General features: G+C 33.9%; 2 protein-coding genes, 1 long non-coding RNA gene and 2 pseudogenes across 9 annotated transcripts; 4 read left to right on the top strand and 1 right to left on the bottom strand.

Moving 5' to 3' along the window:
- The first annotated feature begins 2,200 nt into the window (after positions 1–2,200).
- LOC107409932 (probable LRR receptor-like serine/threonine-protein kinase At1g07650) lies at positions 2,201–10,284 on the top strand. 7 transcript variants are annotated; one of them, XM_060812612.1, is made up of 24 exons: positions 2,201–2,613; positions 2,819–3,002; positions 3,120–3,191; positions 3,374–3,442; positions 3,560–3,631; positions 3,806–3,877; positions 4,512–4,583; positions 4,695–4,766; positions 4,859–4,933; positions 5,046–5,123; positions 5,218–5,289; positions 5,443–5,514; positions 5,796–5,867; positions 6,773–6,838; positions 6,968–7,003; positions 7,118–7,164; positions 7,441–7,808; positions 7,899–8,097; positions 8,249–8,407; positions 8,508–8,626; positions 8,779–8,989; positions 9,131–9,362; positions 9,538–9,688; positions 9,786–10,284. In XM_060812612.1, the coding sequence occupies exons 1-24, from the start codon at positions 2,490–2,492 to the stop codon at positions 10,134–10,136; spliced, it is 3,045 nt and encodes a 1,014-aa protein (XP_060668595.1). In that variant the 5' UTR covers positions 2,201–2,489; the 3' UTR covers positions 10,137–10,284. The 7 variants fall into 7 exon arrangements, with proteins under 7 accessions (XP_060668595.1, XP_060668601.1, XP_060668596.1 ...); XM_060812618.1 differs by having other exon boundaries at positions 2,206–2,613; positions 7,441–7,616; positions 9,125–9,362; XM_060812613.1 differs by having other exon boundaries at positions 2,211–2,613; positions 4,874–4,933; positions 9,125–9,362.
- A 3,862-nt stretch (positions 10,285–14,146) lies between these two features.
- On the top strand, positions 14,147–21,987 carry LOC132803378 (probable LRR receptor-like serine/threonine-protein kinase At1g29720; annotated as a pseudogene).
- A 465-nt stretch (positions 21,988–22,452) lies between these two features.
- LOC125420718 (probable LRR receptor-like serine/threonine-protein kinase At1g07650) lies at positions 22,453–101,101 on the top strand (annotated as a pseudogene).
- On the bottom strand, positions 40,272–41,762 carry LOC107404209 (uncharacterized). The gene is made up of 4 exons (XR_007242207.2): positions 41,449–41,762; positions 41,267–41,339; positions 40,739–40,889; positions 40,272–40,653 (listed from the first exon to the last, which is right to left on the bottom strand). It is a non-coding gene; the product is annotated as an uncharacterized LOC107404209 (long non-coding RNA).
- LOC132799321 (uncharacterized) lies at positions 51,540–53,304 on the top strand. Its single transcript, XM_060816200.1, has 2 exons — positions 51,540–52,748; positions 52,985–53,304. The coding sequence occupies exon 1, from the start codon at positions 51,912–51,914 to the stop codon at positions 52,641–52,643; it is 732 nt and encodes a 243-aa protein (XP_060672183.1). The 5' UTR covers positions 51,540–51,911; the 3' UTR covers positions 52,644–52,748; positions 52,985–53,304.
- Positions 101,102–115,295: the final 14,194 nt, after the last annotated feature.

A 115,295-nucleotide genomic window follows, 5' to 3' on the forward strand; every position in this document is an offset into this window, starting at 1 on the left:
ACCAATCCCAACCTTCTTGGGAAACATGACCTCTCTTGTATAACTGTATGCTCTAGAGAGTATTCATATTTGCAGAAGCTTAGAGAACAAACATGTTTTCTGGAACTGTTCCCACAAAGCTTGCCAAATTGTTTTATTTGGAGCATCTGTCAGTTCTTTCACTTCGTTTTTACGCTTTCTCTACGATTTGATTATTTGGTTTCTCTAGATTTTCTGGGCAGCATTTGCATAATGAAATTATACTGCATATAGGTTAACGTTGATTCAATCTGGACCATTGGCGAATGCAGCATTCTTAAGGCTAACTATCTTACAGGGAAGTTTCCTGAGGCTCTCACTAAGCTAACCAAATTTACAGAACTGTACATGCCCCTTGATGTTTATAGTAATACGGTTGAAGTAGAATTAGCAGGAAGTATACCCAACTCTCTTAGCAGTTGGAAAAATTATTCTCAACAAATTGTAAAGCATATAATAGTGTATTCTACCTCACTTAAACTGGTCGAACAATACCCAATCTTCAAGTTGCTGTTCTAGTTGCAAAAGTGGTTCTGTTTATGCGTGCAACTCCATGCAGAAGGATTAGTGACTTAGATGGACATAGATCAGTATTTCCATCCTTAAAAAAATATGACGAAGATGAAACTTTCGCAATGCTATATGGTATTAAGACATTATCAAAAGCAGTTGTGTTTACCATGAATTAATTCTTTATTTATATGACACAATGTTGAGGAGCTGCAATATTGTTGGCCCAGTCCCTGGAGATATAACTAAAATGACAGAACTCAAAACTCTGTAAATAATTTATTCTTAGCTTCTCTCTTCTCTCACCTTTCTTAAAAACAAAATAGTACGAAAGTAAATAAAACAAACAAAAAGAAATTTACTCGCCCAAAAGCACTATAACGCATAAATTTAGTTGAACTACTAAACATTCTTAATTAGTTCATGCGTGCACTCTGTCATTGAAAGTATGCTTTTTCTCAAAACTATTTATATAATTTAAACTTAGCTTCTCTCTTCTTTCACCACTCTTAACAAACAAAATTTCCTCTTCGAAAGGATACAAGTCATAAATTCACTTATAAAATTTGACTTTATAAACCTAAAAAATTTGATTGATATTGACAATAACAATTATAATAATAAATAATATGACCAAAAAAATTACAATAGTCATCAAATAGTATACTAACATGACAACTAATCTTTTTTTTAATTATTATTTTTTGGATTTATTCACTTATTATACATTCATCATCGCTGACGATTACCGATTATATGGCCACTTATATAAAGGTTAATAATTGATTTTGGAAAAGATGGTTTTGGCCGTTTGTACAAGATATTCTTGTTATTTTTCATTATTTATTTTTTCCTCTTCTAAAAAAAAGTACATATACAATTCTAAGGATAGGGATCAAAGGGACCCACGCCTTCAAATTTTTTTACTGTAACTTGTTTTTTTAACAATTATCTTGCTTATGTTGTCCTTAAAAAAAAAAAAAAAAATTCAAATATATTTACCACTTTACCCCTCAGATTATGGGTTTGACTTTCCACTGCACCTACATGCGAGTTTCCATGGTAAAACTTGACGTTTCACCTTTATTTTATTTTAAATGAACATTGCCGGACAATGGGCCCGCATTATTAATAAATTTGACAATAATATGTTAATTTGAATTCCACAAAACGAGTACAAGGAAAGTCGAAAGAAAAGGAAATATGGCAACTATTTATGAGTAAAACAATTTTTCAACGGTCAACGAGTCGCCAAAAATGAAAAATGAAATTCCTGCTCATATAGTTGTGCCAGACAGGGATTAATATTCATATTGCTCACTTCAAAGTTTGAAAGTCAAAGTAAACTTTAAAAGGGGGATATTTCGTACGAAGTAACAACTGTTATATCATTAATGAGTTTTAGTGGTCATGGACAAATTGTGGCGATGAATAGCAAAATTTTTTATTTTAATGCAAAAAGCATTTCACACGTTCCATAGAAAAAATTAAAAAGGAAAAACAACTTTTTCACATTTGACCATGAAAAAAAGAAAAAAAAAGAAAAAAAAAAGATACTTTAACGATTTCCATAGAAAAGAAAATGCTTCACACTTTCTCCTTTTTACTTTGAAAGTTGGAAATATGAGAAAAATCTATTTTCCATTTGGAAGTTGGAATCCGGAGAGGAAAAGTAAAAAATCGAAAAGTATAAGGGAAAAAAAAAATAGTAGAAAAAAAAATCAGGAAGGAAAATTCCATAGATTTTAAGAATTTCATTTTCCATATCCAGAAAGGTGAGGACCGAGGACTGCACTGTCCGCCCGCCTTCTCTCTCATCTTCACTCACATTTGAGTGGGCCCCACTCCCTTCTCTGTTCTCCACTCACTGTCACTCACGGATGTGGCTTCCTTTGTTTTAAAAAAGGAAGAAAAATACAATAGTTTTCACTGAGCACCGTGTGGAAGAAGCAGAATACAATATGGCAAGAGTTGATAGCATACAGAAATCCATCTGCATCCTTGTTCTGCTTATACTGCAACATTGTTACGGGGCAATCAAAGGTGAAGCACAAGCAGTATCCAGCAGTCTTCCTGCTGATGAGAGTACGTTAATTAAGAGAGCCTAATTTCTTGTTTGTGTATATACATACGTATTTATATACATGCATCATATAGATAATACGCACATCTCATTCTACTATATATATATATATACGAAAATATATATGCTGGAAGATAACCAATAGCTAGCATGAGACCATAGAGGGTGATAATTCTAATTTGCTGCATATAATTATTTTATATGCAGTTGAAGCTCTACAAGAAATAGCAGCACAAATAGGGAAGAAAGACTGGAACTTTAGCGAAAACCCCTGCAGCTCTACTAATTCAAGCAGCTGGATGGTTAAGCCAAGTCCCGACCAAGGGGTGTACCCGTCTACTGTCTTTTGCAATTGCTCCTTCAGTGGCCGTGTTTGCCACGTGCAAAACATGTACGCACGTGCAATTCCTTAGCTAGCTAGTTAGTAATTATTTATTTATTTATTTATTTTAATTATTTACACTTAGTACTGTGAAATTATAAACTATGATCGATGTTATATATCCAGATCTCTTCAAAGGCAAGATCTTTCTGGTGTGCTTCCACCATCTCTGGCCAAGTTACCACACATCAAACATGTGTAAGTGTGGAAACAATATTATCTTCGCGTCCACTTTAAAGTTTAACTAATTACTTTATCATCATCATCAGTTTTTCGTCTATATATAACATATGTGTGTGTGTGTGTGTGATGGTTTTATTCTCTCTCAATGCAAGATTTGTATATTAATTTCATGTTTCCTCGTCCATGCAATTTCATAGTGATTTCTCGCTAAACTACCTTAGTGGTAACATTCCCAAAGAATGGGCTTCAATGAAGTTGGAACAACTGTAAGCAATTCATAAACTTCCAGCACTCAACGTTAACCGAGAATATATTTAAATGTTCTAGTTTAGAATCAATTGATAGAATGAATATATATATATATACACATATATATGTTGCAGGGTCCTCGCTGTGAACATGTTATCAGGAACAATCCCTTACTACCTTGGAAATATAACCACTCTAATACATCTGTATGTATGCTCTCTCTCTCTCTCTCTCCATATATATATATATATATATATATATTTATATATATTTGTCTGTTGTCTATCTCGACCATAAATTCTTTGTAAAATCACGAAATTCCATTTCTTTTTTGGTCCTGTGCTGCTGCAATAATCATGAAGAGATCACTATCTTTTCAGGAACATGGAGAACAATATGTTTTCTGGAACTGTTCCCTCTGCGCTTGGGAATTTGGTCAACCTGGACTTTCTGTTAGTTGACTTCTACTTTTTCATCCTGTTATTTTTTATCAGTTCATTTTTAGATATTATCCATGAAACCATGATTTAGAACATCTCCAATAGATTATTTGAATCATCATCATTTTAGTTTTAAAAAATAATGCATCTTTTTTTTTTCTTTTTTTCTTTTTTTGGGTTAACTTCAATAGGTTTTTCAAATTAAAAAATTAAAATGAAAGGTGTGGCTTAGTTCTTCAAATGTAAAAACTCAAAACTCATTGTGTATATAAAACTTTAATTATATTCATCTATTAGTTTTTAATGATTTTCTATGCACAATGATAGTTATATTTACTAATTGTAATTTCATATTTCTTTTTTTAAAATATTAATTTGTTGTGGGGAGACAATTATTTTTAAAAAAAAGGGAAAAAAATGAATCATAATTTTTATGGGAAAATGTAAAACAAAAAGTAAATGCTATAGGAGTTGGATTAAAAAAAAATTTCATTCTTTATTTTTTAAGATTTTGTCGAATACTTTTTATTTTAAAAATTATGTTTTATAAAATAAAAAACACGCTTGGAGATGCCCTTACATAACCAAAATCACACCAGATTGGTAAAACTATGTTGATTTTAATATTGCTCATTGGTGAATGCAGTAATCTTAATTCTAACTATCTCACCGGAGTGTTGCCTATATCTCTCACTAATCTCAGCAAATTGACAGTATTGTAAGAGTTTATTTGCTTTCTACTACTTAAACAAATTTTTAGATTTTGCCTTTAGGCTTATGTCACACAATTTTGTCACGTTAATTTTGAACTTTATGCCCGCATATGCAGAAAAATTAACAGCAACAACTTCACAGGAAGAATACCCGACTTTATTAAGAATTGGAAAAGTCTTAGCAGATTGTAAGTTTATATAATATTTTATAATATGCATTCGACTTTTATTTATGACTAGTTTGTTTTAACTGTACTCAACTTAATTGTGCAACTAACAGAAATATGCAATCCAGTGGTTTTGAAGGGCCAATTCCTTCTGATACTATATCCATGCTGAATAATTTAACTGAACTGTGAGTGTGTCTATATATATATATATATATATATACACTTGAGTTTCATGTACATAATCTATTTTTCCTTCTCCATACAAAATTATTGCTAAACCTTGTTTATGATGAAAAGCAGACAGATAAGCGACTTGAATAATGGAGAAGGCTCAGAGTTTCCACTCTTAAGAGATATGAAGAAATTGAAAGACTTGTAAGTGCATGGCTCAAATGCTGTAAAAAATAATTGCATATTAGAGACCAAAAGCAACAATGCTCACATAAAGTTGGATTTATATATGTCACAGGATGTTAAGAAGCTGCAATCTCTTTGGACCAATTCCTCCATATTTATCCGACATGAAGCAACTTAGATTCTTGTATATATATTCTAGTCCTCTTTCACCTATTTTATACTATTTTCTTCTTTGAAAGCAGCAATTAGAATCATGGTTTCATGTCATTGAGCTATCAACTACAGATTAAATTTTTAGTTTATCATTCTTTAACATTAGTATGATTTTTTGTTGCAGAGATCTTAGCTTTAACAAATTGGAAGGAAACATTCCAGAATTTAAAGATCAGTTGGCTTCCTTACAAACAGTGTAAGTACGATCGTTAATTTGTAACTAATTAATTACGTAGGATTATTTCCTGATCAGATTGATAAAGTGCATCACGACGGTAATCGATTATATATCATAGAAAAGGCTTATTTCATGTATAAATAACTATTCTAAAATTTGTTTTATCTCCAAATAATATATATGATATATATATATATATAGATATATATCGTTTTTAAATTATAGATACTTTTATTATATTGAAATTGAACAATGAAACAACAAGAGTTCTTATGATCACTAGCGTGCTTAATGAACAGGTACTTCACAAGCAACCGGCTCAATGGGACTATTCCTAATTGGATCATAGCAAGAACAACAAATTATCGTCAGTATGTTTCATTTCAGAAACTTAATTTGTCCGATGACATTCCTTTTCATTTTTCATGTCATGTTTATTTGATTTAACAAAATGTTTGATCATTAAGTTCTACGTATATATTAGTCATGATGTTCATCTAACTATCATGAATTCTTAAAAGGATGGTTTTTAATTAGTTACGAAGTCTAAAAATATATATGACTAATTAAAAGTATTAGTTGCAACCAAAAAAAAAAAAAAACTTTAACCATAATGTGACTAATGAAAAGTCCTATATGTTCGATTATTATAAGGTTTGGTTATAATCAAACTAAAATACCTTTTATCCACTAATTTTGTGGCTAAAACTTTAGACATGATGATTGATCATAAAGTGTGTGTGTATATATATATATATATTCTGTTTCCAATTCTATGTCTGGTAACTATCTTCAAACATAACATTAGTTACGAAATTTGGTTGTGATATTAAATTTGACCTTTGGTTATAATACACAACATGTTATTGTAATCCAACATATATAGTTTAATCACAACGTTTGTTGTACAAAACATATAATGGAAAAAAGTTATTTTCTTTCAGTATTCATGCTTAACTAGACCCAATATTTTTGTCAATGCTTAGTTAGCACCTAAACTAGAAAAAAGCTAGAAAACAAAATAAAAAATAAAATAAAAAAGGAAAAAAAAATAGAAGAAAAAAAAGATGCCCTGTAGATGAAGTGATAAACTCACAATTAATGAGGTCATATTTTAATAAAGTTCCTTTTCAGCCATTGAGATTAGTTCATCTTGTGTTTAAATTCTATACATTTTATACTCTGTTTTAATATAACTTTTTGTTTTAAATAATATATAATAAATATTTTTACAGGATTATAAGTAATAAAAGAAGAAATTATATTTTTTGTGCAGAAGAACAGATCTTTCCTACAACAATTTTTCTGAGAGCTCTAAGCAACCTAGCTGTACAGATACATTGTAAGAATATTATATCTCTTCATTTACTCCATATACATTCCAGCCTTACTTGAGCATTTTACCTCTTCATTTACTCCATTTAAGAACTTCCTCAATATTTTGGATCAAATATGCTTGTTGGCTAACCAGGAATTTATTCAGAAGCTTTTCCTCACATGGAAACTCGTAAGATTCTAATTGAACTTGTAAATTTTAACTTAATTTTTCAGATTTCTAATTTAATAACATGATCTGACTTTTTTTGTTTTTTTTGTTTTTTTGGTTATCACAATATTCAAGAACACCTATGGAGTGCATGAAGGACAGAGTCAAACCATGCTCAGAAGGTATATGCTAATTAGTTGCTACTTGTTTCTTAAAAAATGTGAACCTAAAATTTTGGTGATAAATTGAGGTTCAATACGATGTCAGGCCCTATATATAGACCTTATTGCTAACAGCTTAAACTTTTCGAATAGTTTTCAGATCAACGAAAAATAAATAAATAAATAAATAAAACAAAAAAAATTGTTTGTGTTTGCTTGCCCTCTTGGCCTATGAGTTTGTGACAAAGAAGGTTAATGTATTATTATCTGACTGCTGTGGCGGATGTGGCTTAACAGATCAATACTCATTACACATAAATTGTGGTGGAAATCCAACCACAGTTGGAGGCATCTATTATGAAGGGGACATAAACGATGCAGATTCAGCAAAGTTGATCTTCCCCTCAGATAATACTTGGGGAATTAGTAATACTGGAAGCTTTGGTAGTCGGACTGAGTACACAACCAAAAATGTATCTAAACTCGAGATGAATAACTCTGAATTATACACTAGTGCACGTCTCTCTGCTCTTTCTCTCACGTATTATGGACAATGCTTAGCAAATGGAAATTACACCGTCAAACTTCACTTTTCAGAGATAACAATTAGAGACAATAAATCCTCTCATAGTCTTTCAAGACGGATATTCGATGTTTATATTCAAGTAACTTCCATTCATTTACATTATATATATTGCACAAATTCTTCATGAGCTTATGAAAATATTTTAATGGGACGAGCTTTTAATTGGCAGGACAAATTGGAGTTAAGGGATTTTGACATTAAAAAAGAAGCAAAGGGGGTTGACAAGGAACTCGTCAAAGAATTCAAAGCTATTGAGGTGAAGGATAAAAGTATAGAGATTCGATTTTATTGGGCTGGTAAAGGAACAACTTCTGGACCAAGAAAAGGAACATTTGGTCCTCTTATATCAGCTATCTCTGTGGTATCTGGTAAATTTTAAAAGCCCAAAAATATTAGTGTAAACTCAAAAAAATTAAGTAACCTCAATTGTGATTTAGAGAATTCCCTTTTTTGTGTGTGTGTTCGGTTTAGTAGTAGACAATAAATGTTAAATTTGACTAGTATTCTTCTTCTGTGCAGAGTTCAACCCTCCAGTAGAACCAGTACATTCTAAGGAGTCTCGAAATTCGCATGTAATAGTGATTGCAGCTATCGTTAGTGTATTATGTCTCATTTGCGTTACATTAGGCATCCTCTGGTTGAAATGCCATTTCAATGCATCAAGGGATAAAGGTGATGGTAATAAAATACAAACTCTCGTATTTTACTATGGCTACAATCAATGATGTTTTATCGATATGAAATTTGTCTCAATATCGACCTCATTATTTTTATATAGAGTTAAGACGTCTAGATCTTCAAACTGGGTTTTTTAGCTTTAGACAAATTAAAACTGCTACAAACAACTTCGACCCTACAAACAAAATTGGAGAAGGTGGTTTTGGAACAGTCTACAAGGTACAACACAAAAATTATGGTTTATCCTCCTTTACATATTATAACTTAGTTATATTTTTATTATGACATTCTATATTTATATACATACACACACACACACATATATATATATAATATATTTGTTAAATGTTGATAGAACATTTTTTATGCAGGGTACACTGTCGGATGGCACAATAATTGCAGTTAAGCAACTTTCTGCAAAGTCAAAGCAAGGAAATCGTGAATTTGTGAATGAAATAGGGATGATTTCTGGTCTACAGCATCCAAATCTTGTTAGATTATATGGATGTTGTATTGAAAGAAATCAACTGTTGTTGGTGTATGAATACATGGAAAATAATAATCTTGCCCGAACTCTGTTTGGTGAGTTTGATTTCCTACCATAACTTGCTGTTTGATTTCTAATTTAGTAGAATAAGGTACCACAAAGTACTAGAATATTAGGATTTAATACATTTTGATTAATGTTCGATTAGCTATAAAGAATATTAATTGCAGGTACAGAAGAAGGAGGGTTGAAACTGGACTGGCCTACAAGGCGAAATATATGTATTGGTATAGCAAGGGGTCTTACTTTCTTACATGAGGAATCAACGTTGAAAGTTGTTCATAGAGACATCAAGACAACCAATGTACTACTTGATGGGGAACTTAATCCCAAGATATCTGATTTTGGTTTGGCCAAACTTGACGAAGAGGAAAATACTCACATTAGCACCAGAATTGCTGGAACCATGTGATATTCTTTCTTCTCATTAATAAATTCTTTTGTAGTTAGCTTTATATTTTATTTTGTCGGAAATTATGTATAATTCGTTTTCTTATTCTAACATTTTGTTCTTTAGCATATGAATGCTAATATATAGCTTTATGAAAAGTAAGGATTAACTAGTATGCTATATAACGTGCAGAGGATATATGGCACCAGAGTATGCACTATGGGGTTACTTAACCTATAAAGCAGACGTCTACAGTTTTGGTGTTGTTGCATTAGAGATTGTTGCTGGGAAGTACAACATGAAATATCGACCAACTGAGAACTACGTAGGCCTTGTAGATTGGGTAAAGACATGTTTATATATATTTATATTTTCTTTTATGTATAAGTAGAAGCATAAATTGGACACTTAACTTCATGGTTGCAATGGTGTTTGATCAGGCCCTTGTTCTACAGCAAAAAGGAGATTTAATGGAGTTTGTGGATCCAAAATTGGAGTCTGATTTCAACAAGGAAGAGGTAGTTAGAGTGATCAAAGTGGCACTATTATGTACCAACTCATCACCAGCGCTTAGGCCTACAATGTCGGCGGTACTGAGCATGCTTGAAGGCCATACAGTTGTTCCAGAATTGATCATGGATCCCAGTATTTATGGTGATCCATCAAGGTTAGAAGCCATAAAGGAGCATTTTGAGCAAATTACACAGCAATTGCCATCTGAGACTCAAAGCCTCATTGATTCATCAGTACTTGTGGACTCTTCTACTACATCTTCCCAGGATCACCATTAAAATAGTCTAAATTATTCGCAATGATAAAGTTCTATTACCTTTATATGTATGTATATACATACAAGTTCATATGAGAATTTTAATTTAAAAACATTGTAAGGATTCAAATGTATTTTTTTAAAAATAGATGAGCATATATTTAAATTTTTATGATGTGTTCAAATTAGTACTTTTACTAGAGTTAGACTGTATATATTATAGTATATAATGATGCCATGTGGCCTATACTTATGGTATATAATTTTATTTTATTTTTTTGCATAATTTAATGTTCTACATGTTTTTTTATCTTTTTTTTTTCTGCAAGAAATATGACTTTGTGAAGACGGTTTATACTTATTAAATAGAATTTAAATAAAACTAGCAGAAAAATTCTGAGTCTCAAATATTGGATAGCATGGGTTGGTTTTTACTTTTATTTGGTATAATTACTATTATTATTATTTTTCTTTGTTTTTGGTAAACTTGACGAAATTAGTTTTGCTTGTAAACAGTTGATGAGAGCAAAGTAATGAAGATACTATTATGGGAGGGACAAGGCTCCACGTCCCTATCGAAGACGCGGTGGGCCCATGTAGCACCCTTTCCGTGGTTTTTGCGTTCACTTTTTGAATGAATTCTTGCTTTTTCTTTGTTGGGACCCACAAGACAAAATTACTTGACATAATTGACTTATTTAATTAATTTCTTCGCACTATTAATTTAATTTATTGTCAGGCACCAACACCGTATTGACCTGCCTCTTGTCTAAGTCCCCACAACATAGCGATGTACATAATTATTGATTGTGGACTCTTTTTTCTTATGCAATAGTAGAAGGGCATGACACATTAAAACAAGTAGGAAAATGAAGAATGTTTAGGGGGAAAAAAAAAGGAAAATGAAGAATTGTGGATTTGAGATTAAATAACAAATCAAATACACAATAAATATTCCCATGGTTTTTTTTTTTTTTTTTAACTCCAGTAAATTTGATTCTTAAACCTATTGAGATGGACTGACCATTACTTATAGGTTATTTATGAAACAGTTCAGATCAATCCAATACTGTTTGTAATTTACCAAAAAAAAAAAAAAAAGGAAGCCTTCCTTAAGTGTCATAGATATCTATTTTCCTTATTTCTACTAATTAGTTAGTTATGTCAACAAATTGTTAAATGGATTATACGATTAAGATTTTATTCATCAAGTAAAAAAAATGTCATTAAGCAACTAACTAAAAGTATTAAAAAAAAAAAAAAACCCATTGCGACAAGCGATCATCAAAATTCAACCAAAAGATTGCAACTTCCTTTGGGATCATAAAATTAAACTTCCTTTGGGATCATAAACAAGTTTTTCTTCTAATTAAAACATAATACATAGTACCGACCAAATGCATGAAAACAAGAATAATACATAGTACCAACCAAATTCATTCTGTAATTTAAAATTGCTCATAATTGATTATTTGGATAATATTTGAGGAAGTTGTATATAATGATGCTGATCATTTAGTTGTATTTCATGAATATATTCATTAACAAGTTTTTTTTTTTTTAATGAAATAATTGGGGCCAAGGAGAGAGAAAGATAGTTAGGGATTAATTAATTAGAGAGAGAAAATATTATTTAGATGCAACAATAATTTATTTAAAAAAGTGTAAAAGAGTGTTTAGATACAGATTTGAAAAATTAAACCTTTATTAAAGACAAATATACACTTTTAGATCATATTTATAAAGGATTTAGATTTTTTGTTAAAAAACTTTGTCAAAAAAATTTGTATCGGGATCCTTTTCTATATATAAAGTAAGAAGGGATATAATATTTGGTAGTTATATCAATAGTGTATAAGATACGTTTTTCAAGAAAACAATTGAATAATCATTTTATAAGAAAATTTGATTCCATTAATTTCATGAACAAAACAATGCATTTAAATAAGATAAGTCAATCAGCGTAAGATTGAAAAGTTGGTGGATGGTCTAATTTGATATCTTTCTTGAGACAAACAATCGGATACCAAAATTGAAAGCATTAATTTGTGGCCATACATAAAGATTAACCAGAGCCATTGGTTTACACGTTTATTTTTATTTTCCCATGGAACACTTCACACAATGTTGTTGATTGTGAGTCCATGGAACATTAAATTCGATTTGTCCTTCAGTGGCCACTTGTAGCTGAGCTAATTTTCTCGTCTGCCTTAGCTCCATGACTTTTCTAATCTCTAAAGTCTCAACTTATCCAATTAAAATTATTGATAAAATTAAAATTGTTAAATTACAATGTACACATATAAAATAGTGGTGTAGTTTATTTAATTTTCTTAAATAATAAAGTCGGTATGATCCAAGATAACGTAACAACGGAATTGAGGTCCAACATTTTTTTTCCCCCAATTGAGGTCCAATTTGTAAAGATAAATCTTAAACCCTGTCTTATATATTAATTAAATGTAATATGAAGTTATATTCGTATCTAACAACGCTGATATAACAATATAGCCAAAGCCATGGTTTTCTTGTACAACACTTTGAATTCAATTTTTCCGACCTTAAGAGAAAAAAATCTATATATGTATATATATATATATACCAATTAACACTGCGGGTACAGTGGGTATGATGCAGGTCAAAATAATTTTTTTTTTTAAATTGTTTTATTGGGTAGAAAATTTTGAGAGACTTTTAAAATTTTTTTTGGTATTTATAATGAAAATGAGGAAAAAATTTCCAAATGCTATCAGAAGTGTACTGTTCATTTCTCATAGACCAATGGCCCAAACATATGGTTCCCATTAATCAGTAAGAGAAGGGAGCATTGAGAAATTTGCTCGTAAATGAGAGATACTTCCTCTTCTTCTTCTTCTTTTTTAAATGTGAAAATGAGAGACCTGTTAGTATATGGCAAATAAATTACCAATAAAAGTGGTTTTTTCTTATAAGGGACCCACTATGGAGGATTAAAGTATGGTGAAAATCTTTAATACCGAGGGCCATTTGAGGAGTTAAGAAAAGGAGAAAGATATAACAAGCTAAGCGTCAACCATGATAGCAACAAAAGAGGCCATCTGTCATCCACCTGTCACCAACAATTAAACAGGTGTGAAAAGGAGAAAGGATTAAGAGGGAAATAGCGCCTCTTTCATAATACCCCTGGAAATTGACAGAAAAAATAAAGGCAGAAGATAATATTTATATATAGAGGGAGTAGGATTAAAATAAAAAATCAATTTTTATGTGTTAACAAGACTTGATAGTGATGGGAATATCTAGCTATTTGACTTCCATCGTTTTTTTTTCTTTGATAAAAAGCTATTTGACTTCCATCGTTTTGTTTCTTTGATAAAAGCTATTTGACTTCCATCACATTCACATTCACATTCACATCAAACATTGTTTATTCAATTAACATTTCGAAGAAATTTCCAACTGCCAACCAAAGCTAATGAAATTGCATGACACATGCAAACTCCAGAGCCCTTTTTTTTTTTTTTTGGTTGCTGAAAGCATCCTCCAGAGCATTTGAATCAACATAATAGTTTTTTTTATTTATTTATACGCAATCCACCGTTTATACATTATTACTATAAAATCCACGGTTTATATATATACAAGGGGAAAAAATAATTAAATATATATTTTTTCTCCAATAAAATCAAAAGTAAAGTTAGGAATATATAAAGCTTATTTGTTCCTTTTTTTTTTTTCTTATCACTTTAATTAATTTATTGGTAACCTTATCATTAAACCAATGCGGAATGAGAATTTATATATATATATATATATATATATATATAGTTTGGTGCAGAATTAAAAAGCTATGGCTTTATCCGTTTAATTTTCTAATTAAGAAAACCCCAATACGTTGACTAAATTGCAATATTACACACCTCTTGGAAGACAAGTTATAGTAGTACGAAACCTTGTTTGTCAAAAGTCAGAAGTTTCAACTCTTTTTCAAAACATCATCCTCACGTACTTAGATTCTTCAATTACTACATATATTATTGTTAGGATGACAAGAATGATATTCATATGTATGAGGAGCAAATATTGTTAAGCTCAAGCTCAAATAAGACTTGCAGATGCTAATGGAGAAGTTGGAAAAGAAGGCAACACTTTCTAATATACCAATTAAAACCCTCCTTTGCCATACTATTCTCCTCCTTCTTGGAATAGGAACAATAAATGTTGAAGCACAAGCCGGCCGGCGTCTCGCTGACGATGAAGGTAACCAAAGCTAGCTTTTCTGCATCCATATTTTCTCTGTATATGTCCTATATTGCTTCTTGCTTATGAACTGTGAATTTGTGATTCAATAATCTATGAAATAGTGGAAAAATTGAATTCAAATCCGCGCTACTTGGAATTGGTGAAGCTTTTATTGGGGGCATGGATGCATGAAACGTATATACAGCCGCTCATTGATTTTTTTTTTCTTTTTTTCTTTTTTTTTTTTTTTTTGGCCATCTTATGAAATCACCATGTTCATGGCTCTGAATCCAGTTAACTTCACATCCAAACCTTTGACTACGGTTCACAACGAAAAAGAATTTTGAAAACACAAAAAAAAATAAAATATATATATATATATATATAGAGCTTGGGCTACTCAGGTTTGTGGTTTAATTTTAATATTGGGCCTTTCTAATACCAAATTGGCCCATCTATACCCTACCAACTTAGTTACCATAGTTAGTAAGGTCCAAATTCTGTAGGAAAGTAGACAACCATATACATATCCTGTTTGTTTATCTTTCTTGGTCGTAGAAAGTGGGTTTGATAGCGATGGTTGATAATAATATGCAGCATTGATACTGAAACAAATAGCAGAGACAATGGGGGCCACAGAGTTGAAGTTGGAGGTGAACCCCTGCGACTTTACCAACCCACTCCTAAAGAGTAGCATCAAATGTAGTTGCACTGCTAATTTATGCAACATCATTGAGTTGTACGTCTTTCTTTCTCTCTCTTACTCTGCTTTTCTTTGATTTATGGATTATTTATTTATTTGTGTGTAGAGTTTTTACAGGGGTTTAATGTGAAATTTGCGTTTAATAAAAGATTAATTTCAAATTTCAACTTTTACCCTGTGCTTGATAAGTTAGTAATTAGTTAGTAATGGTTGCACAGGAATCTGAAAAGTTACAGTCTTCCCGGTACCCTTCCACGTGAACTTGTCAACCTTACATATCTTCAAAAAGTGTAAGAATAATTAAAAAAATGTTTTATTTTATTTTATTTTATTTTTTAAAATTTTTCTGGAGAAAAGAAAAATGACATCAGTATGTATGAATCTTGATAACCTTAGCTTGAAATTAAATTGAGTTTTTTCCTACGCCACAAAGAAAATCCTTGGCTCACTTTGTTGTATTGCTAGATGTAAAATACATTAATGGTGTTGGAGAAATGATTTACAGTGACATCACCCGGAACTACCTCTATGGCTCACTTCCAACAGAATGGACTACAATGAAGCACTTGTACTCTATGTAACTACATTTTCATATTGCACACCCTTTTCTTTCTCCATCTTAATTTTCCTTTACAAACTTAAAATTATAACCAATTACTCTTGTTATCATATCATATTCTATGCAGCTCTCTTACTGCCAACCGCTTATCAGGTGAACTTCCAAAGGAATGGGGAAACTTTCCTAATCTCACTTACTTGTATGTATGCTTCTCAATTTCTTAAAAATTGCAATTTTTTTAATCTCATTTTAGTGCATGTATATGAATTATTTGGCCGTTTAGTTCCTCTAAAAGATGTTGATAGTTGGAATGGAAATGCAGGAGCCTTGAAGCCAACAATTTCTCTGGTAAGGTTCCTCCAGAGCTTGGGAATTTGTTCAACCTAACCGATTTGTAGGTCATCATTGGTTTTGAAAATTTTCTTTAGGTCAGTCAGATTAAAACTTCAGTAATTACCATATATATTAATCTATGAAGTTGTTATTTTTAGGATACTTTCTTCCAATAAGTTTGTGGGAACATTGCCAACGTCACTTGCTAGACTGACGAAGTTGACGAATTTGTAAAGTTTATGATTTCTTTTTCTCTTTTTATGAAGCATGCTTGTAAGTTAAATTGTTCATGAAGCATGAAAAATATCTTTCAATTTGGTTGTCTTGTGCAGTAGGATAATTGACAATCACTTTGAAGGCAGTATACCAGAATCTATTGGGAACTTCACTAAACTTAAGAGACTGTAAGGTCTTTCAATGCATATATATAGATACATTTCTCACTTGAAGCGAAATATCTGAATTCTGATTTGCATTTCTTTGTTGTATTTTATTGCTTTGATGAAGGGAAATGTATGCAAGTGGAATGACAGGACCTGTCCCTGCAGCCATTTTTCTGTTAGAAAATTTGACCAAGAGGTATTATAACAAGCAATATATGTTCTAAGGGAATTGAATCTTCTATGTACAGGAGGATCACTGATTTGAATGGCCCAAAAACTGATTTTCTTTCTCTTCGCAGCATGAACATGAAAACTTGTATGATATGAGCTTCTTTAAGATGTTTACTGTTGACATGAGATTTCTGCGCCCATTCAAAGCAATTCACAAAGCCTGCAATTATTTATTTATTTATTTTTTTTCAGGGTTTTAAGAAACTTGAATCTGTCTGGAACCATCCCTGCAGATACCTGGGAACTGAAAGAACTAAAAATGCTGTAAGCCTTATCAGTCAATTATCTTTCAGTGAAATCACAAGTCATTTTAATATTGGCTATAGCATTTATGATCCTTTTGGATCATGTCAAACGGATATGCAGATTGCTTTCATTTTTTTATCTTATATGTGAGAGCATTGAAAAACTAGTGTCTGTGCTTTAGTCTTTCACTGATGAAAAGATGGCATGCAACTTGAAGGATACCTGCCAGAGTGATATTCATATGAACATTTCTCTTTATTTATGCAATTTTCATGTTATGTAGTTCTACGCCACTTGATATTCCAAGTAATTTACTGCTTTTGATGGTATAAAAGGCACTGATATCTCATATGAAAGAATTTGACTATTGTTTGTTTTCTTTCATTTTTTTTTTTCAGTGACATAAGCTTTAATGACTTGGAAGGAGAACTTTCTACTCATCTTATTGAAACAAGTTATACGTAAGCAATCATGAAGTTTGGAAGTTTCTAAAATTCTCAATTTTCATTCTGCATGCTGAAATAGACAGTTCTGCATCTTATCAGATTTTTGAGTGGCAACAAGTTTAATGGAAGTGTACCAGACACATTGCTCAGGTCTGCTGAAAATATGTAAGTCCCTGAACTTCTGCTTCTTAATTCATTTTGATGTTCTTTGCATCTTAACGAGTCCTTACTTTGATACCAATTTGAAGATTGTTGATGTATTGTTATTCAGGGGTTGAAGATTTTTGTACTTCCCTGTTCTTTTTAATCACATGTTGCGAGGGTCCTTCTAAGTTGTAATTTAAAGACGTTAGAATGATGTTGAACAGTTTCATGAGAGTATATATCTCTTCATTTTTCATTTTCACGCTGTTTAACCATAGGGAGCAACCAGCATATTCACACAACATGTGTATGAACTCTTGTTTATAAGAATTCATTGATTTGCTCATACTTTGAACTTTTACATAAGTATATTACTTTGCAGTGATCTTTCCTACAATAATTTTACATGGTCACCAACTAGCTGTAATGGAAGCCGGTGAGAATACTTGTTATATACACTGGTGTAGTTCTTAATTAACGTTTGGAGGTAATATAGTTTTTAACGTCTTTCAGTGCCCAGGAGAATATTAACACGTATAAAAGCTCCTCTATGAAACTGTAAGACTATCCTATTTACCATCGTTGCTGATTTTACGTATCTATACCGTTCTAACAATTTAAATCCTCATTTTAAACAGATTTGGACTACTTCCATGCTCCATTAATACATCCTACTGCCCACGATGTATGCATTCTGAGTTAAGAAACAAGGCACTGCCTTAAATCTTGTATGCAAAATTATTTTTGGCTGTATAATTCACCACAAATCTGTTCCTTGTTAAGTTTACTAAAGTGTGCATCTGAACTGCTCTTAAGCCAAATCAATTTTCATAATTATGAGATTTACTTGTCTAATAAAAGTTATATGAATGAATAAGTATGCAGGTTTGACAGCATCTGAGGGTTACTGAGAGGATTCTATTAAAAGAGAACTTAAGCTTATACTTTTTTTTGTAATAATTTTGCATTTAAATTGTATCTGGTATCAATATACCATCTTCTATCTCATCATTTCTGAATTTACCAACTTACATCTCAAATTTGGTACAAAGTAATGCTTTTGGTTTTAATTACAGAATTTTACATGTGGGCAGATTATCAATCACTTCAGATAAATTGTGGTGGAGAGAATGTAACTGTTTCCAATTCCCATGGAAGCCTTTTATATCAAGGAGACATATATGGTGACTATGGTGCTTCCCTGAATTATACTGGAACAAACTGGGGATTTAGTAGCACAGGGGACTTCATGGATGATGATGGGAAGAATACGAAATCCAAATATCTTGTTTCAAGTACTTTTAAGGGAAATTTTGGTGATTCAACAGCTTCAAAGTTGTACACTACAGCACGTGGATCCCCCCTCTCTCTCACCTATTATGGGTTTTGTCTGAAAAATGGGAATTACACAGTGCAACTTCACTTTGCAGAGATTGTTTTTAATGATGAGATAGCATATAACACACTTGGGAGATGCATATTTGATATTTATATTCAGGTAAATAATGATTAGATTGTTGTTTTGAAGTTGAAACTGTTTTTCTGAATACATAATTTGCTTCAGGGGAAGAAAATGCTGAAAGATTTCAACATAGAAGAGAAAGCTAATGGAACTGGTAAACCATATACAGAAAACTTCTATAACGTGGGTGTGACAGGCAATACTCTAGAGATCGTTTATATTGGGCTGGGAAAGGAACCACTTGCATACCTGAGAGGGGAAATTACGGTCCTCTAATATCTGCTATTTCTGTTTGTGACAGTAAGTACTTCTCTTTCTAGCTGCTAATACTTTCCCAATATTTTCAGTCTGCTTAATGCCATACTTAGAAACAGGTTCTACTTGAATAACTTGAATTTCATTTAAATGGAACAAAACCCAATTAAGTTATGAAATAGAAAATGTTAACCTGTTAATTGTAACCATTAGAGAATAGTTACTTAAAAGCATACCCCGTAGAAAACGATATTAGTGTTGGTATAACATTGGCCACTTTCACTACGGTGTGTTTGCAATGGTAAAATTTTTCATTTTTATCTCTTTAACTTATAATTAAAGCTATAACTTTATTGTCTAAAAATAAATTTCAAATTTATAGTTTGTATTGTATGAAACTAGACAGAGTTTTGTTTCAGCATTAGGCATAAACTGCCAAATGCTTATACAAGGGAAGTTCAAGTGCAATTTTTGTTTCAATATCATCTGCCTTTTGTCTACATTTTATTTCCTCTCTGATCCTCTGTCCACCTTCTATACATACCATGAGTCGTCCAAGCATGTCTATTCTGTTGAAGTTTTAGCTAATGAGGATGGTATATGGTTTCTTCCTTTCAGGTTCCAAATCTCGTTGTGAAGGTGAGGAGTATTGAACTGAACCATAGTTTTATTTTTATTTAGTATATGTCCTTTCGTCTGGTTGTATTAACTCTTCCACTTCCAGAACCTAAAAAACCAAATAGAATATCTCTCGTGGTTGGTCTTGTCACTTCAACATTGTGCCTAACATTCTTGGTTATGGGTGTCATTATTTGGAGAAGATTTTCAAGTGACAAAAATACAAGAGAAAGAGGTGCGCCAGAAAACAATATGATTTAAATTTAACTTATATTATGCAAAGGTGCACAAAACAATTTTGTACCGTGGCCTCTATTCAAGTTCATGAGTTTGAAACTTTACAGTATAATCATTATGTGTATATCCTACTTATTCGTATACTTCTGGCAGATCTTAAGGGGCTAGATCTGCAAACGGGTTCCTTTGAGACAACTAAAAACTGCAACTAGCAATTTTGACTCTGCAAATAAGATTGGGGAAGGTGGTTTTGGAGCTGTTTACAAGGTATTATCCTAGTTAATAAAATGTTGGTTTCCCCATTGTGTGGTAGGCAGCTTTGTTTGGATACTATTAAACTGTTATATTGAATTATATATCTTACTGGCGAAGTAAACCCATCACAGGGTCACCTATCAGATGGTACTGCTATTGCAGTGAAACAATTATCTTCTAAGTTAAGGCAAGGAAATCGGGAATTTGTGACTGAAATAGGCATGATATCTGGTCTGCAACATCCAAATTTGGTAAAGCTTTATGGATGTTGTATCGAAGGCAACCAGTTACTGCTGGTATATGAGTACATGGAACATAATTGCCTTGCTCGTGCACTTTTTGGTAAACATATGCTGGAATTTGCTCCTCATATGAGAATATGTTTTTCTTAACCATAATACAATTGATTTTTGATTATGTTTTATTCTTTTCGAATCATCCAGGTTCAGAAAATAATAATCTAAAATTGGATTGGCCAACAAGGCACAAGATATGTGTTGGAATAGCCAGAGGTCTGGCCTTTCTTCATGAAGAGTCAGCACTAAAGATTGTCCATAGAGACATCAAAGCTACAAACGTGCTGCTTGATGGGGATCTTAACGCCAAAATATCAGATTTTGGATTAGCTAAGCTTCATGAAGAGGAAAAGACCCACATTAGCACTCGAATTGCTGGAATAATGTGAGTCAGCTTATTCTAAGTTTTAAAATCAATACTATGACATACCGAGGCAAAATCATTATACAGAAGTGCACACGCACAAATATTTACATGTGCCTGTATGTGTGTATATGTGCATGTATTTCACATGGTACTGGCCACGAATTTTGTTGTAACTGTCTAATATGTTGTATTCTGTTTATACAGTGGATATATTGCTCCAGAGTATGCATTGTGGGGTTATCTGACAGAGAAAGCAGATGTTTACAGCTTTGGGATAGTTGCTTTGGAAATTGCCACTGGAAAAAGCAATACAAACTATAGGCCAGAAAATGAATGTGTATGCCTTCTTGATTATGTAAGTCTGAAGAACGTGTATTTTGCTATTGTTTGAGCGACGTCAAAGCTATATACATATCAGAATCCAATTGTAGTCATTTTTTTAACAAGTTCATTCCCCTGCAGGCTATTGTTTTTGCAAAGGAGAAAAAAATTATTGGAGATTGTGGATCCGAATTTGGGAAACGAATTCAAAAAGGAAGAGGCAGAAAAAATAATCAAAGTAGCTCTTTTATGCACGAATGCATCTCCAGCACTAAGGCCTACTATGTCAGAAGTGGTCGGCATGCTTGAAGGACTTACCATTGTTCAGGAAGTTATTTCGGAAGCTGAACCTTATGGTGAGGAGTTGAGAAACGATGTTAGATTTAAGCCCCTCGAAGATCACTATCAACAACTTCAGAAACAGAAGAATATTGCAAGTGATAGACAGGGCACAACACTAACTGGATCTTCCACCACTTCTGCTTGTGATCTCTACCCGATCAATCCCGAATCAGTAACTGTTTCTAGCCAAGACCTCTACCAGATTAGTCCTGATTCCTCAAGCTACACTGAGATTTCTTCTTTGGTGTCACATCCTAGTTATGGTAGGAGAATATATGGAAATTAAATGTTTCCATATGCTTCGTTTTTTTATATTTTGGTACATCAAACTATGTATAATATTGAACAAAAAAATGTTTTAAGGTGCAAAACATATTGAGCTATAGTCAAATTGAATACTCTATTGATGTATCGTATGGTATGTATAATGTCTAATTATTATTTCATATTTCAATCACTTAGTTAATTAGGAACTTAGGCTCTGTTGCTCATTAGTTGACCAGTAGTCTATTCTTTCCTTACGGACCTACCAAGCAAACTTTTAAATGTCGAACAGTTTTGGTTATTTATCTGAAAAGCTAGCTGTGGTGATGATATTTACGAGTGTTTTTTTTTTTTTTTTTTTTTTTTTTTAAAGTTATTTACAGGTGGGAACCTAATAAATACATAATGCAGATCGTACACACTCTCTTGGAAATTAGTCAATATTCAACATCATATATTAATTTAATTGCAAACCTATTTATGAGATATGAAATCTGGACAATACTGGTCGTCCTTGTTTCTACTTTTTTATTTTTTGTCCGCTTGTTTGAAAAACCAAAATCGCTTGACGCTATTTAACCTCTTATGACCTAAAGTCAAGTAAACCTTTTTCGTCTAAGAAACGTCTAAGAAAAATATTTCACTTTTTCAAATTAGATTTACATAAAAATGTTCTTTTTTACCAATATAATTAAGTGATTGATAAAATTTTCAAATTAATCATATAATACTTTTTAGCATCTCAAATTAATCATATAGTACTGAAAGCCATTAATTAAATGCATTAACTGTGTGAGATTAAATTATTCTAGGCTGGTTATTGGTGTGTATATATTCTCTCTCTCTCTCTCTCTCTCTCATATATATATATATATATATATATGTACATGTAAATGTATGAACAGAGTGGCGGATGATCAGCAGGTCTCAATCATGTGTCGAGGATTCCCAAAGATGACAAGAATTTCCGGCATTGTTATGCTGATGACATTGCTCTCTTTAGCAGTAATCAAAGCTGAAGCACAGAACGGGTTTCTTCCTGACGATGAAGGTGAAGCAAGCAACTCCTCCTTTTTCTCCTTTAATAATTTGTTCCCAGAAACAAAAAAAAAAAAAAGAGGGACTATATAATGTGAAGATCTCTAACATCTGTCTTAAATAGGATGATATTTTACTGGATATATTTTTCTTCTTCTACCATGTATACTTAATACTGTACATAGACAGAAAAATTAATGAAACTTTAATGAAATGGTAGGATAAAATTAAGCAACTTTAATCAGGATTATGATCTGCAAGTCCAGTAGAGTGAAAAACTGGCGAAGTTTAGACTGACTGACTGATAAAATATAATCTCCAGCTATTTTGTGTGCTATATATTAATTGTACAGAAAAAAAAAATAAATAAAAGAATACATTTTTGAAAAAGAGAAAGGAAAAAAAAAAAAAAAAAAGGGATTGTGGATGCAGTGAAAGCTTTAAAAGAAATAGCAGCGGAGATGGGGAACATCAGAGACTGGAGTTTCAATGTAAATCCTTGCAACAAATGGTTAACGATCAATTGCAGTTGCAGTATCGGCGTGTGTCACGTGGTTAATATGTAAGTACATTCATAATGCTTGTGTTAGCTAGCTACATTAGATAGAAGCAAGTGACAATTTCGTACAACATGAACTAGGGAGATTGGAGTTGATCTGCCTTGGGGATTGAGGTGTAGAAATTTGGCATGTTGTGGAAGAGGATGGGTATTAATACGGGTTATGATGGTTCTTAAAGTTGAGTCGCTTGGAGATGCGGTTGTTCTCCGTTTCTTTAATCTTTAAAATGGTTGTTTTTTTTTTTTTTTTGGGCGCGGGTGTATTACTAAGTTCTTAAATTTCATAAAAATATATAAAACTTGGAAGTTGTGGTGATTTAACAGTGGGAAGATGAAATGGTGACCAAGCTAGCTTCCTTATCTGTTGTAACTTACTGGGCTGCTGGTTAGAAACCAAACCAGTGGTGGGAATAACTGGCTAGTGGCCAGAGGTGATCTGTCTTGGCCTTTAGTGCTGTAGATGTGGTGCGAATAAAAGGGCCACTTTTGGTAGTCTTTGTTATTTGGGGACTAAAATGGTTCTAGTGGATTTCAAAACCAACATTGTGTAATTGTTCTAAAAAATAATAATAAAAAAATAAAAAAATAGTGTCATGTAATTAAACCATATCCCAGGGGTCTGAATTCTGACTTGTTTTAATTGAGTCCTTGCTTTTGTTGAAACTACATTACTATTGTCTTGAATACATACTACAATATAGACATAAATTTTTTTTGCAAAAGAAAATTCAGACATATAAATTTATGATCAGCCTTACCATATATGTCAAAACAGATCACTTCAACAGCAAGATCTTTCTGGTGTGCTTCCAAAGTCACTTGCAAAGTTACCGCACATAAAAAACGTGTGAGGCCAATAACTTATCTATATATTATTTTACTTTCTTCCGATTCATTTCATGAGTATCAGTTTTATTACTTTACTTTCTTCCAATTCATTTCATGAGTATCAATTTCCCTGGAACCTAATTCAATAATCTTTGGCCATCTTTCTAGTGATTTTCCATGGAACTTCCTTACTGGTATCATACCACAAGAATGGGCTTCAACAAAGTTGGAACATCTGTAATCAACTTTTTTCTTAATTTTTCTCAAGGTTTGCATAATATTCTATCCTTGTTTTTCCATTGAATTAATAGAATGAGTTGGTAAATTGCAGGTCTGTTGCTGTGAACAACTTATCGGGTCCAATCCCTGCCTACTTGGGAACTTTTACCTCTCTGAAATATTTGTATACTATACTTCTATATCTCTTTCTTATCCATTTCATGTTTTCCAGGACCATTTTTGAAGTCTTATAGTGTTTAGCCCTGCTGAAATTATTAAGAAAACTATATTTTCAGGAGCATAGAGAACAACCTATTTTCTGGAACTATCCCCCCTGAACTTGGGAAATTGGCTAATTTGGAGCATCTGTGAGTTCCTTCATTTATTTTGATGATGCTTTAAGTCGGTTCATATCTAGTTTTATTTTTTAATGATTTCAATAATCAATTTATACATGGGTTAAAATTGGAATATCAAAATTGCTTATTGATGAATGCAGCATTCTCAATGCTAACTATCTCACAGGAGAGTTGGCACCGGCTCTTACCAGTTTGACCAAGTTAAAAGAATTGTATGATGTTCATAGCCCACTTTTTGTTTTGTTTTTTTTTTTTTTTTTAAGATTTTTCCTGCAGGATACAGCACTCATTATTTTTTCTATTCTGGACTTATGCAGAAGAATTAGCAGCAATAACTTCACAGGAAGCATACCCAACATTTTCCAGAATTGGCCCAATCTTGAATTACTGTAAGTTATATAATGTGCTCTATGCATTATACTTCTGTTCAATGTACTTAAAGCTTACAAATTTAACCTAATAAATCTATATGAATGTGTTGGTAACAGAGAACTTCAAGCTAGTGGTCTCAAAGGGCCCATTCCTCCAAGTATATCTCTGCTGAATAATATAACAGAACTGTAATTTCTTTCTTGGCTCATACTTTGTGATTTCATTTGATTTTAATTTATTATAAAGTTGAAGTTCTTTCATAGGTAAGAAACTTATCATTGTAATTCTTAATAATGCAACTAACTGCAGAAGGATTAGTGATTTAGATGATGGAACAAGTTCAAAATTCCCACCCCTACAAAATATGACGAAGATGTTAAGATTGTAAGTTGTTGAAATATTATAAATGCTACATGAGCAATATTAATTAAAAAAACGATCCACATGTAAAAGCAACTCAGATTACACAATTTATTTTTTGCACAGGATGTTGAGAAGCTGCAATCTAATTGGACAAATCCCTGATTTATCTGGAATGACACACCTATTTATACTGTAAATATTCTGTTCTCTGGAAATAAACTAAACTTTTATGTTTCAAAACCAACACAGATAGAATGTTTCAACTACTAACTTTAGTATTTTTATTATGTTTACTTTTTGTAGAGATCTAAGCTTCAACAAATTGGAAGGAAATATTCCAGACAACTTTAAAAATCTACTCAAATTGGGGAGAATGTAAGCGTTGAGTTAAATTCATTAGTGCTAAAGTTGTGAAGATGCTTCTTTCCTGGCATATATTGGTGTCTGTATGAATCTGTAAAGGAATGTATATAAACGTATTGGACATCATAAATTGGAATTCAGTTAATAGTATGAATCTTGACACCAGGTATCTAAATTGGAAAGCATTCATATATGAATAATTATCCTGAAAATTGTTTTCAAAATTCTCTTTTACTTCCATACAACATTTTGAAGAATAATGATCACAAGTAAATGTGCTCTCGCTCTTATGAACAGGTATTTGACAGGCAACGAGCTTAGTGGATCTATTCCAAATTGGATCCTGAATAAAGACTAGTATGTTAATTCAAACAAAATTTGCTCTAGATTTTTCTCTTTCACTTTCCATTTCTATGTAATTGAGCATAGTAATGTATGTTCCCTAATTTGGTTTATCATAATATTTGATCATTATATATGCTCTGTTCTACAACTTCTGTCATGGCTAGATATGAGAAATTTCATACACATTTAAATCCTTTCATATGATAATTTACTTTTGGATGCAATTGTTTTGACTTTTGAGGTTAATTAAGATGTTGAAATGGGAAATTTATATTTGTATGCAGCCAATATGATCTTTCCTATAATAACTTTGCAGAGAGATACATTTACACGTGTAAAAAATCCTTGTAAGAATATTATATCCACACCTAGTATATCAGTCTAGCTACTTGAGTTTTTCGACTTCAATTACTTCCTAATTCTTTTGAAATAAACTCAGGAACTTGTTTAGAAGCTTTTCTCCCCAAGAGAACTCGTAAGCTTCTGATTCAACTCTCAACTCAAGCTTTCGTCTTTTTTTCCATTTTTAGTCTACGTAACCAGATTCTTCTTTTGAAATTGAATTAAATTAGAATACTTGGGAAATGCCAGAGGAATAACTGTTTACGAGGTAGCTACACATTTTTTAGAATTAGATAAGAGGTAAAGCATTTAGTTGTCTTCTTAACATTCTCATTTGAATCTAATTTATGATTAATTTAGATGTTATTTTTATACTGGTTCTAAATAGATGAGTACAAATTACATATAAACTGTGGTGGAGGGGAAACCACTATTGGAGGTATCAAGTATGAAGGGGATCAACAGCTAGGGGGTTCCAGCAAATTTAGTCATTGAAAATGGTCGTTGGGGATTTAGTATCACTGGACATTTCTGGGATGTAAAGACCTCCCCAAGTGACTACAAAACAAGCAATGTATCAATGCTCAGAATGAAGGACTGGGAATTGTACACTGGAGCACGCCTTTCTCCTCTTTCTCTTACATATTTTGCACGTTGCTTGGTAAATGGAAACTACACAGTGAAACTACACTTTTCAGAGATAATGATCAGAGATAACAAGTCCTTTTACAGTCTGGGAAGACGTATATTTGATATCTATATTCAGGTATGACAAGCTCGAATCATATATCAATGCTCTAGTGTTTTTATATGTTAGATTTTGATTGAACAAGCTTGTTATAGGACAAACTGGAGTTGAAGGATTTTGACATTGAACAAGAAGGACAAGGGGTTGATAAGGCAGTTGTTAAGGAGTTTAAGGCAATGCAGGTTAAAAGCAAAATTTTAGAGATTCGATTTCATTGGTCTGGTAAAGGAACAACAACAGCCCCAACGAGAGGGATATATGGTCCTCTTATATCAGCTATCTCTATGGAGTCTGGTAAGTTATGGACATACTTCGATGATCAGCATTAGCTAAGAATTGGTTTGGTAATATTCTTGTTATTTCTTAGAAAATAATATACTAGTTTAATGCACAACTTATGACATGAACTAGTCAGACGTTTTATATTCATTTTCCTGCTAACTTTGTCTAGAAAACCTTATGGATTAAGCGATCAACATATATATATATATATATATGTTGGTATGTTGATGCATGAAGAACAGCAGCTTAGTCCTCTTACAAAAAAAAAGAAAAAAGAAAAAAAGAAAAAAAAAAGAAAATAGCACAGTACAACACAAACATGTGTTAATAATTGAACTTCATTACTTTTGCAGAGTTTGAGCCTCATGATGATGGTAAAACAAAGACACTTATTGCGGTTGGAGTAGCCATTTTGGTGCTATGTCTCATTTTCATAATTTTATGCGTTCTTTGGTGGAAAGGCTATTCGAAAAGAAGCAAATCAAGCAAAAAAGGTTTTTTTAATTATGCTTGTACATATACATATAACTATCCAAGACACTTTCGAAGACTATACCTGAATAAAGTTTTACTAATTTACATCCCAACTTATTTCTATATTGGATAGATTTGGGAGTTTTAGATCTGCAAACTGGATTTTTTACCTTCAGACAAATAAAAGCTGCAGTTCAAACATAACAATTACAGTTCCATATTTAAATTTTACCAATTTGTAATTTCCACTCTTTCTTCTCCTTTATAGTTGCAGTCAACATAAAAATTGTTGGAATATAACCTGCTGTGCTGACGTGGAGGCTAAGGCAAATATGGAAAATGAGATCATACAGGTGTATTTCACAGTGGCTCATATGCCACGTGTTATGGAACAAACTAGAAGAATGAGAAAATGAGTGCATGAAAGTGTGAGAGAGAGAAAATACAGATTTATGCTTTATATAACAAAATTGTAATCATTACATTTCATTATGTAAGCAAAAATATATTCTCTTCTCCCTGATATATACACCAGAAAATATATACATGTTTTTGCTCTTCTAACTTCTCTCTCTCTCTCAAGCTATCATCATTCACAATATACAATCTCTCAAGCTCCATTAACATGGTATCAGAGCTGGTTGAATCTGTGTTGGGAGTAAATACTGTGCTCTAAAAAAAAAAAGAAAAAATTGAAACAGAGCTCGAGCAATTCTGAGCTCGATTGAAGAGTGTAGGCTAGAATTACAGATCTGAAGCATCAATGGCTGGATCTGAAGTAAGGGCTCCTATATTTTCAGGAGAGAACTATGAATTTTGGAGAATCAAGATGGTCACCATTTTCAAATCCTTTGGGCTTTGGAAATTTGTGGAGAAAGGAATTCCAGCTTTTGCTGGGAAGCTAAAGGGGAAAATCGAAGAGGCTGAAGGAAGCTTAGCAAGTGAAGATGATGAACAGATGATGGAGTCTTACATGAAGGATGCAAAAGCTTTGGGGATTATTCAAGGTACTGTTACTGATCAAATTTTCCCAAGGATAGCAAATGCAGAGACTGCAAAAGAAGCTTGGGAGCTCTTGTACAAAGAATTTCACGGTGGAGATTAGGTAAGATCTGTGAAATTGCAAAGTTTAAGGAGAGATTTCGAATACACCAGGATGAAGGATGATGAAACACTGTCCAATTATCTTACAAGACTAAATGATCTAGTAAACCAGATGAAAACGTTTGGAGAGACACTGTCAAATGAAAGAATGGTTCAAAAGGTATTAATTAGCTTAACAAAAGCATATGAACCAATCTGTTTGGTGATAGAAAATACTAAGGACTTGACATAAGTGGAATTTCAAGAAGTAATTGCGATTTTGAAGAGTCAAGAGCAGAGACTTGATCAGCAAGTTACTGATTCCACAGAGAAAGCATTCTCTACATTGTCTGTGAATTCCAAAATACAAAACAAAAGAGTACCACAATCTAATGTAGCTAAGTTTCAAAAGTCATGGTCCTCAAAAGAGAAGAAATGGGAACCTAAACAAAAATTTCAGCAAAGGTTTCATGGAGCTTAAATGACAAACACACATGCTGCAAACACTGTTCACGAAGGGAGTAGATGGCAGGTTGGAAGCAGTCAAGATAATCCAAAACCACAATGTAGAACCTGTGGCAAGTATTATTTTGGAGAATGTAGATTTAAAGGCAAGCCAAAATGCTATAATTGTGACAGGTTTGGACATTGGGCAAGAGAATGTACAATTGGAAGAAATGTGCAGAAAGCCAATTGTACAAATCAGATGGAAATGACAGGGAATATGTTTTATGCAGCAAGTGAGACTCGTGACTTAAACAAAAACAGTGAATGGTACATAGACAGTGGCTGCAGCAACCATATGACAGGAAATATCAGTTTATTGACTGATGTGAAGAGAAATATGTTTGGAAGGGTTTAAATGCCTAATGGAACACTAGAGAAAATTGCTGGGAAAGGAACATTGGTGATTGACACTGACAAGGGAAAAAGACATATCAAAGAGATACTATATTTACCTGGCTTGAAAGAAAACCTGTTGAGTGTTGGTCAAATGGATGAGCATGGCTATTATCTGACATTTGGTGGTGGAATGTGTCATGTGTATGATGGACCTACGTTTGAGAATCTGATTGTGCAAGTCAAAGCAAAAACAAATCGATGCTATCCGTTGACTATGACATCGAGTGAGCAGGTTGCATTAACAGTTCAAACTGAGCTGAGTATGGAAATTTGGCATAAAAGAATGGGACATCTTCATTCAAATGCTTTGCTTGAATTAAAAAGGAAGGATATGGTTGTGGGATTGCCAAAGCTTGGAGAAACGATGAAGGTCTATGAAGGTTGCCAATTTGGAAAGCAACATAGAGAAGTTTTCCAAAAGAATGGTGCATGGGGAGCAGATCAGCCATTGCGATTAGTTCATACAGATTTGTGTGGACCAATGCAAACAAAGACACTTGCTGGAAACATGTATTTTATGCTGTTTATAGATGACTGCACACGCATGGTTTGGATGTATTTTTTAAGAAACAAATCTGAAGCTCTTATCTGTTTTAAGAAATTTAAAGCAATGGTTGAGTTGCAAAGTAGTTTTAAACTTAAGTGTCTAAGAAGTGATAGAGGAGGAGAATTTCTGTCTGCAGAGTTTATAAAATTCTGTGAATCTGAGGGAATTCAAAGACAAATGACAGTGGCTTACACTCCTCAACAGAATGGGGTAGTTGAAAGGAAGAATCGGGTGGTCATTGAAATGGCCAAGGCCATGCTACATGATAAACAAATGCCCTACTACTTGTGGGGAGAAGCTGTTCACACAGCTGTCTATCTGCTAAACAGGTGTCCTACTAAAGCCTTGAATGGAGTGACACCTTTCGAAGCCTATAGTGGAAGAAAACCTGGTGTAGGACATTTGAAAATTTTTGGATCCATTTGTTATGTTCATGTACCAGCTGAAACAAGGCAGAAGTTGGATTCAAAAAGTGTGAAAGGAATTTTTGTTGGCTATGGAACCTGTGAGAAGGGGTATAGGATATTTGATCCTATAGCTAAAAAATTGATTTTATCAAGGGATGTTATATTTGATGAAGAAAGCTCATGGAATTGGAAGGAAGATGAGAGAAATAATGGAGGAAGGATAATTTCAGCAACCAAGGATGGTTGTAAAGTCTCAGAAGAAGTGAATTCAGCATTCAAAGACACTTACTATACACCAGAAAAATCAGCTCAAATTGTGCAAAATTCAAGGGAGACTACAAGCAGCAGCAGGGACAGTTCATATGCACCTAGGGGTACTAGCATTGACCCTACACACACTGAAACAAGTGGAAAGCATGCTGAATATGATCATACACTAGTAAAATGGAGGAATTTGACTGATATTCTGGCAAAATGCAACAATTGCATCATTGAACCCGAAGACTACAATGAAGCAGCACAAAATCAGTCCTGGATCAATGCAATGACAGATGAGTTGAGGATGATTGAGAAAAATAAAACTTGGGAGTTGGTGAGTAGACCAGCAGATAAGCTTGTAATTGGGGTTAAATGGGTATACAAGACAAAACTTAATCTTGATGGCTCAATTCAGAAAAACAAAGTAAGGTTAGTGGCTAAAGGGTATGCACAGAAACCAGGAGTGGATTTTAATGAAACTTTTGCCCCTGTTGCAAGACTTGACACAATTAGGACCTTAATTGCTTTAGCAGCTCACAAAAGCTGGAAATTGTACCGGCTTGATGTTAAGTCAGCCTTTTTAAATGGTGTGCTGCAGGAAGAGGTCTATGTAGAACAACCAGATGGTTTTGTCATTGAAGGGCATGAGGATAAAGTATATAAGCTACATAAGGCATTATATGGATTGAAACAGGCCCCTCGAGCCTGGTATAGTGAGATTGATGCATATTTCAGTGAGGGTGGTTTTCAAAAGAGTCAAAGTGAGGCCACTCTTTATACAAAGACTAGGGGAGAAAAAGGAATACTCATTGCAGCTATATATGTTGATGACATAGTGTATACAGGAAATGATGATGAAATGTTGCATTGGTTTAAGGCAGATATGATGAAAAGATATGAAATGACAGACTTGGGATTGTTACATCATTTCCTTGGAATGGGAGTAATACAAACAAGTTCCAGCATTTTCGTGCACCAGAAAAAATATGCTTCTACATTGCTGAACAAGTTTGGCTTAACTGATTGTAATCCAGTTCTTACACCATTAATTGCAAATGAGAAACTCAGCAAGGAAGATGGAAGTGGAACTGCAGATGAAGAGATGTATCGAAAGGTAGTGGGAAGTCTTCTATATCTGACAGCAACAAGACCAGATATCATGTTTGCTGCAAGTTTACTGGCAAGGTTCATGCATTGTCCCACAAAGAAGCATCTTGGTATAGCAAAAAGAGTATTAAGGTATGTCAAAGGTACCTTAGATTACGGAATAGAATATGTCAAGGGACAACAAGTTGTTTTAGTAGGGTATTGTGACAGTGATTGGAGTGTTTTTGTGGATGATATGAGAAGCACATCTGGATATGCATTTAGCTTTGGTAGTGGTGTATTTTCATGGGCCTCGGTTAAACAAAATTGTGTAGCACTCTCTACAGCTGAGGCAGAATATATAAGTGCCTCAGAAGCAACTGCATAGGCAATTTGGCTTCGGTTTGTGTTGGAAGATTTTGGTGAAATGCAAGTGAAAGCTACACTACACTGTGATAATACCTCAGCCATTGCCATCACAAGGAATCCAGTCTTTCACCAGAAAACTAAACACATAGACAGGAGATATCACTTCATCAAAGAGGCCTTGCAGAATGGAATTGTAGATTTGACATTTTGTGCTTCCAAAGAACAAATTGCAGATATATTTACCAAATCATTACCAAGGGACAGATTCAATTATTTGAGGGAAAAGCTTGGAGTTGTCTCAGCACAGAGGTTACAGGGGAGTGTTGGAATATAACCTGCTGTGCTGACGTGGAGGCTAAGGCAAATATGGAAAATGAGATCATACAGGTGTATTTCACAGTGGCTCATATGCCACGTGTTATGGAACAAACTAGAAGAATGAGAAAATGAGTGCATGAAAGTGTGAGAGACAGAAAATACAGATTTATGCTTTATATAACAAAATTGTAATCATTACATTTTATTATGTAAGCAAAAATATATTCTCTTCTCTCTGATATATACACCAGAAAATATATACACGTTTTTGCTCTTCTAACTTCTCTCTCTCTCTCAAGCTATCATCATCCACAATATACAATCTCTCAAGCTCCATTAACATAAACCAATTGTGCTTGCTTCCTATACTAGGTGATATAGCATGTGCATAGTCACCAGTAAGACTTGTGTGAAATGAAATGGGATGGGGGCGGGGATGAGGAACTTGTTTGCTGATTGCTGGGGATTCCCCTGTGCTCCCCTGCCCCTTTTCCTTTTGCAATGAAGGATGAGGCAGGGAAAGGGGCAATTTTTGGGGCTGGGATGGAGATGTAAGAGGAAATATCCATCCTTCATTTTGTTACTAATTAATTACTTGCTAGGTGGTAACAATTTATATTGTGCAGAGGATACATGGCTCCAGAATATGCATTATGGGGTCAACTAACGTACAAAGCAGATGTCTACAGCTTTGGTGTAGTTGCATTGGAAATTGTTGCCGGGAAGAAGAACAGCATGAAATTTCTAGCAGATGATGAAAATTATGTATTCCTTGTGGAGTGGGTAAGATACATCGCTGCTACCGAAACTTTCAATTACATGTAACCATACTATAAGTTAGCACATAATTTTATGACATTCATTCAAATGGTCATCTTGCTTAGTTTGTCTTACAGTATTTGACTTGATCACTAGAAATGGAATTAAAACAAATGTCATTCTATAGATATGAGATTAGCTCTTTGTCGTTCTTTTTTTTCTTTGTTTTTTTTAGGGGAAAAGAAAAAAGAAAAAAGAAATCTAGATAAGAGAGAAGAGAACGTTACCAAGTTTGTAAGCAGCATTGATTGTCTTGTTCATCACAATTAATCGAAACTAAATAAGAAACTGGAAGATGCATGATATTGTTGTCATCTTATCTATGCCTTTTATTTCTTCTGATTTTGTTTTTACTGTCATCCTTTCCAGGCCTTTCTTTTATGACAAAGAGGGAAATTAATGGAGTTAGTGGATCCAAAGTTGGGAAATGATTTCAACAAGGAAGAGGCAGTTAGAATGCTTGAAGTAGCTCTGTTGTGCTTAAGTCCATCACCGACACTTAGACCAATCATGTCTGCAGTAGTGAGCATGCTTGAAGGTAGAAGCTATGTTAGTGAATTGGTTAGAGATATTTCTAATGGTGATCAACAATGGTTAACATCCCCAAGAAGCCAGTTTTCTCCAAACTTGCACAATAGCTCAACTACTGAATCTCAAAGCCTCATTTCTTCATCAGCTTCCACTTGGATTGGTTCTTCTTCTACATCTTCGAAGGATCTCTATCCACCAAATAGCAATTAGCTTATTTAGGTACACCTTTTATAGCTCATGATAAACATGCATAGTACTTGTAAGATAACGAAATATATAAAATATATATGCATAACAAGAATTCTTTCCGAAACTGAGACTATCAAGACCTTGAATTTTTTATATGTATATATATAATAATGTAAAAATTGTTCCTCACCCCAATATAAAGAAGGCAGCAGAAGAAATTTTAGATGTCATTAATTTCCGGAGCCTAAAGAGTTGTTATAAACTGTTTAGTAAAATCAATAAGGCTCCACGAGATATGCACTTAACTTTTACAAAAATCAATATTTCTTCTTCTTTTTTTTTTTTTTTTTTTTTTTTTTTTCTTTCCTAATTAATTGAGCTATCTGCAATACTCAAAAGATATATTATATTGAGGGCTTGAATCATTAGTATTATTGATGTGAAATATATATACAGATTACAACACTATCCATCAGTATATATATATTTGTTTTTGGGTGACAGGAGAAAACTATTGAGCACAAAAGAAACTTTCAAAAAGGAGGATTACAAAACAACAAAACGACAGCAGAAGCATCGGCCAAAGCAGCTATCCATCAGAACATGAAAACGACAGGATACACATAAAAGTACGGATAAGAGTTTGACTTTATCTACAACACTTTAGCCCCGTAATACTAGGCTCAACGACATCAGGCCAGCGGTGAAAAGCTTAGATTACGGCCAGATCAAAGAAACCATTTCAGCAATAATGGAGGCACTTTGTCTCGGTCGTCCTATTCAATTTTATTTACTTTAATCTCTGATCATATGTTTCTCTCTTTCTCATCCACACACAGCGCATCTGGGTTCTGTTCCCTGCCTTTGTTTATAAAATGGGTCCCTAAACTCAGCATCTGGATCATTCCTGTGATTAAATTATTACCTCCATTTTGAGTATTTTTATTCCAAATCCATCACCATCCCAGTTCATGGGTTGCTTTTGTTGGCCGACTGACCGTCGTTGTCAGCCAATCAGTTCGTTCGTCGCTGGCTTTGGGTCTCACTCGGGAAAATATGTAAATAAGTATCCCACATTTAATTAATGACTATAGCTAGTGTTGTCGGTCATGCATGCAAGCCGCATGCATACGACTAAAAGGTTAAAAAGGAAGTTTCGTGATGGAAGTCATATTTAAATAATTTGTTGCTAATATTTAGCCGGGCCGAAAATTTTCATTCCATATTTTACATTATATAATGTGGTTATGTTTGGGTTAATTATACTTTAGTACCTTGTTTTTTGATCAAATTTATCAAAAGATTTATAAATATTATTCATGTTTAACTTTTTCTTTATTCATTATTTTTTTATCATAATAAATATAATATTTTTATAAATATTATAAAATATATAAAAATTATAATATAGAGAAAAATACTATGTGAAATAAATTATAAATGTTATAAAATAGATGAATATTATAAATATGTATAAAAATATATTCTATACAAATATAGCTGAATTAATTAATGTAATATTAATAAATATTTATGGAACGTCATAATAGTAATTCATGGGTATAGTGTCAAATTCAACTATTAAAAAATAATAATTTTGTATATAATCAATCAATATTATATAATGATTAACAACTACAATAATCATATTTAATATAAAATCCATATTGTTACAAATTAATAATTACTTTCTATATTTTATAACTCAAAATAAGAATGGAGAATATGCAAACAATTTTCAATCATCTAGAAATTTTATATGGTATTAAGTTGACATTTTATAAAATATAAAGTAATTGTAATAATTATTTTATATATCTTAGTTAATAAATATTTTTATCAAATATATACTTTATGACCATTAACACTTACTATACATTGATTGACTAAGAGAAATATAAAATCCATTCAATATTTTTGTAATTTTTTAGTCAATTTAATAATTAAGTGATTAAATAAGCTAATCCTAAAGTTTCAATAAAAAAAATTATTTTTTAAAATTAATTTCCATAATTGGTTATAAATTTTGATCGATATTTAATAATTTTTTATATTTTCGTATTTTGAACTTTCTATATTTTGGTCAATATTGCTTTTTTAAACCTTGCATTAAGCAAATAAAAAAATAATAGAATATATTATACTAAATATCAAGGACGACTATACTTAACACAAGATATTTATGGTTAACATATTAATAATTACATAAAAATTATTACAGAGATATATTTTTTAATAATTATTTTTCACATTTTACATATCAAAATGAGAAAAATGAAGAAACCAATAATTTTCAATTAATTAAAAATTCTATAAGTATTGAGATGATATTTATATAATATAATATAATGCTAATAATTATTTTAACTTAATTAATAAATAATTTTATCAAATATATATTTTTGTATATTTTTATCAATAATAATTTATTTGTGATCGTTACTGCTCAATATAAAAAAAATTAATTAAGAAAAATATAATATTTATTTAAAATTTTATAATTTTTATAATCAATTTGATAATTAATTGATTAAATAACTAATATTAATTTTTAACAAATTTTTTATTTTTTTAATAAATATATTATATATATTTTTATTAATATTTAATATTTTATAATATTTTTATAAAAATATTCATATTTTGAATTGTAGATATTTCTATTTATATTGAAACTTTAAATTTTAATTTTGAAAAAGAATATATTGCCAAAAAAATTTAGCTAGTTGGGTAGTCGAGAGCAACTTTTTTTTTAATATATATATATATATATATATATATATTTTTAAAAAATAATATCAGAAACACGTGATGGAGACTTGGGAACATTGCAATAAATATGACATAACATGTGTGGATGTGGATTTGACTGGAAACAAACAAGTAAAGTCTCATTCGGGAAGGGGATATATTTGCCGTCTAAATAATACGAAAGAATTTTATTACTAATAAAAAAGAATACGAAAGAATATTCGCTAGTTGGCTGCAACTCTTTTTTTTTTAATTTTTTAATTTTTAATTTTTAATTTTTAATTTTTGTATGAATAGCAACTTTCCTACTGTGTGGTCTCTTCTCATATATATATATATATATATATATATAATACTAGGTATGGTCACGTGCGATGCACATGGTTTGGATTAAAATTTGAATGTTTAATAGCTTTTAAGTAATATGGAAAAGTTTGAATTAAAAATTTGTTAAATTAGTTTTTTTAATTAACATTTTTCAATTTGTTTAGAAGGATTTAATCTTAAATTATTAACAAACATAAAGAAATTAATCATTTTATCCCAAGTTTTTCATAAATTTAATATCCAAATCGCATCATATAATTTTAAAGTAAGAACACTTCCAACTGATACGAACCTAGGACGACCTGCTCCTAAACCTGTATTATATTAGCCCGGATCTTAATTAAGTTCAAGTTCTAATGAAATTGACCTCAACCCCTAACCAACCTGTGGTTAGAAACCTTGGTATAATGTAGACGCCACAATAGGGGATGGAAAACCTATTGATAAGTCAAACTAAAACAACCAATTCTCTAATGGTGTTTTAGGTGTTCTCAAAGAACAAAGACATAATTAATCTCACAAGTATTTTCTCAATCAAATCAAAGTTAGTTCTTATTGATAACTAAGCCTTTAAATAGGCTTTGAAAGAAACAAAATAAACCCTAAAAACCCTAGGTAAAACCGGCCACACACATAAAGAATCCTAGTTGGCTGCAACTATACTTCCTTTCCTAATTTAAGTTTGATTAATTAATTTCTTTATATTAAATTAGGAATTAATTAATTTACAATAAAATAAAAACCTTCTTAAAGTTATTTGTCCAGAAAATAAATAAATAAAAACCCAGAAAGAAAGAAAATCAATCGCAAATTAGGTAACGAGTTGACTTTGACATTTAGGCGAAATTATTTCTTCAACCGAGCTAACTTATGTCTGCCTGATGTCCGAGCTAACTTATGGCCTATCCGAGCTAACTGCTGTCTGTCTGAGTTAACTTGTGTTTGGCTGAGCTAACTGATGTCTGTCCGAACTAAGTTGTGTCTGGCCGAGCTAACTGATGTCTGACCGAGCTAAGTTGTGTCTGGCCGAGCTAAGTTGTGTCTGGCTGACCTAACTGATGTCTAGCCGAGCTAACTGATGTCTGGTCGAGCTAAGTTGTGTCTGGCCTAGCTAAGTTGTGTCTGGCCGAGCTAACTGATGTCTGGCCGAGCTAAGTTGTCTCTATCCGAGCTACGTTGTGTCTGGCCGAGCTGACTGATGTCTAGCCGAGCTAAGTTGTGTCTGGCCAAGCTAACTGATGTCTGGCCAAGCTAAGTTGTGTCTGGCCGAGTTAACTGATGTCTGGCCGAGCTAAGTTGTGTCTGGCCGAGCTAAGTTGTGTCTAGCCGAGCTAACTGATATCTGTCCGAGCTAAGTTATGTCTGTCCGAGCTAAGTTATGTCTGGCCGAGCTAAGTTGTGTCTGGCCGAGCTAACTGATGTCTGGCCGAGCTAAGTTGTGTCTGGCCGAGCTAACTGATGTCTGGCCGAGCTAAGTTGTGTCTGGCCGAGCTAACTGATGTCTGTCCGAGCTAACTGATGTCTGTCCGAGCTAAGTTGTGTCTGGCCGAGCTAAGTGATGTCTGGCCGAGCTAAGTTGTGTCTGGCCGAGCTAAGTTGTGTCTGGCCGAGCTAACTGATATCTGTCCGAGCTAAGTTCTGTCTGTCCGAGCTAAGTTATGTCTGGCCGAGCTAAGTTGTCTCTAGCCGAGCTAACTGATGTCTGGCCGAGCTAAGTTGTGTCTGGCCGAGCTAACTGATATCTGTCCGAGCTAAGTTGTGTGTGTCCGAGCTAACTGATGTCTGGCCGAGCTAACTTCTGTCTGGCCGAGCTAACTTATGTCTGGCCGAGCTAAGTTGTGTCTGGCCGAGCTAAGTTGTGTCTGGCCGAGCTAACTTATGTGTGGCCGAGCTAACTTATGTGTGGCCGAGTTAAGTTGTGTCTGGCCGTTTTTGGCTTGCGACCACTCGATTCGATCGTCTCTTGAAGAGACACAAGCCAAAGTGATGGAATGGCAGAAACGAGGAACACAAGGAATGGGGCGGGCGCGAAAAGAATGCGTAAAACGATCGGAAAACTTTGAAAGGGCATAACTTTTGATCCGACCGTCGGATTGGGGCCCATAATATATCAAAAGAAAGGGAAATTGAAGGGGACCTGTTGGCCCGATTTTCAAAAAAAACCACTTTTAAGTGCCCAACAAGGGATTTCCATCCATTTGGGGGAAATTCCATTTTTTCTTTTTTAAAATTGGGACATGTTCAGGATTTTAGAATTCGAATTTCGACATGGGGCATCATGGCTCTTGCAGAGGGTGATTCCCCTAAGCCGTCCTTGGGTCGATATGTCCATGTTTTTTAATGTTGTAAAGTGCATAAGAATAATGTCATTGCAATTTTATTGCAACTTATGCCTAAGCCTTGTTGATTGTGTTGATTGCTTAAGCATTGTGAGCCCCATGAGGTCTTGTGTTCGAATCTTAGAAAGAGCAATTATTTTTTACTTTGTTTGTTTTTATTCTATAGACGTAAAAACTTGTTATTTTTTAAAGAAAGAGCTAAGTTGTGTCTGAAAAATTTTTTAAACTTAAATTAGAAGCTTATGACTACTGGATAATATGGCAATTTTTTCAATATCTTTAACAGAATCCTAAAAAAAAGAAAGATTCACAAATGAAAAGTTATAAAAATATAGCTGAACAAATTGACTATATAGACAAACATACCGACGTGGGATAGAGAGTCAATATAAGTGTGTAGTCGTGAGAACGGGACAAAGTTGTAAACAGCAGGCACAATTATCTCTGAATCTCCAGTCACTTCTTCCACAATGGTTCGACCATTTATAGTCCATTGCAAATTATTTTGAACAATCTGATATTGTGCACCAATTTCTTTAACCCAAGCATTAGAAATATAATAATTTTTCCCAATTATGAGTGTGTCTCGGAAGATGTGGATGTCTCCACCATATATTGTGGCCTGGATCTTATTACCCTGTATAAGAAAAACAAGAGACTTAAAATTGAGTTATATATGAAACAAATTATACAAAATAAATATATTATCAAAACAAACTTACTTCTTCATCAGCTAAGATTAACCTTTGATATTTGTTTGGACTTGATTTAGAAACTCGTGGCATTGCTTTCTCAATAATCACCACTTTTACTGTCCAACCTCTTTGTTGAGCTTGAATATCCTTGATTAGCTTTACTTCTCTAACCATTTTGCTATATTATATTTTAGAAAAACATAAAATGAAATCACTATGAATCAAATCAACCAAATTATAGATGACGATGACATAGTCATTGACTATGAGGAACACGGATGCTCTGGCAGTTGTTAGAGCTCTCAAAAAATGGATGTTTGAGATAATCTATGCAGAGAAGCTAGTCCTTTTGTTAGCATAAATACATGTTGGTTTTTCATATATCAATATGTGATATTGGGTGAAGAACTGAAATATAAATCATATGCATGTGCACACAAAAGCAATGAAAAATGCAAAGATCCATGCACAATGAAATTCATGAACTCACAAAAGAATTGAAATGCACGAGGAAATTAAGTAATAAGACAAAGGAATGGAAAAAATTAAAGTTACCAATTTTGTAGTGAATAACACAATCCTCATGTTCTTTATCGTCACTGATGAAGAGAGTAGGGGGAGAGAAAAGCTGAAAACAAAAAAAAAAAAAATAGAAAAGAAAAAAAGGCAATGGCATTTAAATACTGAAAACCAAGGAAATAGGCTTTAAAATATTATAAATTAAAATCTTTACTTACATGGTAAGGCAAAGTCTTTTCTGAAGTACAATAATGAAGTCCAGAATTTTGTATAAAGTACATCAACTCTATCCTTACCATACTGTAAGTCATCATAACCATAATGCATGCCATACCACAACCCCTGACACCTGTATGGCAAAATAAAAAAAAAAGCATAAAATGTGGATCTCACCAGTATGGCAACTGTTGAATAGTAAAAAAACAAGGAAAAGAAAAGCCAAAACGCACAAAAAGTAGTCGTTTTGGAACCATTTTGAACAGTAAAACATGACCAAACTTGGGAGCCCTTCTCGCTTATAGTATAGACTAAAGGATGTAGTCAGCTGGACCTTTGTAGTACATCATGCAGCATTTCCTGCTTTCCATAACCAATAATAAAAATGTGAACGTATTTGGTCATTGAGAAGTAGTTGGACATTGCAATCTACTTTATTTTAAGCGTGAATAGTTGTTTTCAATCTGTTTGAATGGTGGATAATTTGTGAAAGACCTAGTCTGCTACATCTAGGGTCCGGAAAGTCCACTGTTGGGTGTAAACACCCTGAGAAACAATCGTTTTCAAAGGAAAGTAACTATGGAAATGCTAGTTATATAATGTAAAGAAGAAAATTGAAGACGTGGCACAGTTAGGATGACCAAATTATTCGTTTCATTTCCTGATCACTTTCACATGGGATAAGAAAATGGATATTTTTTAATCAAAAGTGCCTTTCATCGATGGCAATTAATTTTCTGATAAAAAAATTACAATAATGACTTTATATATATACATACATATATAATAATGACATAATATATAGTTATGAGATATCAAGATAAGTTGTTAAATATTTATAAATAAGATGTGACAAAAGAAAGTAAGAGATGCATGGTCTTTCTTTATTTTTGATAATAAGTATTTTTTTGGATAATTAGTGTGATTAAGAATATTTTCAATAAAGTTTAACTCTTTGTCACGGTTGTTGACATGGTAAATTTTAATTTTATTATTTTTTATTTTAAAATTTTAAAAATGAATTTTTTAATAATAAATAATTAAATTATCATTTGATATGTATATTTTATTGATGATTGTACACCAATAATAATAAACAGCATTATTGTGAGTGCTACTGCTAAAATACAATAACTTGTTTTATCACTACAATAAAGAAAAAAAAAAAAAATCTACCCACAAGAAGTCTATTTTTTGGAAAATGTAGAGAAAAGAGTCAAATATGTACATTTCATTTAGTTTAAATCTTTATTAACCTGGGCCAAACGAACAACTTGCATTTTAATTATTTGTACACTATATATATACACACACATATCAATGTTCTTCATCTAATTAATTTAAACAACTAGCAACTTTCGAAAGATATTTATGTATCTGGTTTATCAGATTCTTCAAGTCAAGAGATCAACGAAATTTCCAATTTGATCCATCCAAATATCCAAGTTTACGTTCACTTAAAAGATAGTGTTGTCTCTTATTAAATATTGTTTTTGTTTCGAGTTACGTTTGAGTACAACTGTATCTCATGTTTTGGATGCTGATGAAGGTAATATTTTATCTTATGATGGCTTTTAATTTTCTCTAACATTTATGTAAATATAAGTTTGCTGTTTCAATGCGTCGGTTTTACTTATCAATTAATGATCATATCCATATGCATGGAGATAATAATACTTATAATATCACAGCATTAATTTCTAGGATATGTCACTTTGACAGGATCCGCCTCGGGAACTTTTCCAGGATCCTCTGGGTGGCCCCACCTAGTGAAGTCCTACTGGACAATCTCTAGAGAATATCTAATGGAACTTTATCTTAAAATGTGGACAACAAACACAAGCGATAACAATAATACCTCAATATTTATATAAAAAAATAAATAAATAAATCCACAATAGCATAAAGTCTACAACCGCCCTACTGTACTACAGGCCATAACTACACGTATAAGTACCATGGTCTCTACTAAGTCCCATACCTAAAATCAGCGTATTCTAAGAGTATCAACGATGTCCGGAAATATAAATAAGTAATAAATAAATCCAGAAGATAACAGTAGATAAAGGAAAGATAAATACGGCTGTTGTCGTGGAAGGAACAAAATGATAAGCTGTGCGCGAGGTAGATTGCTACTAGCTGCCTAGGCCAAGGGGAACGAATTTAAAACAATAAAACATGAGATAAAGAAATTTCAGTGAGTGACATAGTATAATAGAAAAATAATAATTTATTTTTCTGAAAAATCTCTCTCAAGACCTCTTGTTCCACTCGCTTGAAAAGTTATTTAAAAATCATTTTACAAAACCCAAACTTGTATCCCAATTTACTATATCATAAAACCGATGCTCAAATATAAAATGAACGATCATTGTAATATTATAAAATATCTCAAATCAAGATATAAATATTTGAGCATAAAATATAATAAATACAGTTCCACCAAATAAATATGAAAATGCAGAAATCACCACAATGTTTGTAAATCAACAATATGTTCAAACGTACACAATGTACCAAACGATGTACCAATCTGTAACCTATGGGAGACATCCATCTCACGACCCTCAATATACGAAAGGTGTCGTAGAAATATCAATTAACCGTCGAGACGTACCCAACCTCATGGTTCGTGTCAATAATAAATCGTTGGATAATACCAATCTTACGATACTATGGTAATAATAATAAACCGTCGGATAAACCCGACCTCACAGTCCGTGGTAATAATAGATAACCATTGGATGAAACCAACCTCACGGCACCATGGTAAACCCAGCGCGCTGTAATATAATATTGAATCAAACTCTGGTACTATACGGTATATCAATTAAAAATAACCGATACAGTATCCTACTGTATCATAAATCATAATTTGATTGTCAAGCTCAACTGCTTTTTTTTAAAAATTATTTCAAAAAAACTTCAAATCATTATTTCTTACCAAAACCAGAAGATACCACGGTGAAATATATTCACCATAAATCAATTTTAAGCACATAAAATTCTTGAAATATTTGAATATGCTTAAGATCATAAAATTTTTCATCTGCTTCTTAAATAAATCATTTCCGAAATGATTTAAAATCACAATTTAAATACCAAAATATTTAACTAGTACAAGTTCACTTATGAACTTATTAGAATTTAAAACCATTTAATATATTGTCAAACCTTACGTAAAATAACAACTCATATTTAATGAGGCAGATATTTATATATGCATAATCCAAACATTCAATCAAATGGTGTATATGCCAAATTATTTGAACACATATATATTATATTATACCCCAAAGCAATTTACAATAATATAACCACTCACAGTACTGTAGATGCTCATGCCTGCTCCTTTACAGGATCGCCTCCAGGCTCAACTCAAGTGCCTGTAATATAATAAAATATTTCTCAGGCTCCAAACAACTAAACCAGAGACACTTGTATAGCCCAAATGTCTCAAAATGATTTATAGTACTACAAAATTGCATAAATTGGACACCGGACAGTCCAATTATACAGCGTGCCCTTAGGATCCGATACCTAAAATTGGGGATTTTCACCCGAAGCCTAATATTTCAAAATCGAAAACACCTAATGGGTCCTAATAATATACAACTTCACTAATTCATCTCCAATTTTAACTAATTTGATCAATTTTATCCAAACACAGTCCCTAATTTATCCGAAAATTAACTAATTGATCTAAAAATGAAAAAAATTATCAAACGACCTCCAAAATTCATAAACTTTATATTGATGGAAAGCCCAAGAGACAAGGAACTCATCAGTATGCTCACTTTGGTCCAAAGTTTCCTCTGGTGGCCGGAAAACACTGTTGAAGCATTGGCCAAACTTCCCGTTGTCGGATCTTTCAAACAGTGAGGAATCTGGACAAATTAACCACAGAAATGAGTTCAGAGGGGTCAAAAATAGTGGAAAAGGTGTATGGGTTGGCCTGAAACGGTCAAAAATGGAGAAAATCCGACGACCCACCTTACCGACCGTCGCGGACTTCCCTGGCCCGATCTGGGAGCGTCCGGCCTTCGCTCGCAGTGAAATTTCACGACTGAGCTCACCTTCAAGTGACATTTCTACTTGGCTGGCACATGTAAGTGGTAGTTGGCCAGAAATGGGCAAAACGACGGTGATCCGGTTCGACGGTAAATGGGTCGAAACGACCCAGTTCGGACCCACGGGTCTGAGGAGAGAATTTCTCCGGTTTAAGGGAAGAAATGGGTATTTTGGGCTTTGTTTCCTGTTTGACATGCTTACCTAGACTTATATAAAGCCTTGGGTCACTAACAAATAAAAACTGAAAACTGGCTTGGACACTGATTTAAAACTTATGCTTAAAATTTATTAGAAGTATAACTTTTTATCCGTAACTCAGAATTTGGCGTGCCGCCAGTCTATGAACTCGTATCGACGATATCTACACAATGGTATCTCAGTCAAACCAAAAATATTAGCTATTGAAAAAGTCAACTTGAACCCATATATTGTTTACTTGGTCAAACTTAATCAATTTGGTTAAACTTGTTTAATCATGTATATTTTTTGATACGGGGTGTTATACACCTACTCTATTATCCTAAATCTTTTGTAAAAGTATCTTGGGTGGAGGATGAACCAGTGCAGCATGTCCATCTAATATTCTTTTGAAGGAAAGAATATAATTTCTTTTTCTAATTAATCAAATTTTTCTCCCAAAAAATATTATCTTATACATGTAAACGGCGTTAAACTGCCCTCCTTTTCAATATACTAGTTTAGGTATACATATTTTTTAATGAATATATATACCACTTTTATTTATTTATTTATTTTTGATAAATCGGAGAGAAGGAATTTAGGATAAAGTTTTGAATTCAAAATGAATTATTATCAATACGATCATTACTATCTGAAATATGTCCAAGGAGGACTAGGGCGACGTGAATATATATACTAGTTTAGGTGTTAGGTACAAGAAAAAACATTAGCTAGTTCCCACACAGTAATTATAAGTCAATGTAGAGGACTTGAAAACAGACATGGAGACAATTCCTGATACACCCCAAAGTATGCAGCGCGTTATTATGCTTATATTCCTGCTTCTTTGCTTAGGAGCCATGCACATAGAAGCACAAATAGCAGCTGGGAGTACTCTTCCTCCTTATGAACGTAATTATTGACATTTTTTTTTTAAAATTTTTCATGATATGATACTAAATTATTTATTAAATTTATTTATTAAATAACATGATATATCCATAATAAGTTTTGTACGCATATGTAGTTGAAGCTCTTAAAAAAATAGCTGCAGAGCTAAAGAAGAAAGACTGGAACTTCACCGTAGACCCGTGTAGCGATCAAATTAGCTGGAATATACCAGTTCCCCCACAAGAGAAACTGTACAACTCTACCGTCACTTGCAATTGCTCCGCTGGCGTCTGCCACGTACAAAACATGTATGCACATGCGTTGCCTTGGTGTGTGTGTGTGTGTGTGTGTGTGTATATATATATATATAATATATATATATATTACTATTCAAACCTTGTAGGCCAATTCATAAATTTTATTACTATTACTTTTTAGTACACAAATTATGTTTAATTTTAAGTTTTAGCATGCAAATTCTTTCATTTTTCATACATGAAAATATCAAAAATTTGTGTACAGTGCAACAAAACAAATTTTCCTAATTGGCATATTTTATATTATTTTTTAATTTCTAAAATTACAAAGGTATATATATATATATATATATATATATATATATTGTAAAGCTTATAAAATAAAAACTTACGCGGAAAAACAAAAGGTGTCGGTATAATTTTTTATTTATTTTTTGGTAGAAAAAGTGATTCAACCAAATCAATTTAAACCGAAATGACCAGTGACCGTAATTGTTTATGTATTGTGTTGTGTTATTACATCAATTTTTTCTCATACTTTCAAATTCATATGCCTAATGGTATACAAAGATGGAAATTTTCTGTTTCTTTTATTCTATTTTCATTATTGTTTGACCATTGATAAGATCTTATTTCTTTATAAAAATAGTTATTATTTTTCTTTTATATTTATTTTATTTCTTTATTAATATTTTTAAATAATATGGCATCGTATTATTAGGGGACAAATAAGAAACACGGAAAAGGGGATGAAAATTCCAAATCCACTATACAATATTAATTATTATCTAGTTTTATATAAGAAACAATTTGGATTAATCGCATTTTAATCCTTCTAATTTGGAAATGTTCCAATGGCAGTTTTTAGGTTTAAAAAACTCACATTAGTAAGCTGTTAATTTTTAATTTGTTGTAAATTGGGCCACGGTCATCGACTTTTGGTTAACGAAAACTTTAACTCATCCCATGTGAATGTCAATGAGGTGTCGAAAGTGTGCAACTTTAAAAGTATATTAAAATGGGTAGAGTGGTTCCATGTACCACTATTTTTTACGAATATTATTTGTCATTAAAATGACAATGTTCTAATGGAAGATAAAAGATAGGAAATTAAAAATCTTATCTACACATTACTTTCCGCACTTTATACTTTTTATCCACTGTTAAATTAGATTATTTCAATGATTTATCAAATGTATCTGTAAAAGATATGTACATGGGAGGGGGGGCATTGAAATTTCTACATATACAATTTTTAATAAAATTTAAATATAAAATAATAAAAAATTCTCTATTTCTTTTTCCATTTTCAAGAAATCACTTTCTAGTACTTTCTATATTAAGAAAGAAAAAGAAAAAAGAATTATATTTTAATACCTCATATGCATCTTATATGGGATGGTGGTTAAGTTTCTATTGGTCCAAATTTGAACTATCTAATTTGCAATTAAAAAAAAAAAAATTTGAAGTTCAATATCATCAGTTTTAAAAATGAAGGTCAAAATTGTTGCAATATTCCCAAACGAGGATATCAAAACTCAATTAAGTCAAAATTATTATTTTTAAATTAGCAGGAAACAGTGGTTTATTGCCACTCACTCTCTGTGACATGTGTGACGCAATATAATTGATTTGATTATTATTATTTTTATTGTTACTTGACATTGGGATGGGACGCCATATTTTGCAAGAAAAAAATATTGGATTTGACACTAGGATGTCCCGTGGAGACTTTTTGAACTGATCGATGAGTCATGGGATAATTCATGTCATATATATTATATATATATTTATGTATATATGCAATGCAGATCTCTCAAAGGGCAAGATCTTTCTGGTGTGCTTCCACCATCTCCTGCAAAGTTACGACACATTAAAGCAGTGTAAGGGAAACGTATGCCTTTATTATTAACTTTATATATCGACTATGCTTCCATGAATATTCATCTGAATTAATTAAATATAGTTTAAAAAATATAGGGATTTCACACGGAACTACCTTAGTGGAAAAATACCACCAGAATGGGTTTTCACCAAGTTGGAATCTATGTAAGCATATTTGTAGACTTGATGTGTGAAGTTTCACATTGGTTGGAAAAAAAAACGAAGCATGTCATATAAATGGGTATGAATACTTTTTTTTTGAAAAACCGAGGGTTGGATTGTAAAAGGATTTTTTATATCCAAAAAAAACAATATCTCATGCGGATAGACCTCAAGAAGAAGAATTGTGAAGTTCCACTCGTACGGATGATTTGGACTGTCACATAATGTGTATAAATTATAATCAGTGTCAGCCAGACACATACTCATTTTGCTGAATTGATCATAGAATTTGTATATTGCAGTTCCGTCGCTGTGAACAAGTTAACAGGACCAATCCCGGACTACCTTGGAAATATAACCACTCTAACATATCTGTATGCAAACATTAAATCACTTGTAAAATTAACATTTTATTTTTATTTTTTATCATTTGGTTTAGTATGTATTGCTCAACATGAAGAAAATTACTATATTTTTTCAGGAGTTTAGAAAACAACATGTTTTCTGGAACCATTCCCGGTGCGCTTGGGAACCTGATCAACTTGAAACATCTGTCAGTTTCTTTTTATTCATTTTCTTGATTTTAATTGCTGTCGTTTAATTTAATTGTTCATTTACCGATTATCCATGATTTTAATAAGCAAAATATACTGGATAGATTGAAGTTCATTTTTTAATATATTATTTAGTTTACATATGCAGCAACCTTAATGCTAACAATCTCACTGGAGAGTTGCCTATGGCTCTCTCTTATCTCACCAGATTGGGAACGGTGTAAGGTACACTTAATTTAATGGAAACAATTTTAGCTAGATTCTGCCTTCAGTCATATGTCGCATCAATTTTTATTATTAATTAAACAATATTATATTATATATCTTCTTTCAATTTTGGGCTTGGCTTGCAGTAGATTGAGTAGCAACAACTTCACAGGAAGAATACCCAACTTTATTAAGAATTGGAAAAATCTTACAATATTGTAAGTATAATTATTTTCACTGTATATGCATTCTACTTAATGTATTTATTTTTTTTAAGTAGCTAGTTTGTTTAACATTAATTCATACAGTCAAGTTGTGTCATTAATTAACAGAGAAATTCAATCTAGCGGTTTGGAAGGACCAATCCCTAGTACTATATCTGAGCTGCATTAGCTGTGAGTTACTTTCTCTTTCTATCTCTCATTAAGTTTCATGCATATATATGTATATATAGTTCTTTAATTTCCTTTTCATTCTCCAAAATCTTAAGGTGCCTTCAAGATAGAAAATTAAAAGTTAGCTAATAGTGTTCACAATGCTAATATGTACGCAGAATAATTAGCGACTTGAATGGTGGAAAGGACTCGTGGTTTCCAACCTTAGGATATATGGAGAACAGGACAAAACTGTAAGTAGCTCAAATGCTGCAGAAACCTATAATATTAGAGTCTTTTACGATCAAAAGCACGCAAACTCTGCTTACTTAAAGTTAGATTTATGTTACAGGGTGCTGAGAAGCTGTAATCTTATTGGACCAATCCCTAAATATTTGAAGGATATGAAGAATCTCCAGATCTTGTAGAATATCAATCTATTTCCCCTTTTTGCCTAATTCATGCCTTTCATCTTTGAAAGCTTGTAACACTAAAAATTAAATACATGCTTCATCTTTGAAAGCTTGTAACACTAAAAATTAAGGTTTGGTTGAGCCAATCCTGTTTTATTAATTCTTAATTTATAAAAATTAATTAGCTTGGTTTTCTATTGTAGAGATCTCACATTTAACAAATTAGAAGGAGATATCCCAGATTTTGAATTTCTGGTATGTTTTCTTAAAGTTGTTTGTGATGTATGCATTAGGATGCATATATATATATATATATATATTAAATTTGTGGCTAGGATATGTAATATGTGAAGTTATTGATGTATATTTATTTAATGTGGATTATATTCTTGTTGAAATACCACCCGTCCAAAAACCTAAGTTATTGAAAGGTGGACCAACTTTGCACGTAGATATATGGAAGCAGGCTTAACTAAGGTGCATGTTACAATTCTCAAAAAAAAGAAAAAAAAAAAAAAAGAGAGGCTATAAGAAGAAGAAGAAAAAAAAAAAGAGTATTTCTGCTTTTTTAAAGTAAGATCCTCCTATGTAATAATTGTATTCTAAAATTTTAAAGTTCAACTCAATTACATAAAATCTAGTGGTCATGATGAAAAGAGATTACTTTAAAAAGTAAAATACAACTTTTTAAAGTTTAATTGTAGATATATTTTTATAAAATAATTTTTTGATAATAGGCAAAATCTTTCATCATGTGAGGAGCGATACATATCCCACCAACTCTTGGTGGGATGTGATAAACTGACTGTGCTGCAGCCATGTCACAGTCAGCAGCCATGTCATCGTATAGCCACGTCATCATACAATCTGGATCAACAAGTGTCTGCTTCAAACAAATCACCTCCAAGTGATAAAAACAAAATTGGTGCAGGATAAATGTTATCAGCGATAAAGCTGGTGTAGCTGGTGTAGTTATCTGTCATTGGTAATCCTTATTTTGCCTTTTCTTGTAACTAACGTATGGTGAAATACTTGTATAAATAATGTTGTAAAAGTCCATATTAAAAAGAAAAAAAGAGAACGTGCAGTAAACAGTTAAGTAATACAATATACACAAAGCACACTTTTTATTCCTTTCTTGTTTTTTATCATGGTATCAGAGCTTGGAAAATCTCCAAAGCTTAATCTGAAAGTAGCTTTGGAAATTGAACCAAGGTTAACCATCCAATCTTTTCATCAATGTTCCAGTTTGATATCTTTAAAACTTGATTTTTCAAATTATCTACTATGGAGATATGCTTCCCTTGGTTTGAAGTTTGGGAATTCTACATCACATTACTAATGCTGAATGTCCATTAGAAGAACTTCAGATAGAAACTAGTGGAGGCAGTGGAAGCAGTAAAGTTTGTAATCCAAATTATCAACTATGGATCAACAATGATGGCCTGTTTATAACTTGGTTGCTCGGGACAATGACAGTAGATGTACTTAGCTTCACCTTCGGCCTGGAGACAGCTTTCAGTGTTTGGCATGCCATTGAAGAGCAACTGCTGCCAGCTACGAAGGAGAAGGAAATCTACTTAACTAATCGTTTGATGGGTTTGAAGAAAGGATCTGCAACCTTAGATAAGTATCTCAAAAACTTTAACTCTATTTGTGATAATTTATCTGCAATTGGAAAACCAGTGAATGACTTGGATAAATGCTTTCATTTATCTAGAGGATTAGGCCATACTTATCAAGATTTTAGGTTGTCTATGTTGTCAAAGCCCCCATATCCGACATACATGCAGTTTGTTCTCTCTTTAAGGTCTCATGAACAGGTTCTAAGTAATTTTTCAGGAGAAAAACAGGGCCTGAATCAAGAATATGCATTTGTTGGCCAACGAAGTCATGGAACAGGAAGAGGACCTGGTGGTAGATTCAGTTCCCATGGACGTGGTTTTGGACCCACAAGCTTCTCTATGCCAAATCATGGAGGTTTCAGTCCTACAAACTTTTCTATCCATAATCGTGGAGGAAGTCATTTTTCAACACAAGGCCGTGGCAGCTATTTTTCCCGTAATATAGCTCCTGCACCAGTTTCTAATAGCACTCAGACCTTGAAATCCTCTCAAAAAGAAGCAAAGAAGCAGTCATATGTCAAATATGTGGTAGACCCTATCATACTGCTTCCAATTGTTAGAACATATATGATCCTATAGATGAACCCGGTGAACACCACGAAGCTAATGTTGCCCATAAAGTTCAAGAAGAACCCACATTCTTTGCAGATTCTGGAGCTACATCCCACATGACTAATGACCCAGGTACCTTATCAATTTCTAAACCTTACAAGGGATCAGATGTTATCTATGTGGGTAATGGGAAAGCTTTATCAATTTCCCATATTGGAAACACTACACTTAAATCTCGTCAGAAAAATATTTCTTTAAAAAATGTCTTGGTAGTTCCAGAATTGACAAAAAATCTACTTTTAGTTAGTAAATTGACTGATGATAATGCTTGTAGTGTGGAATTCACCTCTTCTGGTTTTTTGATTAAGGACCTCAACAATCAAATAATAGCCAAGGGGCATAGACAAGGTGGACTGTATGCTTTGAATGATGACAGCTACAATCAAGCGTTGGCAGCAATAAAAGGTGGAGGTGGTTCATCTGAAATATGGCATCTCAGATTGGGTCATCCAAACACTCGGTTCTTACAAACCTTAGATAAAAATAAAAATATTTCTGTTTCAAGTTGGATAATAAATTCTTCTGTGTGTGAAAGTTGTCAATTAGGGAAGCAATGTAAACTTCCTTTTGGTACTTCCAATATTCTTTCTACTGCTCCTTTGAATAAGATACATTGTAACCTATGGGGACCTGCTCCTATTTTATCTACTCAAGGTTTTAAATATTACGTTATTTTTATTGATGATTACAGTAGATTCACTTGGTTTTATCCTTTAAAAAGGAAATCAGATTTCTATGATACTTTTCTCAAATTTCAGAAGATGGTTGAAAATCAATTTGATAAAAAAATTAAAATCTTTCAAAGTGATGGTGCGGTGAATTGCAATCACAGATATTTATATCTCGTTTGGATTATTGTGGTATTATTCATCAAATTTCTTGTCCAAGAACACCACAACAAAATGCTGTAGCTGAACGAAAGCATCATCACCTTGTTGAAACAAGTTTGACTATGATGTTTCATGCTGAGATACCACCTAAATATTGGGTAGATATTTTTTTGACTGCTACATATTTGATAAATAGACTGCCAGCTTCTTCTTTAAAAATGGAAATTCCATATAAAAAATTATATGGACAATTGCCACATTATATGGGTCTTCGAGTTCTGGGCTACAGATGTTATCCATATCTTAGACAATCGGGAAATAATAAGTTTATGAAGAAAACTTATCCGTGTATTTTTATTGGCTACAGTCCTTCTCACAAGGGGTACATATGCTTGGATCCAAAGACGAATCGAGTATTTATTTTAAGGCACGTTGTATTTGATGAAAAATTATTTCCTTTTAAAACTAATATTTCTTCTATTGCACAGGAATCGCTTGAACTGACTACTTTTTTAGCGCTGATGAGTAGTATGCCACACTCAAAGACCAAGGCTCACATGACAGTCAAATCCAAAATTGGTCACCCAACCCCTTACCCAACAGTTCATAAAACAAGAACCAGTCCACAGCACCTATATTACCCACCAGCTGTTGTGATGAGACAACCCACTTACAACCAGTCTTCTCTTCCTCACCTACCACCTGCTGCCTTCCATCCCAACCGGTCCCCACTCAAACACATACCCCCATGTCACCTACCTCCTCACCTACCCCTTGCTGCACTACATCACAACTGGTCCCCACTCACTCATAATTACTTTTTGATCAGGTACCACCCTCACCTACAACACCAAACCTGAGCTCCTCTTCTTGTGACTTCTCACACATGCCAACCTCTCGTTTCTCTCAAACTCATAGCCTCACGTCCCCACAGTCTCCTACAACCATCACAGTTTCTCCTAATCCCACTCAAGACATCTCCTCTCAATTATTTCTGGACTTAGATTTCCCACCGTTACCTTCTCCTTCCCCTCAATGCCCCATTCAACCTCATCACCCCATGCTCACACGCCATCAGCTCAAACAAAACCCCCACCGTCTCATTGAGCTTCATCCTCATAATACCACCAACATTGCTCTTCTCCTTGAAACAACCCCTGTTCCCGTTCCCAAATCAGTTAAGACAGCCCTTACTCTCCCTGAATGGCGCAATGCCATGCTTGAAGAATTATCTGCTCTTCACGCCAATGCCACTTGGGTCTTATTACCTCGGCCAATGAATGTTAATGTGGTCGGTTCCAAATGGGTCTATCGTGTGAAATACAAAGAAGATGGTTCTTTGGATCGTTATAAAGCACGCTTGGTGGCCAAAGATTATACGCAAATTGAAGGCATCGACTATGATGAGACTTTCAGCCCGGTGGTGAAACCCACTTCTATTCGGTTGATCATATCCATTGCTCTTTCCTATGGGTGGCCGGTTAAGCAACTTGATGTAAAAAATGCCTTTTTGAATGGGCATCTTAAAGAACAGGTTTTCATGGAGCAACCTCCTGAATTTGTTGATCGTTCCAACCCAGATTATGTGTGCCTTCTCAAAAGATCTCTTTATGGCCTCAAACAAGCTCCTAGAGCTTGGTTTGATCACCTCTCATAGTGCTTACTCGTCTTGGGTTTCCAGTGTAGTAAAGCTGACTCTTCTTTGTTTATTTTTAAACATACCACTGATATCGTTCTTCTCCTCGTCTATGTTGATGATGTTCTCTTGACAGGTTCTAATACTTCTTTACTTGCTGCTTTGGTCACCGGCTTAAACACTGATTTTGCTCTAAAGGATCTTGGTTCTCTTCATTATTTTTTGGGTATTGAAGCTCGGCCTTTTTCTGGTGGTTTGTTCTTATCTCAAACCAAATATGCTCATGATCTTTTGCAGCGGGCCAATTTGTTAGGTGCTGCTCTCATGGCCACCCTGATTTCTTTCAAACAAACCTTTCATAGCCAAGATCATCTTCCTGTCAATGCAACCGAATATCGAAGTCTGGTGGGAGCACTTCAATATCTCACATTTACACGGTCAGATATTCAGCAAGCTGTTAATTATGTGTGTTAGCATTTTCAAACTCCCCAACAGCAACATCTTCGGGCCGTTAAGCGTATCCGCCGATATGTTTGTGGTACCATGGACTATGGTTTACGTTTCTTAAAACACAGCTCCAATTGTCTTCAAGGCTGCTCTGATGCGGACTAGGCTGGCTTCCCTTTAACTAGATGCAGCACTATGGGTTTTTGCATTTACTATGGTGCCAACTTGATCTCTTGGTCCCCCCAAAAAACAACCTACTGTTGCTTGTTCAAGTACGGAAGCTGAATATCGAGCCATGGCCTCCGCTGCCGTCGAACTCACTTGGATCTCTCACTTGCGGCAAGAAATCGGTATCTTGTATGACAGGCCACTGAAGCTGTATTGTGATAATCTTAGTGCTTTTCATCTCACCATTAATCTGGTCTTTCATAATTGAACCAAACACTTTTAGCTCGACTATCATTTCATTCGAGAGAAGGTTGCCTCTGGAGAAATTACCACCCAGTACCTGCCGTCTTCTTCTCAAATTGCAGATCTGTTTACAAAACCTTTCAGCCGTTCTCAATTTCTTCATTTTCGTGACAAACTAGGAGTTCACAAGCTCCTACTCGCCAGTTTGAGGGGGGGATGATAAGCTGACTGTGCTGCAGCCACGTCACAGTCAGTAGCCATGTCATCGCATAGCCACATCATCATACAATCTGGATCAACAAGTGTTTGCTTCAAACAAATCACCTCCAAGTGATAAAAACAAAACTGGTGCAAGATAAATGTTATCAGCGATAAAGCTGGTGTAGCTGGTGTATTTATCTGTCATTGGTAATCCTTATTTTGCCTTTTCTTGTAACTAACGTATGGTGAAATACTTGTATAAATAATGCTGTAAAAGTCAATATTAAAAAAAAAAAAAAAAAGAGAAAGTGCAGTAAACAGTTGAGTAATATAATATACACAAAGCACATTTTTTGATCCTTTCTTGGTTTTTATCAGGATGTATGCATTCTTCAAAATTCTTTGTTTTACATTCCACCCGTGCTGGTGGAATGTTCATTTACTAAATATAATAGGATTATATATGTATATATTTTCTATTGGAAATGTCACTTATGATGGGATATTTTTCCGGACTGTTCTAAACAAAATATTCCCCATAAAGGATTGACTCTATATATAACTGTTGTTTTCTTGTAAACTATCGCAACTTATGATGAACCACACCACATGGATGCTGGTGTAACAAGTTATAATGAACGACAGCCCTTTAATTAATTCAATGTTTATTAATCTGTTTGATACTTTTAGTTTGAAAAAAAAAAAAAAAAAAAATTGGTCCAACAATCGTTATGAGTATCCTTATCCATACATTAACTGAACAGGTACTTGACAAGTAACCTGCTTAACGGTACTATTCCCGACTGGCTGATAGTACAAAAGGCTAAGTAGTATGTTCTCCATCACAATTTAGATAGCTTTTCGTACGTTTTCCATTTCTGTTAATTGTATATACTTGTCATGTGATCACTAAAGTGCAATATATATTATCAGACATTGGGTTTATTTCATCAACTTAATTGTTATAATCGAATTCTATTTATTTATATTTATTTTCTATACCTCTTTCAAAGAATCTCTAATATATTTATTTGAGACCCATAATTAGTTAATTAAAGAAGGAATTATATATTCATGATTGTTTTTTGTGCAGCAACACTGATCTTTCCTATAATAATTTAAAAGTTCCTGAGAAACTTGCACCACCTAATTGTGGAGAAACATTGTCATCTCTACCAGCCGAGTTATTTCATCTTCGTGTATTTTCATTTGTCCAATATTATCATGATACTATACCAAAATATTTTGAACCCAATATTTTTTTTTTTGATCGGTACATCAGGAATTTGTTCAGAAGCTTTTCTTCACATGAGAACTCGTAAGCATTTAATTGAACTTAAATGTAAACTTTAATTTCTTTATCAGCCGATCGTTTTTTTTTTTTTTAATTGACATAAATTAACATGACACTTTATTAATTTGCTCATTTTTATTTAATAACAATAATCAAAGAGTACCCGTGGCCTACTGCAGGACGGATCAGAGACGACGTTGCAAAAAAGGTAACTATATATGTGTAAGCATCTTGATTAGAATCAGACCCAAACATATGCTTATAATTGCTAGGTAATTCATCCCCATGGGTAAATTGGCTTCTAATTTCTAATTGTTTATGATCATTGATGTTGAACACAGATAGATACTCATTACACATAAATTGTGGTGGAGAAGCAACCAGAATTGGAAAAATCTATTATGAAGGGGACAATTACAATGTAGAAGAAACAGATTTGTACATCCCCTTTGGTGGTACTTGGGAAATTAGTAATACTAGACACTTCTGGTATGTAGACAACTCAGAGCAGATATACACAACCAAGAATGTATCCATACTTCAAATGAATAACTCAGAATTGTACACCAGTGCACGCCTCTCGCCTCTTTCTCTCACCTATCATGCACGTTGCCTAGCAAATGGAAATTACACTGTCAAACTTCACTTCTCAGAGATAATAATTAGAGGCAATAAATCCTTTCGCAGTCTTGGGAGACGAATATTTGATGTTTACATTCAGGTAATATTAACTTAAATTGCATTTTACCATTACATGCTTGATTAAATATATATTTTTATGAAAATTTAATAATTTAATTGGACAAATTTATTAATTAATAATATTGTAGGAGAAATTTAAATTGCTGGATTTTAACATTCAAGAAGAAGCAAAAGGGGTTGACAAGGCAGTCGTTAAGAAATTTAAAGCAGTTCTGGTGAAGAATAAAATTCTAGAGATTCGATTTCATTGGTCTGGGAAAGGAACAACAGCCGTTCCAAGAAGAGGAACATACGGTCCTCTAATATCAGCTATTTCTGTGGATGCTGGTAAGTTCTACAAGTAGAACATATATCTTAAAGGTCAAAACAACATAGATATATAAATTAATATGTGAAAATCATTAACTCATTTTTTTTTGAGTTTGACTCTCTCTCTCTCTCTCTCTATATATATATATATATAAATTAATAGTCTATTTTTTAATGTAGACATTCGTATTTTTATCGTCAATAATATCATTTTAGATAATGATTTTTCTATTAAAACTTGTATAAAAAAAATACGGTACAAATAAGACATATAAAAACTGCATTTTTATACATCATTTCTAAAATATCTACGTTCGCACTATAAATTCCCATTTAAATTAATATCTAACCTCAATCTTTATTTAGTACAGTTCCACTACCCGAATGGGTGAGCTTGTACCTCTACTTGCTTCCCTAGTTAATAAAATGGTGGTATTCAGTACGTACATATATATACATATAAGCCCCTCTAATATATGGTGGTATTTTGGACTTGACTAGTACTCTACTTCTGTGCAGAGTTCAAGCGTCCAGTAAATATTCTTTTCATACTGGCTGGGGTCATCATTCCTGTATTGTGTCTCATTTGCATTATATCGGGCATTCTTGGGTGGAAATGCTATTTAAGAGCATCAAGGGAAAAAGATGATGGCCATAAAATACAAATTTGCGGTGGTAAAATTGATCTCGATCATTGTTACCAATTAATTATTGTCATTTAACCATACTCAAGATCACACTATAAAAATAAAACAACAAATGGTATTTTATTAACTCAAATTGGTCCAAATATCCTTATTAATCTTATTCTTTTTGGACAAATTTAAGGGGTCTAGATCTGCAGACTGGTTTTTTTACCTTCAAACAAATTAAAGGAGCTACGAACAACTTCGACCCTACAAACAAGATCGGAGAAGGTGGATTTGGATCTGTCTACAAGGTAAAAACATATATATATATGTATAGATATATATATATGTATATATATCTTATTAATCTTCTCTTAACATAGTATAACTTATTCCAATTCCTTCTCGATACAAACTATGGATATAATGTTAACAAAATTAACATTTGCAATAATGCAGTGTACACTGTTGGATGGCTCAATAATTGCAGTTAAGCAACTTTCTGCAAAATCAAAACAAGGAAATCGTGAATTTGTGAATGAAATAGGGATGATTTCTGGTTTACAGCATCCGAATCTTGTTAGATTATATGGATGCTGTGTTGAAAGAAATCAATTGTTGTTGGTATATGAATACATGGAAAATAATAATCTTGCGCGAGCTTTGTTTGGTGAATTTGATTTCCTAATTATAATATATATTGTTTAGTTTCTAATTTAGTAGAATTAGGAGCCATAAAAACTTTACTTTATTACATATATATGTATATATATATATATATATAATTTTGAATTCATATTTGATTTTACTACAAATACTGATTACAGGTTCAGAGGATGGAGGATTGAAATTGAACTGGCCAACAACGCGAAATATAAGCATTGGTATAGCAAGGGGTCTTACTTTCTTACATGAAGAATCAACATTGAAAGTTGTTCATAGAGACATCAAGACAACCAACGTACTACTTGATGGGGACCTTAATCCTAAAATCTCTGATTTTGGTTTGGCAAAACTTGTCGAAGAGGATGACACTCACATCAGCACCAGAATCGCCGGAACCATGTGACTATTTTTTCTCTTTAAATTCATTTTATAATTTTATAATATATAATTTAGAATTATTATATATATTTACAAAAGCTCATATTGTAGAGAGTAACTATAGTTCATGATCAACAGAGGATACATGGCACCAGAATATGCATTGTGGGGCTACTTGACATACAAAGCAGATATTTACAGCTATGGTGTTGTTGCATTGGAAATTGTTGCTGGGAAAAAACAACATGAAATATCGACCAAGTGAGAATTATGCGGGCCTTGTAGATTGGGTAAGATTAATATCTTTATTTCATTTCATTATATTTTTGTTTTTATTATTTTTTAAATATGTGGAAGTAGAAAGCTCAAATTTTGACAGTTGCTTCACGATTTTCATTCAATTCGATTATCCTCATGATGAGTTAGTTATATTAGACCTAAACATATATAATATTGAATAAAATTAAGTTGGGTGTTTTTATCAGGCTCTTGTTCTACAACAAAAAGGGGATTTAATGGAGTTGGTGGATCCATTAAAGAGAAAAAATATACTTTGTATTTTTGTGAGCTGTAATGGGTGAAATATTACAATCATTCAAGTCTTAAATATCTAAAATCCAACTACATGCTGATGGTTAAATCCCAAAATTTTATAGTTTTTAATTAATTAATTAATTAAGAAAATAATGAAGATCATGAAGTTTTCAGGAACATGTCGATGGTGACTTGGGGACATTGCAATGTATATGTGGATTTGATTGGAAACAGACAAATAAAGTCTCATTCGAGAAAGGGGTGTATTGCCAACTACTTTGTTACAAAAGAATTTTCGCTAGTTGACAGCAACTTTCATCTGATTATTTACCCAAAAACACAAGGGATTTGATTTGGCAACACGTTGCTGCGGTGATAAAGGTATACATTTTTTTGTACCCCAGTGTGACTCATTGAATAGTGGCAACAGTCCACCGACCCTGCCAAGTTTTGACAAGTTCAATACACATTAATTAAGTTGTGTGGAAAATTTTGACAGAAAATTCATGTTGGACTTTATCTATAAAGATTAACATCAACCACAAGTCAAAAGTCCAGCATTTTTTTAACCTTCTAGCATATTATCGTTACCCAGCGAAGCGTAGGAATGGAAGAATTAGAAAAATACTGCATAAACAATCAATGAAATTTATATAGTAGATAATGATTATTAATTGATTATAATTAAATAGTTTATTTTTAAAATTTTAATATAAAAAATAATAAAATTAAATTTTATTATACAAACTAACAATTGTCATTAATGATGTTAAATAATAAAATTTTAAAAATTAAGATGAATGACTCATATTAGCACATTCATTTCGCACCACATGTGATGGTATTTTTTATTATTATTATTTATTTATTTATTATTATTATTACTCCTTAAATTTAAAAATTTTACAACTCAAAAAAACTATCTGCTTTCTTAGTTTTTATTATTATTATTGTTTTTTCAAGAGTCAAGGGTATAAGAAATTAATTGATTCAGGTGGAATCTGTGACCCTATATATGAAAATAATAACATGGCTGGAGATCATTCAACAAAAGTCTCGACAGTCTCAACCATTACACTTTTTAAACTGAGATATTCTTATATTTTTTGAAGAGTAACAAAAGTTTTTCATATCAAATACAAATGTTGTTGTTTTGAAAATTTTGTTTATCAAGTGGTATAGTACAACTTTAATTGAAAAATAAATGTGATTTTTGTAGAAAAGGAAGGACGCAAGATGCTGACAAATAGGAAAACAACCCAACAATTATGTATCCAAATGTTGAGACACTAAGTTGGTGGTTTTAGCATTTTTGTTTGGAAAAATATTTTAGAATAAGATTCCTTTCCTAGTATTGGACATAGTCTGAAAATACTACCTATATTTGAGCCAAAGAAAAAAAAAAAAAAAAAAAAAACCTACCTATAGAGAATCTGTAAATGTACTGTGTCACGAATGGATTTTAAAGATCTTATATAAGCTATCCTTTCCATCTTGGTGGCTAAGATATATATATATATATATATATTATGATAGTAGCGCAGTTTTCTTGTTTGTGCAGTCCCACTAATACCTTATATATTCTTATCTGTGCAAACCCACTTGGTGCAATAATTCTCTTTTATTTGCAAAGGGTGTAATGGTAATCTTAGTTTTAAATTTATGTCCCTAGTTTCTCGGTACGGAGACTTGTTAATAGTGTATTGTTGCTTTATAAGTGTTTTGTTATGGCCGTTTAAAGTTTTTACTTTTTTTTTTTTTTGGGTCTTTATGTAATATACGGTGAATGTATATATATATATATATATATTTTAAAAAAATAAGGTTTTATAACTATTTTTTTAAAAGGAAAAAAAAATAGAGTTTTTATCCTAATAGGTTTGGTTATAACTATATTTCAATTTTATTAGGAAATTGAAAAAAAAAAAAAAAGATATGTACTCTATTTTTTGTTTTATAAAAAGGAAGAAAAAAAAAATACCTTTTACTTTTATGTTGTTTTCAACTTTGCACTGCTAGGATATCGGTTAAGTCTTCTTCTTTTTTTTTTTTCTTTTTTTTTTCCTTCTAGCCCTAAAAGCTATTAGGGTTAATATTAAGGGCTTCCGAGCTTAATTTAGGATTTTGTATCCATTTAAGATTGTTAGGGATCCAGTATCTTTAAAGATTTCGATTTTTGATCAAGTTTTGGAGCATAAAAAGGAAGATCCTAAATCTTTGAGGTTGATCAAGGTTGGTTTTTTCTGATCTTTTACATTATATGAGATTGTTTGAGATATTTTAAGGTTATAGAAGCATTGATTAAGGCTAATTTGAAGTATTATTGTTGAAATCCTAATTTGGAATTTATATGGGGATCTGTAAAGAGTGATTGTTCGAATTTATTTAAAATATTTAAAAGTTTTTTTTGGAACTAAAATTTATATGGATGAAAATATACATGTTTATGAATCCGTAGAAATTTATTTGGGTTGACTTGGATCTTTTTTCAATTTATCACAAAATTTTGAATTTATGCATTCTGTCTGTTTTTTTTTGTACGATTTCAGTATGGTTCATAAGTAAAAATTTCAAAACAGATCCAAACAAAATTATTTTTATCTGAAAATTTTTATTCTTTCTCCTATATATGTCTAATATTACCATAATAAAATTTAGCTTCAAATTCGTTATATTTTGGCCATGGTGATTTTCTAATTTACCTATACTCAGCTGTTTGAATTTATTTTCGGGTCTGTTTAGAAAAAAATAAAATTCCATTTAAAATAGTTTTGGATCTTTCTTTGACCTAATAATTTTTATATAGCATTATTACTATATATATGGTTAAGTGCTGTAAAATATTACTGCTTTTGGAAATTTTTTTTATTTTTAATGAATTTTTGTATAGACGGGTTTTCCTGTGGAATACTGATTTTCAGTTTCTGTCAATTAGTTACTAAATTTAATCTAATCATGTTTTTGATCTTTTTTTGGTTTTTAAAATTTTATAGGAGTATATATAAGTGTCTAGTTTTAATAAGTTAAATTTCAAATGGAAAGAGAAACAATTTGAGCATTGAATGAAGGTTTCTGAAAATATAATAGTTTCAGTATTTTCTTTGTTAACTTTTCAATGAGTTTTGAATGGTTTTTCATTATTATTTTATGAAATTGTTTTAGTCACAATCACTTATGCTTGTGTACAGTATCCTCATAACTTTTTAGACTTAGATGATGCCGTTTGTATAAGAAATTAATTTCTTGTTTAGAGACTGTTTATGGATTAATATGTTTTTATTCGCTTTTAGTGATTTGATCTTTTTCTAAGCTTATGATTTTAAGATTTAAGGGTTAGGCTATGATGACCTTATGGTATCAACTCTTATTCATTTGGTTTAAATTTAAGAGCTTAATTATGGTATTTATTTTAGGACTCATCCAAGATCCCTCACTGCAATCCTAAATAAGCCCTGATCCCAGGAAAAATCCTACCGGATCCTCCAATGGAAAATCCAATAGAACCTCCCTTAAGGGTTGGATTTACCACAATTTCCTGCACTGAAAATGCACTTCTATATATATACCGCCTTATTCCTCCACCTTACTACAATTTAATTACACAATAAACAGCACTTCCATAAATTAAACAGGAAACTAATGCAGTGTTTAATAAAATGTATCCAATACAGTATACAGAGCATCATAGGGTACAATTAAGTAAGAAAATTATACAATAAAGGATCGAAAGAAATGTTACAATAGAAATAACGAAAAGAAAAAGAACTTCTCGAAATACGATAGCAACAAAGGTCAAGCTCGCTTCGGACAAAAGTCTACCGATTCTTGTACCTAGGGGAACAGATTTAAAAAAAATATGAGATACTAATTATCTCAGTGAGTGACCCTATTTACTATATAATTATAAAAGCAACGATAGTCATAGTACACTTGAATAATTAAGAATAAATTAATTGAAAATAATATTTTCTCTCAAAACCTTCACTCCATTGAAAAAGTTCTCCTTTTAAAATATTTTTGCAAAGCCCAATATTTTATGCCCCAAAAATCAAGGAATAATTAATTTAATATATAATTAAATAATCCAAATATGAATAAAATACAATAAAATAAAATAATTTAAAATACTTGCATTAAAGAAATATAACATAAAAGTGAAATTCAATATATAATTCATAAAATTTGATTTAATAAATCAAAATAAATAGTGTCAAAAATATAATTTAAATAATTACATATCTTTAATGGGGATGTAAATTGTGAGAATAAACATGCAACATAATCAATTTACACAATATTTTACAAAAATTGTTCTCCTAGGATGAATGTTAAAATGTTACAGCGAGCCATTATTAAGGTAAATATATACTTTTAAAGACTTTATTAACTCTATTAGATACTCCAAAATTTTCTAAAAAATAAAAATTTTCTCAATAAACTATTTTAAAAAGAAAAATAAATTAATAAAATATTTAATTTATTGATAGTCGTAAATAATTTTTATACATATTATATTGAATAACAAATTTAGATCTAATTATCAATTTATACTATATAAATTTAAATAATATGTATATGACATATAAAAAGTAATTGATATGTATCATTAAAAATGCTCTTGGCTGTCGAAAATGACAGAAATTCATTGATGGCACATATGCCTATAATGCACTATATATACCAGGCCGATCAAGAGCGACGACCGCTTGAGTTAGATTTCCAACCAATTCTTTTTCCCAAGCTCTTTCTCTGAATTCCATGTGTTGAGAATTTGAAGAAGAAAAAAAATGGCTAGAAATCTTAACATACGACACACCATCATTAGCCTTGCTATCCTCATATTGCTCATCTTCTTAGGACTAGGGGCAATCAAAATTTTCAACCAAAAAAAAGAAGCCATCAAAATAGATGCACGAGCCAAGTTTGAGCATCCTGATGATGAAGGTATTTAAGCGAGCTTTCTCTTCACTTTTCCTTCTTGATGATATGCATTTTATTGTCATTCTAAATTGGTAGAGAATGAAACGCATTGCATCTTCAACTTCCAACCTCAAGTTAGTCCATGAAGTGTCAGTGCGAGTATAAGAATTTTTTGTCGTTTTAATTAATAGCAAAAGTTTTTATTAAAATTTCTTTAATATTTTAAAGGATGAAAATATTTAATGTTGGAATAAGATAAATAAAACAAAATTGATTGAAATAAGAGCATTTCCAAGGCTCTTCATCCATTATATATTTTTTATTTTAAAAAGGCAATATTTAAAAACAAACTCTAATCTATTATTTAGTTTGATTTTTTAAAATGCAGAATGGGTTTTGGAAAGCGAGAAACACTTTTTATATTTAATATTATTTAATGCTTATCAAATTAAAAATTTATTGAAAAAATAAAAATAAAGAGTGTAAGATAAAAAGCATTATTGGAGAAATTTTTTAAAATTTAACTCTTTATGTTTAAAGATATTTTTTATTATTATAAAAGATATTTTTTATTTTTGAAGAGTCTTGGAAGATGCGCTAATATCTCAATTGCAACTAATTGTTTTTAACTAAATAATGCCAATCAATATAAACATTAAATAAAACACAAAACAATAATATACTAATATTATACGTACATTTCAATTATTTATATTTTAGTTGATTTTGTTTGGATGGATTTTGTTTTTTTAAACTGATAAATTTAATTTGAATTGGTTTAGATGATTTATCATTTTTTTTTCTTCACACTTCTAATCATATGTTTCTTTGGACATAAATTTGGTGACCCTAAGGAAAGCCAAAAAAGTAATCATGATTTTCCATTATTTTTTCTTGTTTCCAACATTAAGTGCTTGTTTGGCAGAGCTCTTTTTTAAGTTAAAAGCTCTACCTGAAGGCAAAAAAATTTTTTGTTGAAAAATAAGGGTGTTTGGTGTGAGAAGATCGTTTGGAGAGAGGAACGAAGTATACCTTATAAAAGGGTGTGGATACCTTTCCCTTGAGATGCCTTTTAAAACCGTGCGGATTGGACCCAAAGCGGATAATATCTCATGCGGATGGATGGGGCTGTTACAGTTGGTATCAGATTCAGACTCGGATCGGTGTGCCAGCGAGAATACTAGGTCCCAAGGGGGGTACATTGTGAGATCCCACATCGGTTAGAAAGGGGAACGAAGCATGCCTTATAAGAGAGTGTGGATATCTTTCCTTTAAGAGGCCTTTTAAAACCATGTGGGCTGCGCTCAAAGCGAACAATATCTTATGCGGGTAGACTGGGCTGTTACAGTTGGAATCAGAGCTGGTTACCCGGGCCAGTAGGATTGGCAGGTAAAGAGGTGGGACCCTTAACCTTTAAGAGGCCTTTTAAAACCATGCGGGTTGGGCCTAAAGTGGACAATATCTCATGCGGGTAGACTGTGCGGACTGGGTCTAAAGTGGACAATATCTCATGCAGGTAGACTAGGTTGTTACAGTTGGTATCAGAGCCAGACCCAGATCAGTGTGCTAGCGAGGACGCTAGGCCTCAAGGGGGATGAATTGTGAGATCGCACATCGATTGGAAAGAAGAATGAAGTATACCTTACAAGACGGTATGTATATTTTTTCCTTGAGAGGCCTTTTAAAACCGTGTGGGCTGAGCTCAAAACGGACAATATCTCATGCGGGTGGATTGGGCTGTTACATTTGGTAAAAGTCAATAAGCACTTGTTGATTAAAAAAATAGTTTTTTTAAGCTGTTTTAGAAAGGTCTAAATTTTATGTTTTTAAAAAAAAAAAACTCTTTTTTTAGCTTATATGTAAACTCAATGAGCATTTAATATAGCCTTTTTAGTTTATATGAAAACTCATTGAGCAATTAATATAACTTTTTTTTATTTACAGCCAAACACTTATTAACTTTGTAATAAAATTTCTTTTTAATAAAAAAAAAGTCAAGTCCCACATCGGTTGGAAAGGGGAATGAAGTATGGCTTATAAGCATGTGGATACCTTTCCCTTGCAGACGCATTTTGACAAAACCTTGAGGGCTGGATTGTAAGAGGATTCCCTAGGCCCAAAGAGGACAATATCTGCATGAGGGTGGTCTGGACTGGGCTGTTACAGATGGTATGAGAGCCAGTACCCGGATCGGTATGCTAGTAAGGACGCTGGACCCCAAAGGGGGAGGATTGTCAAGCCCCACATCGGTTGGAAAGGGGAACGAAGCATGACTTATAAGCGTGTGGATACCTTTCCCTTGCAGATGGATTTTGACAAAACCTTAAAGGGCTGGATTGTAAGAGAATCCCCCAGGCCCAAAGAGGATAATATCTGCATGCGGATGGTCTGGGCTGGGTTGTTACAAAAAATCTATTATATAAAATTCTACAGACTAAAATTCTAATTTCATCAGGTATATCAAACGGATCCTAAACCAACTTTTATTGACTAAAAAGGAAAGAGCAGAAACAAAAAACAAAGAAAATCCAATAGAGCATTATATATGGACACCCAAAAGATTATGGAAGGTAGGTGAAGATTTTAATTATTGATGTGCAATTGCAGTGGAAGCTCTAAGAGAAATCAACCCGTGCACTGAAGACCCAAACTGGGAAACACCAAACTATACTCAAGACGGGCCATTGTACAATAGTTCTCTTATTTGCAATTGTTGCTGTCCTTGTGTTGTTAAATGTCGCATTGTTGATAAACTATACGTACATGTCTTTTTATTATATTTTCCTACATTTTATAATCCCTAAATTTCTAAATTTGATTAATGATAATAGTCCCACATAGTTTTCCAAACACCATGGCAACTGATATGGTAATTTCTAGTTACTAGAAAAACAAACAAATTAATATTTTACGTATGTTTGTCTGCTTTAATTTATCCATAAAGTAAAGTACGATCAGCATATCGAAGACTTAACTTATTTTTCTTTTAACTACATAAACTTGAACTGGGGAAAACCTTGCATTTTTGTTAATACAGACTTGTTAAAGGGGAGGACCGTTATGGTAAAATTCCTCCATCTCTAGCAACGCTACCTTACCTTGGAGCAGTGTAAGGGAGATTTATTAATTTCTATTTAACACCATCTTGGATTGGATTAATTTGTAAATGCTAACTCTATATTTTCTTCACCCATTTTTGTAGTGATTTCACATGGAACTACCTAAGTGGTGGTATACCTCCAGAATGGACTTCTATGAAGAACTTGAATTATCTGTAACAAATTCCATCAACTTTTATCTCCAAGTTATCCAATTGATTTCTATATAAATATATACTTGTATATATATATATATATATGTTCAAATTAATCACTTGTATGCATGTATGCTTATATGTATGTAGGTCCTTGTATGCGAACGATTTGTCAGGACCAATCCCCATCTACTTGGGAAACATGACCTTTCCTGTATATGTGTATGCTCTAGAAATCTATAATTAATTTTCCAGTACCTTTGGAATAACTAGTTGAAAATCATTCTGGAGATTCATTAGTACTATAACACCGCTGTAATTACAAATTAAGAAGAGTATCTCATATATATTTTGCAGGAGGTTAGATAACAGCATGTTTTGTGGAACTATTCCCCCTGAGGTCGCCAAATTTTTTAACAAGGAGCATCTGTGAGTTCATTAATTACTTTGTGTTTTTACGCTTTCTCTACGATTTGTTTATTTGGTTTTCTCTAAAATATTTTCTACGCATCATTTGCATAAATAAAATTATACTGATCCAATCGGCCGCTGGCGTTGATTCGATAAGCTAAACCAAATTGTAATTCTCAGCATTTTGGCAGCATTCTGCCAAGCGATGTTCAATAATGCATTTAACTCAACCATCAACATGCACGACTATGATCGACGAAAATATGAGGAGAATAATTTGGCAGTGCAATATGGACGCAACGTTTGCTTAACAGGTTCCTTTCCAACCCCTAATAAATTTACCGCGTTACACAGATAATTAAATTAATTACGTTATTTTTATTTTTATTATTATTGTTACTTTTTTTAAAAAGCATAATTTATACACCAAAATGAAGTATGTTATTTGTCTCCCATGCCTAATCCTCTTGATATATGTAATTCTCTCCAATTTTTACAATTGGGTTAATGTTAATTAGTACATCTGCATGAAAATGAACAAGCTCTCCTCCATCAGTTAAAACAAGTTTGTTTTATGTGTTAGTTGTTTGCCAATAAAGATGACCACGATTAAATTCCAACTACGTCTTATTACTGAACATGTGTATAAATTATTATATATAAAAGTAGAACTGCTATTATTGTGAGGGAAGTCACTCATCCGTCGGTGGGCGACAGCAGTGGCGACTTCACAGTAGCAGTTCTGTGGGTTTTTAGAAATGAAAAAGCAAAGGCAGGTCATAGTTGACATTAAAGAAATTATTTTAAGATGGGAATCATGGTAATTCTGATCCTTTTTTTGTTTTTTTTTGGTAATAGTAATTCTGATCATTTTGGCATCCCACTACTCCTGCGAAACTGATAAGTTGGGGGTGCAATGCCCGCCAAATGTCTGCTCCACAGGGCATGTGAAGAGATGTCATCCGAATCCACTTCCCAACTTTATAATCCACGGGCTCTGGCCCAAAACAATTTCCCCACGAAAAAATGTTACTTACGATGAAAATGTTGTAAGTCTAGTTTTGTAATTTTATTTATTTATTTATTTTTTAAACATTATTACTTTATTTTTAAATTGTAAAATAATTTATTTTTTGTTATGCAGTTAAAAGGTCAGCTCTTAAGGGACCTCCATTATTATTGGCCAAATTTAAGAAAGGACTATGATAAGACCTTCTGGGCATACGAGTGGGTAGAACATGGACCTGATTACAATCTAGGTGATGGTTCTCAACTTGCGTATTTTAACCTACAGTTAATCTGTTCCGTACGGAAGCTCTGAGACTCTTGGGTGCTGAAGAAAAAAGGTACTTTAAGTTTAACGATACGCTTGAACAGCTAAAAAATATAACGACCCCTGAATTGTTTTGCAAGAAATTTGAAAAAGAAGGTAGACAATTATTACTGCTGATCGAGATAAGGTTTTGTCTGGGAAACAATTTACAAAATCTCACGGATTGCCAGCCCAGTAACATATCGGCGAGCTGCAACCCAGAATTTTCTGTTTACTATTTACCACCAAAAAAATAAAATTAAAAAAATTACTCTTTTTTTTTTTTTTTTTTTTCTCTTTTTATGATGGAATTACAGAGGAAGCCGTTGCTTCCTTCTCTTTGTAACCCCCTTGTTGGGCCCTCTTTTATGCTTTTATTATGTGTGCCTTAAACCAAGCCATGAATATGAATAAGGAAGTATTAACTGAGAAACTAAATACTCCGCCGCTGGTACTTGAAATATGTGGGTATTTATAGGAATGGCAAATATGTATAATCTTTGTGAGTTTCTCTGCCAATGATAAATGTTTTAACAAGAAATCTGCCTTCCTCTTCTATACCCAACCATCTTTTTATTTATGGGGAATCGATTTTCATACGAATTTATCACTTTTTATATTGTTTTCCTTGTACGATTAACTTGGTGTATAATTATGTTCACGGTTGCCACCTAACCTAATAGTATAACACGTTATTGTTATGTACTCCAATACTCCATATCCAGAGTTGCTGTAATTAAACGAACATATAACATCGTCATTAACAAGTTGCTCAATTTATATATATATATATATATATTAGGCAAGGCCAAGCAATATCACTGCTGTAAGGCAGTGATAAGTAAAGCTCTGCTAATGGTCGAGATAAAGTCCACCAATTTAGAAACTCTCAGGATTGTCCGCCAAAGTAATCGACAAGCTGTAAACCAGCATTACTTTATGTCCAGACGTGAAAATTATGCTCGTTCTTCGTTTGGTGCTTTTTGTGTTGACTTTTTGAATGAACGCAATTTTTTTTTTTTTTTTTTGGGGGGTCCTATTACCTAAAAGACAAAATTACTTGGCCTAATTGACCTCTTCAATTTCTTCGCCAATTAATTCATTTTCAGGCATGCACGACCCACATATTTACCTGCCATCCCCCACACCATCGCCACGTACACAATTATTGATGGTGGAATCTTTTTTTTTTTTTTAATTAATTAATTATTTTTATTATTATTATTATTATTTTCAATGGTAGAAGGGCTGGGCACATGTAAAGAAGTTGGAAGAGGAATAATTATAGATTTGAGATTTAATAACAAATCAAGTAGACAATAAATATTCCTGTGGTCAAACCTTTAGGTGGACCATCAATTTTTGTTATGCTAACTATGACAACATTCCTTTAGGTGTTATAGATGTCAATAATTTGTTATACGGATTATAAATGATTAATATTTTATTCATTAAATAATAGCAAGTAATATCAAAAAAAGGAACATCCATTGGGACAAGCGATCATCTTAATGCAACCAAAAAACTGCAAATACCTTGAGGGATCGCAAAACAATTTTCCTTCTAATTAAATCGTGAATTATAGGACAATTTTTTTGCTGATCATCAACGTCTCCAATAATAACCAAGCAGATGCATGAAAACAAATATATGAAGAAAACCCCACTTAGCTGTCAGAAATGACAGAATGACGGGTACATACGCGTAAAATGCACTCTATACCCAGTCATCACAAGCGACGACCCGCTTGGTCAGATTTTCCAACCCAGTTCTTTTATCCCAAGCTCTTTCACTGAATTCCAAGTGTTGAGAATTTGGAAAAGAAAAAAATGGCTACAATTCCTAATGGACCAGACACCATCATTGGCCCTATTAGCTTCATATTGCTCATCTTAGGAGCAATCAAAGTAGATGCACAAGCCAGGTTTAAGCTTCCTGATGATGAAGGTACTTAAGCGAGCTTTCTCTTTTCATATCCTTCTTAACTATATGCACTTTATAATCATTCTAAATTGGTGGAAAATGAAAAGCGTTGCATATTCAACTTCCTACCCCAACTTTGTCCAGGAAGTGTCAGTGTGAGCATAGTAAACATTTTAGGTAGTATTAATTACCAGCGGCCCGAGTTGGAATTTAAACTAATTCTTAATTGAGTTGACCAAGTGTAAAAAATGTAGTCATGATTTCCCTTTCCTTTTTCTTGTTTCCAACACCAAGCAAGCTTTTATTGTGAGATCCCACATCGGTTGGAAAGGAGAACGAAGCGTGGTTTATAAACGTGTGGATACCTTTCCCTTGTAGAGGCCTTTTAAAACCTTGAGGACTGGATTGTAAGAGAATTTTTCAGCTCCAAAGAGGACAATATCTGCATGCGGGTGATCTGGGCTCGGCTGTTACAGATGGTATCAGAGCCAGTACCAAGACCGGTGTGCCAGCGAGGACGCTGGGCCCCCAGGGGAGAGGATTGTGAGATCCCACATCGGTTGGAAAGGGGAACGAAGCATGGCTTATAAGCATGTGGATATATTTCCCTTGTAGAGGCCTTTTAAAACCTTGAGGGCTGGATTGTAAGAGGATTCTCCAGGCCCAAAGACAACAATATCTGCATGCAGGTGAGGGGAGAGGATTGTGAGATCCCACATCGGTTGGAAAGAGGAATGAAGCATGGCTTATAAGTGTGTGGATACATTTCCCTTGTAGAGGCCTTTTAAAACCTTGAGGGCTGGGTTATAAGAGAATTCTCCAGGCCCAAAGAGGACAATATCTGCATGCAGGTGATCTGGGCTGGGCTGTTACATTTATTTTATCAAAAGAAAAAGAGGGGTAAAAGAATTCATATAATGTATTATATATGGACAATATCTGCATGCGGGTGATCTGGACTTGGCTGGTACAGATGGTATCAGAGCCAGTACTCGGATCGGTGTGCCAGCGAGGATGCTAGGCCCCAAGGGGAGAGGATTGTGAGATCCCACATCGGTTGGAAAAGGGAACAAAGCATGGCTTATAAGCGTGTGGATACCTTTCCCTTGTAGAGGCCTTTTAAAACCTTGAAGACTGGGTTGTAAGAGGATTCCCCAGGCCCAAAGAGGACAATATCTGCATGCAGGTGATCTGGGCTGGGCTGTTACATTTATTTTATCAAAAGAAAAAGAGGGGTAAAAGAATTCCTATAGTGTATTATATATGGATACCGACAGAGTAAAACCACGCAGGAAAAATAATGAAAAAAATGATGGAAGGTGAAAAATTTTAATTACTGATCATAAGCGCAGTGGAAGCTCTAATAGAAATAGATGTACAAGTAGGGAAGAAAGACTGGAACCCCAACATAGACCCATGCATCGATAACACAATCCTGGTGATGTATGCCTCGTTGTGCATCTGTACGTACATATCTTTGATCAAAATTTCCTACACTTTATAATCTATAAATCTGATTGATATTTACTATAACAATAATCATAAAATAGTTTACCAAATAACATGGCAACTCATAGTATTTTTCTAGCTCCTAGGTTTTCTCATTTATATGTTCAGGTTGTTATTCATCCTTCATTGGTGATAAACACCCGCTATCTCTGTGTTTATCATCCAACTGAGAAGCATTTTTACACTAACGTACTATTACATTGGTTGTGTTGAAATATAAATTTGTTTTTATTTTTATTTTATTAATTTGTGGGCCTTGATAGTTTAATAAGAGTCCAACTGTTAAGGAAATTCGTTTAGGGTATTGTTATGAAGTTATTATACGTAAGTAAGGTTAGCAGCTGGTATATATATGTTTTTTTCTTTGGTTAGTCTTGTAAGCCGAAACAGAGCATTTTCAATAAAATAGAGTTTTTGGTTTTCCTTCTGTTTTCTTGTTTAACAAGGTGGAATCAGAGCCTCTGCGTGAACAGTACCAGTAAACAGGTGCTGCATGAACAGTATCTATGTGAACAGTCCCATAATACAGTATCTGCATGAACAGTACCCATAATAAAAAAAAAATTTGGCCAATAACGGTATGGTTCCCTTTCAAGTTTCAACACTTAGCAAGAATAACTATGATAACTGGAGTATCAAGATCAAGGCTCTCCTTAGTGCCCAAGACATGTGGGAGATAGTGGAGAAAAGTTACATCGAAACAGAGAATGAAGTTCTTCTATCTCAAAATCAAAGAGATGGTTTGAGAGACTCAAGAAAGAGAGACAAGAAAGCTCTCTACCTAATCTATCAAGGATTAGATTATGATACATTTGAGAAGGTCTCGGAAGCCAAGTCAGCTAAAGAAGCATGGGAAAAGCTTCAAAACTCCTACATGGGGAGTCGATCCAGTCAAGAAAGTACGGCTTCAAACCTTAAGGGCTGAGTTTGAAACGCTGTATATGAAGGAAGGAGAGATCATATTTAATTATTTTTCTAGAGTTTTGATGGTGACCAATCAATTAAAGAGGAATGGTGAAAAGTTAGATGATGTTAAAATCATGGAGAAAATTCTTAGATCGTTAGATTCAAAGTTTGATCATATTGTCGCCATCATCGAAGAAACAAAAGACTTGGAAGCTATGACATTGGAGCAGCTCTTGGGTTCATTGCAAGCTTATGAAGAAAAGAAAAGGAAGAAGGAAGGAATAGTGGAACAATTGTTCAAGACCTGAATTGATGAAGCTCAAGAAGAATGCAGCTATGGTCACATGATTGTAGCCATCAAGGATGAGGCCATACCTAAGGACGTGGCTGCGAGCAAGGACCTGGACAAGGCTGGAAATTTGGTGATGATCACAGCAACAATTTTCAAAGAGGAAGAGGTTTTATAAGAGGCCGTGGGAGAGGAAGTTCAAAACCAAGGTATGATAAGTCCCATGTGAAGTGTTATAAATGTGGAAGATTTGGTTATTATGCTTCCGAATGTAGAACTCCTAGTCATAAAAAAATTGAAGAGAAGGCCAGTTATGTTGAAGAAAAAGGTCAAGAAGAAGGTACGTTGCTGCTGGCTTACAAAGACAACATATGGTACCTAGATACTACTGCAAGTAATCATATGTGCGGCAAAAAGGATATGTTTTTAGAGCTTGATGAAACTGTGAGTGGTAGTGTGTCCTTTGGAGACAAATCCAAAGTATCAGTGAGGTGCAGAAGTAGCATTCTCATTCGGTTAAAAAGTGGAAAACATCAATTCATATCAAATGTGTATTATGTGCCAAGTATGAAGAGTAATATCTTGAGTTTAGGACAACTCTTGGAGAAAGGCTATGATATTCACCTAATAGATCATAATCTTTGTATAAGGGACCATGCAAGCAAGTTGATAGTTAGATTGCCAATGTCAAGAAATAGAATGTTTAGGTTCAACGTTCAAAGTGACAGTGCCAAGTGTCTTAAGACATGTTATAAGGAAGGGTTTTGGCTTTGGCATTTTCGGTTTGGACATCTCAATTTTGGAAGTCTTAAGTTGTTGTTCAAAAAGGAGATGATGAAGGGATTACCTTGTATTCGTAATCCGGATCAAGTGTACGAAGGGTGCTTACTTGAAAAGCAATTCAAGAAAAGCTTTCCCAAAGAGATGACCTCAAGAGCTCGAAAGCCACTGGAACTTATACATGCTAATGTGTACGGTCCAATGAAACCAAGTTCACTTGGTAAGAGTAACTATTTCCTTCTTTTCATTGATAATTTTTCAAAAAAGATGTGGGTATATTTTTTGAAAGAAAAATCAAAGATGTTTAAGAATCTTAAGAAGTTTAAGGCTTTTGTTGAGAAGGAAAGTGACTGTTTAATCAAAGCTATGAGATCTGATCAAGGAGGAGAGTTCACATCAAATGAATTCCAAAAATATTGTGAGGATCATGGAATTCGAAGGTTTCTAACAATGCCAAGATCCCCCTAACAGAATGGTGTAGTAGAAAGGAAGAATAGAACAATTCTTAACATGGCAAGGAGTATGCTCAAAAGCAAGAAATTGCTGAAAGAACTTTGGGCAAAGGCGGTTGCATGTGCTGTTTACTTATTTAACCAGTCTCTAACACGAAATGTGTGGGCAAAAATACTGCAAGAAGCATGGAGTGGTAGGAAACCAGATGTTTCTCATCTAAGAGTGTTTGGAAGCATATCTTATGTGCATGTACCTGATGAGAAAAGAAGCAAAATTGGATGATAAAAGTGAGAAGTATGTCTTCATTGGTTATGACTCAAACTCCAAAGGATACAAGCTCTACAATCCTAAGAGTGGGAAAACAATAATCAGCTGAGATGTTATATTTAATGAAGAAGAATAGTGGAATTGGAAATCACAAGAGGAAAATTATTGTAACACCCCGTCCCAAATCGCACCGGAATCCGTGCACGTTGACCGTTGACCGTTGACCGAAGGGGTCAAAAGTTGACTTTTTGACTCGGTGGAAATTGCGAGATGACTAGGGTACCGTGGCGAAGTGCACGATGCCACGAGTTCGTAGACTGGTAGCACGTCGAAAACGGAGCTACGGTTTGGAAGTTATGGACGAAACAAGTTGCGGTCCAAACTGTCCAAGGGGTGCCGGAGTTGACTTTTTGTTTATGGGGAATTGAGCTTTGACTCATGCATGGTTGTGAAGTGCTCGTCGATACGAGTTCACAGACTAGCGGCACGCTCAAAACGGACATCCGGTTAAAAAGTTATGGACGTTTGAAGTTTACCGGATACCGTATTATTTTAATGTTTTTGGATTGGTGAACAGTAAAACGCCACGTGTCAGTTTCTGATTGGTCCACGTGGCATGAACAGTGTCACGCAGGGGTTTTATTTGTTAAAACACTCGGGGAAGAGAGAGAAAGAGAGAGAAGAGAGAGAAAGAGAGAGAGAGAGCCACCGCCGGCCACCGGAGTTTTCCACTGTTCCAGCCGAGTTACTGTACACGCGCCGGACAGAAAGCTTGCCCAACTCATTTCCGGCAAAACCTCCAAATTTCACGGCGAACGGCCGCCGGACGCGCCCGGATCGGACGTCCGAAGTTTGGCGGCGATTTTTCCCCTCCACCGCCGGCCACCGCGAATCGGCACTGTTCCGGCCATTTTCCGGCCACACGCGCCTGACAGCCTTGATCCTCTCCTCAAGTCCGGCCTACCCACCAAAAATCACGGCCATCGGACCACCTGAACCCAAATCCCTGTTCCGGCGAGTACCCGAAAATTCCGGCCAGCTCCAGTCCGCAGTGTTCGACCTCCTGAACCCAAATCCGACTTCCGTTTCCGCCAATTCGCGACAGTTTGGGAGAATTGCGGAGCCGAAACCCGGAAAGCTTCCCGATAAAATTCCGACCCCGTCGGGTACGATCATCGGAAAGTAAGACCGAATCCGTGATCCTCATCACGCGAGCTTCGATTCGGTATATAACTCGTAACCCTTAGATGTCGCTTGGTGTTCGCTCCCCGGGTATCCATTTGGGAATTACCCGAATAAAATATTAATATTTTTGGTTTGTGCACTGTGGTTGTTTAGGTGCACGCGCGAGTAGTGGAGTGGATCCCAAGGAGGATCTTAGTTGATTTGCGCTCTCCAGGTGAGTGACCCACCTTCAAAAATTATTTTGGGCAATTAATTAAATTTAATTGGTATTTAATTTAGTATTTAATTACGCTCATGTGGTGTGGTTTAATTATGGTTTTAATGCGGTTTAATTTAATTTATTTGTTATGCATGAGCAAGGTATGTTTCGGTATTAGTTTTACGTGATTTCAAATGTGATTTCTCGGGCATAATTGAGTTAAATATTTTGTGAAAATATTTGGTTAAATTTTATAATTTATGCCCGCGGTATTTTTATGGTTGCATTTTGTATTTCGAGAAAATTGTGGTTTGTTGTTATCGCTGTTTCGTACCGGGTGATTGGATAAAATATGTGGGATGGTGTTTTGTGAAATTTTGGTATACTTCCCACGGTGGTTTTTTGGAAAAACGGTACGGTTGGTTGTTTATGTTAATTTTTAGACGCACTCATACAGTATTGGTGTTCTGGTGTATGGTGTATGGACACGTGGTAGTGCGCGGTTATTATCTGGTTTAGCGCACGGTTATTACTTCACCCGTGAGTTGCCATTGGACCGTGGGCAGGCAAGGTTATTGTTGCGCACAGCCGCCCCCCTCCTTGGCCGGGTGATGGTTTTTAGCAGTCGGTACTGTCGGGACGCCGAAGTGACCACTGCAGGTTTCTCTCTTTAACCTCCCGCCAGTCGGTGCTCGGGACGCTGGGTATCGGAGGGCATCACCGGTATATGGTGTGGTGCGTCAGGTGTAATTGTCGGTGTAATTGCAAATAATGGTTTAATCCCCAAGGGTGTTCAAAATTTATTTATTATAATTTATTATATTTTTATTATATATTTGGGGTATGTATTTATTTAATTGTTGTGGTTAAATTATTTAATCCCTTGGTTTTTGGGAGGTATGCACATTGGGTTTTGCAAAAAGGTTTTAAAAAGGGAACATTTCAAACGGAGCGATTGGTGAGAGTTTTGAGGGAAATCATTATTTTCCAAAGGTTATTATTATTTATTATTAATTGTTGGTATTTGTTCCACTCCTTAATTGTTCTTATTTTATTATTATTATTAAAAGGTGTTCAGTAGTTCGGGTTACTCACGGAGATGATTAGCATCTCACACTCTTAAATTCCGTTCCCTTAGGTGCAAGTGGTGGTAGACGTTCTTCCGGAGCGAACCAAGTTTTCCGCTGCTGTTGTGTTTCGAGAAGTTTCTTTGTACTCTTTCATCTCAGTGTATTATTTCTTTTCAGCCTTGTTGTATTTCTGTTGTTTAGCACTTCTTAAAGCTCTGTATACTATTGGAATACTTCTGTTTTATTTATGCACTGGACTGTTGTTGCTTTGAGAAGTGCTGGAATTTGTGGAATCAGTTTGTAGTTTGTGGGAGGAATACGGGGATGGTTATAGAAGTGTGTTTTCAGTGCAGGTAATTTGTGGTAAGTAAATCCCTTAGGGGAGGCTCTGTCAGATTTTCCTTTGGAGGGTCCGGTAGGGTTTCCCTGGGATCAGGGCTGTCTAGGGTTCCGGGGAAGGAATTCTGGACGGGTCCTGACAATTATAATTTTTTTCGATATTTTGAAGAGGAAGGAATGGATCTATCAAGGTTGGAGCAAAAATGAGAGGAGCCGAACACTCCACCAACTTCACCAATCTCAAGCAGTCAAGAGGATGACAACCAAGAGCTCCACGGTTCAAGAGTTTACAAGAGGTTTATGAAGTAACCGAAAACCAAGAGAACCTGACCTTGTTTTATCTCTTTGCCAATTGTGAGCCAATGAATTTCCAAGAAGCAATGGAAGATAAAATTTTGAAAAATGCAATGGATGAGGACATAAAGGCGATTAAGAAGAACAGCACTTGCGAATCAGCTTCACTTCTAAGTGGATATAAGGCTATTGGTGTGAAATGGGTGTATAAAGTTAAGAAAAATGCCAAAAGAGAGATTGAAAGGTACAAGGCAAGATTAGTAGCATAAGGCTATAGTCAAAGAGCTAGAATAGACTATGATGAAGTATTTGTTCCCGTTGCTTGACTAGAAATGGTTAGATTGATTATTTCCTTGGCAGTTTAACATGGTTGGAAGGTACATCAAATGGATGTAAAATCTGCCTTCCTAAATGGGTTTCTTGAAGAAAAGGTATATATTGAGCAATCACGAGGGTATGAAATCAAGGGACAAGAAGACAATGTTTTAAAGTTGAAGAAGGCGCTTTATGGATTAAAGCAAGCACCAAGAGCTTGGAATGCTTGAATTGATAAGTATCTCCAAGAAAGAAGCTTGATCTAATGCCCATATGAACACGCACCTTACATTAAAGTTCGAAATAATATATCTTGATTGTGTGTTTATATGTAGATGATTTGATTTTCACAGGGAGCAATTCAAGCATGGTTGCCGAGTTTAAGAAAGAGATGACTAAGGAATTCGAAAGGACCGATATTGGGCTCATATGTTATTATTTCAGCATTGAAGTGAAACAAGAAGATAAAGGCATCCTAATTACTCACGAAGGTTATGCAAAGGAGGTACTTAAGAAGTTTAAGATGGATGATGTAAATCCGGTTGGTACACCAGTGGAATGTGGAATCAAGTTATCAAAGCATAAGGAAGGAGAAAAGGTGGATCCAACATTTTTTAAGAACTTGGTTGGAAGTTTATGATACTTAACATGTACAAGGCTAGATATTCTCTATGCTGTAGAAGTTATAAGTCGATACATGGAGAATCCAATAACAATTCACTTGAAGGTAGCAAGAAGGATTCTTCGTTATCTAAGAGGTACAACAAGCTTCGATTCGTATTACTCAACATCTGATGATAATAAGCTTATATGGTATAGTGATAATGATGGGAGTGGAGATATAGATGATCACAAAAGTACGAGTGGATTTGTGTTTTACTTGGGAGCTACTGCTTTTACATGGATGTCAAAGAAGAAGCCGATCGTTACACTTTCTACATGTGAAGCGGAGTATGTAGCGGCTACTTCATGTGTTTGCCATGCAATTTGGCTTCGAAACTTGCTAAAGAAGTTGGGTTGTCCACAAGAAGAACTAACCAAGATATGTGTGGATAACAAATCAGTAATAGCTCTTGCCAAAAATTCGGTGTTTAATGATCGAAGTAAACACATTGATATGCGTTATCACTAAATTAGAGAGTGTATTACCGAAAGAAATGTGTAGCTGGAGTACGTGAAGTCTTATGATCAAGTTACTGATATCTTTACCAAGCCTCTCAAGCAAGAAGTCTTTGTTAAATTGAGAAGTTTAATTAGAGTTACAAAATCAAGTTTCAAGGGGGATGTTGAAATATAAACTTGTTTTTATTTTTATTTTATTGATTTGTTAGCCTTGGTATTTTAATAAGAGTCCAACTATAAAGGAAATTCTTTTAAGGTATTGTTATGAAGTTATTTTACATAAGTATGGTTAACAGCTGGTATATATATATGTTTTTTTCTTTGGTTAGTCTTGTAAGCCAAAACAGAGCATCTTCAATAAAATAGAGTTTTTGGTTTTCCTTCTGTTTTCTTGTTTAACATAGTTGTCCTATATCTTTTTACAAATTTGTTTAGCAAATTACTTTTGTGATTGTTGCTGTACACTTAATACAACGTAAACATTCAAATGCTGTAACTCATATGTATGTTCCTCTGCTTTAATATCCATAAAGTAATTATATGAAGCATGTTAAAGACTTAAACAAATTTTCTTATGAGTTACAAAAACATGAACTTGGCAATACCTTGTGTTTTTGTTGCTACAGGCTTCTTAAAGGGGAGGACCTTTATGGTAAGCTTCCACCATCTCTAGCAAAGCAACCTTAGCTCGAAAAAGCTTAAAGGAGATAATTTATTAATTAACATCTCCACTATTCATTTTTCTTTTACACCATCTTGTACTGGATTAATGGATCCACAGCAATTTGTATGTCAGTTCTTGTAAATGTTAACTTTATATTTTCGTCACCCATGTGATTCCACACAGAACTTTCTTAGTGGTAGCATACCTCCAGCATGGACTTCTATGAAGAACTTGAAATATTTGTAACGAATTCCATCAACTTTTATCTTTTATTTGGATATATATGTATGTTTGTATATATATATATATATATATATATATATATATACGGATGTACATGATCTAATAATAACATACGGTATAGGTCCTTGTATGTGAAGAATTTATCTGGACCAATCCCCACCTACCTGGGAAACATGACCTCTCTTATATATCTGTATGCTCTAGAAATCTCTCATTTTCCACCTTTTCATCAGTTGAAAATCATTCTAGATGTTAATTGGTTTTAATACTCCTGTAATTACAAAGGAGAGTATTCATATATGCAGGAGCTTAGAAAGCAACATGTTTTCTGCAACTGTTCCCACAGAGCTTGCCAAATTGTTTAACTTGGAGCATCTGTCAGTTCTTTTTACTTTGTTTTCATGCTTTCTCTACGATTTGATTATTTGATTATTTGGTGTCTCTAGATTTTCTACTCTTCATTTGCTTAATGAAATCATACAGAATAGGCTAACATTGATTCAATCTTGCCCATTGGTGAATGCAGCAATCTTAAGGCTAACTATCTTAAGGGAAGTTTCCTGAGGCTCTCACTAAGCTAACCAAATTGACAGAACTGTAAATGCCCCTTGATGTTTGTAGTAATACAGTTGAAGTAGAATTAATTAGCAGCAACAACTTCACAGGAAGAATACCCCAACTCTTACCAGATGGAAAAGTTATTCTCAACACATTGTAAAGCATATATTAGTAGATTCTACCTCACTTAAAACTGTTCGAAGAATACCCAATCCTGAAGTTGCTATTCTAGTTACAAAGGTGGTACTGTTTAAGCGTGCAACTCCATGCAAAAGGATTAGTGACTTAGATGGACATAAATCAGAATTTTCGTCCTTAATGAAATATGACGACGATGAAACTTTCGCAATGCTATATGGTATTAAGACATTATCAAAAGCAATGGTGTTTACCATGAATTTATTCTTTATTTATATGACACAATGTTGAGAAGCTGCAATCTCTGTGGCCCAATGTGAAGTCTCATATCGATTGGAAAGGGGAACGAAACACTCCTTATAAGTGAGTGTGGATACTTTTCCTTTGAGAGGCCTTTTCAAACCTTCAGGGCTGGGTTGTAAGAGGATTCCCCAAGTCCAAAGAGGATAATATCTCATGCAGGTAGTCTGGGCTATCACAGATGGTATCAGAGCCGGACCCGGATTGGTGTGCCAACGAGGACGCTGGGCTCTAAGGGAGGAGGATTGTGAAATCCCACATCGGTTGGAAAGGAGAACGAAACACTCCTTATAAGTGGATGTGGATACCTTTCTCTTGAAAGTCCTTTTAAAACCTTGAGGGCTCGGTTGTAAGAGGATTCTCCAGGCCCAAAGAAGACAATATCTCATGCGGATGGTCTAGGCTGTCACACCCAATCCCTAAAGAAATATCTAAAATGACAGAACTTAAAACTCTGAAAATAATTTATTCTTAGCTTCTCTCTCCTCTCACCTTTCTTAAAAACAAAATAGTACGAAAAAGTAAATAAAACAAACAAAAAGAAATTTACTCGTCCAAATCACTATAACACATAAATTTAGTTGAACTACTAAACATTCTTAATTAGTTCATGCATGAATTGTGTCATTAAAAGTATGCTTTTTTCTCAAAACTCTTTATATAATTTCCCCTTCAAAAGGATACAAGTCATAAATTTACTTATAAAATTTGATTTTATAAACCTAAAAAATTTGATTGATATTGACAATAACAATTATAATAGTCAATAACATTATCAAAAAAATTATAATAGTCACCAAATAGTTTTTACTAACATGACAACTAATCTTTTTTTCTTAATTATTATTTTTGGATTTATTCACTTATTATATATTCATCATCGCTGATGATTACCGATTATGGATATAGATCTTCTGTCTCCAAAATTTTGTTTCCAATTCTATTCCACTAATAAAAAGTTGAGATTTCATTTAAAATGCCATCATATATTTTTTTCTGTTTTCACGTCACTCACCATTAAGTTATACTAACGGAAGCTTTCTTGTGGCTGCAAAACTTCAATTGGGCTCACTTTATTAAAATTAAAAAAAAAAAAGTCCTTTATCATTCTTTTTCTTTTCTTTTCTTTCATTTTTTTTTTTTTTTTTGTGTTTCTTGTGCCATTCTTGCCGTTCTTCTCCCCTTCAACTAAAACTTGTATATTTTTTAATTATTATTATACCAACTGGGTCCCACTCATCAAAGTTTTAAAAAAGCCCTAAATCATTCTTCTTTTTTTCTGATTTTTTTTTAATTTATTGTGCAATCCCCTGCCAGTCTTCACTCTTTCATGCCGTAACTGTTATACTTTTTTTAATTATTATTATTTTTTTCGACCGTGCGGCAGCAGCTGCCATTAAGGCTTCTTTCTCTATTTTTCTTTCTACCAAGCACTGCAGCAACTTCTTTCAGTTATGTTATACATAATGAAACATTAATTTATAATTTTAACAAAGCACATCTATCATCAAATATAAAAGAATACTTTATTCATAAATATATATATATATATATATAAGAATATTATTTTTAACTCTAAAGTTATGTAATAAACGTTTCTAAAGTGCATTAAATAGTAAAAACAAATGATATAAAACTTATTCTCAATAGTAAAAACAAATAATATAAAACTTATTCTCAATGTTTTTATAACAGTTACGGGATGAAAGAGTGAAGAATGGCAGGGGATTGCACAAGAAATAAAAAAAAAAACAAAAAAAAATGATTTAGGGCTTTTTTGAAACTTTAATGAGTGGAATCCGATTGGTATAATAATAATTAAAAAATATACGAGTTATAGTTGAAGGGGAGAAGAACGGCAACAATGGCACAAGAAACCCCCCCCCAAAAAAAAAAAAAAAAAAAGAATGAATGATAAAGAATTTTTTTTTTTAAATTTTAATAAAGTGACCCAATTAGAGTTTTGCACCCATAAAAAAGCTTATGGCAACAATGGCACAAGAAACCCCCCAAAAAAAAAAAAAAAAAAAAGAATGAATGATAAAGGATTTTTTTTTTTAAAAATTTTAATAAAGTGACCCAATTAGAGTTTTGCAGCCATAAAAAAGCTTATGGTAATATAACTTAGCAGTGAATGACGTAAAAATAGAAAGAAAAAAAAATGTGATATCATTTTAAATGAAATGTTAATTTTTTATTAGTGGAATGGAAACAGAATTTTAGAGAAAAAAAATCTGTATCCACCGATTATATGGCCACTTATGTGAATTGATTTTGGACCAGATGGTTTTGGCCGTTTATACAAGATATTCTTGTTATTTTTCATTATTTATTTCTCTAATATACTTTTTCCTCTTCTTAAAAAAAAGTACATATACAGTTCTAAGGATAGGGATCAAAGGGACCCACACCTTCAAATTTTTTACTATAATTGTTTTTTTTTTTTTTAATTTTCTTGTTCAGGTTGTCCTAAAAAAAATCAAATATATTTACCACTTTACCCCTCAGATTATGGGTTTGACTTTCCACTCCTATATGCTCGTCTCTATGGTAGAACTTGACTTTTCACATTTTTATTTTATTTTATTTTAAATGAACATTGCTAGAGAGTGGACCCGCGTTATTAACTTTTGTCAATAACATGTTAATTTGAATTCCACAAATGAGTACAGGAAAAGTCGAAAGAAAAGGGAAATATGGCCAACTATTTAGGAGTAGAATAATTTTTCCATGGTCCACGAGCCATCAGAAATGAAAAATGAAATTCCTGCTCGTATAGTTGTGCCAGACCGGGATTATTATTCATATTGCTTACTTCAAAGTTCAGGTCGTATTGAAATCGAAAGTAGACTTTAGAAGGGAGATATTTCGTACGAAGTAACAATTGTTATATCAGAAATGAGTTTTACTGGTCATCACCAAATTGTGGAGATAAATAGCAAAATTACTTATTTTTGATGCAAAACGCATTTCACACATTCCATAGAAAAAATATAAAAATAAAAAAACAAAAAACAAAATAAAAAAAGAGAAAAATATACTTTCACAACTTCCATAGAAAAGAAAGTGCTTTTACAGTTTCTCCTTTCAATAACTTTGAGAGGTGGAAAGATGAGAAAAATCTATTTTCCATTTGGAAGTTGGTATATATACATATATATATATGCTGGAATATAACTAATGGCTAGCATGAGAGACTATAGAGGGTGATAATTCTAATTTGCTGCATATAATTAATTCATATGCAGTTGAAGCTCTAAAAGAAATAGCAGCACAAATAGGGAAGAAAGACTGGAACTTTAGCGAAAACCCGTGCAGCACTACTAATTCAAGCAGCTGGATGGTTAAGCCAAGTCCCGACCAAGGGATGTACCCGTCTACTGTCTTTTGCAATTGCTCCTTCAATGGTGGTGTTTGCCACGTTCAAAACATGTACACACGTGCACTTCCTTAGCTAGCTAGTTAGTAATTATTTACAGTTAGTACTGTGAAATTATAAACTATGATCGATGTTATATATCCAGATCTTTTCAAGGGCAAGATCTTTCTGGTGTGCTTCCACCATCTCTGGCCAAATTACCACACATCAGACAGGTGTAAGTGTGGAAACAATATTACCTTCGGGTCTACTTTAAATTTTTAATTAATTACTTTATCATCATCATCATCAATTTTTCATCCATATATAACATATATATATATAAATATATGTGTGTTACGAAATTAGGACAAAAATAATAGCAATAAAATAAAACAAAACACATACAGATTTATGTGGAAAATTTTTTATGGGAAAAAACCACGGACAAAGAAAGACAAAGCTTTTATTTATGAAAATTGGTACTAAAGGTGAGTAAATAGAACGGCAAAACTAAAACATATTTGAAAAACCCCTGAATATATATATATATATATATATATATATATTGTATGGACAGAATAAACTTAAAATTGGAAACCCCTATCGGCCCTCGACCTCCGCTACCACCACAAAGCCCCATTTTTTCTCTCAAAATAAATTCATCAAACAAGTTCCACCGTGAGCTTTTCTGGTCCGATCAATAAGAATTTGAGTCACCAACTCTAACAATCTCCACCTTGACACAAATTCCATACAATGAATGAAAAATACAAAACTCCAATCTTCGGTAAAAGTTGCCATCCTTTTCCACAAAAACCAAAGCTTAGCAACGAACACCAACCAAGTCCAAGCAATGCTCAAACTTGGCTACTGGAAGTGTCTTCGTCATCATATCAACAGGATTATCATGAGTACTCACCTTGCTAATAACAATATCACCACAAGCAATAACATCCCATACAAAATGATACCGAACATCTATATGCTTTGTCCTCTCATGAAATATCTGATCTTTCGTAAGAACGATTGCACTCTGACTATCATAAAAAACTATGGTAATCTGTAAATGATCACTAAGCTCACCAAATAATCCTTTCAACCAAATAGCTTCCTTACAAGCCTCAGTAATAGCCATGTACTCCACCTCAGTAGTTGACAATGCAACTATATTCTGCGAAGTAGCTTTCCAACTAATAGCACAGCCACCAACAGTAAACACATACCTAGTGAGAGATCTTCTTTTATCCAAATCTCCAGCAAAATCAGAATCTACATACCCAATGACTCCATCTTTAGTCCTCCCAAACTGCAAACAAACATCAGAAGAGCCACGCAAGTATCTGAAAATCCATTGAACTGCTTTCCAATGTTCCTTACCAGGGTTCGCCATGTATTTACTAACTGCACTAACTGCATATCCCAAATATGGACATGAACAAACCATAGCATACATGAGAGATCCCATTGCACTAGAATATGGAACTCGAGACATATAATCAATATCATCATCTGATTGTAGAGATAAAGCAGATGAAAGCCTAAAATGAGTTGCTAATGTTACTGTCAGGACCCGTCCAAAATTCCTCACCGGAACCCTAGACAAGCCCTGATCCCAGGGATACCCTACTGGACCTTCCAATGGAAAATCCGGCAGAACCTCCCCTAAGGGTTAGACTTACCACAAATTTCCTGCACTGAAAACACACTTCTATAACTACCACCTTATTCCTCCTATCTTACTACAATATAATTCCACAAATTTACAGCACTTCAAAATGAATAACAGTAAATCAGTGCATAATTAATAACTAAATGTCCAATATAGTATACAGAGCATTATACAAATAAATGTGGAATTAATACAATGTCAGATAAAGAAGCAATACAAGATGAAGAGGAAAAAGGGAAGAAATGCTTTTTGGACTTTCGGCAATGAACTGAGACGTCGGGCTCGTCCCGGACGATCAACGTCTCCCAATCCTTGTACCTAGGGGAACGAAATTTAAAAATATGAGATGCTAATCATCTCAGTGAGGGACCCTATCTACTATACAATTATAATAGTAACGAAAATTATAGTACACTTGATTAATTAAGAATAAATAAGTAAATAAATAATAATTAATTGAAAATAATATTTCTCTCAAAACCCTCACTATTCACTCCGTTGGAAAGGTTCCCCTTTTAAAATATTTTCGCAAAACCCAATATTTTACACCCTGAAAATCACGGAATAATTAATTTAATAAATAGTTAAACAATCCAAATACCAATAAAATGTAATGAAATATAATAAAATAAATTTAGAATACTTGCATGAAAGAAGTATAACATAAAAGAAGAATTCAATATATAATTCATAAAATTTGATTTAACAAACTAAAATAAACAGTATCAGAAATATAATGTAAATAATTATAAATAGATGGTAAAACAAATTAAATGAATTTAATTTAAATATGATTTTAAAACCTTTAGGGTTTGAAATTTTTATCTCAAAAGTTATACTTGACACACCACACTATATACCAGTGATGTCCTCTGATACCCAGCGTCCCGAGCACCGTCCGGCGAGAGGTTAAAGAGAAAAACTTGCATACGATCGCTTCGGCGTCCCGACAGCGCCGCTGCTTAAACTGTCATCCCGGCCATGGAGGGGGGCGGCTTATGTGCACCATATAAAACTTGCCTGCCCTCGGTCCAATGGCAACTCACGAGAGACATTATAACTTGCGCGCTCATCCACATATACAGTACAGAACACCAGTACTGTATGAGTGTGTCTAAAATAAATAACCAAATTTTTATTATAAAAAGGGTACGTAATTTTTTCAAAATTTACCGTGGGAATTATACCATTTTTCAAACTCAACCTCCCACATTTTTTCTTAATATTTCCAGCATAAATCCACCGATAATAATATACAAATAAATTTTTCCCAAATCATAAAATCAATTAAATAATATTCCAAGGGCATAATTATATGATTTGAAACCACCAAACTTAAACCAATATTTCCTTTAAATATTTAAAATCAAATGATGCCCAAAAATAATATTAAAACCACATGAATTTCATATATAATTTAATTCCACAAATCCTCAATATCATAAAATAATTTCCACAATGCATAAATTTATATAAATGCATTTTTTTTAATCAAAATAAATTCCACATTAAATCAAATAATATTACTTTTACAATTCCTTTAAATATCAAATTATCATAAAATCTTGATTTCCATAATTTATCAAAAATCATATATGATTTAATGCACATATACATTCCAATTTATTCAAATTGTGCCATCAAAATTTCAAATATAATTTACTAAATATTTAACACATAAATATTAAATCCAAACATTTAATTACCGCCAAATAAATATAATTTAACACCCGAAAATAATTTTGAAGGTGGGTCACTCACCTCGAGCATGCAATTAACCCAAGATCCTCCATGGGATCAATTCCACGACGTACACGTGCTCCTAGAACAACAATATTACACATCTCAAATAAATTAATATTTTATTCGGGTAAATAATATCCGGTACCCGGGGGGTTTAACACAAACGTTAACCAAAATTGATGAGTAATATACCGAATCGAAGCTTGTGGAACGAGGATCGCATTACAGGACTCCATTGACCCCAATTCCGCCGATGGTGGCTGGAATTTGCCCGGGAAGTACCAGCCGAACTTCACCTCCTCATAACTCATGAACCACTTCGAATTTAAACAATTGGAGACCATATTTGAACTCAGAGGACCCAAAATAGGGGAAAAGGAGTGGCAATTCGGACTGGGCTGGCCGGAAACGACGCGAATCATCGAAAAATTCAACCCACTGCCGTCGACTTTACCGACCCGATCTGGGCGCGTCCGGCGGCATCTGGCCAGGAAATTTTGAGGTCGGGGTCGACGGGAACTGGGCTTCACCGATGGCCGGCGCGTGTAGCCATCCAGTGGCCAGAATTTGAGAAACGACAAAGGCCCAAGAGGAGGAAAAGGAAAGAAAAAGAAAGAAGAAGAAAGAAGAAGGAGAAGAAAGGCTCGGGGTGGCTGGGTGTTTTTCCCACGTGGGGGAAGGAAAAAAAAAAGAAAAAAGAAAATAAAATAAAATAATAGTATTGTATAAAATAATAATAAAATAATATGGTATTTAACCATAGTTGACGTGTGGCATCTCACTGTTGTGACACATGGAACCTTTTATTAAGTAACACGTGGCATACTGTTCACATATTTAAAAATAATATTTAAATAATACTGTATTTGAAAAATTTTTCAGGTCTATAACTTTCAAACCGCATGTCCAAATCGGACGTGCCGCTAGTCTACGGACTCGTATCAACGTGTACTTCACAACCATGCATGAGTCAAAGCTCAACTTTGCATGAATAAAAAGTCAACTCCAGCACCCCTTGGACAGTTTAGACCTTAACTTGTTTTGCTCATAACTTTCAAACCGTAGCTCCGTTTTCGACGTGCTACTAGTGTATGAACTCGTGACAACGTGTACTTTTTAATGGTATCTCGGTCAATATGAAATTCCATCAGGAGCAAAAAGTCAACATTTGACCCCTTCTCGGTCAACGACGGTCAAACCCGGTCAACCTTGGTCAAATTTGAGAAATTTCCGATGTATTTCGGGACGAGGTGTTACAATCTTCCCCCCTTACAAAAATTTCATCCTTGAAATTTTATACGTCACAGAAACGCATAAAATATTGGTTGCAGATTTATGCCTCGAGCTTCCAGGTCGTTTTCTCGACTAGATTAATTCACCACGAGACTTTTGACTTGAGAAAATAGTCTTATTGACCCATACACATTTTTCATGATCTAAAATCTGCACTGGTTGCTCCTTATATGACAGGTCTTCGATGTCTTTTCGTAGCTCCGATGCATGAAATACGTTACATACCAGTGTTAACTCTTCCAAGAATGCTAACTCGTACGTTACAACACCAATTCTTATGCTAACCTAGTAGAAACCAAGATAATGAGAACTTAGCTCTCTCTGTCAACCAAACCGTATTATGAGTCTGCACGGAGTATTAATCGCCATCATGACTATTTGAGATTTGAGCTTTACTTCAAGACTATGACGAAGGTTAACAGATACACTTGGAGCGAGACTTACCTACTGTATCACCTTCCACCACAGGCCAATGGACAAGCGAAGTGCAGAATTTATATTTTGGGAAAATATGCAATCCGGTCAACCTTGGTCAAATTTGAGAAATTTTCGATGTACTTCGGGACGGGGTGTTACAGGTACACACTAACAGGTTTGGCATTCTGCAAATTGAACCTACTAAGAATCTTCTCAATATACCCTTTCTAACTTAGATACAATCTGCCTGCTTGTCTATCTCTAAAAATCTCTATTCCTAGAATCTTCTTCGTTGCTCCCAAATCTTTCATCTTAAACTCTCTACTAAGCTGGGTTTTAACGTTTCTTATCTCTCTCTTATCCTTGACTGCTATCAACATGTCATCCACATACAAGAGTAAGTAAACAAACAACCCATCATCACTCCTCTTAAAATAAACACAACTATCATAACTATATCTCTTAAAACCATTAGAGATCATAAATGAGTCAAACCTCTTATACCATTGCTCAGGAGACTATTTTAGACCATAAAGAGACTTTTTCAACAAGCAAACATAGTCTTCTTTACTTGAAACTACAAAGCCTTCTAGTTGTTGCATGTAGATGTCCTCCTCAAGTTCACCATGTAAGAATGTTGTCTTTACATCTAATTGCTCAAGCTCAAAATCATACAAAGCCACAATACCAACCAAAGCTCTAATTGAACTATAATTTACAACTGGTGAAAACACATTCGTGAAGTCAACACTTGGAACCTGACTATAACCCTTGCAACTAGTCTCGCCTTATATCTAGCTTCCTTAACTCTAGGTATCTCTTCCTTCCTTTTGAACACCCATTTGCAATGAATAGCTTTCTTACCCTTAGGAAATCTCACAAACTCCAATGTGCCATTCTTATGTAGAGACTTTATCTCCTCCCACATAGCAATCATCCATCTGCCAGAATCATCACAACTAATTGCCTCTAAATAAGTAGAAGGTCCTTTACTTGAATCAATACTCTTTGCTACATTCACGGCATAGACAACCAAATCAGCCTCAGCATACCTCTGTGGAGCTCTAACATCTTTTCCAGGCCTGTCCTTAGCCATAATATGACTAATTAAAAGTCCTATATGTTCGATTATTGTAAGGTTTGGTTATAATCAAACTAAAATACCTTTTATCCACTAATTTTGTGGTTAAAACTTTAGACATGATGATAGTGTGTATATATATATATATTCTGTTTCCAATTATATGTTTGGTAACTATCTTCAAACATAACATTAGTTACCAAATTTCGTTGTCATATTAAATTTGACCTTTAGTTATAATACACAACATGTTATTGTAATCCAACATATATAGTTTAATCACAACATTTGTTGTACAAAACATATAATGGAAAAAAAGTTATTTTCTTTCAGTATTCATACTTAACTAGACCCAATATTTTTGCCAATGCTTAGTTAACACCTAAACTAGAAAAAAAGGTAGAGAAAAAAAGATGCCCTGTAGACACAGTGATAAACTCACAATTAATAAGGTCATATTTTAATAACGTTCCTTTTCAGGCATTGAGATTATTTCATCTTGTGTTTAAATTCTATACATTTGATACTCTGTTTTAATATAATTTTTTGTTTTAAATAATATATAATAAATATTTTTACAGGATTATAAGTAGTAAAAGAAGAAATTATATTTTTTGTGCAAAAGAACAGATCTTTCCTACAACAATTTTTCTGAGAGCTCTAAGCAACCTAGCTGTACAAATACATCGTAAGAATATTATACCTCTTCATTTACTCCATATACATTCCAGCCTTACTTGAGCACTGTACCTCTTCATTTACTCCATTTATGAACTTCCTCAATATTTTGGATCAAATATGCTTGTTGGCTAACCAAGAATTTATTCAAAAGGCTTTTCCTTACATGGAAACTCGTAAGATTCTAATTGAACTTGTAAACTTTAACTAAATTTTTCAGATTTCTAATTTAATAACATGATCTCACTTTTTTTTTTTGGGGGGGGGGGGGGGGGGGGGGGTATCACAATATTCAAGAACACCTATGGAGTGCATGAAGGACAGAGTCAAACCATGCTCAGAAGGTATCTGCTAATTAGTTGCTACTTGTTTCTTAAAAAATGTGAACCTAAAATTTTGATGATAAATTGAGGTTCAATACGATGTCAACCCGATTATGAAGGGGACCTTATTGCTAACAGCTTAAACTTTCGAATAGTTTTCAGTTCAACGAAAAATAAATAAACAAATAAATAAAACAAAAAAATTGTTTGTGTTTGCTTGCCTTCTTGGCCTTTGAAATTGTGACAAAGAAGGTTAATGTATTATTGTCTAACTGCTATGGCGGATGTGGCTTAACAGATCAATACTCATTACACATAAATTGTGGTGGAAATCCAACCACTGTTGGAGGCATCGATTATGAAGGGGACATAAACGAAGCAGGTTCAGCACAGTTGATCTTCCCCTCAGATAATACTTGGGGAATTAGTAATACTGGAAGCTTTGGGAGTCGGACGGAGTACATAACCAAAAATGTATCTAAACTCGAGATGAATAACTCTGAATTATACACTAGTGCATGCCTCTCTGCTCTTTTTCTCACGTATTATGGACAATGCTTAGCAAATGGAAATTACGCCGTCAAACTTCACTTTTCAGATATAACATTTAGAGACAATAAATCCTCTCATAGTCTTTCAAGACGGATATTCGATGTTTATATTCAAGTAACTTCCATTCATTTACATTATATATATTGCACAAATTCTTTATGAGCTTGTGAAAATATTTTAATGGGATGAGCTTTTTATTGGCAGGACAAATTGGAGTTGAGGGATTTTGACATTAAAAATGTGACAGTTCAGCCCAGACCACCCGCATGCAGATATTGTCCTCTTTGGGCCTGGGGAATCCTCTTCCGACCCAGCCCTCAAGGGTTTAAAACGCATCTCAATGGTTAGGGGGAATCCTCTTCCAACCCCTAGCTACCAATCCCAACGGCTCGGGCCTCCAAGGTCCAACCGAAATATTGTCCCTTTGGAAGCTAAGTGGTGAGCCCAATCCTACTCCTCACGGTTTTACTTTCCCCCATGGAAACGCTTTTTCAAGGGAAAGGTATCCACACGCTTATAAGCCATGTTTCGTTCCCCTTTCCAACCAACGTGGGACTTGACAATCCTCCCCCCTTGAGGCCCAGCGTCCTCGCTGGCACACCGATCTGGGTACTGGCTCTAATACCATCTATAACAGCCCAGTCCACCCACATGTAATATTGTCCGCTTTAGGCCCAGCTCGCATGGTTTTGTCAAAACAAATTGCAATGGTTAGGGGGAATCCTCTTTCAACCCCTACCTGCCAGTCCCACTGGCCCGGGCCTCCCAGGCCCAACCGAGATAATGTCCGCTTTGGAAGCTAGGTGGTGAGCCCAATCGTACCCCTCACGGTTTTACTTTTCCTCATGGGAACCTGTCTTCAAGGGAAAGATATCCACACGTTTATAAGCCATGTTTCGTTCCCCTTTCCAACTGACGTGGGACTTGACAAAAAAAGAAGTAAAAAGGGTTGACAAGGAACTCGTCAAAGAATTCAAAGCTATTGAGGTGAAGGATAAAAGTATAGAGATTCGATTTTATTGGGATGGTAAAGGAACAACTTCTGGACCAAGAAAAGGAACACTTGGTCCTCTTATATCAGCTATCTCTGTGGTATCTGGTAAATTTTAAAAGCTCAAAAATATTAGTGTAAACTCAAAAAAGTTTAGTAACCTCAATTGTGATTTAGAGAATTCCCTTTTTTATGTGTGTGTTCGGTTTAGTCGTAGACAATAAATGTTAAATTTGACTAGTATTCTTCTTCTATGCAGAGTTCAACCCTCTAGTAGAACCAGTACATTCTAAGGAGTCTCAAAATTCGCGTGTAATAGTGATTGCAGCTATCGTTAGTGTGTTATGTCTCATTTGCGTTACATTAGGCATCCTCTGGTTGAAATGCCATTTCAATGCATCAAGGGATAAAGGTGATGGTAATCAAATACAAACTCTTGTATTTTACGATGGCTACAATCAATGATGTTTTATCGATATGAAATTTGTCTCAATATCATAACCTCATTATTTTTATATAGAGTTAAGATGTCTAGATCTTCAAACTGGTTTTTTTTTTGGCTTTGGACAAATTAAAACTGCTACAAACAACTTCGGCCCTACAAACAAAATTGGAGAAGGTGGTTTTGGAACTATCTACAAGGTACAACCCAAAAATTATGGTTTATCATCCTTTACATATTATAGCTTAGTTATATTTTTATTATGACATTCTATATTTATATACACACGCACATATATATATATATATATAAATAATATAGTTGTTAAATGTTGATAGAACATTTTTTATGTAGGGTATACTGTCGGATGGCACAATAATTGCAGTTAAGCAACTTCTGCAAAGTCAAAGCAAGGAAATCATGAATTTGTGAATAATGATTTCTGGTCTACAGTATCCAAATCTTGTTAGATTATATGGATGTTGTATTGAAAGAAATCAACAGTTGTTGGTGTACGAATACATGGAAATAATAATCTTGCCAGAGCTCTGTTTGGTGAGTTTGATTTCCTGCCATAACTTGCTGTTGATTTCTAATTTGGTAGAATTAGGTACCACAAAGTACTAGAATATTAGGATTTAATACATTTTGATTAATGTTCGATTAGCTATAAAGAATATTAATTGCAGGTACAAAAGAAGGAGGGTTGAAAATGGACTAGCTGTCAGGACCCGTCTAAAATTTCTCCCCAGAGCCCTGGACAAGCCCTGATCCCAGGGAAATACCACCGATCCTTCCAACGAAAAATCCAGCAGCACCTCCCCTAAGGGTAGGACTAACCAAAATTTTCCTGTACAGAAAACAACACTCCAATAATATCTCCTTATTCCTCCCACCCTACAATTTGTTTCCACAAACGGCAGCACTTCAATAATAGTTCATAAAAAACACATGCATATACAATACGCATAATTTACTAATTAAATTACCAAAATATATATTTCAACACTCACGTCCGCCCACACCACCCACTTAGTACCATATTACAATTAGAATCATTTTATCACATTCCAATACATAACGTAAATAGGAGAGTTTGATAATATTAATAATAGTAATAACCTCATAACTTGCCCGTAGGCTTCCATACTTGCTTATAGCTCACCCACTTGCCCGAAGGCTTACTCACTTGCCCGAAGGCTTATGTACCTGCTCGAAGGCTTCTGCATAATACCAATTACAATAATAAAATAATAATAAAATAAAATAAAATAAAATAATCAGAATGATAATAATATGGAAAATAATAATAATAATAAGGAATAGATAATTAATAATCATACTAACAATTTTAATAGCAATAATAATCACAAGATACCAATAATAAAATTGTAGAAATCATGATAATTAATGACAATGATAATTATAATAAATAATGAAATCGTTACAAAAAAAAATCATAATAAATAATAATAGCAATTAAATATAACGTTAGAAAATTAGATTATGGATAATCAAAATAATGTAAGTAGAATAACATTTTAAAATCCAATTCATATTATAAAATATACACTCACATTGAAGGTATGAACGATACCCTCTAATATGCTGTGTGATCCCGAGCTGTCGCCGGTACCTTACTACCGATACAGTCCGGGATGGTTGCCTTGATTGGCCAACCGATCCCCTGGGCTTGTAAGCAACATAGTTACGAGGCTAGCTCTTCATGGACCACATGGGATCGTCGCCTCGTGCGATGTAATATAAACATTACATACACACACACACACACACACACACATATATATATATATATATATAAGATATTTAATACACATACTATATACCAGTGGCGCCAACGGATACTCAGCATCCCGAGCACCGCCAGACAGGGGGTTAAAGAGAAAAACCGGCATACGGTCACGTGGGGTCTCACCGTGCTGCTTCTAACAGGTGTCCTGACCATGGAGGGGCAGCCTACCCCCAATCCGATGGCAACCACAGGACAACCCCATAAATCACCTGCGCGCTAATCACATCTACATCCACCTGCGCACTAATCACATCCACAACAACAGAACACCGGTACGTGTATGGTGCATCTAAAAAAAAAAAACATAAATCATAAAAACTAATATATTTTTATTAATTTAGAAACTTTCGTAAATACCCAATTGATTTATTTTAATCAATTAAACATGAAACTTTTCCCAAATCTTTCGATATCATAAAACCATTTTTCTAAATTCGTCTCAATGCATAATAAATATATTATTTATCATAATCTCTAATTTCTCAATAATAATCCAATAAAATAATAATTCCCAATAAATTTCATAATAACAAAATAATAATTAAGAGAAATTAAAATCCCAATAATTTATATATAAAATTTCTTAATGCCAATCACTTGAAATATATTTTTCAAATATATAAATATTAATTATTCCAACAATAAAATACAATAATTATTAATTAAACTCCAAATATATAAAATCCTTAAAACCCAAAAATATATATATAATGCACAAATATTTAATTTCATTCAATCTTGGCATCAAAACACAAATTACAATTTTACTAATTATTCAACACCCAAAATAATATTTCAGATATTCAAATACCGCATAACACAGATAATTTAACACCCGAAAATACAATTGAATGTGGGTCATTCACCTTGAGCATGTAATTAATCCATGATCCTTCATAGGATCGACTCCACAATCCGCATATGCTCCTCAAATGACAATTTTACACATACTCAAATAAAATAATATTTTATTCAGATATTTAATATCCGGTACCTGACGGCCTAACACAAAATTTGCGAGTAATATACTGAAACGAAGCTTACAACATGAGGATGACGGATTGAGGCTTACCTCCCGGAGATCGGACTTGTGGTGGTCGGAATCTCACTGGAAGCTCTCGGTATTCAAGTCCTCGATTCTCTTAAACCGTCGCGAATTGGAGGAAAAGGACACCGAATCTGGGTTCAGGGGGTCGGAATTAGTGGGGAGGGACTGGCGGTGCAACTGGGTACTCGCCGGAACTGGATTTTCCGGTGAGCCGCCGAATCCCACCGGAAACCGTCACCGCCGGTGGCGCGTCCGGTGGCTAGTGGCCAAGATTTTTGGGGGTTTTGTATATCTAGGGGAGAGGGTTCTAACGGGATCAGGGATGAGGCAAACAGAGACCGGACGGCGAAGAGATCTGGGTTTGAAGATTTTCGGCCCCTAGCTAGAAAATACTCCGATCCCGGTGCATCGAAGGTCCGGTAGCCGTGAAATTTGGTGGGCTGTTCGAAAATGAGGAGGTGGTGAGGGGTGGCTGGCGCGTGTGGCCTGAAAATGGCCGAAAATGGCTCAAACGGCGGTGGCCGGTGGTGGAGGGGAAAAATGGCCGTCGCCAGAAAACGCTTCGATCCCGGCGCGTTACTGGCCGGTTGGCCATGAGATTTGGGTGACCAGTCAGAATTGAGGAGGCGGAGGCAGTGGGGTGGCACGTGTGGCCTTCTGGTGGCCAAATAATGGCCAACCGGTGGTGGCCGATTTTTCTCCCCCTCTCTTTCTCTCTCCTCCTTCTCTCTCCTCCCTCCCCCCCCCCCCCCCCCCCCCGCGCTCTCTTCTCTCCCACCTCCTCTAAGAAAAACCACATGGGTGACACTATGCACTCACAGGAATGGCTGAGATCGCGACACGTGGTGTTTCACTGTTCACCGATTCAAAAATATAATAAAATATTACAGTGTTCGGAAAACTTTGCAGGTTCGTAACTTTTTAACGGAATGTCAAAATTAAGCGTGCTGCTAGTCTATGAACTCATATCGATTAGCACTTTACAACCATACAAGAGTCAACTCAAAATTCTACATAAATAAAAAGTCAACCCTCAGCACCTTTGGACAATTCGGACCTCAATTTGTTTTGCTCGTAACTTTCAAATCGTAGCTCCGTTTTCGACGTGCTACTAGTTTATGGACTCGTGACAACGCGTACTTTGTAACAGTACCTCGATCAATGTGAGATTCCATCAGGAGAAAAAAGTCAACATTTGATCCCTTCTCGGTCAACGTTGGTCAAACCCAGTCAACCTTGGTCAAATTTTAGAAATTTCCAATGTACCTTGGGATGGGGTGTTACACTGGCCTACAAGGTGAAATATATGTATTGGTATAGCAAGGGGTCTTACTTTCTTACATGGGGAATCAACGTTGAAAGTTGTTCATAGAGACATCAAGACAACCAATGTACTACTTGATGGGGAACTTAATCCCAAGATATCTGATTTTGGTTTAGCCAAACTTGACGAAGAGGAAAAAACTCACGTTAGCACCAGAATTGCTTAAACCATGTGATACAAGAGGGGAGGATTGTGAGATCCTACATCGGTTGGAAAGGGGAACGAAACATGCCTTAAAAGAAGGTGTGGATACCTTTCCTTTGCGACGCATTCCCATGAGGAAAAGTAAAACCGTGAGGGCTGGGTCCAAAGCGAACAATATCGTGATTGGGCCTGAAAGCCCGTGCCAGTGGGACTGGTAGGTAGGGGTTGTAAGAGGATTCCCCCTAACCATTGCGACGCGTTTTGACAAAACCGTGTGGGCTGGGTCCAACGCGGACAATATCACATGCGGGTGGACTGGACTGTTACAGATGGTATCAGAGCCAGTACCCGGATTGGTGTGCCAGCAAGGATGCTGGGCCCCAAAGGGGGAGGATTGTGAGATCCCACAAGGGTTGGAAAGGGGAACGAAGCATGCCTTAAAAGAGAGTGTGGATACCTTTCCCTTGCGACGCGTTCCCATGAGGGAAAGTAAAACCGTACGGGCTGATCCCAAAGCGGACAATATCGTGATTGGGCCTGGAAGCCCGTGCCAGTGGGACTGGTAAGTAGGGGTTGTAAGAGGATTTCCCCTAACCATTATGATGCGTTTTAACAAAACCGTGCGGGCTGAGCCCAAAGCGGGCAATATCGCATGCGGGTGGACTGGGCTATTACATTCTTTCTTCTCATTAATAAATTCTTTTGTAGTTAGTGTTATATTATATTTTGTCGGAAATTATATATGATTCGTTTTCTTATTCTAACATTTTGTTCTTTAGCATATAAATGCTAATATATAGCTTTATGAAAAGTAAGGATTAACTAGTATGCTATATAACGTGCAGAGGATATATGACACCAGAGTATGCACTATGAGGTTACTTAACCTATAAAGCAGACGTCTACAATTTTGGTGTTGTTGCATTAGAGATTGTTGCTGGGAAGTACAACATGAAATATCGACCAACTAAGAACTATGTAGGCCTTGTAGATTGGGTAAGGACATGTTTATATATATGTATATTTTCTTTTATGTATAAGTAGAAGCATAAATTGGACAATTAACTTCATGGTTGCAATGGTGTTTGATCAGGCCCTTGTTCTACAACAAAGAGGAGATTTAATGAAGTTTGTGGATCCAAAATTGGAGTCTGATTTCAACAAGGAAGAGATAGTTAGAGTGATCATAGTGGCACTATTATGTACAAACTCATCACTAGCGCTTAGGCCTATAATGTCGGCAGTACTGAGCATGCTTGAAGGCTACACAGTTGTTCCAGAATTGATAATGGATCCCAGTAATTATGGTGATCCATAAGGTTAAAAGCCATAAAGGAGCATCTTCAGTAAATTACATAGCATTGCCCATCTGAGTCTCAAAGCCTCATTGCTTCATTAGCACTAGTGCACTCTTCTACCACCTCTCGCCCCTAATTATGGTGATCCATCGAGGTTAGAAGCCATAAAGGAGCATTTTTAGCAAATTACACAGCATTGCCCATCTGAGTCTCAAAGCCTCATTGCTTCATCAACACTTGTGGACTCTTCTACTACCTCTCGCCCTAGGATCACCATCAAAATAGTCTAAATTATTCACAATAATAAACTCCTTGAAATCTTAATTTAAAAAAAATTATGGAGATTCAAGTGTATCTTTTTAAAAATACATGAATATGTGCTTGAATCTTTAAGATATCTTCATTTTCATTGGAGTTGATCTATATATATTATAATATATAATGATGCTACGGAGCCTATACTTAAGGTATATAAGTTCTTTTTTTTTTTTTTTTTTTTTTTGGGGTGCATGATTCAATGTTCTACTTATTTTTTTACCTTTTCTATTTCCACTAGAGATATGACTTTGTGGAGACGTTTCACACTCATTAAATAGAATCTAAGTAAAACTAGCACAAAAATTCTGAGTCTCAAATATTGGATAGCATGGGTTGTTTTTTACTTTTAGTAATTATTATTGTTTTTTTCTTTGTGTTTGGTAAACTTGACGAAATGAGTTTTGTTCGTAAACAGTTGACGCGAGCAAGGTAATGACGATGCAATTATGGGAGGGACAAGGATCCGTGTCCTTATAGAAGACGCCGAGGCCCCATGTAGCTCACCTTCCGTGCTTTTTGTGTTCACATTTTGAATGAATACTTGCTTTTCTTTGTCGGGACCTACAAGACAAAATTACTTGACCTAATTGACTTCTTTAATTAATTTCTTCGTACTATTAATTTAATTTATTGTCAGGCACCAACACCGTATTGACCTGCCTCTCGTCTAAGTCAACATACCTTAGTCTGCATTCCCCCACAACATCGCTATGTACATAATTATTGATTGTGGAATCTTTTTTCTTATACAATAGTAGAAGGGCATGACACATGAAAACAAGTAGGAAAATGAAGAATGTTTGGGGGGGGGGGGGGGAAGGAAAATGGAGAATTATGGATTTGAGGTTAAATAACAAATCAAATACATAATAAAGATCCCATGGTAATTTTGTTTTTTTTATTACTTCAGTAAATTTGATTCTTAAACCTATTGAGATGGACTGATCATTACTTATAGGTTATTTACGAAACAGTTCAGATCAATCCAATACTGTTTGTAATTTTAAAAAAAAAAAGAAGAAAAAAATAAAGAATTATGGATTTGAGGTTAAATAACAAATCAAATATATAATAAAGATCCCATGGTAATTTTGTTTTTTTTATTACTTCAGTAAATTTGATTCTTAAACCTATTGAGATGGACTGATCATTACTTATAGGTTATTTACGAAACAGTTCAGATCAATCCAATACTGTTTGTAATTTTTTTAAAAAAAAAAGAAAGCTTCCTTAAGTGTCATCGATATCTATTTTCCTTATTTCTACTAATTAGTTATATCAACAAATTGTTAAATGGATTATACGAGATGATTTTATTCATTAAGCAAAAAAAATCGCATTAAGCAACCAACTAGTAGTATTTTAAAAAAAAAAAAAAAAATCCATTGCGACTAGCGATCATCAAAATTCAACCAAAAGATTGCAACTTCGTTCGGGATCATAAAACAAGTTTTTTTTAAACTTCCTTTGGGATCATAAAGAAGTTTTTCTTCTAATTAAAATGTAATACATAGTACCAACCAAATGCATGAAAACAAAAATAATACATAGTACCAACCAAATTCATTCTGTAATTTAAAATTGCTCATAATTGATTATTTGGATAATATTTGAGGAATTTATATATGATGATGCTGATCATTTAGTTGTATTTCATTAATATATTCATTAACAAGTTTTTTTTTTTTTAATGAAATAATTGGGGCCAAGGAGAGAGAACGATAGTTAGGGATTAATTAATTAGAGAGAGAGAATATTATTTAGATGCAACAATAATTTAATTAAAAAAGTGTGAAAGAGTGTTTAGATACAGATTTGAAAATTTAAACCTTTATTAAAGGCAAAATATACACTTTTAGATCATATTTATAAAGGATTTAGATTTTTTGTTAAAAAACTTTGTCAAAAAAATTTGTATCGGGATCCTTCTCTATATATAAAGTAAGAAGGGATATAATATTTGGTAGTTATAACAATAAGGTATAAGAAATGTTTTTCAAGGAAACAATTGAATAATCATTTTATAAGAAAATTTGATTCCATTAATTTCATGAACAAAACAATGCATTTAAATAAGATAGTCGATTAGCGTAAGATTGAAAAGTTGGTGGATGGTCTAATTTTGATATCTTTCTTGAGACAAACAATCGGATACCAAAATTGAAAGCATTAATTTTTGGCCATACATAGAGATTAGCCAGAGCCATTGGTTCACACGTTTATTTTAATTTTCCCATGGAACACTTGGCACAATGTTGTTAATTGTGAGTCCGTGGAACATTAAATTCGATTTGTCCTTCAGCGGCCACTTGTAGCTGAGCTAATTTTCTCGTCTGCCTTAGCTCCATGACTTTTCTAATCTCTAAAGTCTCAACTTATCCAATTAAAATTATTAAATTACAATGTATACATATAAAATAGTGGTGTAGTTTATTTAATTTTCTTAAATAATAAAGTCGGTATGATACCAGATAACGTAACCACGGAATTGAGGTCCAACATTTTTTTTCCCCCAATTGAGGTCCAATTTGTAAAGATAAATCTTAAACCCTGTCTCATATATTAATTAAATGTATTTTGAAGTTATATTCGTATCTAACAACGCTGATATAACAATATACCCAAAGCCATGATTTTCTTGTACAACAATTTTTGAATTCAAATTTTCCAATTTTAAAAGAAAAAAATCTATATATATATATATATATATATACCGATTAACACTGCGGATACATGGGTATGATGCAGGTCCAAATAAACGTGTGATTTCAACAAGGAAGAGGTGGTTAGATTGATTAAAGTGGCACTATTGTGCACAAACCCATTACCGCCGCTAAGGCCTACAATGTCCGCAGTATTGAGCATGCTTGAAGGACGCGCAATAGTTCCAGAGCTGATAATGGATCCCAGCATTTATGGTGATCAATTAAGGTTAGGAGCCGTACGACAACATTTAGATGAAATAGTACAACAAGGCCAAAGTGAAGAATCACAAAGCCTCATTCCTTCATCAAGGATGAATTCTTCTGCTACATCGACTTCACAGGATCTCTATCAAATTAGTCTTAATTATTCTCAATCTTTATCATGATGAGAGCACATGAAGGCATGCAGAGGGCTCCAAAAGATTTTTCAAACACCATGCATTATTAAAGAATTTTATTAATATACTTTGTATTTTTGTGAGTTGTAATGGGTCAAATATTACAATCATTCAAGTCTTAAATATCTGAAATCCAACTACATGCTGATGGTTAAATCCCAAAATTTTATAGTTTTTAATCAATTAATTAATTAAGAAAATAATGAAGATCATGAAGTTTTCAGGAACATGTCGATGGTGACTTGGGGACATTGCAATGAATATGACATAACATGTATGCATGTGGATTTGATTGGAAACAGACAAATAAAGTCTCAGAAAGGGATGTATTGCCAACTACTTTGTTACAAAAGAATTTTCGCTAGTTGACAGCAACTTTCATCTGATTATTTACCAAAAAACACAAGGGATTTGATTTGGCAACAAATTGCTGCGGTGATAAAGATATACATTTTTTTGTACCCCAGTGTGACTCATTGAATAGTGGCAACAGCCCACCAAGCCTGCCAAGTTTTCACAAGTGTCATACACACATTAATTAAGTTGTGGAAAATTTTGACAGAAAATTCATGTTGGACTTTATCTACAAAGATTAACATCAACCACAAGTCAGAAGTCCAGCATTTTTTTTGGTGAATAAAAGAAGAAAGAAAGAACCTTCTAGCATATTATCTTTATCCAGCGAAACGTAGGAATGGAAGAATTAGAAAAATACTGTATAAACAATCAGTGAAATTTATATACTAGATAATAATTATTAATTGATTATAATTAAATAGTTTATTTTTAAAATTTTACTATAAAAAATAATAAAATTAATTTTATTATAAAAACTAACAATCGTCGTTAATGATGATAAATAAGAAGAAAAAAAATTAAGATGAATGGCTCTTATTAGCACACTCATTTAGCACCACGTGTGATTTTTTTTTTTTTGGGTATTATTTATTTATTTATTATTATTATTACTCCTTAAATTTAAAAATTTTACAACTCAAAAAAGTATCTGTTTTTTCTTAATTTTTATTATTATTATTGTTTTTTTCAATAGTCAAGGGTATACGAAATTAATTGATTCAGGTGGAATCTGTGACCCTATATATGAAAATAATAGCAAGGCTGGAGATTTTTTGAAGAGTAACAAAAGTTTTTCTTTTAGATAAAAAAAAAGTTTTTCATATCAAATGCAAATGTTGTTGTTTTGAAAATTTTGTTTATCAAGTGGTGTAGTACAACTTTAATTGAAAAATAAATGTGATTTTTTGTAGAAAAAAGGAAGGACGCAAGATGCTGACAAATAGGAAAATAATCCATCACTTATGTATCCAAATTTTGAGAACCTAAGTTGGTCGCTTTAGCATTGGACATAGTCTGAAAATACTATCTATAGAAAATCTGTAAATGTACTGTGTCACGAATGGATTTTAAAGATCTTATATAAGCTATCCTTCCCATTTTGGTGGCGAAGATATATATATATATATATCCCTAGTTTCTCTGTACGGAGACTTGTTAATAGTGTATTGTTGCTTTATAAGTGTTTTGTTATGGCCATTTAAGGTTTTTTTACTCTTTTTTTTCTTTTTTTTAGATCTTTAGGCCGTGTTTGTTTCACCGGATTGGACAGGTCAGGACAGGACTGTGTCCCAGTCTGATGTTTGGTAGCAACATTTAGAGAATGGAACAACTTGACCTGTACAGTGAAAGAGTCCCACTTCCGCAGGATTAAACTGACCCGTTTTCCACCTGGGTCAGTTTTGTCCCAAACTCATCATCCCATTCTCCTCTCTCTCACTGGTATCTCTCGCCGAAGCAGGTCCACCAGATCGTCTCAACAATCGAAGCAGCTCTTCCCCGGTGAACATCCATGGCCTCTCCAGACCTCTGCATCCCTTCGAGGAAGAAACACAGCCGATTAGTATGATTTCTTCTTCTTCGTGTTCTCTCCAATGTCTGTATTTTGATGTACCGAAATTAGGGCTTGTATTCAATCATCTGCACCATGTATGAAGACGCCCACAATTTGGTTGTGCATTTTTGAAAGGGATTCCAATGAATGTAACTTGGGTTTGTTAAATTTCAATATATATATATATATATGCTTTTTTTTTCTTTTTTTTTCTTTTTTTTGATATTGTAAATTGTCAAAGTTTTGAATTTGAAGTTAAATCTTGTCAGAGGGGGCTTGCACTAGATTGTTTGATGTTGTGGCTCACCATAACGATGATCGATTGTTTAGTTCTTTGTCAGCTTGGAAATTATTAACTGCATATGGTGGGTAGAATTGGACCTTCGAATTGGAATACAGATGCCTAATCAAAATTCATTTTTTATCATATCATTTCTATGCAGGAAAAAAAAATTCACTACTTTTGCTTGTATGCCAATAAGTTTGGAATTGAGTTTCATCTATTTGTTTTCTTTTATATGGGTTTTATAATTTTTCAATAATGAATTTCATAGAGTGTTAAATAGGCACCTAAATATGCTTCCTTCTTGGAGATGAAGTATTTTTGGTGATTAGCAGGATTGTTAATAATATAATCTTTTGAATCGGAGTTAATTTTGATTTTTCTGCTACTGAGTTAATTTTGATTATATTAATGTATGAAAATATATAACAAAATTTCTTTGTCACTATGTTTTTAATAAGCAAATTACTAAAACTAGTTTAAGCTCTGTTCTTTTTAATCATTTTCTTCTAAAACGAATAATGGGATTTGATAAAATGGATACTCATTAAGAGTTATGGGTATATTGATAATGTGTGAATTCGTTTTTTTAGTTGTGTAAAGATTAAGATCTCTGATCTAGTAAATCTTAACCCTTTAATTTTTTTATTGATTCTCATTCCACCTAAAGTTATGAACATCTTTGTTCAAATTTCCCATAGCCATGGTTCATTTTTTGTTTGTTTACATTTCTTAAGAATTATTTTTGCTTCTAGTTTAATTTGTTGATCGATGATTGTCTCACAAACTATTGGTGTGAATGCTCTGTTGAAAAACCAATGCCATGCTATGTTTAAAATGGAGAAATTTTGGAACAAAATGTTTCAACATGTGAGATTTTCATCTGTATTAGTGCATTTTGTATTCGAGGTTCCAATATGCCAAGTTCTTGATGACCAAGAATTGATGCTGTTGATAATGAGTTCTTTGGGGATGTGATGTTGGCAATTAAGATGTAGAGGATAACTGGATTCAAACTAGTTTTGCATCTGTGCTAGGATTTATCAAATGCTATATTGAAGCTGTGAGTGGATGTGGGACCCATTGGTCACAATGATATGCTTCTGATCTATGTTTTATCACTCTCTTTTGATTGAGATAATTCTTCTATATATTATGGCACACTTTGCAATCATTGTAGCCTCTTTGAAGTTACATATTTTAATTACACATTTGATATATTTTTTTTAAATTTTCCAGATAACAGAGTCCATAGTCCATGCAGTTCGAGTTGTAGTAAATAATAGCCACATGCTGCAACTGCTTTGTTTAGAGGCAGATAACAACGTTTTTAGCAATCTATATCTTCACTGATACACAAAACGATGAGGATTATTGCACTGCTGGTTCAAAGGCTGAACAGAAGAAGGCAGAGAAGATAGCTTTTGATGTGAATTTGGAGAAGTTTGATACTGCTGCAAAAATCAAGGTGATTAAAGAAGGGCCTTTACCAATCTAAAACTGAAGGAAGCTAAAGAGCTGGTTGAGAAGGCACCTGTTTTGCTTAAGCAAGGAATTACCAAAGAAGAAGCAAATGACATGACAGAGAAGAGAAAGGCTGCTGGGGGAGTTGCAATTATGGAGTAAAATTTTTTTGCAATGGTTTTATATCCTTAGTTTTGTTGTAGCTGGTTTTATGGTATCAGAAAAATCTCAAATTTCAAATTATGAAAATTTTGTAATGTGGCTGCTTGGTGGACGTTCATTTGTCTTGGTGCCCGAAAGAAAAGAAAAAGAAAGAAAAAAAAATAAAGGAAAAAGAAAAAGAAAAAAAAGAAAAGGAAAAGAAATTAATAAAATAATGATATATTAGAAAACTTTGCAGATCCATAAATTTTAAACCATTATCTGTTTCGGGCATGCCACTAGTCTATGAACTCATATCGACGAGTAATTTACAACCATGCATGAGTCAAAGCTCAACTTTACACGAACAAAAAGTCAACTCCGGCACCCCTTGGACATTTTGGACCTCAACTTGTTTTGCTCATATCTTTCAAACTGTAGCTCCATTTTCAACGTGCTACTAGTCTATGAACTTAGGTCGATGCATACTTTACAACGGTATCTCAGTCAAAGAGAAATTCCATCCGGATCAAAAGTCAAATTTTGACCCTTCTCGATCAATGACAGTCAAACCCAGTCAACCTCAATCAACGTGAAAAAAAAATTCCAATATACTTCGGGATGGGGTGTTATAATAGTCGTGTGGAGAATTTTGAGGCAACACCTGCAGTAGTGATGAAGAGATTGTTGGATGAAAACAAAAAACCGAGAAGCAAAAACAAAAACAGAGCAGCAAAATAAAGAGCAAACAACCGAAAAAGGAAAAAAAAAAAAAAACTATTGCTGGTTTATTCAATGGTTCTCGGCTTTTGTGGCTTGCAACACATACAAGAAAAAAACATAACAATATTTATACTAATAATTAACCCTACCTATATAAAACATCATAAAATTACCATAAAAGAAGTTTCCAAAATTTGGACTCTAAGAAAACTTGGACTTTAAATAACTATGGTGTAACACCCCGTCCCAAATCACACCGGAATCTGTGCACGTTGACCGTTGATCGGGAGGGTCAAAAGTTGACTTTTTGTCCCAGTTGGAATTTCTAGTTGACCAGGGTACCGTGGTGAAGTGCATGATGCCCCGAGTTCATAGACTAGTAGCACGTCGGAAACGGAGCTACGGTTTGAAAGTTATGAGCAAAACAAGTCGAGGTGCAAACAGTCCAAAAGGTGCCGGAAGTTGACTTTTTCTTGTTGTGTAATTTTGTTTTGACTCTGTATGGTTGTAAAGTACTCGTCGATACGAGTTCATAGACTAGCGGCACGCTTAAATCGGACATTTGGTTAAAAAGTTATGGACGTTTGAAATTCGTCGGATACCGTAATATTTTATTATATCTGGCTTAAGTGCATAGTAACGCCATGTGTCATCACCTGATTGGTCCACGTGGATGAACAGTGTCACCAAGGTGGGTTTTATTTGTCAAAAACGCCGGGGAAGAGAGAGAAAGAGAGAGAGAGAGAGAGAGACCGACCGGCCGCCGAAATCGTCCGATTTTCGGGCTGATTTTTGCTACACGCACCGGCCAAACGGGAGCGGCTTCCCATTTCCGGCCAAACCCCAAAATCTCACGGTTGTTGGTCGCCGGACGCGCCCGGATCGAGGCGGCAAAGCTCGGCGGCGATTTTCCCTCCACCGCCGTTTGCCCTGTTTCCGACCATTTTCAGGCCACACGCGCCAGCCACCCCTCACCACCTTCTCAAGTCCGGCCTACCCACCAAATTTCACCGCCACCGGACCTCCGATGCGCTGGGGTCGGAGCGTTTTCCGGCGAAAGGCCGAAAATCTTCAAACCCCGATTTCTCCACCGTCCGGCCTCCGTTTGCCTCACTGCCGGTCCCGTTGGAATCCTCTCCCCTCGATCTACAAAACCTCCAAAAATCTCAGCCAACGGCCACCGCACGCGCTGCCGCCGGTGACCGTGGCGGCTCGCCGGAAGTTACTGTTCCGGCGAGTACCCAGTTGCACCGCCAGTCCTGGTCCACTGTTTCCGACCTTCTGAATCCAAATCCGGCATCCTTTTCCATCAATTTGTGACGGTTTGGGAGAATTGAAGAGTCGAATCCCGAAAGATTTCCGACGAGATTCCGACCACCTCGGGTCCAATCACCGGAAAGTAAGACCGAATCCGTGATCCTCATCACTCAAGCTTCGATTCGGTATATAACTCGTAACTTTTAGTTATCGTTTGTGTTCGCTCCCTAAGTACCCATTTGGGAATTACCCGATTAAAATATTAATATATTTGGTTGGTATACTGTGGATGTTTTAGGTGCACGTATGAGTAGTGGAGTTGATCCTGCGGAGGATCTTAGCTGATTTACGCGCTTAAGGTGAGTGACCCACCTTTAAAAATATTTTGGGTAATTAATTATGTTTAATTGGTATTTGAATTATGCTCATGTGGTACGATTTAATTATTATTTTATTGTGGTTTAAATTTAATTATTATGCATGAGCAAGATATTTTCAGTAATAAATTGTGTGTGGTTTTAAAATTAACTTGGGCATAATTGGTTTAAATATTTTATGAAAATATTTGTTAAATTGGTGATTTAATTTTATAATTATGCCCACGGTATTTTATTTGTTAAACCTCGTATTACGAGAAAAATTATGGTTTTATTTGTTATCGATGTTTCGTACCGGTTTGTTAAATGAAAATATGTGGGATGATAAGTGTGAAAATTTAATATATTTCCCACGGTAATTTTGGAAAGAACGGTACGGTTGATTTAATAATTATTTTAGACGCATTCATACAGTATTGGTGTTCTGGAATATGTATATGTGGTTCAGCGCGCAAGTATTATGTCTCCCATGAGTTTCCATTGGACCGTGGACAGGCAAGTTTGTTATTGGCCACAGCCGCCCCCCTCCTTGGCCGGGATGACGGTTTCAGCAGCAGTACTGTTGGGACGCCGAAGTGCCGTTTGCAAGTTTCTCTCTTTAATCTCCCCGCCAGTCAGTGCTCAGGATGCTGGGTATCAGAGGGCATCACCGGTATATGGTATGGTGCATCAAGTGTAAATTTTCAGATAAAGTTCCAAACCCCAAAAGTGTTCAAAGTTATTTATTATGATTTACTACATTTTAATTATATATATTGGGGTATTTATTTATTTATTGTTTATCAAATGGTTTGATCCCTTGGTTTTCGGGAAGTACGAATATCGGGTTTTGTAAAATTGTTTTAAAAAGGGAACATTTCCAACGGAGTGATTAGTGAGAGTTTTAAGGGAAAATTATTATTTCCAACTGTTATTATTATTTATTTATTAATTGTTGGTATTAATTCAATTCCCTTATTTGTTATATTATTATTATTATTAAAAGTGTTCAGTAGCTAGGGTCACTCATTGAGATGATTAGCATCTCACATTTTTAAGTTCCGTTCCCTTAGGTGCAAGGGGTGATAGACGTTCTTCCGGGGCGAACCAGTTCTCCGCCGCTATCGTGTTTCGAGAAGTACTTTTGTACTCATTCCTTTCAGTTGTATTATTTCTTTCATCTTTGTTGAATTTTTTTTTGAATAGCACTTCATAAAGCTCTGTATACTATTTGGACACTTATGTTTTATTTATGCACTGGTGTACGATTATTGTTGTGAAGTGCTGTAAATTTGTGGAATCAATTTGTAGTTTTGCGGGAGGAATAAGGGGATGAGTATAGAAGTGTGTTTTCAGTGCAGGTAAATTTTGGTAAGTCCTACCCTTAGGGGAGGTGCTGCCGGATTTTCCGTTAGAAGGTTCGGTGGTATTTTCCTGGGATCAGGGCTTGTCTAGGGTTCCGGGGAAGGGATTCTGGGCGGGTCCTAACATATGGTCCATAAAATAATAATCCAAAAAATCAAGTTTATATTTCAACATCCCCCCCCTCCCCCCCCCCCCCCCCCCCCTTAAAATATTTATACTAATAATTAACCCTACCTATATAAAACATCATAAAATTACCATAAAAGAAGTTTCCAAAATTTGGACTCTAAGAAAACTTGGACTTTAAATAACTATGGTCCATAAAATAATAACCCAAAAAATCAAGTTTATATTTCAATATCCCCCCCCCCCCCCCTCTTTAAACTTGATTTGTTATGCCAATTAGACTTCTCAATTTGACAAAAACTTTATGCTTGAGAGGCTTGGTAAAATATCAGCTACTTGATCATGAGACTTCACATATTCCAATTCCAGCTCTACATCTCCTTTGACAATGCACTCTCTAATATAATGATAACGTGTATCAATATGTTTATTTCGATCATGAAAAATAGGATTCTTGGCCAAGGCAATTGCTGATTTATTATCCACATAAATCTAGGTTGGTTCTTCTTGTGGACAACCCAACTTCCTTAACAAGTTTCGAAGCCAAATTACATGACAAACACATGAGGTGGCAGCTACATACTCTGCTTCACATGTTAAAAGAGTAATAATGTGCTGCTTCTTTGACATCCATGTAAAATCTATATCTCTCAAATAAAACACAAAGCCACTTATGCTTTTACGATCATCTATGTCTCCACCCCAATCACTATCACTATATCCAACAAGCTTGTAATCATTGGAAGTCGAATAATACAAACCAAAACTTGTTGTACCTTTTAGATATCTAAGAATTCATTTTACAACCTTCAAATGAGTTGTGTTGGATTCTCCATGTAACGACTTATAATTCCTTATACATGTTAAATATCTTAAGCTTCCAACCAAGCTCTTAAAAAATATTGGGTCCACTTTTTCTCCTTCCTTATGCTTTGATAACTTGACTCCACATTCCATTGGTGTGCCAACCGGATTTGCATTATCCATCTTAAACTTCTTAAGCACCTCCTTAGCATATCCTTCTTGAGTAATTAGAATGCCTTCACCTCCTTGCTTCACTTTAATGCTGAGATAGTAAAACATGAACCCAATATCGGTCATCTCAAATTCTCTCGTCATCTCCTCCTTAAACTCCATAAACATACTTGAATTGCTGCCCGTGAAAATTAAGTCATGTACATACAAGCACACAATCAATATATCATCTCTTTTAATTTTAATATAAAGTGCATGCTCATATGGACACTTGAAAAATTGCTTTCTTGGAGATACTTGTCAATTCTAGCATCCCAAGCTCTTGGTGCTTGCTTCAACCCATAAAGTGCTTTCTTCAACCTTAAAACTTTGTCTTCTTATCCTTTGATTTCATATCCTTATGGTTGTTTGATGTAAATTTTTTCTTCAAGAACTCCATTTAAGAATGCATACTTCACATCCATTTGATGTATTTTCCAATTGTGTTGAGCCGCCAATGAGATGATTAATGTCAGGACCCGTCCAAGACCCCTCACCGGAATCCTGAACAAACCCTGATCCCAGAGGAACACCACCGAATCTTTCAATGGAAAATCCAACAGCATCTTCCTTAAGGGAATGAATTACCACAAAATTTTATACGAATCCTCGAGGCTGCGAACAATAAAGGGCCTGTACTCATTAAAGAAGAAGAAGAGGAGAATATGATGGAATCAGTGAATTTGGGATTTGGGAGAAAGGAATCAATAGAGGGAGGAAAAGGAAGAGAGAGAAAAGAGAGTTATGTTGAGCTTTGGGTGTGTAAATCTTTGTGGAGGAGAGGGAACGAAAGAAGGAAAAATATTCTTTTATTTAATTTATTATTATTATTATTTTGAATGGAAATTTTTATTATTACATGAGTGATATTTTAGTTTTAAAAAACAAAATACATATATATATATATAACTATATTATGTAATTACACATTTACCCTCTGAGCGTTAGATTTAACGGGAGAAAATTAACCGATGGGTTTGTTTTGGTGGTTTCTAAAGTTAAGAAGGGAAATAACTGAGAGTTTTCAGTGGGCATGATATCAATGTGTATTTATGTCATTTTTGGGGGGTTCAAATATAATTTGCCCATATATATATATATATATATATATATATATATTCGAATTACAAGGATAGACGATGGGGTATCAATCTTAAAAATTAAAAAAAAAAAAAAAAAGCATATTATCAAATAATATATATGTGTGTGTATATATATATATATTGGGAAGTTGACTACGTGAAATAGAATTTAAAGTCTTCTCTATTGTATATCACAATGCTTAATTTATACTTGATGGAACTCGTAATTTGTGAAGAACCATGTGCGGCTCAAAATTACGTTTTATTTCTCGCGCATTTTTTTAGTTTTGTAAATCATCTGTTAATTTGTATTTTTCAAGAAAATAATAAGTAACATCTTCATAGTCTAAAATAATATATATTTGCTAATTCAGATGCGAAAATAACCTTACAACTCATATGTATTTTGGACATATTTTTAATTTTATATAAATATCATTGTTTATTTTTGAAGCTTTTTTATTTCTAAACTGTAATCTTGTTCATATAGCCGGTACTGGACTTTTCCCCTTCTGCCACGTCAACTTAAATTTTTTTGTTTATGTGATTTCTCTTTTGCCCTCTATTTTTGGTAAACTAAAAAGTTTATTTCCCTCACCTAATCTCATGTTAAAAAATACAAATATATATATATATATAGGAAATGCTATTTATTTATTTATTATTATTATTATTATTATTATTGGTAATAAAAAAAAAATTTTGGGTGACTTTTTTTTGGGTGAATTTGGTAATAAATATTTGGAGACACTATAGATACTGCTTTCTTATATGTATAATAAAACTCATACATAAAATAAGCAGCAGCAAAGAA

This window comes from Ziziphus jujuba, chromosome 1 (genome assembly GCF_031755915.1).
Source record: "Ziziphus jujuba cultivar Dongzao chromosome 1, ASM3175591v1".
NCBI lineage: Eukaryota > Viridiplantae > Streptophyta > Magnoliopsida > Rosales > Rhamnaceae > Ziziphus > Ziziphus jujuba.

Excerpts from the sequence above, each read along its gene's own strand:
- LOC107409932 (XM_048467315.2), top strand. The coding sequence starts at position 2,490 with ATGGCAAGAGTTGATAGCATACAGAAATCCATCTGCATCCTTGTTCTG. Across the intron at positions 4,767-4,858 it reads TGGAAAAGTCTTAGCAGATT|AAATATGCAATCCAGTGGTT; the intron begins GTAAGTTTATAT and ends TGCAACTAACAG. Across the intron at positions 9,689-9,785 it reads ACGTAGGCCTTGTAGATTGG|GCCCTTGTTCTACAGCAAAA; the intron begins GTAAAGACATGT and ends GTGTTTGATCAG.
- LOC132799321 (XM_060816200.1), top strand. The coding sequence starts at position 51,912 with ATGACAGTAGATGTACTTAGCTTCACCTTCGGCCTGGAGACAGCTTTC.